Source organism: Ptychodera flava, chromosome 2 (genome assembly GCF_041260155.1).
Source record: "Ptychodera flava strain L36383 chromosome 2, AS_Pfla_20210202, whole genome shotgun sequence".
Classification (NCBI taxonomy): domain Eukaryota; kingdom Metazoa; phylum Hemichordata; class Enteropneusta; family Ptychoderidae; genus Ptychodera; species Ptychodera flava.
Genome location: NC_091929.1, coordinates 35752946 through 35897124, shown reverse-complemented (window position 1 = coordinate 35897124; position 144179 = coordinate 35752946). Strand labels below are relative to the sequence as shown.

The following is a 144179-nucleotide window of genomic DNA, read 5'->3' as shown; positions in this document are numbered from 1 at the left end:
GACCACGTACTGCATTAGGTTTCTGAAGTTTGATTACTCAAATTGTTAGAAAACATATGACCTGAAAGGATGTTGTTTACCCACAGTTTGGCTACTGCTTTTCCTCTTCAAAATTAGGAGGCTGTGGTACAGCTGAATTGGTAAAGAGGTAAACATGCTAGCTGGCATTTATGTAAAAGGCATTATGTAATAAATACCAGTATAATATGTCTTTGAATAATTCAAAGTACCGGTATATTAGAACGCTGATTATCTCAACTGCTTGTACCCTGAATTTTTTTATCAGATAACTGATTGTGTATCTGATTCACAGCATTAGCGCATTTTGAATAAAGGAAATGCTTTCATCAAAATCGAGAGACATAAACTTTGGCTCAAACTTTCATTCCTCAACAAAATTTTAAATCTTTCTCGTTCAAAATCAAGAATAAAAATCAGTGATCACAATGCAAATTATGGTACAATGGAACAAAATTACCCTAAATCTACAGATATTTAAAATTCAAGATGGCTGCCATCTCTGTGTTAACTTTATTGGAAAAAATAAAATTCTTGATTATCGAAAAAAATGAAGTATTAAAAAGTCAAGTTACTCCATGAGCTTAAAAATGAGGCCCGACAAATGGTGTATCAAAAGTATTTAAAAAGTGTTAGAGTCCAAATGTCTGTCCCCGAGGTGTATTCTACCTTAATAAAGGCACTTGAAACGGTATTCTTATAGTTAAAAAGAACAGATGAAAGATATTCAGCTTCTTAATATTAAATATTTATTTATTTATATATTTATAATCATGATTTATGAAATATCAATGACTCCACAGGTAACAAAAATATCTTTTCATCGAGGTTGAAAAAACAACGAAGTACATGTACATTTATTCAACAATTAAATCAGCAGAGAAATAAATGACAGTGTAAAAAATAAAAAAAAAATCCTGTGGTATAGTCCCTGTGACGTCAAAGGCTATACACCCTCCATGCATTAATGTTGAGACAGAAAGAAATAGACTGTATGTAATGATAAATAACAACGTCAAAGGATAAGAAGTACAGGATGTATGGCAAAAAACGACGTGGATAAATGGAAAATTATAAAAGAGAGTCGCAGAGGACAAAGACAAATGTTTCACTGTGCCCTGTATTTCTTTACCTCATCAATTTTCATATCACATCAATCCAGGACTATGCTGAAGCAGAGCAGCTACTCTGTGGTGAGAACATCAGCCAGGAAGCTCTCCTTAATTATGCGCGGGAAGCTGCTGACTTTTCCACCAATAAGAAACTGCCGCGGTTAGACTTCGCACTGAATCACTACGGGCTCCCAGATGTTGCCATGTTTGACTTTACCAGTATGTACGCTGCTGACAACGCAGCCAGGGTAGTCGAGAGAAACAATTGCCTGCTCCTGGTTGGATTAGTTGGCGACAGCTTACTGGAGGTAAGAAATGTCAAACTAACATCTTTCCTGTCAAGAGGAATGTCTACAATTGAACTGAAGTCATCCATGCTTGATTATGGAAAATAAATGACACAATATAAATGACAAGTAATGCTTAATTATGCAAATCAAATTATATGATTGAAATACAAGAAACTTTGCCGAATCAAGAAAATTTTACATATTACGAGAATGGAGAAAGCTGAAGACAAAAAGAATATTGCACGATGTCGTAAATTGACTTTAAGATTTCAGAAATGTTGAAAGGCACTGGTAGGGGACAGACTGTTGAATGACATATCAATGGAAAATGGTAATATAGGGTTATTTTACAAAATACGGCCCTGTATGGACAATGGCTCTGTGAGTGAAGTATTGGACGAGCCGAATGCGAGTCCAATACGTCACTCACTGAGCCCGAGTCCATACAGGGCCGTATTTTGTGTATAACCCTATTATTATACACCTCCCTCCATTAATCGTCCGTATAAACTAATTCTATGGTAAATTTTGAGGGATGCGGCACGCCCGATATCGTCTGCTGTTCTGGAGTTACAGTTGCTTCCCCGACGTTCGGTTGTGCACGGTCGCTTGTTGGTTGTGGAAGTTGACTCTCTCCAACTTCGTCCGGATAGTAAAACTCACTTTTCAGATGTTGCCTCCATTGTAGACTAGACCAATCAAAATAATGGTCATCGGGATATATATCTTGGTCAGAGTTATCGTCTACTTCGTCTGCCATTGTGTCCACAAAAAATTCACCTACTGCTCCGTAGTAAAAGTCCCTTGCGTTGGCACAAAGCCAATAATTTCAGTGCAGTACAAGCAAACTTCGCAGAATGTTTTCAATTTAATTAGTTTTTTTAAATAACAATCAATTGCATTTAGACTCAGTTTTGTGTTTAGCGTGTTTTAAACCCTATACTACGAATACATTTTGGAGGAAGTTATTATTATGTCTATAACTCACCGTAAAATAGTTTGTTTACATCCGATAATCCCTAGGTCAAAGGTCAAACAGGCGCGTCGCGCGTCTCCCGTATTTGGGACTCCGCGTACTATACAAAATGCGGAAAGTTATTGGATTGTCAAACTCCAATAGGTTACGGCAGTAGGTGTATAATAATAATCTTTATTTGGAGTACTTGCTCAAATCACAAACATGAAAAACACAACAATGTCCGTATTACACAGCAAAAATGACAAGAAATACACACAAATAAAATATTTAATTGAGGACACTAAAGGGGAAGTAGCTGTAACTTTGATGATTTCTCACTGTTTTAGTTTTATATGTCAGTTGCCAGGACTTGTCGTACTCCCCAAAGAATTTTGAAACACCAGCTTTTTAGCTTGTCAATACGGTACATGTAAATCCACTATCATCATTTAAGTTTGACTTGTGGTCAAGGCGAGATTTCACTAGTCAATAGTAACAATCTAGTTTACCCAATGCTTCTCAGTACAGTTAGATATCTATCAGATCCATTACAGGAAAGCTCGTTTAACTTAGGAAAACCCGACTTCCCTAGAGGATCAATTTCACAGACCTGCCTTTCCTACAATGGCACTACAATGGCACCAGCTGGATTAGATAAACATAACAATGGAACATTCACACCTTGGGGATTAATAGTCTTCTGTTGCACCCGAGTTTGTCAGGCAAGGACTCGGGTTTCAGATACCATGCAAGTTAATGCAGCCTTCCCCTAATGAATATCTACAGCAGGTGTACTCAAATTTGGTGTAGGAATTTCAGAGTTATATCACTAATTACAAATATATGCAAATATGCAATATGCAATATGCAAAAAAAGGTAACAATGTAGTCTGTCTATACATTTACTTGCTTAGGTAACATGCTTAATACCATGTATCTCAACTGGCTCTGTAAGTGGATTAAGAAATTGTAGTTTACATTAAAAACAAAAAAAGTGAAGAAAAATCATGAAAGGATACAGTTACAGTTAACCCTTTGAGAGTCGTAATTTTTCTCACCTAAATCTAGTGCAACATTTTACATATTTCATGAATTTTTCTGTAATAGTTTTGGTAATTTTGGAGCAAAAGGACATAACTTTTCATTGACTACAATGTTTTTCAAAATTTTGGGAAAAAACTGAAAAGAATTGTCTTTATCTGAAAAATATTGTCTGCCCTATATTTTATGAAGGCAACAAAAGTTGACTTTTGTACTCAAGGGTTGTTTTCTTATACTCATGTCTTTCTTGATATTCTTCATGATTTATCATAACTCATGTTAGGGCCTCGCATATTCTTACAGCCTTTTGGCCTACCGGGTCAGGTTGTGCTCGTGGTTTCCTTGGCTGTGCGGATGCCTCGTGGATGATTAGAAGCTGGGCATCCGGAAGATACTCACCCCTGGAAGTGCTTGCGGAGAGAGAGAGCATTTATCGTCTCCTAGCCCAGACGACCCCAGAGAACTTGAATAAAGATCTACATCAGTACAGTGTAGACCCCAAGACCCGTTACCCCAATCTGAACACGGCGGCTGTTGAACCGGCCAGCTGTATCCTGCTGTATGACAATGGTAAAGATGTCATCTGTGAAGAAATGCTGATTGAAAAGTCGAGACCAAAGCTACAGAGAAAAAGTAAGTTGTATGAAATCTCAAACTCTAGGTTCACACCATCTGCATACATATTAGAGACCCTTTCCCCTTTTCTCATTCCCATGAAATTTATAATTTCAACAATCCAATCATCATCACAGTGCTAGTGGGTCTTGTTTATCAAATACAAGGGGTTAGAGGGACCTATTTCAATGATCGCTCAACAGCACTGACCCAGGGGGTTAAGTTTTGACTGCCTAGATACTTCATTATTTTTTGAGGTTAGCCAGTTCTTGGTTACAAAGGAGGTTATGCCATTATCTTTCAGGGGACACTGTTCATCTTTCAGTAGTTACTCATAACTGCCTTCATTTCAAATGACTTCAACTCTCTCCACAAATGGATGTTTCTGGAGACTTTCCATCATCATCTTTACGCCCCACTTGTCATCTAATGTATAATAATACAGACAAAGACGTCTTGCCTCTATCAACCATCAACGACCGTACATATTAGGTATTGTTCATCAGTCTTACAATTTTCTCTACTAAACATTTCCTTACCTTTTACATTGTACCAGTTTCTGACTTTGTCACACAATTACATGTTAATTAAACATTGAGGAGGACATCAAACATTTCTTGAAATTGATTCGACTGTTCAACAAATGAATTTAATTTGCAATGTTCTTAAGGAACTTTCACTTGTCCCAACTCAGGACTTAGTATAGTCGAAAGAAAGGAAAAGATAACATGTTATTGTAACTCTTGTCCTGAAGACAGTTTGTTACTCATGGAGGCGGTACTTTAGATGTTCAAGCTGCAGGTCCATAGTGCTCACAAAACAAGACTGAAATTACTAATGTTAACACAACACAATTTAATGTTGAAACAAAAGATTTTAGTACTGAATGATTAGAGTTATCTCTGCTTATTTCCTAGTCACATGACAGATTTCTATTAGCATATGAATAACAAGTAGTCAATATCTGTGCTTTGTCTAGATTTGCCATCTTCATAAATGTTAATTTGATTAAAATATATCACATTTCTGATTACCATTTCATTTTCATATTTGTTGTTCAGTACACAAGTACGGTAGTTTCCAGATCAGACAACAGCTATTGCAAGATGATAAGGTGTGCTCTTTTTTGTGTTCATAAGACAATCACAATCTTATATAATGTTAACCCTACATTAAACCCTTTCACCACCATGATTTGGCCCAAATCTGTTGTCATCAGTGGTGAGTGTGGCCCTGTTTACTGGGAACTTGGGATGAACAGGTTCATACACCTCTGTTACTTATTACTACCAGTGCAAGACACAACTACAGTACATCATGTTGATAACTTAGAACATGTCAGCCCTTCACTGATAATATCTAGTGTTTGATTCAGGATCATACTCAAATAATAGTCTCTGATATTTTGTATAAATGAATACTCTAGTGCTGCACCTCAACTTTACCCCTTTCACCACCATGGTCTGGCCCAAATCCATTGTCATCAATGTTAAATGTGGACCAGTTTACAGGTACTGGGGGTTGGGGGTTTAGGGGGTTAACAGATTAAGATACCCACTGTGGGATATTATTGAGTGATTTAATCATTACCTCACAAGATACAGTGTTACTGTGATGCCATAGAGATTATTCAAAGGTACATATATAAAGCCAAGAAAATACAGCACTATTTATAGCCTTTCACTAAAATCATAGCATACATACCGGTATGTATGTTATGTAGGTCATTTCCCACACTCATCATGACCTGAGTTCAATTAGTCTAGAACATTCTCAAGGTCACTGCCCTTAATGACCTCACAACCTTGAATTCAATTAGTCATGTTTGGAATGTTCTGGAAATTTAGTTAGCTGTGTAAGAGGGATAATTGTAGAACAGCAATTAGCATGTCAATAAAAGTTCTAGATTGTTCTTATATGCCCTTATGTAGCCTTTATAAAAGGGACGTGCACAGCTTCCAGTCAGACTTTTGGGATCGTGTCTCTTGTGTGTTACTAAACTCCAGCAGTAGTCATTCTCAAGACTTTTCAAGACCTTCACTGCCAATGCTGGATTTATACTGTGGACTTTTGTGCAATTTCAAGCCTACAAGCCAAAGGACTGTTTATTCATCCGACTGACTGTTACAACTCTGAGACTGGAGCTTTGCCGTCCCAGCTGAGATAAGTAGTCTTTACACTTTTAAAGCTTGTACTCTATCCTGACTTAGCAATTAGTTTTATTTTCGTAATAAATTTTGTTTAAACGTTAACTGCTGAGTTCACCCTTTTGTTCGTTTTCTCTGCACGTAACAAAATTGGGGGCTCGTCCGGGAGACGAATATTTCGAGCCGTTTGACAACATTTTGACAGCCTTTTCAAAACTACTGTATACTGTGAACTCAGCGAAATTTAATCAGGACACATTTGATTCCCTCAAAAAAGACAACCTCATAGCACTGGCCGATTTCCTTAAAGTAGAAGTCAAGAGATCTATGCGCAAGAAGGAAATTCAGTTCAATATTGTCAAATATTTAGTCAGTGTAGGCAAATTTGAGGAATCCGTCTTACATGATTATGAGCCTGAGTCTTCCTTTGAACTTAGAAAATTGGAATTAGAAATACAGGCAGATTTCGAGCTAAAAAAATTGGCATTAGAAAAAGAAAAAGAATTACAAATGAAAGAAAAAGAATTACAAATGGAAAAAGAGAGACAGGCATTAGAAAAAGAAAGATTACAAATGGAAGAAAGACAGAGAGAGAAAGAATTAGAAATGAAAGAAAGAGAATTGGAAATGAAAGAAAGATTAGAAATGAAACGTTTAGAGCTTGGAAAGTCAGGAAAATTCTCTCCTTCCGACAGTTTTGACATCACTAAGCATTTCAGGCTAGTTCCCCCTTTCCAAGAAAAGGATGTTGACAAATATTTTCTCCATTTTGAGAAAATTGCTCAGAGTCTGAATTGGCCTAAGGAGTCCTGGTCTATGCTTTTGCAGAGTGCTTTGGTGGGTAAAGCCAGAGAAATTTACATTCAGTTGTCAGTAGAGCAGGCTTCAAATTATGATTCTGTGAAGGAATTAATTCTCAAGGGCTATGAATTGGTGCCTGAAGCTTACCGTCAGAAATTTAGGGATTGTGAGAAGGTGAAGGATCAAACTTATGTTGAATTTGCTCGAACAAAAGAACAACTGTTGATCATTGGTGTTCTTCTGAAAAGGTTAGTCTGAATTATGAAAAATTATGACTTGTTTTGATTGAGGAATTTAAAAGGTGCATTCGGAGTGACATCAACACGTTTATCAATGAACAAAAGGCAGATACATTGGAGGTTGCTGCACGTTTTGCCGATGATTATCATTGACCCACAAATCTTCATTTCTCAGCAAACCATCCCAGTCCTTTTCATACAGAAACAATGCAGGTAAATTTAACTCTCCTTTTCATCCAAGAATTTCTCAAAGGAGAGTAGAAAATCAAATGACAACAGTTCACAGAGTTCAAGTAACACTCCCACATCATCAGATCCCAAGTCTCAATCTCCTTCTGACAAACAGTTTGGTACACTTTCTTGTAATTATTGTAAGAAAGACGGCCATTTGATGTCAGAGTGTTTCAAATTATAAGAAAACGTGAAGGTCAAAGTGGTCAAAGTGGATCTAAGCCCACCGGCTTTATTTCTTCATCAACTCAATTAGAGTCTAATAATGTGTGCAACACATTTTCTGAGGTTAAACCCCTCTCATCCCCAATTAATGAGGTCAAGGTCAATTCTTCTCAAGATAGCATTATGGTTATTTTCGAACCATTTATTCATGATGGTTTTATATCACTTTCTAGTGATTTCTCTTCCGCTACCCTGTCAAAATTTTAAGAGATACCGGGCGTCCCGTCTCTTTTGTTGGCAGATACCCTGCCGTTTTCTGAAAAGTCATTTTCAGGTTCTAAAGTTCTTATTAAGGGGGTAGATTGTAATGACTACATTCCCGTTCCTCTCCATAATGTCTATTTGTCTTCAGACTTTGTTTCTGGACCTGTGACTTTAGGTATTAGGCCTTTTTTGCCTTTTGAAGGGTTTCACCTTCTTCTTGTAAACGACCTTGCGGGGGACAAGGTCATTACTAATCCACTTGTGACTGATAATCCTAGTTTAGATCAGAATCCAGAGCCAATAGAGGAAGAAATTCCTCATGTGCTATTACTCGAGCCATGTCAAAGAAAACTTCTGAGAATCAAAATACTCTCAAAAATAATGTCACAGATGTTGACTTAAATGACACCTTTCTCAGTCAGGTGTTTGACACGGATCATTCCGTTATGCCTCGTGGATTTGAAACTTCCAGTAAAATTTCTGCTGACAAAGTCAGACATTTGCTAGATCAAATCTCATTGCAGAACAACACAAAGACACAGATATTTTCTGTTTGTTTGACAGGGTAGATGATGAAGGTAAAACTTCAGATAGCTCTGTTTCCTTTTATACAAAATCTGGTATTCTCATGCGTAAATGGAGACCTCCAGACGTTTTGGTTGATGACGATTGGGCTATAAAACATCAAATTGTGGTTCCAAAGCCCTATTATGCTGAAATATTGCACCTGGCCCATGAAACGCCCTGGGCTGGTCACTTAGGAGTCAGGAAAACTTATCATAAAATTCTCAGCCACTTTTATTGGCTAATCTCAGGCAGGATGTAGCACATTTCTGTAAAACTTGTCACACATGTCAAATGGTAGGAAAGCCAAATCAGACCATTCCAAAGGCCCCTTACAGCCAATTCCTGCATTTCAAGAACCATTTAGTAGGATACTAATAGACTGTGTTGGGCCCCTACCAAAAAACAAGATCAGGAAATGAGTACATGTTGACAATTATGTGTACATCAACTAGGTTCCCAGAAGCCATACCACTGAGAAATATAAAGACAAAGACTATAGTGAAAGCTTTAGTCAAATTTTTCACTTTATTCGGACTCCCTAAATGTGTCCAGTCCGATCAAGGCTCCAACTTTATGTCTGGTATTTTTCAACAAGTAATGAATCAGCTAGGCATTAAACAGTATAGGTATCGCTCTTGAGCGATTTCATCAAACTTTGAAAAATATGATTAGGACCTACTGTTTTGACACAGAGAAGCAGTGGGATGAAGGAATTCATTTTCTGCTCTTTTTCGTCAGAGAATCAATTCAAGAGTCTCTTGGTTTTAGCCCATTTGAGCTTGTATTTGGACATACAGTCCGTGGCCCACTTAAGCTCGTTAAAGAGAAATTCCTATCAGACGATGATGACTGTCTGAATATTTTACAATATGTGTCAGATTTTCGTACAAAACTCTGTAAAGCATTTAGCCAGAGAAAATCTTGAGTCATCTCAGCAGTCAATGAAAATCAAATATGATAAAAGCACCTCAAAACGGAAGTTTGAACCAGGTCAAAAAGTTCTTGTTCTACTTCCAATTCCTGGCAAACCACTCCATGCTCGTTACTTTGGGCCATACCTAATTGATAAGAAATTGAGTGATTTAAATTACATCATAATAACACCTGACAGGCGAAAACAAAAACAGCTATGTCACATAAATATGCTTAAGCCATATTTGGATAGGGATAATCCTACCAAAACAAAGCCTGTCAGTGCAGTCAGTTCAAACCATATGAAGATAGTTATACTGAAACTGACTTGAGTGAAAATACTCTAAATTCAAAGCTGGGCTCGGTCAAGCTTCAGAACTCAGAAATCCTGGAGAAGCTGGAGTCTACAAAGTTGGCACACCTCCAGCCAGAACAACAACAACAGGTGAAAGAACTGCTCCATGAATACAAACACCTGTTTCAAGATGTTCCAATGAGGATAAACGTCATCTGTCACGATGTTGATGTTGGGGACAGTAAGCCTGTAAAACAACATCCGTACAGACTGAATCCAACAAAAGCGAAATATCTCCAGGAAGAAGTCAAATACCTGCTGGACAATGACTTTATTGAACCCAGTAAAAGTAACTGGAGTTCGCCGTGCATACTTGTTCCCAAATCAGGTCACAGTTATCGTATGTGCACGGACTATAGGAAAGTCAACACTTTAACAAAGACAGACACTTTCCCAATCCCGAGGATTAATGACTGCATCGACCGAGTGGGAAAGCCAGTATGTGACGAAATTTGACCTACTGAAGGGATTTTGGCAAGTCCCTCTGACGGATCGTGCTCGTGAAATATCCGCCTTTGTTACACCAGACGGATTGTACCAGTACAAGGTGATGCCATTCGGAATGAAGAGCTCTCCGGCAACGTTCCAACGGATGATCAATGACGTCATATCCGGGCTCGATGGATGTGCAGCTTATGTCGACGACGTTGTCCTCTATAGTGACACCTCGGAGGAACACATCAAGCTCATGCGGAAGTTCTTTGAGAGACTGAGCAAAGCAATGTTGACTGTCAACCTTGCCAAATCTGAGTTTGGTTGGGCGAGGGTGACTTACCTCGGACATACTGTTGGACAGGGTGAGGTAAAACCTGTTGATGCCAAAATCAGTGCCATTTCAAGTTTTCCATACCTAACTGCAAACGACAACTGATGCGCTTTCTCGGTATGGCTGGTTACTACAGAAAATTCTGTCCAATTTCTCCACAATTACTGAGCCTTTGACTAACTTACTTAAAAGAAAGTAAAGTTTGTTTGGTCAGAGCAATGCCAACAGGCATTTGATACACTTAAAGCCATACTGCAAAGTGCTCCAGTGTTGTCTGCACCAGATTTTACTTTGCCATTCAAATTAGCTGTAGATGCTAGTGATACGGCTGCTGGTGCTGTTTTATTTCAAGAGGATAGTCATGGTGTAGATCATCTGTTTACTATTTTCACGCAAATTTAACAAATCCCAGAGAAACTACTCTACAATTGAAAAAGAGTGTTTATCTTTGATATTAGCTTTACAGCATTTTGAAGTTATGTTACTTCTTCAAATCAGCCAATGGTGGTTTATATTGATCACAACCCTCTTGTTTTTCTGCAGAAATTGAAAGGCAAAAATCGGAGATTGTTAAGACCGAGTTAAATGTTACAGGATTTTATTCTTGACATAAGACATATCAAGGGCAGAGACAATTTGATTGCAGTCTCTCTCTCTCGTTTATAGAGTTTATTTTTTGTTCACACTTTCAAAATCACTTGTGAAAAGATAAAGACTTTTCTTTGAAAAAAATTCTTATTTGAAGAGGGGTGTGTTAAGTAGGTCATTTCCACACACTCATCATGACCTGAGTTCAATTAGTCTAGAACATTCTCAAGGTCACTGCCCTTAATGACCTAGTCATGTTTGGAATGTTCTGGAAATTTAGTTAGCTATGTAAGAGAGATAATTTTAGAACAGTAATTAGCATGTCAATAAAAGTTCTACATTGTTCTTATAATGCCCTTATGTAAGCACATGTGTATAAAAAGGGACGTGCACAGCTTCCAGTCAGACTTTGGGATCGTGTCTCTTGTGTGTTACTACATGTGTTTGGAAACCCAGCAGTAGTCATTCTCAAGACTTTTCAAGACCTTCACTGCCAACGCTGGATTTATACTGTGGACTTTGTGCAACTTCAAGCCTGCAAGCCAAAGGACTGTTTATTCATCCGACAGACTGTTACAACTCTGAGACTGGAGCTTTGCCGTTCCAGCTGAGATAAGTAGTCTTTGCACTTTTAAAGCTTGTACTCTATCCCTGACTTAGCAATTAGTTTTATTTTCGTAATAAATTTTGTTTAAACGTTAACTGCTGAGTTCACCCTTTTTGTTTGTTTTCTCTGCACGTAACATATATAACTCATATCATTAATTATTCCAGAGTTATGGTATTTTTGTCATGTACATATCACTGTTCTCAGCATTATTCATTCCTGGTCTTCATGAAATCATACATGTAGACAAGGTAGGGTCAAGGTATCATATTATTTTCTGCTCATCGGTCATCTTAAATCAAGTTACAGATCATTTCGAGACAACAAAGTCTTTGGGCTAGTGTACAGTATCTCGAAAGCTGTTATCCAATTGGTTGGTTGAATCTCACCGTTATCACTGAATTATACACAATAGACTCCCGAAGTTGGTGAGAATAGTGAAAATCGACCAATTAGATTTAACTTCCGAGCCAGCTAAGCAGAAGTCATGGCCTGCATAGTAAATACAATAATAAGCAATTGATCATTTTCTTGTGTTGATCATTGCAAACGTAATGCAACTTGTAATGTCAAGGACAATCATCGAAGAAGTGGTGCATCCGCGGTTCTGTTGTCACACATTGAGAGGCAGACTCAAAGACAAGTGACACAATTATAATGTCAACCACACCACTGAACAGATCACAGCATTGCCATCTTCTGTATTACGCTAGTTATAGATGGAAAAGATTGCATGTCAACATATCTTGGCTGTCATCAGAGTGTCAAACACATCATGGACTCGCCATCACGACTGTCATTCACCTCATCAAGGCACTATGGTAACTGTAAATCATCAAAATCATAATAGTCAAACAGTCATCGTGTTCATGGAGGTAAAACAACACACAGCAATGAATGGAAACTCATCATCAATCATATATCAAGTCATCATCCGTGGTTAACATATACTTCTAGTTCGTGCGTTTAAGTGTTATGAATTGAATCATGTAGATAACTTTGATGTATCGGCCTCTGATGATGGCGATGATGATGATGGTGATGGCGGGGACATATGCGATGATAACGAACAAAATGGGCAGGAGATGAGCGACAAGGAATGGGAACAGAAAGCAACGAGTCAGAATCCAATGACAGTGAGGAGGCATCCGGATATGATGCTGACACCGCAAAGGCAGAATGTGAATCTGGTGGCCATGTTGAAGAATCAGTGCATGAGGGAAGGTTGAAATATGAAAGAATTGGTTGCACGCCGAGCTTTGAAGTGAAGACTTCAAAAGAGATGTCTTTTGGGATTGTAAATTGTGATGAAGACGATGATGTCAAAGGTAATAATGCAGATCTTCCAAGTGTCTGTGGTGACAATATAAATGTTGCATCAAAGATGGAACAAACTCCAGGTAGACTATAACCACATTGGTTGTTCCCAAGACTCGTGTTCATGCCATGGTTAGGTCCCAACATCAATGCAGGTACATTTGCCGATCAGCTTCAGGATGGACTGAAAAAGTTTGCTCCGTTACAGGATATCACTATTCCATCAGAGATTGAAGGTGCAGAATTCGAGCCTGCCTTTCCCGATCCGTTCTCTCCATTCCATGAATTTGCCAACAACCACTAGGAAAGGGAATTTGAGAATGGCAGAGACAAGGAAGCTGTGATTGAAGAGGCAGGTCACCTGTGGAAGGAAATGATAGAGAAGAATAGATACAGACCCTGATAATGTGACAGACAGGGAAATGATGGTCAGTGAGGTATCTGAAACTGAATCTGAAGATGACACAAATGTTGATACTTTTATTGCAACAGCTTCTGAGAAATCTGATGGTGATTATCAAAATGTATCAAGTCTGCAGGATGAATCTGATAACGAAACTATGACAGGCAGTGTGAAAGCAACAGCATCCAAGAAATCTGACGATGATGATCAAAATGTATCAAGTCTGCAGAACGAATCTGAAGATAACACAAATACAGGCAGTGTCATGGCAACAGCTTTTGAGAAATCTGACGGTGATTATCAAAATATGTCAAGTCTACAGGAATGAGTCTGAAAATGACACAAGTACAGGCAGTGTCATTGCAACAGCTGAGAAATCTGACAATGTTTGTGAAAATATATCAAATATACAGGATGAATCTGAAAATGATACATATACAGGCAGTGTCATGGCAACAGCTTCCGATAAATCTGGCAATGATTTTAAAATTGTATCAAGTCTGCAGGATGAAACTGAAACTGAAACAATTACTGGCAGTGTCATGACAACGACATCTGTGAAATCTCACAATGAATATCAAAACATATCAAGTCTACAGAATGAATCTGAAAACGACACAAGTACGGACAGTGTCATGGTAACAGCTTCTGAGAAATCTGACAATGATCATCGCCATGCATCAAGCCTTGAGCATGAAACTTACACTGAAGATTTTGATTATAATCTGCTGGGGCAAGTCAATGAAAGTACATTGAACTATGATCATGGCAAGAGTTTTGAACTGGATACCAGAGTAGGACTTGACAGTGCACAGGAAATAGAGTTGATCCACAGACTACTGGTCCACAAATCCGTCGTTCCGAAGGGAGCCGTATTTCCACAAATGGTAACCTATTTGAGATGGCAGTGGAAGGCGATTCGGAGCCAGAAGAATCAGATTTCTCATCTGCCTAGAATCCAGCAGTGACACAGCAATACAGAATGATATAGAATCTTTTAGAGACTCTGTCTGTACTGCTGAAAGCTCTGTAGAAGATACCTCAGAAGACTTGAAAAGACAACTGAAATTTTGAATCAGATTGACTTAGAGAACAGTGCAGCACTCTACGAAACTGATGTTGATAATTTTGAAGTAGATTCAGATCAACTTGCTCTTTTAAATCAGTTGACTGCTTTCCAAGGATGTTAGTCATTTCAAAGGGAGATCGTGATTCTGTTTCTGAGTCCAATATGGACTCGGATGGCACAAACTGAGATTTTGCAGTGTTTTTACTCAAAAGTAAGGCTGCTCTGGTGACAGTTTACTCAACAAACAGAGTGTTGATCTCAGTGGTGACGGTAACGCTGAGGTTTACACAGTTGACAGCACACCTGCCGCATCCACTGGTTGTGTTGAGACCTTACCCAAACCTGACACTGATGGCAGCGTTCCACACTTCCCGATCACCAATTCTGGTGGCAGTATTCAAAGGAAAGCCTCTGCTGGTGCTGAGAAGACCATTTCTCCACCTGTCATGCCTAAATCGAGTTGTGATGCTGAGGATGGTATCACCAAAGCAGCTGATGACATCATGCCCATAGATAATAACACATTGATACTGATAATGTTATTCTTCTACTCTATCTTTACCCAAAGTGAATTTTTCAATGAGTCATATGCATAGCTTTGAATATAAACACAGAACTCAAATGACATTTCGCCCAAGTATAGTCTTCTTTCTTTGTATTACAGTTGCTGTTTGATATTTTATGTATAATGAACTTTTAATGAATGTATAGATTATGTCTACTGGAAAACATTTCTTTCGCAAAGTACTGCGAGTTGTAGCTGTTGGGATTATTTGATAAGATGGCTTGAAATAAAATGCAGCTTATGTAAAAATGCTCACCAAAGAGTGTTCAAAGATTGGCGACAAATAATAATTAATAATTCTGATATGCAAGTCAAATATGGCTGCTGCATATATGCACGGTACATTTAAACAGGCGAATATTATCGACAAAATGCAGCTCCATGAATTTATCCAAAACATATCTCTCAAGATCGGATGAAAATGTTTAATATGTACGTATCTATTCGATCTTAATTCACAAATTTCAAAATGTGTAGGTTGTTTTTTTCCTACCATACCTTTTAAATATAGTTTGGGCATTACCCTTTATGGTCTGCAAACTGACAACTATGCCTATGTGCGTTTGCTTGCTTGATTGGAAATTCATTCTACAAGATTTATGGACAAATTGGTAATATGAACACTCCAACAATTCTGTGTAAATTGACTGCTGGTCTGTTTGCAAGGGTCTATTTCCTGTCTGCATCTGTTCGTTTCATAGAATGACTGATACACTGCCCAATTTATGTAGAAATTATGTTCTTCAGTTCGGGGATGAAGGATCATTAATTGAACTAATTACACTGCAATATGTTATCTACGCTGGCATTAATGTAGACATCATGTGTCAAGTGCTGATGTTGTTTAAAGAGATATACCATATATTAGGGATGATGAAAGTTGCATAGCGTATCAACTTTTTGCTTCATTCATTGAAGTTAGTCTTGTACTGGCATGCATATGAATTATTGTCCAAAGCGTTTCTTTTACGAATCACTATGCATCTACCGTAGGTTACTTACTTAAGATATTTTTTCTTCCTTATATGTATATTTATTTCAACTATGTACAAATACATATTGTTACCATTATTGTTTGTATTTATTTTGAGGACCTAAAATTATTGTTAAAGACAACATTAGATGTCTTTCTGTCCGATGTAACATTAGAATGAAACTGAGAAATGAACAAATATTATACATGTACTTTTGTCACATTATTTTGTCATTATATTCCCAGTCACTTAAAACTTATAGATGAACATTGACGTGAATGAATGTTTAAGAAAACATTGGGATTTATTCTGAGAAAATGGATGTGTATTTAGAGATAAAGAACAAAGTATTTCTTATCAGTAATGATTGTAGAATAAAGCATTGGAAAACATTGTCTGAATTCATTTTTTTCAGATTATGTACTTTGACTAGACACAGTGACAAACAGCATTACTAAATAATAGAATTTTAAGTAGTTTGGCTTATTTCAGTCTCAATGTAAACAGTTCTAGATGATTACCCAGGGGTCTTTACTCTTTGTCTTACCCTAGTCATCTCCTGAAAACCCAGTTCAGAATTAACCCCGGCTCGAAAAGGCCCGGGATCGATATTGACTGAGGTGTTAACAAGATTATGAGGTGTTTCTGTCTTTTGTCTTCTTTGAAATTGCAATCATTATATAAATATGTTGCTAGATTTTTGGATTAAGTCCGCAGGGGGGGTGGTTTAATCCCAAAATCTTGCAACCTATAACCATTACAATTGAAAGGAAAGCAAAAGCGATACACCTTAATCTTCTCATCACCTTAGTTAACCCTTTCCCTGGACTTTTCGAGCTTGGCTTTAATCCTTTTCCTGCTAAGGTGTTGCCTAATTCCATCATTCCTATGGAAGAGTTGGACCTCTATATCCTGCAATTGGTGAAAGGCTTAATCTAGCCGCAAGTGCCAAATGTCACAGTGGTAGATAGTCAGGTACTCAGATACCATCCAAGCATGGAATACACAAATTCAAAAAAGGCAGGAAGCATAATAATTGTGTATGTCACTGGACACCATGCATGAAATAAAAAAATTAGGATAACATGGAACGACTATTCTCAGTAGCATGTACAAAACACTGCATAAAAACCCTTTAATACTTACTGTATTAACATGGATTATTGCCTGTATTTTAGCTGAAGAATGCATATACAGATGAATGCAGTCAAGAATCCATTTTTGTATTCAGCAAGCCTGCATTCATGTGGATTCGTGTGAATTCACGTGTATTATACTATAATACAGGCAACTCATTAATGCGAATTTATCTGAATTTTTGGGTTTTCATGCAGTGAAACATGTTACTCTGATCTTACACTGTATCTGGAGTTTGTTCCCAAAATTGTACAGTATACCTACACATATAATCAATACAAAATCACTAAAAGATTTTTCAGATTATTCATGATTTACTACTAGTTTGAAATATACCCTACATAGTATACCGTACCACATGAAACATACTACATCATTTGAAATATATCACATTAGCAACAAGAACATGGAAACTCATGAATATTGATGTCGGAACATTGAGATTGGCTTAGAAGACTTGATGACAATGTATCATATCCAATGAGAGCACTCCATCCAAATCGCCCCTTTATCTTTGGAACACAGTGATTGGTTGGTTGATTTGGTGACAATGTGTCACATCCAATCAGAGCACCCAATCTGTAGCTATACCAGAGGAGGCCAAGTGACAGTAAAAGAACTGCCACAGTACAAACATTAGTTTTGTAACATTTACAAACGCAACGTAAGATCTCTCTGGTCCAGTAAATGCCAGGATTCTAATCCCCCCAATGGTGTTTCAAATTTGTATCATGTTCCTGGTCATTCTCACTATCATGGACAATATCCCATCACCACCTTCACCAGCTTAAAGGGATGCAGTCATCGAAACTGTGCTTAAAAGGTTGTACGGGACTCATACGACCAAATATGCATATCCAAGGTACGGTGGCGATTGATGAAAGTTAAAAACATGTCTGTCATAATCTACATCATATAAATTGAAATGTTTCAGCTATGGATGATGAGTTACGTCTAGATATCGTGCAAGAAATACATTTTTGTAACAAAGAAACTTGCACAGGCGCAGTTCCGACAACGGTTTCCCTTTAAAGCTTCATACCATCCATGTTAGCTATTGTCTGACGGCGAGTCCCAAAACCCGGACCGAGACGAGTCGAGACGAGACCATAATGAACCCTCAGGCCAGGCTTTGTAAAGACATTATAGGCCTATATACAACACTACAGAAAGCTTGCAGTTTATTGAGAGTGTCAAAGATTGATGCACAAAGCAAGATATAGCACAATCAACGATTGGAACAACTGAAAAAGATTTGTTTAGGTTTTTCAACTCGAGTTCAAGGCGAGCTCGAAACATGTGAACTGCGTCGGCATTTTGGCCTAAGCGATAAGCACCAGATTCAGATTCTACTATGATACATACGTGAATTCAAAATAGGTAACCTTGTATTAGAAACATACATACAGAGATTAAGTAATCATTTTTTAGAAATTAGATTCACCATTTATAAACACATTATAGGAAAGTAAACTGAGAGCTCAGATGTTTAATTTTATTACAGTGGCTCTGCACCATTTTTCTACCCTAACGATAGTACACTCATGTATGTTATGCCGGGATGTTATGTGTGTGGAATTTGAGGCAGCCAGAAGATTAAGATTCAGATTCGGAGGGCTAAGTAACCACTGACTAGAATGTACGAAATAAACAAGCATAAGTCGATGGTAGGGGTGGGATATCATTCTTTGACTAACTAAGACAGAAGTGGAACAACGTCTTTTCCCCGGCATTGGATACCATAACTCAACATCCTTGAACCGATTCTGTTCAAACCCAGCACAAAGGCATAACACTATGGCTTACATATGCATGTCAAATTATATTGCGATACAATCCAATATGGGCGTGAGGCGGCCATTTTGTTTGCGATTTTTCGTGTCTTTGAACCATAACTCAAGCATCCTTGAACCGATTCTGTTCAAACTTGGAACATAGGCAAAGATTATGACTACAGATGCACATTAAATTTATTTTGCGATACGATCCAATATGGCCTAAACGTGGCCATATTTTTGCGATTTTTCATGTCTTTGATCCATAAATCAAACATCCTTGAACTGATTCTGTTCAAACTTGGCACAAAGGCATAACACTATGGCCTACATATGCACATTGATTTATTTTGCGATACAATCCAATATGGGCGTGAGACGGCCATTTTGTTTGTGATTTTTTGTGCCTTTGAACCATTAACTCAAACATCCTTGAACAGATTCTGTTCAAACTCGGCACAAAGGCATAACAATGTGGCCTACATATGCATGTGGCATTATATTGCGATACGATCCAATATGGGCGTGAGGCGGCCTTTTTTTGCTATTTTTTCATGTCTTTGAACCATAACTCAAACATCCTTGAACCAATTTTGTTCAAACATGGCACAAAGGCAAAGCACTATGGCCTATATATGCAGTATCAATTAACCTTGCGATAGGAGCCAATATGCTGCAGAACTGTCATTTTGTTGGAATTTTGCATGTCTTTGAAGCTTAATTCAAAGGTCATTACACCGATTTTGTCCAAACTTAGCACAAAGATCATGCACTGTGGCATTCATATACATGTCAATGTACTTCGTGATATGTTCCAATATGGTTGCCAGATTGTCATTTTTCCCCAATATCGCTGCCAGATGGTCATTTTTGGATTTCTTCATGTCTTTGAGGCTTAATCATATGCAAATATTCCTTATCCAATGTTGTTGAGACTTGGTACAAAGATAAAGTACTATGGCATACATATGCATGTCTACTAATTTGTGCTATGATCCATATGGTCAATAGACAGCCATTTGATTTCAATTTTGGTGTGATTTTTTTATGTCTTTGAAACATAAACATAGGTCACTGTCCTTCGATTGACTGATTTTGTTTAAACGTGATATGGCTGCATTCTTGCGCACATTAATTTGTTACATTTTATGATCCGAAATGGCTGATTACAACAACATACCGATCCCATACCATTTCTAAAATTCCACCAAACCATGTGTATAGTATTTGCCATCATGACACTAGAGGCAGTAAGGGCATCCTTATGTGTGATGTAATCAAAAGTTCCTTCAATGGTCATTACCGGCAGAGATGGATCAATTTTATTGAACGTTCCTCAGATTACTTTATTATGCAAGTCACAGGCCTGATGCACCCATTGCATCAATGTCATTCCACAGCTACCTAGACCACTGCTACCCATACACCAAAGATTATAACAAAATGGACAAGCGGGGACTGTGTCATCAATGATGACTTGTATTCTCATAAGATGGCAATGTCTCATATATCCGTTATCCACGTGACCCTTTGATGTTTTGTCGTTCAGGTTAAGTTTGATATAATACTCATCTGCCGTCCCAGATACCAGCTAGCCTTCAAACGAGGTCAGTTTGATATGCCATTATATCTTGAAAGATTCCTTGTTATACTCAAGAGATTTTACATAAGGTGATATGCACCTTGAAATTAAAATACAGAAACTTTTTCTCAATTTTTCCTTAAGAAAACGTGAAACCATTCCCGTTAGGCAAAGTACCTTACAAGGTGTCAAGTTTTCAAAACTTTTAGTCTGTCATTGTGTTACAGTATCTCTGTCAATCATAAATGAGAAAGTTTCAAGTAACACATCTCTGAAATATTCCAATAACTTTTGTCAAACAAACTCCTCAAACTCCTCATATGGTCAATAGACAGCCATTTGATTTCAATTTTGTGTGTGATTTTTTAGTCTTTGAAACATAAACATAAGTCATTGTCCTTTGATGACTGATTTTGTTTAAACGTGATATGGCTGCATTCTTGCGCACATTAATTTGTTTCATTTTATGATCCGAAATGGCTGATTACAACAACATACCCGATCCCATACCATTTCTAAAATTCCACCCAACCATGTGTATAGTATGTGCCATCATGACACTAGAGGCAGTGAGGGCATCGTTATGTGTGATGTAATCAAAAGTTTCTTCAATGGTCATTACCGGCAGAGATGGATCAATTTTATGAACGTTCCTCAGATTACTTTATTATGCAAGTCACAGGCCTGATGCACCCGTTGCATCAATGTCATTTCACAGCTACCTAGACCAAAGCTACCAAGACACCAAAGATTATAACAAAATGGACAAGCGGGGACTGTGTCATCAACGATGACTTGTATTCTCATAAGATGGCAATTCTCATATACCGTTATTCCATATGACCCTTTGATGTTTGTTCAGGTTAAGTCTTGATATAATACTTATCTGCCTGTCCCAGATGCCAGTTAGCCTTCAAACGAGGTCAGTTTGATATGCCATTATATCTTGAAAGATTCCTTGTTATACTCAAGAGATTTTACATAAGGTGATATGCACCTTGAAATTAAAATACAGAAACTTTTTCTCAATTTTTCCTTAAGAAAACGTGAAACCCCTCCCGTAGGCAAAGTACCTTACAATGTGTCAAGTTTTCAGAACTTTTAGTCTGTCATTGTGTTACAGTACTCTGTCAATCATAAATGAGAAAGTTTCAAGTAACACATCTCTGAAATATTCCAAATAACTTTTGTCAAACAAACTCTCAAGAATTTCAAATATGTTTGTGACTATTCCAGTAGTATCTGTCCCCGCCTCGGGGACAGATATCCAGGCTTTCAAATTTTATCAATTATTTCTGATATACCACATATTATGTAAAGGTGATAAGGCACAATGTGCTACCTTTTGACATTATGCAAGATTTTTTAAGGTAGGACATGCCTTGAAATTGAAAGAAAGACAAACCTTTACTGAAACTTTCCTCAATGAAACTGTTTGAACATACATTTTTCAGAACTTACTGGCAGCCCATTATTTTGTGGTGTGTAGACCAAAAGATTGGCTGCAATGGATAGAAGTGCCAGCTTTAAAACATGACAACTTTTAACATGTTCCTGTGAACAGGTCCGACACTCACAATCGCCAACAATAGATTTTTGCCAAACCTGGTTATGAAAAGGGTGAATGTCTGTCTCTTGTGAGAAATCCAAATTACTGACTGTTTTCCATCCCTTTGTCTTTTGTTTACACAGTGTCTGTAATCAGAACAAGTAAGCTACTACAATGGTGTAAAATGGCAACAGAAAATTATTCAGATGTATCCGTGGAAAATATGACATCATCGTGGAAAAGTGGTCTGGCGCTCTGTGCTATCATCCACCGATTCCGACCTGGACTCATGTAAGATATCTTGTCATTTCAATTCAATTAATTCAAATGAAACAACCAATAGATTGTCATGATCATGTATTGGCGGTTGTTTCTGTCTGTCTGTCGATTTATGACATGAACTTGTGAAAAACAAAATGTAACACCAAGCCGTTGAATGTTGAAATGCTGAAAGGCGTAAAAATGATGTTCAAATGACTGTACTCATTAGCTGTGACTTTTGATTACTTTTTAGTATATATTTTCTTTCTAATGTCAACTGCCATTTCTGGTTCTACTCCTCAAAACCTTCTGAAACACAAACTATTCAGCTGGTTAACACACTGTCTATATGTAATATGCACTGTCATTGTTTACATTTTAATTCAGACTGGACTAGAATTCACTCACAGTTCACTCATAAACACCAAAGAGGGCTGACTGGACAAGCTAAATACTGTGTATTGATAATGCTTTGGGAAGTAGAACAAGAAACTGTTATTGACCTTTGAAACAAAACTAGTGAAAAACATTATCAAAAGTTACAGCTGGAACTGGCCCTTTAAAGGGACAAATATAAGTAGAATCTCATATCAAACAAAATTCATGAAAACTGGCCAACTTTGTCCCTTTAAATCATCAGAAATCAAAATTCAGGTGCTGCAAGGCAAGTTCCACAATCAATTCTGGGACATTTCCCACCTTTACAGTTACCCTAACCCTATTCCGTACTGTAGTCCCAACTGGAGGATAGGGAAATATCGGTATCCGGGTGACATTTGTCCAGTGGGTAACAGTCTTCATACTCCTCAATTTTTGTTCTCCGTATTGAATAGAGTGTATTTGCGATGACGTCAGAGTTCCATTGTTCATATGCAAAAATGAATATTGTCCAAAACTTCAAACGAGACTGTTGGAAATAAATCATTAATACAGAAATCATTGAAATGTACTGTGATACCGATGTGATACCAGTGATGTTCTGAATGAGAGTATATGCCAAAGGATACGACCGTGATCAGTGTTATGTAGACAGGTGTACAAAGACCAAATTTCTCTGAATTTCCATCTGCAGCAACAAACGTAGCGCAACTTGCTATATTTAGGAATAAACCTACAATCGCAATAAGCACCATGACACAGTTAGAGAAACTATGATACAGTTAGATCTGATGTAACGTTGTATAATTCTGTCTATTACAGTGATTTCCATTCTCTGAAGCAAGAAGACATTGCCAGTAACAACCAGCTGGCGTTCGATGTCGCTGAGAAGGAGTTTGGAATCATGCCTGTCATGACAGGCATCGAGATGGCCAGTGTTGAAGAGCCTGACAAGTTGACCATGGTGGCGTATCTCTCACAATTCTATGAAGCACTCAAGGAAGAACTTCCAGTACAGTCCAGTGGTAAGTGTGTGCATGAAGGTAGAATTAAACCTTTCAGCGCCAAAGCCAATTTTGTCACCTTTATAAAATATACCCTAGTCATTTTTTTGATATATTAGCCAATATTATCAATAAAAAAGCTATGATAAAAAATATGATGTCCGTTTGGTACGAAATTATCCAAAAAAATTACAGAAAATTTCGTAATTAGAAATGGTACAATATTGCACTAAATTTTGGTAGGATATAAACAGCACCTAAGCGTTAAAAACCTGACTACTTCCAAGTTGGTTGAAATTTCACTGATTTCCATGGTGCCCCAAAATTGAGGGTACTTTTTATTCTTCCAAGTCATTGAAATTCAGTTATGTGTACATGTACATTCAACAGCTAATCCAAGTGACACATGCCTAGTTTGATAGATTTATAGCTGTGCCCACACTGCCTTGCTGAGAACAGGTATTCATGTACATGAGACATGATAAGTCAATGATGATTAATAGCTTTTTGCTCAGCATCCCTTTTTACTGACTTGTCTGTATGGCAGGTGACAAGCCTAGCAGGTAAAATGGTTACCTTTGTCGCACATTTACAGATGCTCAAAATGTACCAAATTTGGTGTTGCTTTGGATGAAAACCACAAAATTCACAAGTCAATATTGCAGATAATGACCTGCTCAAATAAAACTCCAACATCTGTTCATGTTAGTATGCAACATTTAAATATTAGAAAAAGCTGAAACAAAAGTTAACAAAAAACCGCACATAAGATAAATTGTTTGTTTCTTGCATGTCTAGCTGAGAATCGTTTGCCAGAGAAAGAGTGCAGTCCAGGCCACAAGTCACCGGCTCATCGTGCGTCTCTTATGGCCAATCTGCAGAAGAAATTCCATAAGAAATCGCAGAGAAGAGAAGACGGAGAAGAGAAGGAAAACCAGAAAAGAAGGAGTTTATCCGGAAGTAAGAGAAGAGGGAAAGACCAGATAGTGAGTTTAATTTTTTTTCTTTTTTACGTCTCCAGGTGCAGGCCAAATGATTTGGATATAAAATGTAACATTTGCAAGTATTTATATTGGTTTAAGCTACAGTTGTGACCTTATTCAGATCTATTCAAATAATGATGAAATCTACAAATGATGTTGCACATACAAATTTTACAATCAGTTTTTGCGTTTATGTCATAAGCTGAATTCAGCCTGCCAGAATCACAAAATGTATCACCTTCAGAGAAAAACAATTAATATTGAAGTGGAAATGATGAGGCTAAGCTAAGTAGAAAGCGTGAGTTCTAATGTTGATGAAGTTTCAAAGATAAAGCTCTACAAGTCATGACCTTGATATATTTCTGCTATTTTTGTTCTGCGTGTGAAATCAATTTCATGTTCTTCTTCGGGAAATAAACGTGCCAATATTGCCTAAATGTGCAGTGTCCTCCACAGCTTGGAAAAATCGAGGCGTGGTTAAGTTACATAACAATGCATAATCTGCATACTCTTTTGTTGATAAGATGTATTCTTTTCTACAGTTATTAACATGGGAATAGATAGCTCCAAAAACAGGGAAGTCCAGCCCTCAAAATGCCCCTGTAGAGAACCCTGATTTGTGTACATAAGATGTTATCGTAGATAGCTGAATTTTATCCCAGATTACAATTAAATTGTTAACAAGAGCATTGTATTTCAGCATACTTTTGGTGTCAGACAAGAAAAAAGATTTAACATTTTCTCAAATGAAAATGTTTAGAATATTATCAAATGGTCCAGCTTATAGTTTTGCTGCTTAATGGAATGTCTTCACTCTTGATAATTATTACTCATAAATTTAGATCTCAGACATATATATTACTTATAAAATTAAAGGCTGTTTGGAAAGTGTATACGATAAGGATTTGACGTTATAAACATTTCCTCTTTTTCTTCAGGATCTTAGTAAGAAGTTTGAAGATCACAACTCTGAAAAACAAAAGGACTGGGACAAGAAGGAGGATCTTGACGTCGGTGTACGTGGTGCAAACAGGGTCAGTGAATTGGCGGAAGTCTCCTTGGCCAGTTTCAGGAAATACCTTGGTGAAAGCATCTTCAGGAGATCGTGTCAACAGACATGTAAGTACAAAGAGATCTGGTGATGTTTTGTTCGTTCAAGTTTTGCTTGCGTTTTTTGCAGCAATTATGGCCCGAATTTATGTGAGAATCCTATCTTCATAGTTGAATTGGTTTTTCTCACTTTACGTGTGCAATGACAGCACAAACAGTAACATCAGATGCAGATGGAATATGCACATACCTTCAGCACATGAATTTCTAATGTTCTTCTGATTCTAATATCTGCCTGTGGCATTGCAGATGTCAGTCTTTCTCTGTGTATGTAAGCATGGACTTTTGCTTGTGTTTATATCAGAAGGTGCCTAAACCTGTACTTGACTGCAGCCATTGAAGACCATGGTCACATGAAATCCAGAAATGTGCTCTAAAATTCTTGGACAAGGGTCATAATTGCTAATGCTTTCTGTTTGCTGTGAGCTTAAGCATTGTAGGAGGTGGATTTAGATTTCGCAGCCTCTTGGGAGTTTAATGAGAACTTTATCACTTTCCTGCAAGTCCTTTTCACATTCTGATAGAGCAATGCCACACATCGTTCTTCAATTTGAACAATTTTTCATACTCCTTCAAATAATATTTTCTGATGGAAAAAATATTAGTCGTCATGGCGTTCCATTGTTCATGCTATCTTTGCATACGTGAGAATGAAAAGTACCCACTATGATGTCCCTCACCAAAAATAGTGATGTGAATTCTTTTTAAGGTAGTTTGCACCTCGAAAGTGAAAGACTTAAAATTTGTTCAAACTTTCCTCAATGAAACTTTCAGCTATTGTCTTGCCAAATCAAGAATAAAAATCAAAGTTTCGAACTAAAGAAAGAAATTATGCAACATTATACCGATATTTGAAATTCAAAATGGCTGCCACTTCTGTGTTAATTCTATAGGAAAAATAAAATTATGATTTATGAAAAACTAAAACTGAAAATTTTTCTTATTCAAAAGCTTTAAAATAAGCTTGCACAAGTGGTAGATCAAAAAAGAATTGTAAAAATTTAGATCTGTCCCCGAAGCGCATTGTACCTTAAAGAAGTGGGATATTTGAATCAGTGGTAGGCACAAATATTATTCTCTGTCAGAAAGGCATTTGTCAGGTATTTCATCTTGTATTACATTCTACCGTCTTTACCCCCACAAGTAGTAGAAAGCTTAACGTAAGGAGTGTTTGTTTTAAGAGGGTTCATAGTTGATATTAGTGAAAACAGCACTGCATTCACACTTTTAATGAATTATTACCAGACTCAGAAAACAGTAATGTGTCCTGTTCATGGATCAGCCACGTTTCAAACGATTTAAGGAAAACGGGCGAACCCTATCTCTTAATGTCTATCCCTTTACACTACTCATAACCCACTGCTTGTGCAGTAGTGTATTTAACCCTCAGTTTTATAGCAATCTTAAGAAATATGTCATTGACATGACACAAATTTCTTGAAATAAATGTACCGTACCAGTAGATCACATTCACATGTTCTTTCCACTCAACTCTTTTCAACGTAGTCTCACCATATTGCACACTCACCCTCGCTTCATCATGAAACCTTTCACTCCAACCCCTGTACAATGGTACAGTCTCATTGTTTTTAATGGTGAGTTCGTATCAATATTCCAGGAAATAGGGATGATAAGGTCTATAAAGCTCTGTTGCTGGTGTTCCTTTACCCTTTCTTCTTTGACATTTCATGTCAAAGGTCACCTAGTAACTTTTTTCAGCACACATGTACATTTCATTGACCACAAGCTCACTTCTTTCCGCTGCAGCTCTCAAACACTAATGGATGACATATCAGATATCTTTCTCTCCCCAACTGTACTAGTGTTTTGATCCGTAGACCCTGGAGCGAGTCAGACTCCAGGATATGTTGTTTGATCTTTGAAAATAAATAAACAGGGGAGGATGACAATGTTGAAGTAAAATAACCAGATTGTATCATTGACTCAGGTTATATTGCAGTGATAGGTGTGACTAGGTCGGACTGTAAGATATTGGTGGTTATGTTTGTTTGAGAGTGGGGATTTAGCCAAGCAGTTCTGTCTGTTGCCTCTCTGCTAGGCGACTGATGCCGTATGTTGTGAGTTTGAACCCGATTGAAAACTAGCTGTATTGAAATTGTTAACTTTGTGACACAGTGAGTGATCTTGTGCATGAGTCTTCAATTTATTTGGTGAACGTTTGATGACAAATGAGGCCTGGTTGGCATGAACGTTTTAACAAAGACAGAGTGAATAAAATGATTAAAACAAAAAAAGCGAAATGTTAAGTTGGCAATTTGTTGAGGTAATTCGAAGTTTAGTTTAAAATTTGATAAAGTGTTGGGACATTTCCTATGCAAATTTTATGGAATGAATCATTCGTAACAGTGATGTATTAATACTTTGGAAGCCAACTTAAATCATTCATGAATACACCAACACATAATATACCAACACCAGTACTGTTAAAAAAAACATCAAATATACCAAACCAATCAACAAATTACTTGGTATTGCCATTAGATGAAACCTGTAATTTGAATGGACCCCAGTACAAACAAATCCACTAGTTTTATGTACATACATGTACTGTAGACATGTTTTTTCTTGTTGATTATCCGTATGTTGTTTGCGTGTCTGTACTCCTATAACATGACTTCATCAGTGTTGCTTTTCCACAGAATACTGCTGTGGTCAGACGGTTGTATTTTATTCCTGAGTAGGCCTGTTCTTAAATTACTGTGATCTGATAATTTTGAGCTAATGCTAAATCACTGGTTGTGCAATATGCCTTTTCTTGTATCAGTTGAAGCACGCATAATTATTTTCCAAGCCATATTTACATCCGCTGTCCCCTTACTGTATCTACATATACATACACTGTAGTTTTCTTCATTGTGTGGGTAGTTTATGCGTTAAAGCAAACGTGTCATGTGATATGCAAATCACTGACTGTCTTACCAAGTATGTCTTTTCTTACATCTATTGTTGTCTTCCTTTTCCCCTTCACTCTGTTTTCAGTATCTACTTTTTGCTGTTAGTGTAATAATTTATGTACCCGTGTGTGTAACTTACTTACAAATCTGCGATACTTTTATAATTAAATTGTAGTATTGAAGCACTTGGTGATAAAGTTTCTGTAAACTTGCAATTTACAGCGCACGCTGCATAGAGAACTGGGTTTGTAATAAAATTTTAGCATAGTATCTCTAGAGGGCAGTGTTATGAAGGTGTTGTAGTGTCAGAAGGGTGCCCTTACACCGCTGATAAAAGTTTTAACCTATTAAAATATTGTTGCTAGAATTTGTAAATTGTATGAACGAGTTATGTAGCTATTGTTTAAAAAACAACAAGAGACAGGCATCTGATTTGTCAAGGTAAAATTGATACTTTTGTCACTGAGAAATAACCAAATATACCTTCTTTTTCCAAGTTGGTCACAAGTCTGTCAAATGCAAAAAAGTCAGTTTGTCATCAGAACAAATGAACATTATTCTATTTTAGGAAGGAGGAGAATGCTGAAACATAAACAGGTGTATTTGTGTTTGTGTCATTTTAGCAGAGCGAATGATGGCAAATATTAGAATCTTTGCCAAAGCATGGATGGAGATCACATATAAATGTAGCCATGGAGATTTCTTTGCCTGAGACAGATACATGTATCTGCCATGCAACAGAGTAACATTGTAGCAATATACTGAGAAACCTATACATAGAGGTGCTATAATCAGGGTAACCTTTTCCAGTTTTGAGGGAAAATGTATGCATTTGGATTTGTTTTCTGTAAAACTTGAAAAGTCAAGTTTTGATTCTGCAGCTGAAAGATGTAGTCCTAACTTGTTCCCAGTAAAATATTATTGTAATTTTTTGTGGCAAACTACTTTCAAAAATTCATCTTTGCAGTGTGTGTGTTTAAATCATATTTTCCTTTAAAATATTGTCATCTTGCAAAATATAGTCAAATATCTGGAAACTGTTGTCCACATTTTTCTGTAAATTAGAAAATATAATATGTTAGGACATCTCATAGTTGTGACTGTTATCTCAAAAAACCATAAGAATTATTCCCACTGCTCTGCTATAGTTTGTTTGCTCCATCCATGCTATGGGACTGTTCTACGTAAAATGCAAATCTTCTCCTTTCCTGTTCTTTAAAGTCTTTTGTGTTTGGGGCAAGCGAGGCAAGTCGCATCAACAAAATGGCTGAGAAGTTATACCAGCAGTTTGAAGACATAGCTGACAGTCAGCAGCTGTCGGATCAGGGCAAGGGCGACCCGGCTGGCAACTCCAGCGCTCAGATACAGCAAATGACGCAACAGCTGAGGGAGCAGTTCCAGGATATGACGTAAATGCGTGAACAATACTGGCGTGCATCTGTAATGATCGCCGACGATCAAATGGAAGAAGTCAAGGACTTCCGCAGGTGGAACAAATGCGAGAGCTGCTTGGGCTGCAGTTCAAAGAAATGGCGGGGCTTCGGTCGTTCGACAAACCAAAGACAAAACCCAAAATTAATGTGTCGACTCAAAATCAAATTAATACTGTGGCGACGGCTTCCTTTCTACTAAGGTTTGCACGGACCTCGCTTAGCCGTCGGTTCGCGCCAACATCTGGTTTTTATCGATAACCAGACGATCTGTTCTCTCGAGAACGATCCATGATGTCTTGATTTGGAACTTATTTCATCATTATTATGCAATTATTTGGTGATTTGGTCATTTTTATGTCATTATTTGGTCTTTATTATGCGATTATTTGGTCATGATTACAATATTATCTTGACATTATTATGAATTTATTATGTTAATTCGGTTCTTTTGCCATTATTCGGCATTGATGTCTTGATTTGGAACTTATTTCATCATTATTATGCAATTATTTGGTGATTTGGTCATTTTTATGTCATTATTTGGTCTTTATTATGCGATTATTTGGTCATGATTACAATATTATCTTGACATTATTATGAATTTATTATGTTAATTCGGTTCTTTTGCCATTATTCGGCATTGATGTCTTGATTTGGAACTTATTTCATCATTATTATGCAATTATTTGGTGATTTGGTCATTTTTATGTCATTATTTGGTCTTTATTATGCGATTATTTGGTCATGATTACAATATTATCTTGACATTAGCTCGGCTTTCAATTATTTGACCTCCTTTATTATTTGAACTCATTATTTGACCTGCATTTGAACCCTACCCAGAAATCATTGCACATGGAGATTCACAATGGCGGTTGATACGGTCTGTCCCCTCGCATAGAGAGAGAAAAGCGGGCTTTGCGTAAGTTTTAAAGCGCAGCTCAGCACATCGCGTATCTAGAATAGTTGGGTGTGCTCGAAAACTGAGATCGACTACAATTTTGGATTAAAAATCGATTGTTTTCGGCGGTGGGACTGGGCTGTGGTGGGTAGCCGATGGTGGCCTATAGTATTACCCCTAGCCCAGCGTACATGTCTGTGTACCGTGTGTTCTCGGCGTTATATGGCACAGGCCCACGGAACGTTTCGTAGATCGTCGTCGGATGGGAAGTGACTAAGACCGAGGTTCGGCCTTCGTCCTCACAGTGTCAGTCACTTCCCATCCGATGACGATCTACGAAACGTTCCGTAGGCCTGTGTTATATGGTGGAGGCCGTATAACACCGGAAACACACAAGACCTGTACGTACGCAGGGCTAGGTTACACCCAGCCTGCCACACAGAGATCAGTAAAGGTATCGATACCGTGGACGAACACGACAATCGCCGCGCTGTGTTAAAAAAATCGCCAAGCTGTGTTAAAAGCTCCGTGCTGTGTTTAAAGATGACCATAAGCTGTATGTTACTATACCCCAGTTCCATGGAGCGAAGCGCGACCAAGATTATGTGTTTATGTTTATTAGATGCGAAAGTTTCTGAAGTCTCTTGCGTTTTGCAAATGCGGACGCAGTGGATTGTGATCGCCCGCGCCCTAAAGCTCCAACACCATGATCTATGTTGCAACATCCCTGTTTCCGACACCCAATATATTCTTAAGCTTAAGGCTTCTGCAGGAGCTAGTTTTCTGGTTGTTATGTCTTATTTACAATGTAATAAATATAAAACATTTTTACATGTCACTGTAGATGCAAGACTTCAACCAGAGTTCACGCAGAAATAATTTTTGATTCATTCCTAATGATCTATAGTTTATTATAATACTCTTTCGTAAATATGTTTGACCTTAACAAAGCGATTACATTGTCGTATTTATTTGCCAAATATAGACCACACTGCATGTGATTGTATTATTAGAATCAAATCATCTCAACATATTTGTGCCATTATTGAAGCTTTCTCATCCAGATGAGTCCAGATAGGAATTAAAAAATGAGAAAGCAATACTTTTATCTTTTATCTTATTTTACGGACAGTTAGAGTTGCATCTGTAAGCTACACGACTGAAAGCCGGTACTAATAAGTATCAAGGAAATATTCGTTCAATGAAGATGTTTTATCGTAGGTATGCCACATTATAATTTTGGTTGGTCGGTATACTACAGCACCATAGCCGTACTGTGCTCGTAACACAGCCATGTATACAGCCCAAAAAATAAGTGAGAAATGGGATAGAATGTTGAAAGTACGAAATGTCATTGATCGAGTGAATGCAAACAGCAGAATGCACCGGAGCCCGATGATCGAACTGGCAATCGACGAAGGAGTCATCCCCTACCGGGGCCGCACAAAGAATGTTCTCTACAATATAGCAAAACCGCACAAATATGGAATGAGAGTTTATAATCTCAGTGAGTCCGCCATGGGTTACGTTTTCAACAATGAAGTCCATCAACCTGTCGCTGATAACTGTCATCACCCGCTTGATCCCGATGTTGTAGACGATCTCCGAGTTTTCAGGGGAAAACAGACCTGGGAAAGTTGTTTCCCGGCTGATTCAACCTTATACTATGAGTTAGGACATCATGTCATTATGGACTCATATTACACTTCTGCCCCGTTGTTTGACCATCTCTAAGTGCATAATATTGCTGCCATAGGAACCTGCAGGATGTACACCTTAGGTTTACCCGATGAAATAAAAAATGCCGCAAACTATGATCCACAAGTTGTACCGCCTGATGCTGACGACGAAGAGCGATGGCCACGTGGTAGTTTCTCGGTATTTCAAGACGGCGCAATGACAGTATGTGCCTGGAAAGACACAAAAATGGTGAAATTTATGAGCACGGCAGTCTCTGCATGAAGACCGAATCAAGCGCTAGTGAGGCGCCGATGTAAAGATAAAAGAACTGGTGCTTTTGAACGAATTGAAGTAATATGCCCGAACGTTGCTGTAATGTACAATCAGTACTTCAGAGGTGTTGACTTGACTGATCAACAGCTGGCTTACTACACGCCAGGTCGATCATCGCCACGGTGGCACAGAGCTGTGTTTTACCATGAGCTGAACAAGGCACTCATGAACGCTTTCCACAACATGGCATCAGTTCATGGATACGGTCAAAGTGGATCGAGATACAGACGTCAGCTCATGTTTCGTGCCCAAGTAGCAAAACAGCTGATCGGTAATTTCTCATCACGGCAACGTCCCCCAAGAGCAACTAGTCTGATGGCACCACGTCTCATTCCTACCAATGTGGAAAGAGTTGGTCATCGAATGGGTCGCAATCTGGACGGAAGACGTAGTTGCGTGATGTGTCGACGTGCAGGACGGATAGTAGGCCATGAAACTCATCCCAATCGTGTTCATGAGACAATCAACTGTTGCCTCACTGCCAGTTACCACTGTGTCACCCAAGTACAGACAAGCGTGCAAGCGAGAGCACAATGTGTGAATGCCGTTTGAAGAGGACCGCAGAACTTGACTATGCACGGACTGAACAGTTGTCGGTATTACAACCCTTTATTACACAGTTGACATGGAAATAAAAAAACATTCACTCGCAAACTATCGGTGAGTACGATGTACTTTTGTGAATGGTTGTGTGAAGTGAATGATTGAGTCTAACACGTTTGCGTTTGGGGTAATGAACGAGTTACAACGATGATTGCATCGGACGATCGCTAAACAAGGTCTCAGCCAGAGCAGTTCCTGTTTATGCAGAGAGCGAGTCGGTGTGCAATGAAAAATGCATCTGAGTAGCTAACAGTCAATTTCTCCAGTCTGTCATCTCTCAAATGCGTAATAAAAATATTTTTATTATGCAAATAGTATTCGACATTTACATACGGCTCCCTAGGCTGACGAACCTCGAATACATCAACACAGTAAAGATCACATGTCAGCTCAGGGTAGTTCAGACCATAACTGCTCAAACTGACAGCTGCCGACCGACAAACATGGAAAGTGATGATCGGCCCTTATTGGAAACCCATTGCCTCAGTGTTAAAAACTAGCGGGAGATCTTGATGAACAGTTTAAGGCAGTTGCAAAGTTAGCGTGAAAATCATTAGTGAGCAGTATGCCAGCTCCACCCAGTCCTCAACAGAAGGGTAAAATCAAAGAACTTGCTGAAGATTTGCATCAGAAATTTATGGCTTTTGCCGCCGTGCAGGAGCCTGACATTGTTCTCGATGAGCACAAAACTCAGGGTCAAGTACAGGCCCTTTCTGATGCACTGTTTTCTCATTTGCAAGAGGCTTTGACTGCTAAACACGAATATCTGATGAGACTCTCTAGCACCAGCAGTGAACATGTGAATAAGATGACAGAGAAACTGTATGAACGGTCCCAACGTGCCACTCAGGAGAAAGAGCTTCAAGTGCCAACACAGACCAGTGTTAGCACAAAGGCTTAGCAGTTACATGCTAAATTCCAAGAACTGGCTTGAGTGAAAACAACATTTAAGGAACCACCTAAAAGAATTTCGTCCATTGCAAAGAAACCTGTCAACGCCGGCGCACGTTCACGGCGCCAGGTTCGGTACATGGCCGAGCAGGTGCTTAATAAGTTCCAGGATGATGAGAGTGCCAAGCAGCTAAAACAAACGACCGACCGATTCATGTCCAGTGTGCAGGGAGGTCAGAGGTCAGTGGAAAAGAAACAGGTGACCACTGGAGTCGGATCCATGTATGACATGTTGATGGCCAGATTCCAGCCGGTTGAGGATGAATAAGATAAAGATGCTCGCGGACGCTCGTCGGAGGAGGAAGCAGTGAACGAGCTCAACATGGCGGACAGAATTCTGTTTTCCAAGTTTAGGGATATGGCTGGGCTGAAGAGCACACATGCGGATGAGCAGCCTCAGCAAAAACAGAAAACTTCCTCTTTGGTTTCTCAACAACCTGTAAGTAAACCAAGAATTACTCCCAGATCTTCCAGAATAGGATGGTACTCATTCTTTCCCCTGTCTTTCTTGAAAGGTACAGCAGCGTGATGTTTGAATGTGGTTGGATAAAGAGGTTAACACAAGGACCTCCGGTGTCATCTGGTGTCATTCATTTTCATTATTTTGAGCACTGTTGCTATTTAAGTGCCTGACCCTATTCTGAATAAAAAAACATCCAATTTCACAATCAGTCACTGACCTTCTACTTAACTCATGTGCAATCAAGTGCAATACAAAGCTATTATATATAATATCTTGTACAACCACAAAGCTAAATAAAATTTGTATGATTTTCCTGTGGTTCAATTCTAGTCTCTTCTGTCAGATGACTTTTCACTTTTTCATATCATAACAATGTCAAGTACCAAAATGATAGAAACCTAATTAATATTGTTTCGAGATGGCTGTTCTTGTTGAAATGGAAGGAAAATTAACAATCAGTTTTCACATCCTCAAGATGATTACCATCCAATTCTGAGAAGATCAGTTTGTTCAGAGACACACTCAGACTCAAGATATCTTCGTGATAAAGGAATCTCTCCCTTTCATCATGGAAAAGTAGTCCCACAAGTGAAATAAAAAAAAATTATCGCTCTTATGCCTCAGCCACCGTCACCGTGCAGTACGGGACTGCTTCCTTCCTTGAGAAGATTTTATGGGTTTTAAAAAATTAAAAGCATTTCATGTGCAATATTCAAAGATCATTATGGAAGCATGTTGAAATATGCATGCATGGATATTTCATCAGGCATGCATCAAAGTTATCAAGATGTTCACAGTAATGATTGTATCACTGTCTGCCTGCATGTAGCTATGGTGACAACTGTCTGTGACCTTTTAATTTGTATAATTTGAGTCAGCCAGCTGTCTTTGCTGAGGCGTTATGGATACAGTCTTGCTGTGTAAATAATATAATTTATATTCTGTATGCCTTTATTTCTGTGATTTCATAAATTGGTCAATTAAAGCTTATATTGTGTCTCATTTTAATATTTCTTTTATGCATATTATTTTCAAAGTACTTAACTTTTTACTTGTTTTAATCCTTTCACATCAACTTTTTATTATCACAGTCCAACCTATCCTGTAAAAAATAGGTTATGGACCAAAATTTGGTGGTTGAAGTGGCAAAGCATAGAGAGACTGCAATGCAACTGTTTAGTGCTTTAATTTCTGCCTGCTTATATCTCATTGTCATTCACTTATCCATTACTTCAAGAAATGTCATTGTAAAACTCTGATCACACATTCAAAATGTCCAATACCTGCTAACATAATATGGAACAAACATTCTCTCAACGTCACCACCAGTGCTTAACCCTTTGAGCGCCAAAGTCAATCTCTGTGACCTTTATATAATATACCCCAGTAATGTTTTTTTCCAGATTTTTTGCCAAATTTTGATAAAAATCTGTGGCAAACAAAATGTGAGTCCATTTGGTCCAAAATTATATAAAAATATTTCAAAAAAATTATAAAAGTTGGTAAAATGTCACCATAATATTTTGGTGGGCAAAATCACAGCACTCAAAGGGTTAAAAACATAGAAGGGCGAATGAAACAGTTCTCTTTTTCTAATATGGACATTTCAGTGATGTGCAGTGTTTCCCACAACTAGCGGACTACTTACCCTTTAGTTAAACGTTTCAATACACCTAACATACATTAATATGCACATTTCTTGTAGCAAGTGACGATTTAAGGTAATTAACTACCATGAAATAAACAGTTATAAACTTTTCGTCGTGGAAGCTTTATACCATTGTCTGTTTATTCAAGAATGAAAAAACAGGGGATCAACAAACAAAAGTATAGGACAAGTGAAATTGCCTTAAATTAACCAATATTTGAAATTAAAATTGTTGCTTTACCCGTGAAAACTCTGTTGGGTAAATTCAATGTTTGACAAAACGAAATATCAAAACTTCATTAATTTTGCTTGAATCTCCCTTTGACACATTCTTCTCCGGTATATTTAAAGTTCAATCCCCTTTCAGTTAAGTGTTATTTGCCTTCTGTTGTTTTTTAGTTTGCCTTATTTGAAATTTACTGTGCCTGGAATGTGTTGCAGAATTTTTTACTTACTTGTACTTTTCTTTGCATGTACTTATACTTTGTGAACGTTAATTGTTGTTTTCGTGGTTTGTAATGGTACATTCTTTCATTTCCAGGAAAAAATTATGGCAGCTAAACATTGACACTAATCACTGTATGTCTTCTGTTTGTCTGTGTTGTTTTTGTGTGCTTTCTTTCCTCCAATTACTCTCTGTCGTTCCCAGAAATTAAAGCAATATTTCGGTGCTACTGGTGGGAGTGACATCTGCTTCTTCTGCGGGAAAAGAGTGTGGGTCATTGAAAGACTGAGTGCAGAAGGCCTGTTCTTCCATCGTGGATGCTTCAAGTGCCATTATTGTCAGACCACCTTGAAAATTGACAACTATGCATACTACCTACCACCAAACGAGAACAAGCAAGACAGTAAGTGACTACAACTGGTACCACCTACTACATGAATATTAGTGGGTCGTTTGTTCTTTAAAATTCCTCAGCATATTTCTACAGAAAAAGGAATGGAGACGCAACGTGGCTGCATACTTTAGGTTCAGATTAATTGTTAATTATCAGTGAGGGTTTTAATTTGAAATTTCATATGAATACAAAATAAGATTTACCTATGTTAAACTGTGAATCAAGAAAATGGAATTTTAGCTGTGTGAAATATTGCAGTTGTAGCCAGAAGTCTTTGAAATGTGCAAGACAGTTTCTGTCATTGATTGCAGAGAGTGACAGGTAGACCATACTTTGTTTCCATCACTACACATTTGAAAACTTTTTCTCCAATTTAGGCAGGTTCTTCTGTCGTCCACATTTCAAGTATAGAAAGTTAGCAGATGGTGGCCCAAGGAAGAGGAGAATTGAAGAGGCAAAGGTTAGATTATCATGGAATACAGATGTTTTCATTTTATCTGTAATGAATCAATTTGTGATACACACACTTTAGTTTTTGAAGTTGTTCAGTTCAAAATAGTAACAAAACAGAAACAACCAAGAAGAAATTCTGAAATATGCTGCCAATTCATATGCCAAATTAAATCTGTTCTTCTATATACTAGTATCTCAACTATTGATATGTTAATAACACAGATGGAAAGCAATGATTTCCTACTGTAGGCTGTTTTATATGTGACATCTATTTATGGCAGATTCGAGGAAATGCAAAGAAATTTCTTAATTGACACAAAGAGTTAAGAAATTTGAAAATTACAGGACACCGTGAAAAGCATCCATTTGTGGTACACTCTTTTTTTTAGGATACCACTACAATTGCACAAGCTGAGCCTGTCAACGTTGTTCCAAGAGACCGACGTCACCTGTTGTCGATGACCCCATGGAGAATAAATACAAGACGACACCAGATGTGACAGAGAGAGACAGTGCTCCAACTCCCGAGAGAATCTTCCTGGATTCTACCTTGGATCGGTCCATGGGTGTATTGTTGACAGAGGAGGAAGTCGCCAGTTATAACTTTGGCAATTTCAGTGCCATGGATGATTATGAAAGCTCCTCGGATGATTATGAAGATGATGACACTGAAGATGAGTAAGTCAGGAATAGCAAAAATCAAACCAAACAAAAAACTAATACAATGATGCTATTTAGTGTGGGGGAATATACCACTGGTAAATGATGTCAAATATGCTTATAATTCTATTGCTCCTTACATAACTTGAGCGTAAATATTTCTATGTGAAAAATGATAGGGTTGCCCATCAACATTACCAAAAGAAGTGACTAAATACATTCTTGAATGATCGTGTGTTCTTGCTACTCAAAGAGCAAAGAGGGCGTACTAGACTGAATACTAACCTCCCCCCCCCCCCAGTGTCCGCATGTAGGTCCACCCATCACATTGAAAACTAATCAACCAGAATGAGTAATGAATAGGTTAAATCTGTACAAACAGTGCTACTAAGGGTTTTTTGTTTATTTTACACAACAGGCATAGACCGACCCTTGAATTCAGTAATATTTCTATAGGATTTGAAACTGCAACCTACTGTAGCCACTCTACAAATAATTCTCTATAATAATTATCATGCTACGTTCCCATCTCTAACACAGTGTGGTTAAATAATCACATAAGTTGTTGCAAGTTGTTATAGCAGCCTTGATTCTTAAGAGTTCTGCTTTAGTAAAAGCATGAATATACCCTAGTATCTGCATGAATGTGCATATTGCTGTGTTCCTCACTGGACTTTGTGGGCCTGCAACAGTGTCCACTGGAACTGTTGGTCTTGCTTAAGTTCTTTAGACATTCTTTGTCAGACTCTTTTATTTCCTTGTTGTATAACTGATAGTTTTCCATTTTTACTTTCAAATCAGGTATTCTGAAGGTTCAGATTATGATCCTATCCAGATACCAGAAAAATACCTTTTGAAGAAACCTGTCTTACTGGATCCACCAGCCGGCGAATCTGAAGGTGAAGAATCTGAAGATGATGATGAGTCTTGGGATGAGAGTGAGGAAGAGGAACTAGATTATGGTGAGAAAATCGTCCTCCTTTTAAGATAAAGCTCTTAATTATGTTAAGTGTACAGGATCCATCCACACCATTTTATGTGATAGAATAAATGTAATGTAGACATTGCATTGAAGAAAATGGGATCATGAAATGAGTGTACATTTTGTATTGGTTGCCAGGCCCTACAAGCTTTACATTTTTCAAACACAAGGTTTTCAAAGGACTGTCAGATTTTTTACCAAAGCAGACGAAGGATTCTTTTTTCAGAACACATCCTGTGTATGATTTAATCAGTCATTGATAATCATTCTCAATTTTTGCAATCAATTATCAATTCATTCTCATGATTAACATCCACTCAACATTTTCATTTACATGTCTTCCAAATGAGTCAAACTTTGTCCTAGAAAACGATATTCTTCTACAAGGGTTAAATGGTTCAAGACTTAAAAATAATGCTGAGATGCCAATCAGTTAGCAAGAGCGGTTTTCTGAATGAATATACACCGGCGTAAGCCGCAGCAAAGAAATGTAAGATTTTGAAAGCTACTTGACCTTGAAGCATGTTTATTGTAATGTAATTGGCATTGAATTGACCAATTGAATGAATCGCTTGTTCTAAAAGACATGAACTTACTCAGTATGTTCTTTGGTGTTGCAGAGTCTGACGATGAGGATATGAGTGAAGAAGAACTTCTTCCTGTGGAAGAGAAAGCAAATGACTTACAATGGAAAGAACCAACCAAGCAAGAGATTGACGTTGTTGAAGAGGCAGAGTTGGAAGATGCCAAAAATAACGAGAAAACAGAACCAGAAGCTGCAGGTGCTGCAGAGGTCAAAGGAGAGGCAGCAGATGATAAGAATGAATCACCAGAAGAAGATATGATCATAAAGCACAGGTTGCAAGTATTACAAGCTTGAAATTACAATGGTTAACACAGCCTGAACCACCCGATCACTCTCAGTGGGGCAGAAGAAGCCTGCCGAAGCCAACTCCTCCCAAGCTTGTATTCCCAGCAGAAGAGAAGCCACCGCCTGTTCCTCCACTTCCATCTCAAGAGGATCTCGCAACTAATATCATTGATGCTGAAGATTCAGAAAGTAAGAAAGAGGCGACAGCAAAGGAAAGGAGGAAAATGGGGAAGCTGCTGTCAAGGAGAAAGGAAAAGAGGAACAATAAATGAGGGTCACAGGAACAAACAGCAGGAAGATTCTGACAGTGATGGTGAGATTCTGGTACCCACCTTTGATACAACAACATTTAAGACTAAACTTGAAATAGAAGAAGGTGAAATTGAAGCTAGTGAGGAGAGTGAAGGGGAATTTCTTGTAGAAGTTGGTACCAAGACAGGAGTAGATTTTGTAGATGGTTCTGTCACTAAGGACGATGAAGGTGAGAGTTCTGGATTGGATCGGACAAGTTCGCTGGATGGATCTGGATCACTTGACATGGTTGAGGAGGAGTTTGTATCTCTTGAATGGAAAGATGCAGAATCTGTGGCCAGAGAGTTGGAATCCAGCAGGTTGATAAGATGGGGTGCTTGGGGAGGCATTTGAAGAGAATTTGGCTGAGATATATGGCGAGACTTTAAAGAATCTCGATGAAGAAGGAGTGACAGTGCAGTGAAGGATGAGAGAGCCCGGTGTCATCTGAAAGTTCAAGAGAACCATCTGTTGACTCTGATGAATTAAAGAAAAAGTTGATCCTGTACCCTCAGAAGGAGAAGGCTCTGTGGAGGAAGGGCATATAGATGTGAATTTGGAGCAACCTGAAAGTACAAACCTTCAGGATAATTCTCGAGAGAAGGTAGATTATGTTGAGGATGATCTAGCAGATGTTTATGGAGACACTTTGGCTAGACTTGAGGCCAAAGGTGAAACCCCTGTAGAAGAGAAAAACATCGCAGAAATCTTCACATTTGAGAAGGTGCATGTGGATGATGTGGAAGAAGGGGAAGTGCTTGAAGAACACTTTGACTTAGAGAGGCAAACACCAAGGACAAATTATGCTCGAAAAAATCTTGTTACACAAGAGGAAATGCTGTCTGGTGGTGCACTTCAGCCAGGAGAAGCACCAACAGAAATCTCATTTATAGATGATGTAGATACTGATAGCTCTGTTGAAGAAGAAAAGCCCTCCCCAGCACCTCTTGCAAGGGATGAGGAGTTCTCTGATTCAGACGTAGAGGAAGGAGAAATCCTGATTGAGAGTGGATCAACTCATGGTAAAGATTCTGATATTCTGGACTCCATTGAGAAGGATGATAATGAAAGTGCAGGTGTAGCTGCAGATAACAGGAATGATGAGGTCAAAGCAGTAAAGGATGTTGCTAATTTGAGGGTTGCAGACAACTTTGATAATACACCGCAGAAAACTCCAGAGTTGAATCTGGACATTACAAATGTCACCAGACGTGCAAAACCAAAACTGCTCCAACTTGAAAAGACGGACATTGAAAACCTTGGGCCGGCCACCGAGTCCCCCAGGAGTCCAGGGGCCTCTTCAACAGCAAGTTCAACATTAGAAACAGACACCCTCAAGTCGTACCAAGAAGAACTAATGAATATCTCTAAATTAGACAACTTACAAGATAGCCTGCAAATAGATTCATCACTGCCACCAGAGAAAGATGTTCCACGATCGGGAGAAGCTTCTGAAATAAATGAGTCTCAGAGATCTGTTGAAGACATTGATGTTGCCTTTAAGACAATAAATGAAGCTGTCACAAAGGACACTTCAACAGATTTAACTGACATAAGTTTTGAGACTGCAGATAGCAGTTTGAGGTATGATGACTCCTTCCTTGATGGGTTAGACAAGACCTCAAGAACTTCAACAATGTCATCAAAGCCTGATTCCACGTTCTCCAGGGACAGCATAGACTCTATCAATGCGGACTTGCACATATCTATCATGAGTTCAGATTCAGAATCTGGAGACTCTGCCAAGGCAACTCTTGAGATGTATGCCGGGAACTGGAGTATCAGAGCATCCGAGATGAGGGCGATGACATTGTTGCAGCCTCCCCAAGAGAGGAGGTAAAACCATTGCCGGGAATGACTCCAAAAGCCAAAGAGAATGACAGTATAACTGAAGTTGATTCAGTCCAAAGGGATTCAAAAGCCTCGGAGGACAAGAATGAAGCTCTAGTGCCAAAGAGTAAAAAGGAGATGAAACCACCACCTCTGAAAATGAGCCAGCCGCCAAACATTCTGTGTCCAAAGGTAAGGTATGTACAACGTTTGATGAGTCATTTAATGACATTCCTGCTGTGGACAAGGTTGAAGATAGAGTCTCCCAGGAGAAGTCAACAGTTGTTCAGAAGACCCCTGCAAAGGTTCCAGATAAACGTGGTAACAAGGAGAAAGTGCAGGGCAAAGCAAATAAATATTTGGTGCCCGATGATGGCATTGGGGATGAAGAGTTCTACACCCAAATGACGACAGTGACCAAAAATACTTTTTCAGCCAAAGGGGTTTCAGATTACAAGGAACTGCAAAGGCAAAAGCACAAGACAAGAAGAAGGCTTTGGAGGCTAGTGCATCACCCAGCCTGAAATGTCGTCCTCTCTCTGTGCCACAAGGACAAAAAGACACCAAACCTGTGCCTCAGAAAGGTTCAGCATCTCCAAGATTGTACAAGGGCAAAAAGATGACAAAAAACTAATGGCACAGCTTCTCCAAAGGTCAGCACAACTCCAAAGAAAGCCCAGAACCTTCTCCGAGCGTCACTGAAGGCAATGGCAAAGTAGTGTTCAATAAAAGCACCGAAGCAAAGAACAGTGAGAAAGAAAAAGAAGATCAGATGGAACAGAGGCCACCCAAATCATCCCACAAATCACCCAAGGAAAGAAAGGGCAAGAAACCCCTAAGTAAAAGTAGGAAGAACTGAAGATATAAACTTAGATGAGAGAAGTAAAACACCAACAAAAGCTAAGTTGCCGCTAGTTCCCTAAATGATAGTGCAAAATCGAAAAAGAGCAGCAAAAAGAAGACTGAAGAGATGCCCATGGGAGAGATCCCGAGTGCAAAGAAACAAACGCCAGTGAAGAAAACTCCCACAAAAGCCCCACTAGCTAAGTTGGATCTTTCTGATGATTTGCTGTCGGATGGTGACTTGACTCCAGTGGAATCAGCAGTCAAGCCAAACTCACCAAGACCACTGCCACCTAGACCCTGTAAGTTCACATAATAACCCTCACCCATCCATGACTTACACAGTGGGGGGCTGCTCATTGAAGGCTTACACAATTCTCAAGCTTATTTCCCTTGTTGCTGGATGGGGTGTGACAGACTACATGATATTGAAATGCATTGTTGGTTAAGAGTCAACTTCTCGCCACAGCAAAAGTTTTAGATTGTGATCTCATAAATACTCTTAACACAAATGTAATTGCTCTCACGGCAGAAAGTTCTGTTTGTTCGTGAAATTAGCTAAAGTAATTTTTGGGTTAAATGCCTGTCTTTAGCTAGATTTTTGCTTTTGCTTCTGTAATTTTGTGTGCTTTATCGATAGAATTCGCAATATTGAAAATATGGGATTGCCTGAGACTTTTACAACTCATGTAGGTGGCAAAAACGTGTATAAGGTACCCATAATTGCGTTGGTGACTTTTTACTGGTAATTCCTAATCACATTTTCAGGCGCAATCCTATTAAATTATACAATCTTTGGTGTACAATATTTTTCAGCATCACTGAGTGCAACAGACAGCATCCGGGGTATCGTGGTTGATGACTTGTCCTCGGACACGTCAGAAGAAGAATTGTCTGCAGTTACACCAACTGAATCTCACTCATCAGACAAGAAGAAGAAATCCAAGAGGAAATCACTAGCCAAGAAACTCAAGGTAGATACTGATATACATTTATCCTTGATTCTTACTCGCAGCATATGAACCCTTTGTGAAGTTTTCTGATGTAATTGGATTGTAACCCAATACTTTTGAAATTTGTGCGGGGAACTTCAGAACTATACTTTTCTTCCATTACTCCATATTTGTACTTATGACACAGGGTTTTGAATTTTGAACATAATTGATTACTGTGTGTCAGTTTTCTCTTGAAAATAGGTCTGAATAGATTGCGTTACACAGATATTGAAACATTTTCATTATCAAAGTACATTTTGTCTGTTTTGATGAAATTGTAAGAACTAAAATGAAAAGACACTTTTTATGAGGTAAGAAAGCCATAAACAAGAAGAAAAAGGTATTTTTCTGTCAATTATATGTGCAAAATGCAAACAGAATGGGTAATATCTCTGTTATACGGTATTCTTGCATCATGTGGTTAAAGCTTACTGGAATCCTTACTTTATGTTAAAATATGACGCAACTTTATTATTATTATTTCAAGAGATCATTTTCAATGTGAATATGTATGTAAAGTTACAGTTTGCAAGACATGGTGATGTCAAAGGTCATGTGCATGATTGGCATTGATATCCATTCATAAGCAGATGTAACTTAATTATTTTTTTCACTATTTTTGATTTTAATGTCAGCTACAGTTTCATGTTCTGTTCTCAAAAGCATGTTGAGGTACACAGTATTCAGCTTGTCAACTGAGCCTGTTCATATGTGAACTGCATGGTATTGTTGATACAGTGAATTCTGGTCTGGACTAGAAGTCAAATGTAAACAATAACAGCACATTTTTCACATGCAGATGCTGTGTTGGAAAACTACATAATATTAAACATGCTTTTGGGATTTGAACATGAACTTGCAATTGATATGCAAAACAAATATAGTGACAAAAATCATCATCAGTTTAGCCACTTTCCCTCAAAGCATGCCCCTGCTGTTCTGACCAAAGTGTGAAAAATCCATACTCGTTGATACATCATGTGACCTTTTTGCATATTGTGTGCTTTTATACATGTTCCCCAAGGAAGGAATAGAGTGCTTTGACAGTTGGTGACAAAATGGCTGCATATAACACTAAGCAAGTATTGAATAAGCTGTGTGTGGTCATCCAGTGGACAAGTTTTAGTAACAGAGTTACCTTTAAAGGGACAAAGTCGGTCATTTTTATTAATTTTGTGTAATGCGAGATACTACTTATATTGTTTGATATGTTGAAAGATAGGTGGCCATGCATATATTCAACCCCGGTTTTAGACAAGATAAACGAAACCATAGTGAAAATGAATTAATGGTCATGACCATTAATTGATTTTCGCGATTGTTTCATTGATCATGTCTAAAACCGGAGTTGTCACTCATTCATTCAGTATCTTTCGACATGCCAAACAATGTAAGTAGTATCTCGCATCAAATAAAATTCATGAAAACTGGCCGACTTTGTCCCTTTAATGTATGTATATTGTAAATGTAGCCAAACATGGTGTGAGCTTTTTTGTTGGCAACCTTGAAGTGTAACTATACTTTAGTGCTTTCCCGCATCTTTTGGTTTTTGTGCGCAGATTCTGTGACTGTATTTTTGCATACTGTCATGCAACCATTTCTTTCAGAGTCCACTGGCAGAAGCAGAAAACATCCTTCATACTGTAGTCATTATAGATGCAATGTTGCTTTGAAACTGTATTAGACCATGTCACCTTCGAAATCAGTCTCAGTCATGAAATACCGTATTTGCTACCCTTCTGTGCAGATCATGATGTTACATTGGTCTCTTTAGATAGCACCCTTTGTTCAGTTCTGGCCAATGCTAACATAATTTGCAGCAAATTCTGTCTCCTTTGGACACATGTTCAGAACCCTTATTGTGTAATATACTTCGCTTTTCTTCAAAACATTCCTTTTTACGAAGGACTTGAAATAAGAGTGATAATTCCTCAAAGTCAAGCTAGAAATTTCAGAGAAATATTTTTTGCCAAATTGCTACGATAGAATTTGTAACATCATTTCAAAATGGCCCATTTTCATAGCTGGTACCTTTTTGAAAAAGCTTTTTTTTGAGTGACTGGTATCTTAATTAACAATACAAATAGCATGATGGCTTTAGTTCACTGCTCCAGAAAATATGGAAAAGTTTACAAGTTTGTCATAAAAAGTCATATCTTTTCAATGTACTGCTATAAAAGTCAAAATTGAAAACCACAACCACTATTCCATTGGTCAAGAAATTCACTCTCATATTGTGCATTCTGTTTGATGTCCAGTTTACAAAGAAACTGGCTCTGGATAGCAGATTATATGGTACTACAGGAACTGAAACATTTCTGTTTTGCGCTGTCTATGTGTCTGCACAAATCCCTAACCCTAACCAATAACCAAACTATGCTCTATTTGCAGGTCTTTAAACGCAGGAAATCTAAGGTACCCCATCATGCCATTAGGTCCTTGTTTTTCTTTTGTTTCATTATGTTTTGTCGTTATCTCTGTACATGTGTCTACCTATCCACTAACAAAATCAAGTCTTCAAAAATATGTAACACATCATACCTCTCCCATTGTAAATACCTTCCAGCTGACCCTTGTCCCTCCAGCCCCTGTATTCCTTACATACAGTAATGTCGCTCACGAAAATTATACATCTGATACATCTAGATTATTCTGTAGGTTAAACTTACGTATGAAGGCATTCAGTTGTCAGGTGACTGTTGAAACCTTTTTTAATTGAATAGTATGTAGACATATAATTTGCCTTGACGGTTCATTATCAGTTAAGGTCTTCAACCAAGCCATAACAGAAAGAGACACTTCAAGTTGATCCAGGGGGGACTATGTCATCCACAATGACTTGGTCTTCTGTGTGATGATTCAGTTCCTTCTTGTACACATTAGAGTGTGCTAAAATACCCAACATTTGGCTTCTCAAGGCAATTTGCACTGTGGACGTTTAATTGGTGTTGTTATTTTTGGTATGTACTTACAAATTATCAACAAGGAATTATGCAACTCCTGCCTGTGGACTATGAGATAAAGTCACATACTGGATATTCCCATGTTCTTTTGGGAGGAGATGAAGAAACGGAAGTAGCTGATACACAGAGGAAAACATTGAAAAGACTTTCAAAAGTGAAAAGTTGCTTGTGGCTATAAAGGGGCTGTGAATGCAAATTGAGTTCACTGCCAGCGTGTTGATACAATCTGTCAAAAGTTAATGTTACACATGGTGTTTGGGCAGGATGTAATGTTGTCTTTCTCTGGAACGGATGTGCAAAATTTGAGTTGTTAATATCCAGATAGAAATATCAGAAGCTACTACTATTATCCCTTTAAAAATGATGCAAGGGATAATGGAATGGATAAAGGCTCTATGATAGAGTTATTTATTGGTGTGTAAATAGATCAGAGAGGTCCATTTTGAGATTGAAAAAAGATATTTTGTCATCAGCATTGGCTTTTCCTAGTCCATTATTACCTCTCATTTGGTACACCAAAGAGAGCCAATCGTATAAGGTGAATCATTTCATTTGCATCTCATTTACATGCCGTCTGTGTGTATGTATGTATGTATGTATGTATGTATGTATGTATGTATGTATGTATGTATGTATGTATGTATGTATGTATGTATGTAAGTATGTATGTATGTATGTATGTATGTATGTATGTGTGTGTGTGTGTGTGTGTGTGTGTGTGTGTGTGTGTGTGTGTGTGTGTGTGTGTGTGTGTGTGTGTGTATGTATGTATGTATGTATGTATGTATGTATGTATGTATGTATGTATGTATGTATGTATGTATGTATGTATGTATGTATGTATGTATGTATGTATGTTAGTCCGTCCAGATCAAAAACTCCTAAACCGCAGCAGCTACCAGCTTAGTATTTGGTGTACAGGTGCACCTAGGGGTGGAGATGTGAATTTGTTCAAATGAACATGTCAGTGTCAAAAATATGCAAATGAGGTAAAAAAAGGAAAAATGCTGCAAACTGCTAAAACTCAGTAACTGTTGGTCAGATTTGGTTGAAACTTGATATGTAGGTTCCTTTAGTTATTCTAAATTAGGTGTGTACAACTGAGGATGAAATTTGCGTGTTTGTATTTTTGGGTATTTTTTTTTCATTTTTTAGTAAAAAAATCTTTTCTGAAACAGCTTGTCCGATTGCTTTGAAAGTTGGTATCCATGTTCCTCAGGATGACCTCAATCAAACTTGTAAAAATTGTAGTCAATTTATTTTATTTGTAATTTTCGGTCAATTTTTTTTTCTTTCAAAAACTACTCATCTGATGCCTTTGATATTTAGTATGCAGGTTCATAAGGTTGATCAAAATGTGATGTATTCAAATTCTTATGAAATTTGCAATTTTGTATTTTTTGGGCAATTTTTGTCATTTTTGGTCAAAAAATGTATTTCTCAAAAACTACTCATTTGATATCTTTGATGTTTGGTATACAGGTTCCTAGGGTTTATCTTAATATGATATATTGAAATCAGGATGAAATCTGCAATTTTGTATTTTGGGGGCAATTTTGCTATTTTGGTCAAAACATTTGTTTCACAAAATCTACTTTTCTAAAAGCTTTGATATTGAGTAGAAATATTCCTATGGATGATCTTAATTTAATATGTTCGAATTATATCTTCTTCAATTACATATTTTTGCAGCTATATTTGCCATTTTGGTCTGGCTGACCTGAAGTGTGCTGTCAAAGATTTCCTCCTTCATCAACACATGTCACAAAAAGTTATTCTCTACATAACACAAAGGAGCTCTATCAGCTGCCAGGTCGCTTGTTTTAAATTTTCAGAGAAACGTCTTCAATTTCCCATTTTCACGAAGCCTCCTAATTTTTTGATGGAAAAACACGTACAGAAATAGTCAATAGTATTGATTCCATAACTTTTTCAGGTTGTGTTGATATGAACAAAATTAATAAATATTTGTGAAAAGACTTTCTGATTTTGGGCGATTTTATACTTACAGGAACTAAGAATACAATAATTTGGTGATCTTGCGAGCATTTCATATGGTAAACTGTATTTGGTGTTAAAATGTGGTAAAAGAATCATTAGAAAGCACAGCTGAAGGTGATTTTGCAGGTTTGGTTTCCAACATACGTATTCCAATTTTTTTTCCTTGTTTGAACTGTCAGGGTTATAAATAGCTCCTACACTTCATGTCATTGTATCTCTTTAAATAAACATTGTTCATACCAAAGGGTGGACCATTTCATATCCTGATGGGGATCTGGAAGATTTTCAGAAAAAAATAGATTCAAAGCAAATGTCAAGAAAAACGAATCTGCCAGAAAAGGCTTGACTAAAACAAAAGGTGGGAGAGTGGAAAAAATACTGTACAGTGGAGCAGGTTGAAAGAAGTGCTACCTCATCAATCTTCAGACCCCCCCCAGGATATCAAATAGTCTACCCCCATGTCTTTGTGCACACATTTACAATGCACTGCATCTCAGTTGAAGATCCCAAGTCAGGTCAGGATTTGAAACGAATAGTCAAGTTCACCACAGTTAAAGTTCTTAAGTTGATCTCAGTGCCATCACCCTTGTGACATATGGGTTTTATAAGTTATTCAAAAAGTGGATGCACCAGTTGCACTGAAAGAAAACAATGTTTACTTTTCCTTGTAAGGTTTTTACCTTCTCGTGTCTATTTATAGACGGAGAAGGTATTAGATTTGAAAACTAGTTTGCTTGTGTCAACTTGTACTTCTGTCTGTCAACTTCTACTTCCGTCTGTCAAGATCTGTTGACGTCATGCCATTGTGATGGGTCATATCATAAACTGGTGGGGTGTTCATGGTTCAGGTTGAGATGTAGGAGAACGATTTTGAGCTGTGAAAAAAAACAAGGGACTTAGCGGCATAGCCACAGTGTTAAGCCTTTCTGCTAGGTTCTTAGCTGACTACGATCTATTACAGACTACTGAGCTGACGTTAGGGGTACTCACTTTGTGTTTGCTCACTCTGTGTGCTTTAGTGTTTGGTACTGCGTTCAGTGGATATCCCTCATGGACTCACGCGATATGGCCTGTCGCATAACCTGCAGATAATCATATGCTATGGCTCTGGGTCTGAAAACGGTCATTGTGTAAATAAAGCCTGTAGTAGCATTTTAGTAGCATTTTTTGTCATTTAATTTTGCAAAATATCGGCGAGTACCTCAATATTTCAAGATAACTCTTTCTTCCCAATCGTTTCATGGAGTTTCAGAGTCATATGAACGAAAATGAGTGAAGGTTTTAGATAGGAAAATCGGACGTCGGCCATGTTCAATGTTTACAGTACAATCAGAAGTTTTAATATGTGGAGGAAATAACTAACAAACACCGTTCATGATGCCCGTCCTCTAGAGGCAGACCTTTCTATATGAAATACCACATTTGATGCTTGTGGAAAGCTTGACCGCACAAAGGAGCATTATAACTTTAGAAAACGACAAATTGAATAAGAAGTATTCTGAAAATGTCAAATACTGGGGGAAAATGCGCAAATATTCAAAGTAAACAGGTTAACTGACTGGTCAGCCATAAAAAGCAATGAAAATGTTTATGATCAAAAGTTTTTGAGATGTGCACATTTTAACAAATACAGAAATTATAAATATTATAAATATAAGACCAAACTATTTTTTCAGGGATGGGACAGGTTGGAAATGAGGGGTGAGAGACAAAGGCACTCCTATTGCTGCATGTGGATGCAGCCACACCATTCCATTTGACAGCATACTTATTCACAGTGTTGTGTTCAAGTTCCATATTGTACTGACTGTCATACGAAGATAACATAAGCAAATCAAATCAAATCAAACTAGAAAAGGATCAATGCTGTTGTGTGGATTTTGCTGAACATGGCTGATTTTAATATTCCGCCCTATATATTTGGTATCCGGAAAAGGCATATTTTGATGTAAAGTCAAAATAACACTACATTGCTGACAATACATGTTACAGTTTTTTAAATTTTTAAATTTTTTAAATTATAGTATATTAGTTCTTCAAACAGATTAACAGTTATTGTGATGTCAACCAATAATTTTACTTCACAAAGACTGTAATTCTTTTTTTTTTTTCAGTCATTTTATACATTTTGCACTGCACAAGCTGATTGAACAAATTGCGATGTTTGAATTTGTAAACTCAAAGAATAAAAATCCTTTGGTCACAGATTAAATTATTTTTTGAAAAGAAATTTACTTTTAAACACTTTTTGCATATATTCCTTACACGGTCATGTATTTCAAGAAAAATATGCCGATTAAAACAGTAATTTCTTCACTTTTAATTTCTGTTCAATACTATGACAATTATCTGCCATGAGGTTTTACAAACACAAGACCAGATAAGCATTTTAAATCATTTCCATAGGGCTTTTTGGAAATTCCATTAAAAACTGTTAAAAGTGACTTAAAATGTTCACTTGGTATACGTTTAATTTACAGATGCCAGGTTGTGTATTTCACATGCACTAAGGTCAGCTAGGGAAGTGCGTCATTACTATTTTGGACTGTTAATTCTTATTTCTGAATTTTTTTAACTTTTTTCCACATTGAACTATCTTTAGGCAGTTTATACTGTAGCTTAGAATTTATTTGATTGATATATTTAATCATCTTTTGGGTTCTTTGGTCCATATCCCACCTTATGCCCCTACATTATGAACTTTTTACCAACAACTCCATGCCAACAACCAATTACCTGACCGGCCACACATTAGAGAAGGTACAGCGTCATTGATGGTATTTTTGAGTTAATGGTTGTATGTTGAAATCTCTCGGTGTATCTGGTGCCATGGTGTATGAGCGAATTTAAACATTGGTTGCATGTGTTAAGCATTTCAGTCAAGGTTATCTGTTGTTCATGAAAATCAAGAAAAGGTAGCTGTTTGCCTGTATTTGCCAACACATAACTGCCTTGCGTGTTGATTGTCTTAGATATTATCACATACTAAGTAGAAAGAGGACAAGAAACTAATCAAATTGATTTATAATATTCACCCCGAGTGCCTATATAACTATTTTATCATTACAGCCAGCTGTCTGTTATATCTTTATCACTCTCCATGGCCAAAGCACACTAAGAAGCCAATGTCATCACAGCCAGTCTGTGTATGTCAGTCTGTCTGTATGTCCATCCATTCACCAGTCTTTCTGTAGACAAGTTTGTGGAGCTCATGACTGAATAATTTCCACATTAATTGTGGCCAGCTTCGGAACGTGTAATAGATGGTTATCTATAACCCGATGGAATCTTGTAGGCGTTGATAAAAGAATGAGAAAATAGATGATTTTTCATAATCTGCAATTTATATTGATAAGAGAGTGATTACTTTATTATTTGGTACGTATTATTGGAGGAAATATGTATGCGATAGTTTGATTTAGAAGCATAAAATTCGTATATATGTATTTTTGAAGTTTTTACTGACATTTTTTTAAAAATTCTTGTTTTCGAGAGTCACATATCAGATACCTGGTATCAAATTTGGATTTAAGTTCTAAGGATCATTTGATTACCATATATCAAACTATTGATGAAATTTGTATAAGTAATATGAGCTAATTGGAAGACAGAAGTTTGCAGTGCAGCTGACACACTGTTTTACAAAAAATTAGCATGTAGCTATCTATATGTTGTGTTTAAAAGAAGTTTTGGAGTACCATGTTTTGCATGTTTTATTTTTTTTAAATGCCTAATATGATATTCTTGAAGTCCCTAGTCTAATTGCAAAAGATTGAGAATTGCTGCACATTTTACCTGTGTATTTGTTGAAGATACATGTACATGCTCAACTGTAAATTATATTTGTTAGTGCCCGCAGACACCGTCCGTGGGGACTAAGAGGTTTGGTCATGTCCGTCCGTCCGTCCGTCCGTCCGTCCGTTCACGCAGATATCTCAGACATGCCCTGGTCAATTTCTTTCTAACTTTTCACAAGAATAGTACCCAACCCAAAGAGATGCACGTCGATTTGTTTCACAATGCGATCAACTTTAGTTTACATCTCCATAGACTCCCATGTATAAGTTACTTCTCCATAGACTCCCATGTATAAGGCCAAGAAAAATAAAAATTTAGTTTCTCATCGTATTCATATTGCCTAAAGGATGCAGTGACACAGTTTTTTGTCCCCACGGATAAAGTCCAGGGGGCTTATAGATTGGGTCATATCCGTCCGTGAGTCCATCAGTGAGTCCATCGGTTCACGCAGATATCTCAGACATTTTGACAAAATATCATGTGACCTTGGTGACCTTTGACCTCAAATATACATATTTGTCCATAACTCAGTAACCACAAGTCATATATGGTATGATTGGACACCTTATGACGCCACATATTATACCTCATTAATTATGCGCATTTCTAATTTTGAGCGAGCCAATAGAGCTAGAGGTCTGATTCTTGGTATATAGGGACAACTTAGCAATAAAATTTTTTTGACAAAATGTCACGTGACCTCGGTGACCTTTGACCTCAAATATACATATTTGTCCATAACTCAGTAACCACAAGTGCTACACCCTTCATGTAAGGTATGATGGGACACCTTATGACACTACATATTGTACCTCATTAATTATGCACATATCTAATTTTGAGCGAGCCAATAGAGCTAGAGGTCTGATTTTTGGTATATAGGGATAACTTAGCAATACATTTTTTTGACAAAACGTCACGTGACCTCGGTGACCTTTGACCTCAAATATACATATTTGTCCATAACTCAGTAACCACAAGTGGTACACACCTCATATATGGTATGATGGGAGACCTTATGACGCCACATACTGTACCTCATTAATAATGTGCATATCTAATTCTGAGCAAGCCAATAGCGCTGGATGTCTGATTTTTGTTTACATCCGGTTCAGTTCTTATCCAGAGTTTAACATGCTTGACATAATAACAATGTTTCATTTCATAGGTTGGCATCACTATAATCCGCAAGCAATAGGATAACCCAATTGTGATGGACATGTTCCACTATAAAAACAGGGGACTTGCTTGACATTTTATTTTTTCATCTGCATGACAGGACAAATCTTCGGCAAAGTTTACAGAGGAAGAGCTGAACGAAAAGCTGACAAAGAAAGTGCAAAAGGCAGCTAGAAAACAACACAGGCAGCAAGAATTGAGGAGACTCCGCATGGCCCAGGAGATTCAACGACATCTTCAAGTAGTGGAAGTCAAACAAAGGATGCTTGAAGACAGAGGTGTGGAACTTGAGAAGTCATTCCGTGGTGAAAGCTGTAAGTATATTGTTGACCATTTTATGGACATATTTTGAAATTTACATTTAAATACAATCACATGATCCAAGAAGAGGTAACTACTAAAATTGAATTCCAAGATTGTAGTATATCTAGTTGTACTGCCCATGTTCGTCATGTGCATAGAACTGAAGTATGTTAGCTGAACTGACTATTTCTGATCATCATTGTAAACATATTCAGATAGATACTGGTGAAATTTGCTAAAGATGTAAAGTATGCATAAGACACTGAAACGATGTTATCTTGGTTTAATGTCTAAACTTGTATCAGGTACATAGACATATGAATGACGTCACGATAGCATTTTTAACTAAAGAGGAACTACTGAGATTTCAGGTTTCAATGTTAGACCTAGCACTTTTGTTCCTGTACTAGTATGATCCACTTCCATTAGGACCAGTGCATATATAAGTCTGATGGAACATTGAAATGTTAGTACATAGTGATCATTGGTGATGAACACAGTACGGTTAGATTTGGCTTTCAGGAACCATGCATTTTACTTGATGTCAGTCACACTTACAGCTACTTGCCTTTCATTCTATATCATGGTATATTATATTATTATATTATTATATTATTAATGATATATTATTAAGTCCATGTATACTTACCAGTCACCTCTGCTTGCCATCTTTTCAGCGGATGAAAAAGAGGATGAGAGCACTCTAATGCAAGAATGGTTCTCGCTGATCAACGAAAAGAATTCTCTTGTCAGATTTGAACAGGAACTCACAATACAGTAAGTTATCCAGTGCTAGCACGTTCATTATATTTTGCCTAGCATGAATTTTCGGAAAATGAATTTTTTTCATTTGTGAAGAGGGTATCTTTGAGTTATGATGGGTACCTTTCAAAACATAGGTGAATCTGTAAATATTCTGATCTTCGACAATGTGTATTTTGACAAGTAGTTTACCTCCATGTGACTAACCCATTCTGATTTTTTTAGTGGTATCTTGTCATGTAATGCTTGATTATCTTAAGGTAGTATGTGCCTTGAAAGTGAAAGACTAAAACTTTTGCTCAAACGTTCCTAAATGAAACTTTCAACCATTCTCTTACTAAACAAAGAAAAAATCAGGGTTACCGTGCAAACTTTGGTACTAAAAAGACAAATTACCTAAGATTTCCCGATATTTGAAATTCAAAATGGCCGACATCCCTGTGTTAACTCTAGAGCAAAAAATAAAATTTTCTACGTTTGAAAACCTAAGACAGTTAAAAGTTTTCTTTCATCAAGAGCTTTAAAATGAGACCCTTTAAGTGGTAGGTCAGAAGAGAATTTATAAAATTTGAACGCCCGAATTTCTGTCCCCGAGTCGCGTTCTACCTTAACTATAAATCTATGTATTTATGCAAAGTGTAGTAATAAGCCTTGTGCGAGTATGTAAATCATATGATGAGTTATAAATGTGGCATATTGAATGCCATGAGTGTAAAATCAGACAGTATGTGTCCTTTGTCTATAAATCATGGAAGTTACACATCACAGTATACAATAGAGTTTTAACTTTAACTTTCTGAAGAATGAAACAGTATGTTTAATTTTCAGTCTTTTCACATTTTGGAAATCAGTATTGTCAGAGTTTTGTTGATGCAATAAGTTTTTGTGATTCATAGGGCAAAGGAGCTGGAACTGGAGGACAGACACAGTCGGCTACAACAGGAACTGAAAGAAATAAAGGCCATAGATGTTAAGTGTTACATTTCCGTATACAGTAAACCAGTCTAAACTGAACACTACAGGGACTAAGAAAACTCTTCTGTTTACAAAGTTGTTTGGTTTATAGAGGTGTCTTAAATATGGCATTCTATACAGAAGGAACTAGAACAGGTGCTCAGTAATGACAGGTTTCCAGTTTAGACAGGTTTCACTATACTCCAGTTTAGGATTCCATCAGTACTTTTGCTAAGATTCTGGAATATTGGTTAATGATTTAGGAACCGCGCTAACATATCTGCTGTCCCTAAATCTGATTGCATTGATGTGCCAAGGGGAACCCTAGTAAAATTACTTGGGAACCTGGTAACATTACAAGGGTACCAGCCTTAAACAGCAACTTCCCCTATAAAAACCGGATTATCGTAAATCTATGCAAATGTAAAAAAGCCACGCACTGATCAGACGTGCCATGTTTGGTCCAAGAATCCCATAATTTCGCCATGTTTCAGGCGTTCATTGTCATTGAATTTTGCATGTGATGCCTGTGAATATATAGCGACTAAACTTGAGTTGAAAATAAACTGAAAAAATGTGCCATATTTTGTCGGAGAACGCGTATGTTGCAAAATGTGTTCCCTGTAGGACCATTTGACCCCTCTTTGCATATGTCACAAAAGTGCCCATCAGGATTATTCAAATTTATCATACGGTCAAAGCGATGCTATGAGAATTCAAAACATCCCGCCCAGTGTATGCAAATGGCTGCGTCATCAGTAATCCCCCTATTGTGCATCCACTATTATGTAACTTCCAGTTTAACGAAAACACTGCCCATATCTCCTGTGCCATCAGACACAAGTTGCTGTGCTTTCTGTTTTGCCTTTCTGGATGTGAATATTCATTGAGTGCACCTGGATAGAAGTGGAAATTGAGCTTGCATTACTTCAATAGGGAAGTCACAACTGTATAATCACAAACTTTCCACAGTGGCTGTCACTTTGGTGCCACAACTCTGTGTGTGAGACATTTTTAGCTTCAGCAAACATCTTCTAACTTTCAGCTGTAATTGTACAAAAACAGCTACATTGTACCGGTAGATCAAGTGCAATCAACTGTTCAGCTATCAGTCTAGACACAGCGGCCTCATGCTGGTTTACTATAACTAATCATGGAGGTGGTGACTTTGAAATCATGCATGGTGATACCCAAGCTAATTGAATTGTTTACATTGTACATACAATGTGTCTGTCTCACATACAGAATTGTAGCACTGAATTGAAACCCACTTTATTACAATGAAATGTTTTCTTTGTAGATGACAAATATCATACTTTTACAGAAGCTTTAAACATTTATAGTTACCTTTACAGCATTTTCCCCTTGGATCTTTTCAATAAAATAAATCAAAAAAGCCTGTCTTATTCAGAGTAAAACCCTTTGCATAATCACTGAGCCCAATGATTAATGTGATAAACGATTATTTAATTATTCTTGAAGAATATTCACATTTTCAAGAAACCCTGATATCTACTTATAGGATTTGTACTGTACTGTGTATTTTTTATAACACTTGGCGACAGCAGAATTGATGTGAAGAATGTGCAGGAAGATGCTATCATGGCCTTCACCTCCATTCTTTTCCAGACACCAAGAAAACAAAAGAGGACCAAGATCATGAGAAGAAACTTCTTGAAGAAATGCTTGAAGTGGTCGAGCAGCGAGATAAATTGGTTGTTCTATTAGAGGAAGAAAGACTCAAGTAAGTCTTACTGTTGTAAGGACAAAATAATTAAATTCTTTATTTTGTGTCCAAGTGCACATAGGTTTTCTAGAGATTTTCATTGGGAAAAGCATAGTATTTGAAAAGGACTTTACCGCTTTCTTTTTCTGCCGACAAATATTTTTGTTTACCAATTGTGTAAAATTTCCTCAAAACACCTGCATGCTTGCAGACTATTCCATAGTTGTTTTAATGAATGGAGGTCAAGAAGAGGTTTCTGCTTTGACTTTTGAATGGTCAATTATCACTTGGAAACAATCAAATAAAAATTGCCTGTATAAAAATTATTATTATTATTATTATTATTAGAATTTCTTTAAAAAAGCACTACACATACGTCACAGTGCGCTGTACAGAACACACAAAAGAATATGCAATTTACATAATACATGATGCAAGTGTCAGAAAAAACACATCACACACAAGAGTTCTGCGGTAAAAACATGTATTGCAAACATTTTTGTGTTTTTAAACCACTTAACACTAACCTTTCAAACTTTTGTGTGGACGCAAAACAAATAATTTAATTACTCTGGCCTAATATATGTAATCATATCATATTGCATAATAGCTTCCTAGTATGTATGTTTTCACCATGAAATATAGATTGGACCTGATTATTCTGTTATAATTATTATAATATACATGCAAGAACGCTGAAATTAAAATTTCTCATCATTTGCAGAGAAAAAGAAGAAGATAAAGATGTTGAAACTATGATGTTGAAAAAAGGTTCCTTATTGCGTCAAGCTAAAAACAGTAAACTGCAAATTTTCAATAAAGGGCTTTTGATAGTTTATTTACAATACTGACGAGAGTCAACATCATGTAGCTTTTTATGTGCTTGTCAAATGAAGTCATCAGTTTGTATATTGTGACTTAAAAGTGAAATTGTAATTTCTCAGAACATTTAATCGACTGACATTCAAATTAAAATTAGACTTTTGTAGATACAAACATTTGATTGGTTAATGTACCGGTAGTGTGCAGTCAATGAAATATTGCAGTCAATGTCAATGAAATATTGCAGTATTAGTGTCAGCCATTTTAATCGTACAATTTAATATTTGTAACATAGCACATTTGTTCCAGATGTATTTTGAAAATATTTTCAAAATTTATGCGAGTAATTATTATTTACGTACCTCCTCAAAGAGAGTAGATTGCCAGTATTTGCAGGTCAATTCTTTATATTTTATGGAGAAATAGAATGTAGAAACTGAGTTTATGTTTTTTTCAAGCAGACAACCTACTTTTACATTTGTTGTGATTTTAAGGTTTGGAGGAAGCATAAAGCTATATTTATGAATATTTTTGATTCACGCCTGAAATTTCTTTTATTTCCAAGAAATAGCGATTCGTTCTTGTATGATTTGTTGATTCCCAAGGGGCGAGCAAATATGTTATATTTGGTTATTCGAGGTCCAGCAACACAGATCATTAAAGGTAAACTGTCACCTGTTCTAATTTTGCCACAGTAACCATGGAAAGAGAAAATCTAACCAATCACAGATTTTAAGCAGGTGGCCGCTTTTTAAAAACAGCGCCCTCACATTGGAATTTTGAATACCAAGGAATGCCCCTTTGACCATACATGGGCATATTTAGATTACAGGTGACTATACCTTTAATATGACTTCATAATTGCCAATGTACACCTCTATCAACTGGTCTTTTGAGACTGCAAGAATTTCAAATTCGCTACTCCAGGCAAACAATTCCGTGATTTTATACATTGGATCACTAGATTTGCAAGTCCTCTGACCATATTATATTGTTCTTGAACTTGAAAGACCTGATATAAATATCACTAACGTATAATTTCTTCAGCTTTAGGAAAATAAAATGAAGTCAGTCCTGGCTTTGGTATCTTTTCAAAAAAAACTCATTTGTTGCTGTTAAGTACTTCTTTTTAAAAATTACTTTTAAGAAAATTGTAGTATGATAATATTGCAGGCTGAAAAATGAACAGTAAAAATTGGAAATGTGCTCACGGGATCGAGTAAAACAAATAATGCAACGATAAAGTTCTGTAATTGGTGGATTCAAATTTCAACAAAAGTGACAGGTCCTATTCCAATCTCTTTTCCTTTTCCTGACAGAAAATTAATTGTTTTTTTAACATGATCAAAGAAATGCATATTTATTCACTGAACGAAAATTTACATGGTGTAAAAAGTTAACTGAGGAAGTAAGTCCGACCCCCCAACGTTTCTGTGTGTCTCTGAAGTGAGAAGAATTTCCATGAAACAGAAGTTGTAAAATAGTTTTGATTTCGGAGGTCTTGTGATGAAATGGCCAACAGCAGTCAAAAAAATGCAGAAATGAAACTGATTATTCAACTGTCCATTTTGCCAAAATACAAACTCACGCAATATATAGCGTGAATTCTTCAAAGTTGTGGAAATAACTTTGTGGAGAGAATCGGATTTCAACTCTATGAGATTTTTATAAAGTAGACATATCAACCGTTTGTTTATATGCGCTTTATCGAGTTTGGTCACCAGCAGGGGAATGAGACACAGAACTGTTTATAAGAGTTTTACAGACTTCAAACAGAGAATAAACAAAACATGAATCCATCCATTACAAACTCAATACACTGAGGATATGTGTTAGAGTCTAGTCTGATGGCAAACAAGAGACTCAAACTCACTCCAAAATTAGCAAGAAAGTCCATAAGCTCAAACTCGCATAAAATTCCAGGACTTTCGAGGACTTATCATCAATTTTGAGTTACTTTTTGAGGTGCAAAATACCATTTTCCACATATTCCTTTTACGATATATCAATTTGTACACTATTTTACACATCATTTTTATGATGGCATGATTGACCATCTTGTCATTTTTGAAACTAAGGATGGATTATCAATTTTTCAGGAAGTCTACGTCATTTTCAAGGACCTTTAAAGTGAATTAAAATTCAGAAACTTTCAATGACTTGCCAAGAGTTTACAGACCAAGGTATTGATAAAAAGAAATTTCTTGCAAGGAACACACCCACCCATGCAAGAAATTTCTTACAAGGGACACACCACCCATGCAAGAAATTTCTTGCAAGGGACACACCCATCCATGCAAGAAATTTCTTGCAAGGGACACACCCAACCATGCAAGAAATTTCTTACAAGGGACACACCCATCCATCCATGCAAGAAATTTCTTGCAAGGGACACACCCATCCATGCAAGAAATTTCTTGCAAGGGACCACCATAGGGAAGAAATCAGTCCCCTGGGGTGGGGAGGGAGGGTTTTTTTGTGCAACGGTTTACCTTATTTGATTTTATTAATCTTGACTGTGATATTTCAAATAAAGATTCAACTCCACACCGTCTGACTGTTTTCTTTATTGCTACAAGTAGCCTAATTTTATTAATTTTGACTGTGATATTTCAAATAAAGATTTCAACTCCACACCGTCTGACAGCTTTATATATTACCGACAAGTCCTTATCTCCTCTCCAACTTGTGTATACACCACTGCAATTGCTCCTAAAACATTGCCAACTTGCTAATCCGCTGTCCGTATCAGCGGATTAAGTGATTGAGTCAACACCACAGCCGTCCCACACGCATTAAAATAAGGAAAGGGTTGAAGATCTCAGACACAGTGTCACGATGTCGTCCGTAAAACTAGTGGACGCTTAAAATATTCATGAATTCGTAAATAAATAGGAAGGTACACAACTTATTATTCATAAATCAACAGTAAAGGAGCTCCCTAGTGACCGGCCATTGAGAGAAATTACTGAAAGCAACAACCTCGCGACCGGTCGTGTAGACAAATGTTGGCAAAAATTCCACACTTTACACTTACAGCCACGACCTCACGATCGGTCATGGAGAAAAATTACCGGGGAAAAAATAAAACCTGAAAGCCATAACCACATGACCGATCATTGAGAAAATTTCGGGCTAAATTTAACACGTTATAGCCACGACCGGTCGTTGAAAAAATTACTGGGGAAAAAGTCAAAGCTTGAAAGCCATAACCTCATGACCGATCGTTGAGAAAATGTCGGGAAAAATTTAGCACTTTACGGCCACTACTTCAACCGGTCGTGGACAGAAAATGAAGTCGAATACCTGAAAGTCACGGTGTTGAGAAAAATGTCGTGAAAATTCAACACTTTAGGCCTACAGCCACGACCTGCGATCAGTTGTGGAGAGAAAATATTGGGAAAAAATCGGAAACCTGAAATCTACGACCGTGGACGCTTAAACTATTCTCGTGGAGGGAAATTGAAGCTCCTTGTCTGTGATGAAATCAACTAGGCTACCGTCCGACCGATCAGGAGAGAAAAGTTTAAAAGTCACTAACAACAGCCATGTGCAGAGACAGCTCAGAAAAAATTAAAATAAATCTGGACGGCGAACAGCAACGTTACAAAATTTTTGATGACATAGGTTAAGTTCCTGACTACATTTTCCCACCCTAGTACTTTAAAAAGCTAAGTCCATCCTTTCAGATCATTCAGATTATGTGCTGTCGTCGTTGACTTGCGTGTTTGAGGAATGATACTGGTGGAAAGTGCATACAGTGAAAATAAACACAAGTCAGCGTGGACCCTCTGTTGTGCCGCGCAACAACCTAAACGCGGCTGCTGACGTTTTTACAGACAGAATACATACATAGATGATGTATCAAATACCATGAAATCGTTTTTATTGAAAAGGCATGCTTGCAGTACAAGCACACAAACAAAAACTGAATAAAAAGTTGATGACTTTATCCATCTTGTTCTCGGAAAGTGAAGCGAGGGCTGTCCGTCTTTGGGGAAAATACTATAACTTACGCTACACATGGACACGGGAGTGAAAAACACACTAACATTTTTTAAAACGAGAACGGGCAAGAAAATGTCAGTAAATTCATAATCCTGGTAATAACTGGGGTTAATATTAGGAAGTCTAATCGTGTTCCTTGCCATTCAAGATGTTTTGTTGATACGATGTGCACATTGTGGAGGTTCTTTTGGAGTACCTGTAGGTGAGAACTTCATTGGTACGGACTGTCGCTGATGTATTAGCGGGGAGGCCGGGCAAACGAGTCAGTCACAGTCGATGACGGTGTGCTACGTTTACGATAGACGCTATAGATGTACGGTGACGATGGTGGCATCGAATAATACTGAATATGGATAGTGTATAATACTGGCATACACGATGACATCAATCTATATTGAGCTGCCTGCAGCTGCAGCGGTGTTCGTTCAGTTGATGCTGTCTGAGCCTCGCCACAAGGAGAAAAATTCTCCTTGTCTGTGGCTGTTGAAGCTACCACCTCGATTGACCAAGGAGGTTTGTGTAGATGCAGAGGCAGGAAACGTGATGCCTCGCCCTTCACTCTTTCCGTGCAGGATTTACAGAAGTTTTGGTTATATTCTCGAACTCATCGTTAGCAACATTTTGTGACAAAAAGGATACAAATTGAATCCTTGTTTTGATTTTGTAGGATTGATTAAAACCAGTCGTGTAGCGTGATCTTATAAAACTTTTGCTCATTTTGAGCATGATGTACTAACTTGGACATTATGTAACATCAAACGCATCATGGGAAATATGTTTACTTCTTGATTGGAAATAAACAGGTTTGAGGTCAAAAGGTTCTACTTCCGACTTCCGCTCTTACGGACGACATCGGACCATGACCGACTCAAAAATGTAGGTTGGTTTTCTGGCTCAAGGTGACCATTTTAGACGGCGTACTTTGGCATGTAACAGTTCATCGGTATAGCGATGCTTTTGATAGTCGTTAAATTTCGATTGACTTCTATATCTGCTCAGGTTTGTGTTTTCTTGTGATACTGTGTCTGAGATCTTCAACCCTTTCCTTATTTTACTACGTGTGTGACGGCTGTGGTGTTGACTCAATCACTTAATCCGCTGATACGGACAGCGGATTAGCAAGTTGGCAATGTTTTCGGAGCAATTACAGTGGTGTATACACAAGTTGGAGAGGAGATAAGGACTTGTCGGTAATATATAAAGCAGTCAGACGGTGTGGAGTTGAACTCTTTATTTGAAATATCACAGTCAAAATTAATAAAATCAAATAAGGTAAACCGTTGCACACAAAAACCCTCCTCCCCACCCCAGGGTCCTTTCATCTGTTCCCTGTGGACACACCCATCCATCCATGCAAGAAATTTCTTGCAAGGGACATCCATGCAAGAAATTTCTTGCAAGGGACACACCCATCCATGCAAGAAATTTCTTGCAAGGGACACACCCATCCATGCAAGAAATTTCTTGCAAGGAACACACCCACCCATGCAAGAAATTTCTTACAAGGGACACATCCACCCATGCAAGAAATTTCTTGCAAGGGACACACCCATCCATGCAAGAAATTTCTTGCAAAGGACACACCCACCCATGCAAGAAATTTCTTGCAAGGGACACACCCACCCATGCAAGAATTTATTGCAGGGGACACACCCATCAATGCAATAAATTTCTTGCAACAGACACACCCATCCATGCAAGAAATTTCTTGCAAGGGACACACCCACAGATGCAAAAAATTGCAAGGGACACAACCATCCATGTAAGAAATTTCTTGCAAGGGACACACCCATCCATGCCACAGGTGACCCATTAAGTATTACTGAGTTTTTCACACTGTTTTCTCTATCATTTTCTCTTCTTTCTTCATGCTCTGAATGATCGGAATAAATAAAATAAATGGTTTATATAACCTAACCTAGCCTCTGCGACTCTTTATTTATTTTACACCCCATTACAAGGACGTGTATCTTTCATACACACATGCTGTATTTAATTAGTCAACGCAACTAATTATGCTAATCCGTGGACTTATCAGTGATTTTACGGGTTGGTCAAAATCGCGAAAGATAGGAGTGGTTACTAAAACGGGAAGGTAAAAAGCTCTCCTGAAATGTGTCCATAAATTACCAAATTGCGGCCAGTCATGACCATTTATCCAAAATCTACTGCAGCCAATGTATTTCGATGGCCGAGGAGAACAAGCTACTCTTGTTTCAAACGTTTAAATGGTCGCGAACAGTGCAAACCCTGCCAATGCCTTGCCTGCAGTTCATGGCATGAGGACGTCCGTAAAGCAGGAAGTCGGAAGTTGAAACCTTTGACCTTTACGTTGTTTATATTTGGGCAAACTTGTAAACATATTTCCCAGGGACAAGTCTGATTTTGACTGGGGTCAAAGTTCGTGTGGTTAAGCGTGGTTCTCTCAATCGGATGGTGTTGCTAAGGTATTGTCTGCCCACCGTCCGTGGGTGGAGGACGGTGGTCTGCCTTTCAGTTTAGCTGTGCGTTCTCGATAATTTTGCTGTATTTTTTCTCACAAACATTGGAAATTCCTTTAGTTTAAGAAACATTAATTTTTATATAAGGAATATTCTAGCTCGTATCCTCGAATTAAATCAGCCGGTTTTCTTTGATACAGTTTTTATATGGTTTGGAGAACTCTTTGAGGCGGCGTCCGATAACAAGTGGAATGAGACAACAACATTTCGTTCATGTAAGGCAATCATATAGCAAGTAGGCCTACTTCTTGCGCTGGTGCAAACTCTACGAAATATTATGATATCAAAGATGTTTTCCATGATAGTTTACAAGGTTTCTTGTCTAAATTCGCGGAAATCATCAAGAATATCTAAAAAATATTACACGTAATTATGACTACATTTTGTATGTATCAAGTATCAAGAAAATCTTAGACATGTTGAAAGTACTGAATTTGGAAATGTAATGTCATCGAATGACTTTAACATAAATGATGCTGTCGAGAGAGTGACAAATATCATAAAAGATGCTGCCCAAAATATGCTCAATGTGAAAAGTTACAACACAAAACAGAGAGATTATCGGAAAATATGGTTTGATGTAGAGTGTAGACAGGCAAAATCAGATTTACAGAGAAGTCTTCGTAGATTTCGTAAAACTGGGGTAAAGGAAGATTTTGAAAATTATAAGGAAAAGAAAAATCATTACAGAGTTTTGACTCGTCATAAAAAGCGAGAATTTGAAGAGGGAGAACAAAGACGTCTTACAAGAAATATGTTGGATGAAGCTTGTATTTGGAAAGTATTGAAATGTAATAAAAGGGGCACGCAGGCACATGGTTGATTTCACTTGATGACTGGGTAATGTATTTTTCAGAACTTTTCCAAGAGACAGTAGAGGATTCAACGACAAATGCACATTTTATCAATGGAATGAAAAAGTTTCTTGACGAGTTTGATCCAAATAACGAACAAACCTTGGTCAATAGTGTTAACTCTTTTCTGTACTTAATTGTAAAATAACTGATAGAGAAATTGAAAATGCAATCAGAAGGTTGAAGAATAACAAATCAGCTGGTCCTGATATGCTCATTCCAGAATTTTTCAAGAATTCTGATGGTATTTTGCTGCCTTTCCTAAATAAATTGTATAATGCCATTTTTGACAAAGGTATTTTCCCAAGTAATTGGTCAGTCGGCATTATTGTTCCTTTATTTAAGAAAACGACCCAAGCAAACCAGAAAATTATAGAGCAATTACCTTGTTGAGCATTGTCAGTAAACTTTTCTACTAGCATTTTGAATAAGCGTATTAAAAACTGGCCAAAGCAGCACAATATTGTTCCTGAGTGTCAAGCGGGCTTCCGAGAAGGTTATTCCACTGTGGACCATTTCTTTACATTATATGCAATTCTTCAAAAATCATTGGCAGGGCGGGGTAAGAAATTGTATTGTCTTTTTGTTGATTTTAAAAAGGCGTTCGATTCTGTTGATCGGACACGACTTTTGTATAGACGAGCTCTAGAGGGGATTAATGGTAAAATGTACAATATGATGAAAGCAATTTATGCTGATGTAAAATCGAGTGTTAGGGAAGGAAATGTTATGTCTGATTATTTTGATTTGAAGAAAGGTGTTCGCCAAGGTTGTATGTAAGTCCCATTTTGTTTAGTTTTTATATCAATGAACTAGCAATATGGTGGAAACTTCGGGACACTCTGGAATACAATTATTACCAAATGATATGCTTCAATTATTTCTTCTGTTGTATGCTGACGATATTGTCATTTTTCAACCACAGTGATTGGATTAAAAAGGCTTATTGATATTTTATATGAATTTACATTGAAATGGAAAATGAAAGTTAATTTATCTAAAACTAGAATAGTGGTTTATAGAAAAGGAGGATATCTTAGTAAATATGAGCGATGGTATTTTGGGGAGAATGAGCTACAGGTTGAAAGTGCTTATGAGTATCTGGGTTTAATTTTGTCTTGTAAAGGATCATTTTCAGTAACTACAAGAAATGTCTGTGAAGGCGAGAAAGAAAATAGCTATACTTGGAAAGTGTGTTTAAAAATGTGAAGTGTTTACATCCAAAGACTTATTTTAATTTATTTGATGTACTTATTTTACCCGTACTTAGTTACGGGGCAGAAGTGTGGGGTTTTCAAACTTATAAACATTTGGAAAGGGTACAGTTATTATACTGCCGACAATACCTGGGAGTGTCAAAGGGTACTTCTAGTTGTACTGTTTTGGGCGAGTGTGGCAGATTACCGTTGTTTTGCTATTATGTCAAGAGATGTGTGAAGTATTGGCTTCGCCTTTTAGAAATGCCTGGATCACGTTTACCATCTAAAGCGTACCGTATGTTACTAAATATGGATGAACAAGGGAAATACACATGGGCCACTGATATGAAAAACTTATTATACTTGTATGGTTTTGGTCATGTCTGGCTAAACCAAGGAGTTGGTAATATAAATGTCTTTTTGTCAGAATTTCTTATTAGGGTGAGAGATGTAAAAAGACAAGAATGGTGGTCTGAAGTTAGCGTAAATGAGAAAACTAGTTATTACAGGAACTTTAAAACGGAACTTAATTTAGAAATGTATCTTTCATGTATTGATTTATATAAATATCGTAGAGCACTGGCTAGATTCAGATGCTCTAGTCATCCATTGGAAATAGAAACTGGACGACACAGAGGAATTGATAAAGAAAATAGGCTTTGTAAATTATGTTGTAAAGAAATAGAAGATGAATATCACTTTCTTTTTATTTGTTCGGCATGGGATAACTTAAGAGAAAAGTACCTCCCAAAAAATTTTGTAGACCGCCATCACATTATCAATCCAACATATTAATGAAAACAAATGACGAGTCTTTGATTAAGAATTTAGCGTTATTTATTTTTCACGCCTTCAAAATTAGAGACAAAGTGTGATTACGAGAAGATATGTTGTACTTCAATAATATTTTCAAATTTGTTGTGTATGACTGATTGACTCTGTATTTGGTAAACATATAAGGGCCGGAGGCCCACATTATGCAGAAATAAACATACATTGAACTTGTATGTGTAGAGGTGTTGTTTGCCGTTCCGAACGTATGTTCTACACGTACGCGACGTATGGTTATAACTAATCAGCTGATGATGGAACATAATTACGTGTAACTAAACTTCTCCATAACGATATGTTACCGGCAGACATGGAGATAATAGCGAGTGAATAGAAATGATGTTGACTGGTTTAAAAATTCACAGTGCTGGTAAAAATTCTCACACAGGCTTCTTAAGGTAGTGGCCGACATCATCGGTGATGTCAGTTTGTGTGTTCGATGTTGCAAGTCACCGCTGACGTGACTTTAGTGACGGGCTGCACTGAGTCTCGTCAATCGCTTGTACGCCAGAAAAAGAACGGTCTGCGAGTAGTCATGTCGGAAAAAGCTGGAAAAACGGCGATAGTTTGGTGATTTTTGAGCGGATTTCTGGTAGTGGTAGGCCACTAATAACCATGTTGTCGATGAGTGTTGGCAATTTTGGTGGAAAATTTTCGAAATATTGACAAACAAAGTTGCGACAAGCGTGCTGTCGGGCAGAACATGGACGTTCCCATGGCTGTGGTGGTGACGTTTAAGTCAAAACCAACCTTAAAAGGCAGAAATCCCGTCCGAAAACACCACAGCTATGGACCCAAAGCTAGCCTAACAGTACAAACGAAGTTTTATAGCCTGTGCGCCGCTTCTTTCGGGAATTTTGTGCACTAACAGCATCATAAGGCACGATTGAAAATCGATGAATTCCTTTAATAGACTAGTAGCGACCATGGAGCTAGAAACTAGCTCCATGTAGCGACCAACTCTCTTTTATTATGCGAAAAAAGTAACCGGCGAGATAACTCTTTGACGCCGTACAGTCATTCTGGTCATGAGCTTGGTTGCTACCGTATACCAGAAAACAACCGACTTTGACGTCAAAGGCCTGTTGCTGGTACGTACTTTGAGACAGAAAATAACGATATGTTACCGGTAGACATGGAGTTAATAGCGAGTGCAGAGAAATGAAGGTGACTGGTTTAAAAAATTCACAGTGCTGGCCAAAATTCTCCAGTGTGTGCTGCTGCTAATGTGTCACCATTGTGCCTTCAATCACGACGCGGTTTGTAAATTATACTTGGTATATACACTCCCAGAAAACGACGACGTGAAACATACATCTATATAATTTTGTTGAAAAACTCATTAAACGGCCACTCCGGCGATCTTTTTCTGCTTGGCCGGTCGATACTTTCTGGGTGGCATTTGTTACATGGAGCAGGACCATGTCTGCTTAGTTATGTTAGAATTTGGCGCTTGGCAACGAAAAGCATGCGCGTTTCCAGCGTTCCTTTCGATCTAACTTCCCGTTTATTTTTGAATAATGAGCAGTGTTTGTTTGCGCATATCATGAATATATAAGCGTCCACTAGGTTTACGGACGTCCTCGGGACATGTTTCCCAAGATCTTCATACCTTCTCCTTTTTCATTAACATCACTATCTTTCCGATGTTGACCAACTCTGATAAGTCCACGGATTAGCATAATTAGTTGTGTTGACTAATTAATTACAGCATGTGTGTATGAGAGATATACGTCCGTGTAATGGAGTGTAAAATAAATAAAGAGTCACAGAGGCTAGGTTAGGTTATGTAAACCATTTATTTTATTTATTCCGATCATTCAGAGCATGAAGAAAGCAGAGAAAATGATAGAGAAAACAGTGTGAAAACTCAGTAATACTTATTGGGTCGCCGTGATCCATGCAAGAAATTTCTTGCAAGGGACACACCCACCCATGCAAGAAATTTCTTGCAAGGGATACACCCATCCATGCAAGAAATTTCGTACAAAGGACCACAGGGGGTTGTCTACATGTCCGTCCCCAAGGGTGGGTAGTGTTTTCGTTGTATCGCTAATAAAGATATATTCTACCAGCCTTTGGTGTTTCGGTCTTAGCTTAGCACTGCCCTTGACAATCTTGCGTATACGTTTTATCAACACGCTGCGTCTATTATCTGATGAGTTTGAGTGCCTAATTATATGCCGTTCATACACAGGCCATTGAAACGTCTCTGAAACGGTTCTGGGCCAATACTGACACAGAAAGTTATGTGTGGACACTCCGAAATGGTTCTGAAGCGTTTCAGATTTGAGACGGTTTAGTCGGCCCGACCAGAGCCGTTGTAGGGATTAACTCTATCCGCAAATCGCTGTGTGGACAGACTGAGCCGCTTCAGAAGCGTTTCAAACGCCCTCACGCGACAGGTATTTGTAACATAAAACAAACAACAACCAATATACAATATTCACTTTCGCCATGGCTGCCGAACACAGTACTACATCTCGCGGTATACTGATCCCACGAAGAGATACGCTTGATACCAAAAACCCTATCAATTCGACCAGAAAAAATTCATTACGATTTGAAAAACGTCGAATTAATAGGAAATTAAAACTGCCGAAATAATTTAGTGGTCGAATTTAATTGGAACGACGAGGATGAAATTTAAGCGAGACATTTTTGCCATGTTGAGACTGCTTCAAAGCATGGACTGTGAAATTTTGTGAGGTCGACAAATTTCGTAACAAAAAAACCTCAAACGCACGTTGGTGTCACATCAAAATCAAAGTGGCCGCGATTACAAACGGAACAATCTGTGAGACTGCCACCGGCCGCTCGACGGACGACACGTAAGTTGACATCGTGTGCCAGCCCTTGGAAATATATTGTAACTCCTTGACAGGCAGATGAGATAGTCTTATAGCGTTTGATGCATTGAAAGTTTGTAAAAATAATAAAAAATGTCATCACCGATCATAAGAAACGTGGTGTTGAAGATAATAGTTTTTAAAAGAAGACTATGACGACCATATTTCTGTAAGTATTATCTAACTTTAGAAAACCAACATCTGAAGATTTACTTCCACCAACACTTTTGGATTTGTTCCACTCTTTATTATAAGATTAGTCGAATTTCTGGAAAGTAGGTGCACATTTTCGATGTCTGTGTATCGTCTACACCGAAGTCATATCCGAAAGAGTATAATCAGTTCGCGACCGCGTAAACCTCTTTCTCCCTCTCTCTCTCCGGCATTTCAATGTTTTATATTGTCGACATTTATATATCAGTCTGAAGTTTCAGGTCACTGCTCATTGCAAGTAGTTGATGTCAATTTTTCCGTATCGGGCATGGTCTCTATCGTCACTCTAATTGTTAGTGTTTTCCTGTTATATTCCATATCAAACTCAAAACACAACGTGAACAACGCTGATAATATATTGCATATTTCGTATCGAAAACCGGTAAAGTTCGTAACTGGTGACATGTCACGCCCTGGAGAAGTTCGTCACCATCGATCGAATGTCCGTGGCGCTTTTGCTTCCAAATAGACATATTGAAATGCACAGGGAACTTCGCGGTATGGCAATTATATGAACTTTACCTTGAAGAAAGTCTGTGACTTTAAACTGGCCGTACAACCAACAATAAACATGGCGGAGCAATGATACCGATTTCAGAGATTTCGATTTTTTTTTCATTGCGACCTCGACCGCTGGTGAGAGCGAGTCGTCTATTTTTTTCCCACTGGCTATTTGGCTTTGAATTTTCAATTGCCATCTTGCGCTAAGTTAAAGCTAAAAACAAGACGGGCGTTCTCTGTAAATCAATAAGCCTTTTGAATATGAAAAAATCGGACATCTGAACCTCAACACGCAGCTTGAAAGTTGTTCTCCGAATCAGGACAGGGACATCGGCCCGGGACATCGGTGAGGCCGGATTTCACGTAGTAGCTATGGAACCGACGGCTCTGTCTATGGTTCGTTGTAAGAAACCATGCGATGTACGCTCCCTTGGGCCGTGGAATTTCGCCGTATCGCCTCTACAGACTACACCGTCTATTACCTAACCATGCTATTAAACAATCACACGATAGTTCAGTAACATATATCTTCATTAATCTACCGATCATCCACCGTCGAACACTTCGAAAACAATGGTCGCGGTCACGGATTCAAGGACGTTCACAAGAAGAAATTATCAATATCAAGTTTAATTATCAAGTGGCGCGCAGAATTATTTTTACTGGTTTTGAGAACTTCTAAAATAACTTGTAATCTGTATATCTTCACACATCGAACCGATATTGTATACCTATCACCGTCGAGAACCGATATTGTATACCTATCACCGTCGAAGTTTATGTCTTTCACTGTAGAGTTCTTTTTATCCAAAACACATATTCAGAAGAGTCCCACAGAGCAGTCAAATGAAAGGATAATTGCTTCAAGCGAATGAAATTGCACGAAAGAATGAAAATCAACAGCACACCATGGACGTGATTTAAAACAATAGAGCTTGTGAATAGGACTATTTGAGTAAAAAGTGCCGTTTTTCCTCGCAATTTTAGCAACTGTAACGACCCTTTATTCTTTAATACCTTTCCATAATTGAATTAAACTAGGTTTAGGGCTTATACACACAGTGTACACTGATGTACAGAACTTTAAAAAGTATTCTGCTGGTAACGAACAGGGGTTTACACTCTAATGGGCGCAGTAAAACAATGGTCACGTCCATAGATTCAAGGACGTTCACGGGGAGACACGATTGGCAATAGTGCAGTGTCGTAAAATTGCTTAGACTAGTTTTAAGAACAGTACAATATCTGGTCATCGGTGTACCGCTACCTGTGAATCGAAACGACAAGTGTAGACCTATAGCTTCGAAATTTTATGGAGAGACACCACGACTGAGACCGACAGTAGCATAACAAACTATTCCCAATTGTTCGTCGTGTTTAATACAGACATCTCTGTAGGTGATTCTGGTTTCTCAATCGAATCAAAAGTCCGACATTGACAAAATTGACATAAAATAAGTCCGAAAAGTTATGTTTTATTCAACTAACTGATTCATCTCCTTTGATATCCCCTATTAGCTACATGTAAACAGTCCGGAAAGACTGACATCGATGTCTCCCGGGCCCCCATTTCTTCACCGTTTTGCAAAACATCTCATCAGCCGGACGCATGGGCAATATCTTTGTACGTTGGTCAAAACTAATGACAGTATAGGTCAGGATGTAACATCGGTCAAAGTAATATTGAATATGGAAGACGAAAATGCTTTCATTGATTGACAAAAATGAGAGGGAACGAGTCAGTAAATATCGAACCATAAAGGGGAGATCGAGACTGCCATCCCCCATGATTAATCAACTGGGAACAAAATATATATTTCGATCAACAGACTTACACAACCAGAGACAGCATTTTATTCAGCTGTAAAATAAGTCACCGCCTTTCCTATAATAACACCCCGTTTGCGTTTCGATCTACTCTGCTCTGTCTCCAATATCGGTATGGCCGTCCGGGTTTCGCCTGCCGTACTGACTGATACATGGTTATTTCTTCACATATTTTTTCATCGTTTGGCATAAAATACAGCATCTCTTTGGTGCACAAGGCAAATCAACGTTTAGAAGGAAAGTCACAGGAGGTTAGGATATTATATACCGTAGGTGAAATTAGAATGGAATGTTGAAGATGAAAAGACTTTTATCAGTCGACAAAAATTGCCATAAACCGAGAATTGAGATTGTCTATATGATTTATTAATTGGGAACAAAAATATTCGATTGAGTCATTAAGTTTGTGTTTGATTCGTTTTAAAATGTGTTCCTACATTCTTATCCGATTGTTTGTGTTAAATGTTTGTTTCGCCTCGGATATTTGTAGGGAAGTTTGGATTAGTGTGGACGGTAATGTTTTGTATGTGTGAGGAAAGCTTATGGCGAGGCGAAACAAACATTTTTATTAACACAAACAATCGGATAAGAATGTAGGAACACAATTTAGAAACGAATAAAACACAAACTCGACACAAAAACATTTTGGATAGTTCGGTGGGGAGCCTCTTTCACATTCTTTACAGCCAGTACGACGTCGTTCGTTTCAGCCATCTTGTTATGCAGTATGCTTGGCCATACACACCTTTTGAACTCGAGAGGGCGCATTAAGACGTCTTAAATATCAAAACAATGGCTTAATTTTGTGAGTATGGACACGAGCGGACCCAAACTATTAATCCCTGTGTTTACAAATCACAAATAAAGTCGCTGAAACGTTTCAATTTTTGCCTGTATGAACGAAGTACATGGGTAAATTACTAATCTGTGGACGCTCTCATCAGATTATCACCGGATTAACTTTGACAAAGTCAACAACGAACGCACCAGCAAGGTATAACTGAAGATGTCTACATGTCCGTCCCCAAGGGTGGGTAGGTGTTTCGTTGTATCGCTAATAAAGATATATTCTACCAGCCTTTGGTGTTTCGGTCTTAGCTTAGCACTGCCCTTGACAATCTTGCGTATACGTTTTATCAACATGCTGCGTCTATTATCTGATGAGTTTGAGTGCCTAATTAGCCAAAGTAACCAAGGGTAAATTACTAATCTGTGGACGCTCTCATCGGATTATCACCGGATTAACTTTGACAAAGTCCAACAACGAACGCACCAGCAAGGTATAACTGAAGAAAGGGCTGAAACTCTCAAAAGCCGTGTCCAGAGGTGGTCCGTAAAACTAGTGGACACTTTATATTCATGTATTCAGAAACAAACAGAAGGCAAAACAAACTTGAATATTCATTTGTAAACAAACAGGTCGGAAAGGAGGACCTCCCAGGAATGCGTATGCGTGGTATTTAGATACATAGACGATGTTATTTCATTGAATAACTCTGAATTCAGTAAATATCTCGCTATGATTTATCCTCCAGAATTTGAGATTAAAGAAACTCAAGAAACGGCCTCTTCTGCTTCATATCTGGACATTTTACTTGAATTTGACTCCAATGGTCACCTTTCTACTAGGCTATATGACAAGAGAGATGATTTCAACTTTAGTATAATTAATTTTCCACACCTCATCAGTAATATTCCACTCTCACCTGCTTATGGGTATACATTTCCCAGCTTATACGATATGCAAGAGCATGCAGTTCATATGGTGATTTTGTAGAGAGATGGCCATCTCTCTTTCAAACTGTTAAATCAAGGTTACACCAGAGCAAGACTTGTCTCTACATTCAAACGCTTTTTTGGCAGGTATCGCAAGCTGGTAGATAAATACAATATCTCTCTTCGACAAATGATCACTGATGGCATCGGTGACATTGGGCCTTAGTTAGTGACCACTACCTATCTGACTTACAGATTGATATATGGCGGGTGCCACATGTGGGGCAGGATGCGCTTACTATTTTCGAAACACCTGACATCACTTCTTGGTCTTTTGGCCAGAGGTCAATATATCTTTCTTTCATGAATTTGACTTTGTTTGTACCGTCTATATACTGTCTGTTCTGTGCTGTTTTGTGTCTATGTTTACTACTATTGTCTTACAAATTTTGACCTAGTGTTATTGGATTATGGATTGGTATGATTGCGATTATTTTGAACACACTTTGGTAACGTATCGGAGATGTGTTTATACTCTTCCTGCTGGCCCGGCAAAAACCACGTTGGTCGACGTGCCTAACACCGCATCGAACTGAATTAGACTTCACGGGTATATTGAAAAATTCCGTGTTAGTCGAGAACAAGAACGGAAAAGACTTTATTAACTCGACGTTCGAGCTCGCCTTCAACTTGTCCAGTTTATCAACTGCGTTCTTGCAATACGTACACTTTTGTATTAGTCTTCTTTTTCAAATAACAAAAGACATGTTTTACATACGACCGATTGTGTGCTCTGCAGTACAAGCAGTGTTGTGGGTTGGTGACTACGTGCCTGCAGATTTTATACACCGCGGTATTTTGCTTTGAATTTTTCAATTGACCCCATGTGCTAAGTTAAAACACAAACAAGAAGGCCGAGTGTTCTCTCTGCAAATCAAGAAGCATTTCGAACACGAACGATTCGGATATCTTGACCTCAACATTACTAGCTACGCAGCTCGAAAGTTATGCTCGGAAACAGGACGGGAACATTAGTCAAAGCCGGATTTTGCACGGAAAGCATGCAATGTACTGCATACTGGTTATGCTCCCTTGTGTCTGAGACTCCCGCCCTCTCGGCCATAAACGTCATTGAGCTGCCAAGAATATGATTGTGCAGTCGCGTGAATCTGTGTATATTTTGATACATTATTTTATCAATCCTTATACTCAACTACCTAACGCATCAAACAAGGGTCATGTCAGGTTCTTAGGACGTTCTCCAAAAGACATATCGATTAGTGTCGCGGAATGATTTCACCAGGTTTGAGAACTAATACATAACTGGTCGTCAGTGTCTTCGCATACCAAATCGACAAGTGTATTAGTAACTTCGAGGGATCACATCCTTCACTGTAAAGTTGTTTTTATACAAAACACATTTTCGAGAAAGCTGACGTGCAAGGGAAAGACACAGCAACTGAGTCCGACGGAGGCGCAAAAAACAGTGCATTCGCATTTGTGTCCGATGTACACATCTCTGTTACTGTATTTCATTGTATCAGTCGACGAAGCCTACGTCAAATTGTAGTGAACTCCGAGCAAAGTCCCACATAACATGTAAAGGCGAGCCAGTGGCCATATCATGATGGATTGCATAAACTTCGAAGTCTAACATCCTTAACTGTATAGCTGGGGTTTTTTATACAAAAAACACATTTTTGGTAAAACGAATGTGTGAGGGAAAGACGGGGAAAGACACCGCGATCGCGCGACTGAGTCCGACAGCGGCGCAAGAAGTGTTTCCCCGACAGTCAGACATGTACACAGTACAGTACAGTATGCTATATCATGCATTTCTGAAGCGTTTTCAAACGTTGACATAAAAAGATATGTCCAAAAGGTTTTGATTATATATAGTTATTACATTGTTACGCAGGGTTTCACGCGGGTTAAAAACTGACATAAAAAGATATGGTGTCCAAAAAAAATTCTTTTATTCAGCTGACTGATTTATCGTCTTTGCTATGGCCTAAACATCCCCGTTTTCGTTCGACAAGACCGTGACATCAATATCTCCCCAACGTATGGATCAACCTGGTTGAGTATTACTATGCTTCCAATGTGTCTTCGCAGCTTTCATCTCGTCTTGAAACGAATAAGCATATGAAAATACTTTTGCCGACTAGTCAGTTTTTATGTAACAAGCGGCGAGTTTCCCCAAACGATGACCGGCTGTAGTCAAAAACACATAGATTGTCTTGTCCGTGTTTATAAACATTTATGAGCTTGACCCTCGATCCCACCAAGCATGTTGGCTAATTGTTTACCTCTATTGATCATGTGGGCTTAAACAAAACATTTTAAGGTCAAAGGTTTCTAGTTCCGGCTTCCGGTCTGACGGACCACATCGGGACACTGACTCCACCACTTCGATTAGTGTTCTATTGCTCAAAGAAGCAACCGACGAAGGCATAAATTGGCCTGTCCCCGTTTAAACATGTCAGAAAACTGTTGACGTTCGAAAAATTAGGAAATGTTTATTGTAAAGTAGATTTCTGTGGACACGGCTTTTGAGAGTTCAGCCCTTTCTTCAGTTATACCTTGCTGGTGCGTACGTTGTTGACTCTGTCAAAGTTAATCCGGTGATAATCTGGTGACTGCGTCCACAGATTAGTAATTTACCTCGTTTACTTTGGCAAATTAGGCACTCAAACTCCTCAGATAATACCGGTAGACTAAATTACTACCCTTGCTTGCCTTAGCGAATTACGCAATCAAACTGGTAAGATAATAGACGCAACACAGTGACGAAACTTCGCTTAAGATTGTCAAAGGACGTAAATACGAAAAAAGAAATCGCTACAAAACCAGCGCTAACATAAGACAAAGACACCAAAGCTGCAAAGAAAGGGTTGGTAATATAACTCTTTATTGGCAATATATATCATAGTAAAACATATTAAAATAAATAAACCATAGCAGGAAGAACCCTGTCCTTAGACAAGACACCCCTACCCCTGGGGACTGACTTGTTGCAATTCCCTATGCAAAGGACACAAAAAGATACACTTCATAAGCAGAATATTAAAAAAAAAATATGTTATTGTCTTGTTTATAATGAAACAACATCCTTCACAAGTTGAATGTAAACAGAAGTATATAGTTGCACTGATACATATGCTTGATACATTTTTTTATCAGGAAGGTTGCTAGAATTGGTCCCCAATGACAAAATTAACCTCAGATTTATTCTCTTGATCAAATTTCACTACAAATTGATATGAAATATACAACATATATACAAAATATACAACATTCCTACTGAAGCTTACCAGGCTACCCTTGTTAAACAAGGTTTAATAAAATAAATAACATACTGTCTCACAATTCATCCTAGATAGGTTTAGGTCATAAACTAGGAAAATGCCTAAAAATACAAATGTGAGGGTTTCCCAAGACTTTGAGCCAAAGATTTATCTCATAATAACCTCAGGGACTTTTATGCAAAATTACAAAACTATTAGACTAGCAGTTTTTGAGAACAAGTTACATAACAGATAAAGACCAAAATGTCTAAAAAAATACAAATGTGCATATTTCAGCACAATTTGAAAAAGTCCAACTACTGCAATCCCTGGCATCTGTATACAAAATATCAAAACTGTCTGATGAGGGGTTTTGAAGTAAAGTGATTTTCTGATTAGAAATGACAAAAAATTCTTAAAAATACAACTTCATCAGTTTCAACAAGATTGAGTGAGGTCCACCATAGGTACCTATACACTAATATTTAAGCTGTCTGACTGGTGGTTATGAAAGAGATTTTTTACAAAAAAATAGAATTTTTGATCTAATTTGCATATTTTTGACGCAATCACAAAAAAATCTGGAGATATTGAAATTATGCATCTACCTACCAAATATCAAGTCGGTAGATGCTATGGTTTTCAAAATATTAGAGTTGATTGACATCCTCACATACATACATACATACATACATACATACATACATACATACATACATACATACATACATACATACATACATACATACATACATACATAATACATTACATACATACATACATACAGACAGACTGATGCCGGACATTAGACGATCCTATAAGCTTCTACAGAATATAGTAGTCTATAGAAGCTAAAAATTTCAATAATTTCTCCAAAACTACATTAGTAGCATTTTCAACATAATATTAGTAGGTTAGTACAGATTTTAAAGCGATAAATCCAAACAGTGCTTCCTGAGTTATTAATTTTTGACCATTTTCACATTTCAAGCTCATTTTTATAGTTTGGAAAAGTCAACCTAAGGTGTCTATGCCAACCATTACAAAATACACTTTTTCTCTCGTCAAAATATCGCCTATGGAGTGTTTCTATCATTGTCTACTCCCACCTGTGACTTTTACTTGCCATTTATCTAACTAAAGCGGGAGAATACACATACTGGACAGGAATTTAAGTTGACTTCACAACCCAAAGAGTGATTTACGTGGTGTTGTATAAGGCTTGGCGTAGACACTACAATTTGAACAAAATTCCATCTACAGCCCAGGATGCACCTACACCTACCAAATGTGAGCTAATAAGACTACTCCATATCAGACATATCTTCTGAGTCTACAAGTCCAAGAAGAGATTCACATCACACTTTGCAGTGAGAGATACATCTTTCATCGGCATCAATTCCCACTACACTGACATCATTCAACAGGCCAGCGATTACAGCAGTGCCTGAAAAATACGAATTTTTTTTGTAAATGTTAATACATTGATTTGCCTTGCAGCAATACATCATTTTGATCACTTTTGTTTGAATTGTATCCTTATGTATGCAACTCTTTCCTGTCTGCAGTCAGGTATGTGTTCCAAACAAAAGAGTAAGTAGCAAATGAAAATATGTATATAATTGCAAACAATGTGGTCTTTGAATTAGTGTACATAGTTCAAAACAATGTGTCTCTACCTGTCATTCCCATGACTTGATATAATATAAAATATACTGCTGGAAAAAACGACAGCAGTGCTAAATGTTCATTAGGAGGTATTGGCTACCACTCTTTAATTGCTATGGGGAAACAATGACGATGTCTATTAGTCAGTAACCTGATTCTGACAACATTTGGGTGGACTGTGGTGTGATGTATTTGTTTTGTGTCTCACCTGCACCACAGATTCCATCAAGTATCCATGATCCCGGTGGTCAAACTCTTTGATCAGATGCTCATACAGTTGAAGTGGTTTCTGCCTTGTACAAATCACATCTCCCTCCCCATCCTTCTCCAGCACTTCTTGTTGGACACTCCAAAAATTGTGTCTCCCAGCACAGGATACCTGGTCAGCTGAAATCTGGGCTGAAGTTGACGCATAAGCGACAATTACACTCTTGACAGCATGTGTCAATGTCACCTTTGTCTCTGAAAGAAACATAGAAGACAAATCAAAATTAAATTGTTGCTAATGAATCTTTTAGTACGGTCTAAAATAGCAGTATGAATACGTTGTTTTCAAATATCTTTGACATCTGCTTAAGTGACATTTTGACCTATTGGCTTAGATGATGTACAGCGGAGATATGATTAAAACAAGTCACTGTCAATGACATAGTCCCCACTTGTACTTGGGATATATCAGTTGTAATTGAGCAGAGAAATGTGTGTATGTGGTAGTTGTATATGTATGGCATAAATCAATGCCCCTTTGCCAAATTTGAAAAAAATCAGTTGAGACATATCTGTATTATGCCATAAAACACAAAACATTGTACCAAAATGGCTGCCAGGTGCCCATATTGGATCATATCACAACAAAATCAACATGCATTATGTAAGGCATCAATCAATGCCCTTGTACCCAATTTGAAAGAGTTGGTTGAGGCATGTCTGCATTACGGGGCTTAACATGAAAAAATCATAACAAAATCTCTGCCAGGCAGCCATATTTGATCGTATCACAACAAAAATCAATATGTATATGCCTGATATAGATCCATTGCCCTTGTACCCAATATGAAAGAAATTCACACACGTTTCTGTGTCACAGTGCTAAACATGAAAAAATAGAGACAATTGTCTCTGAAGCTACTATAGACATGAAGACGTCTGGAAGAGGTACACAGCACACAACACCAGACACCAAGCACAAAGGTCTTCTTTTATGACAGCAGTTTCAGTGTGGCTCATATTAGAAATATTGGCTGAAAATGGTCTGCTATGTCAAAGAAACCTCAATTACAGCTAATGTATTCCGTCTTATAGTATATCATCCAACTTTTGAAGACAGTTTTGCATTCATGTTAATAAGTCATATTATACCTAACATGTTACTTTATCATTCCTTGGCAACAGACTTGGTCAATCAAATTGAAGTGCATAATTATGTGTTCTCACTGATGGCAGCCACATTTGGCTTGCAAGGCAAAAATTATATTATTGTGTGTTCTTACCAACATTTGAAAATTTTCTGTGGGCACACTCTGAGAAGAACTTTGGTTTCAGTTATTTTGTATCACAATAAAAATTCATGTATGCCTATGTATGTCATGAAACATTAACCTTGGTCCAACTTTTAACCATACTGACATGTCTGAGTTAGGGCCCCATATATGAAACTTATGTATATATTGCCCCTGACAAACATCTTGTATCACTATATCGCGAAAAAAAGTGACGTGCAAACATACATTGGGGTACTGATGGAGCCCAAATCATAAGTCACCAAGACTTTGTCTGCAGGGACCAATAAACCTCATCAAAGTAAATTTTAGATAACCAAACTTATGGAAATACATGCGAGGATTCCAAGATTGTCTATTATTAGGAATGTGGTTTTGAAAAAAAAACATGTGCATGTAACATGAACAATGCTACTTTCACCACCATGTATGGTCCAGATCCATTGCTCTACATAGGGAGAAATGGCTGGACTGAGTTATGGCAGGTGAAAGGGATGCTAGTGCATACATGTGTGCACATGATACAATTTTGACTGCTCTGTAAAGCTGATACCACACGAGATAGATTCAGTCATTCTGAGTTAGGAGATTTCCTTGTCAGGTGGTATGATGGCAGAAGTCATGGGTTTCACTCCAAGTAGGTACTATATACGTATACGCACCTTTTTTTTGTGTTTTCCACATAGTAGAAACCATCTTCCACTCTCTTGAAACAGTCTGTGGCTTTCCACTCTCTTGAAACAGTCTGTGGCTTTCAGTTCTTGTTTTAACTTCATAAGGCTGTCAACTTCACAAAGTAGATTACTCTGTAACTGCTGGTATTTGTATTAAGATTTTTTATCACAACTACCAATTCCCTTATATAATCTGTTGACCAGTCCTAAAAAAATAATATTTACAAATAACATTTACATAATATTTAATATTTACAAAACTGTCACTATCAATTTCATTAAAGGTGTAATGTGCTGAAAGTACGCTGACACCTTGTAACAAAAATACTGTCAATGACACAGACACGGACATACATACAGACAAACATAATGCAGACATACATACACTACATACAGACGTGGGATGCCAACCGAGGCTTTAAACTCACGCTGGTATATACTGGGCCTTAGTCAGTGACCACTACCTATCTGACTTATAGATTGATATATAGCGGGTGCCACATGTGGGGCAGGATGCGCTTACTATTTTCGAAACACCTTACATCACCTCTTGGTCTTCTGGCCAGAGGTCCATATATCTTTCTTTCATGAATATGACTTGTTTGTGTACCGTCTATTTACTGTCTGTTCTGTGATGTTTTGTGTCTATGTTTACAACTATTGTCTTACGAATTCTGACCTACTGTCATTGGATTATGGATTGATATGATTGCAATTATTTTATTATACCGTTTACACAGTTATTCGGTCAAATCGCGTTCACACGCTGTTAATTATACAAAATGTGACACTGGTATGAACAACACGAGGAAATATTGGGTTAAGAAACTCATCCTTGGCTTTCAAGATTAATTTTTTTTCAATATTTCTAGCAACTTACCCATGACTTATCGAAATAATAAGATAACTTGAACAACGGTCGTCCAAATCCACGCTCCGAAATATAAGCTGTACGTTCTACACAGATAATTACGCTTTATTTTATATCGAATTTTGCATCGTCGTTGTCCAGACTAGCGATGAGCTTAGTGTCATTTATTTTAGCTAAGACCTTCTATATGTCGTCATTGCCAACGGCTCTATTGTTATTAAAAGTATAATCATAAGTCGAAATAAAAAATTAACGAATTTTCTTTGGAAAATAGTCTTTTGTCAAAACATTTGGCATATCTCCACACGTCGTTTTGCTTCTTTCGATGGGTAGTTTAACAGTTAAAATACATTCAACGTGAGGAGTTGCTGTACTTCTATATTGCTCTCTTGTCGTAGGTGTTGTAGCATATTGCCCTGACGTCTCACTATGACCAGCTAAAGTGATTTTGCTGAAATTTTCTGCTAAAAACTTCAATATGAGAATTCTCTTTACAAACAAGCCACTTGGTTATTGTGATAATAGGTGCATACAAACAGAATTTGTATGCCTTACCATAAAACATGTGGCCAAGAAGACCAGGATAAAAATGGTCATCTCTTGATCATGAGTTCAACCAAAGCAATATGTATAAATCATGCGCGCTCTAGATATATTCCACCTTGAATCAAAATGATGATCTATGGATTGTGGACTCCCCCACAGCAAGCTGTTCAAATATACACCGATCGACACAACAAAATGTACACACAGAGGTAGGTATTATAGGTTCAGTAAAATTTTAGTTTTATGACCTCCACCCTTCGTGTTCTACAACACTGGAATGCAACCAGTGATACATCATTTCGTATGTGTTTGTTTTGTTGGTCTGTTTGTTTGTTTTTTTTAAGGTTGATACAAGACACACCGAAATGGGAAATTCAATAACAGATTTAAATTTGAATTGAATATGCTTCTTCAAAAAATTGACAAAGACAACATTACTGTATTGGTTTGAAATTGTGACTCACCCCACTATACGAATTTAAATAATTTTGTAGTAAATGAAATGAAAAGTGACCCATGCGGAATTCGTTGTTCGAGTCCCGCATGGGTCATTTTTCTTTTCATTTACTACAAAATTACTGTATATGTATTCTTTTTTTTATTTATAACCGATCTCATACATTAGCTTGTCCGTGAGGGCTATAGGTTTGGTGTTTCTAAGACACTATCAAGCAGCTTGCAACTTTGATCGCCTATTCTAAACAATTCAAAAATTGTCTCCTCTCCAGCTGACTCACATTGCGCAAAATGTTGACACTTCATTTTTAAATTCTTGTACTTTTTAACAAAAGAAAATGTTATTTGACAATAAAATTGTAACAATACGGAAGAAGAATAATTTTCATTAATATCATGATGACTTTGATTACGTTTGTAAATGTCAAATGTTTGATTACAGGCAGTTAAAACAATGATTAGATAATGAAATATAAGTTCAGTTTTTGATTTAGTCATTCATATCTGTTCGGAAATTGAGATTTTTTGCTCGAAATGTGTAGCCCATTCATTCTTTTGGTAAACTTTATTAACATACTACATTTTAGATTCTCTGATTTTTAATGGATAGTATGAAGCAGTTTTCATGTCATCTCTGATGACAAGTATTACGTTACTACGTTGAAAAAAGTTTGTCGGTATACGTAGCTTCAAACGCCAACTTAATTTATGCACATTAAATTGAAAAGGATTGTGTGCTTATGGACTAAACAATTTTGTTGGTCATGGACTCGGTATGGATATCAAAGTCCCTCAGATCATATACAATATAATCAAATACAACTGAAGTATTTAGTCAGGGGGTCATCATAAGATTTTGAGATTAAGATAGACTTCTACGTGCTCGCTTCCAATACGAACAATGAACATCTTGTTCCTAATGATTTGCGCTTGATCATAAAATTACAAGCAGTCCTTATGACAATCTACATACCATTTATTACAATGAAAACGGGTACAACTGGATACGATAAAAAGGTACACAAAATAATTATAAAATCACCGCAGACCTCATTTGAAGTAGAACATATAGACAGCTGCCAACGCTATGATGATAGTCGTAATAATAATTTATGAGCTTGTTTCACGCAAAGTCTCACAATATGTTCGGTGGTTCGTTCAACAAACGCTGCCAATCAGTCTACGAATATAAGCAGTAATAATATTATATTATTTCGCCGTCTGCTTACAATGAAATTATAACAGATATGACAAAAATGCAATTAAACTCAAACAAAACCAAGAGGAAACAATATGATTGACTAATACATCTTAACGCCATGCTATTTTCATACGAGGTAAGCTGTCCATGGCGGGAAACTTCATTCGCCATTTCGTCCAGGAATTCTTGGATTTGTCTTCATATTTTGCATCCTTTATCTTATTTTTCCTGCGAATCAGATACCTCGAAACCACCGCTACGGTTGCAATGACTGCTATACCTGCAAGAACACCAAGGGCTATACCGACACTGGCAGCATGTCCTCCACCAAACTGATTGGAATTCTCCCCAAGGCCTGGGTTTCCAGTAGACTAAAACGAACGTGGAATATAAATGAACTCATCTTCGAACGTTGCGGAAGACATAACCGATATAATGAATAAATTTACGTGTTTAGAATAGTAGGTACAAGTGCTCAATACGTAAGAAACAAGGCAAACGAGACATACAAGCAATATCAAAATTGGTGTAAAGAAATGAGATTCAGAGACAACCTACAACAATCACCCTAGGTAATTTTTCTTCAGGTATCAGATTCAGAAACAATCTACAGCAAACATCCTAGGTCATGTCTCTACAAGTATAATGAATTGTGCAATCTCTTTCAACGCCATGTTACCCATTGACGGCTAATTATTTTAAATAAATGCAATTTCATATCGTTGAAAGTGAATAAAAAGCATTTGTGTAATTATTCTTACCTTGAGGCAGTTTTATGATACATTGGTGTACAAGAATGACGCAAACACGAAATGTGAATTAATTTGGTCTACTTACCGTTGGAATGCTGTGCTGAATGGTAAACTCTAATGTTTCTTCACTTTGTTTCATAGCATTGTTATACACCACAATTTTAAATGTACAGTTGGTTTCGCCTTGGGGAACATTCGTCATGGTGTTCAGATCAAGGAATACGCTATAACTAGTGTAAAAACACAAACCAAGGTCATCCCTTGCTAAGCAGTGACAAGTCTGTGGCGAACATTCTTCATCATCAGGATCCTGTTAAGTGAATGATCAAGTAAATTTATATGTTACATAAACGACAGCCTTTGGACATCTTTCTTAAAGTTCTGCCGAGAAGAATATAAACCTGATAGAGACATTTATTCTTCAAAGGCCGTGTCATATTAATCGCATTAGATGGTCACAGCAATACGAAATCACATTAAAATTCGTAATATTTCTGCAGCAGTATAAGGGTAAACCGTTGAAGTAGTAGCCAAGCAGTAATGAAAAGTATTGTAAAAAATACAAAGAATACCTGTGGATAAGTCTTTCTTATATCTCCCTCTCCGTACAAGATTGAAGGTTCATCTATAAGCAGCAGCTGCCACCGTATCAAACTGATTCCACTCTCATCGTCATATGAATCAATAAAAATTCTGTAAAAGGAAAATAGTAAAAACAATCACGGGCATTATACCACACATATATACTTCCCTCATCCTTTTAGTTTGCGAGAAAAGGGAAATGAATGAAGTGTAGGTGTGATGTGAGTTGCTTGTGAGGCACAATCGAAAATGTATACTTCTACTAATGACATAACGTGAGAGCTGATTTTGGGTCACAAATAAACAACATCTCATGTGACACAAATGACGAACCGGGCATTTTTAATTTCTGTTTCATATCCGGCAGAAATCAGTTTTTTTTTTTTAATTTTAAATATATGAAATCGAAATAAGCTAATTCAAACTCCATTCTGCTGGGTGTATTCTCTCATCAGCATTTTTCGACTTTGATCTTTGAGGATTGTCTGTCACTTTCCAAATCTTGAAATGGTACCGGTAGACTCGACCATTCTAAGAAAGGTGTTCGTACTGGACTATGCTATCATTATCTGTCCTTATGGTGCCCGACGTTCCAGTCATATTCTGATATGAAAAGCCAAAGTTCGTGATCAGCGGTGAAGTGGAGTCCAAGTAGATTTTCACCGAGTCTTCCCTTGTGTTGCCGATGACGTCAAAGGCTTTCAACCAAACAGAGATATGATCACCATCCTCACCAGTAACTGATATAACTTCCTCCGTCTGAGAAATGAATGTAGGAATATTTCATTATAAAGATAAAATACTTTCATGAATATCATTTCCTTGGCAAATGAGAACAAATGCGGAAAGTGAATAAAGAGTAAGCTACATCTTGCAATTAAATACCCTCCACCTTAAACGTAAAGGAATAAAATATCTGATGAATTATTTCCTGTTTTAAATCTTATTTATTTATTTCAAGAGCCTATAAAGTAATCTTTATGGTCAAATATACAAATAATAAACGTACCCCATCAATGAAAATTGATGTATAAGGGAAGAAATTATTTTCCAGTCACACGTATGCCACCAAAGCAAAACGTAGGAATTAATAGTCGAAAGAGGGTAATATCAAAAAATTATCGTTTACCTGTGAGAGCAATACAACCCACTTTAATTCTGACGTATAATGCAATTTTAAATGGTTCATTACTGCAATACTATGATATAAATTGTTTGAACTGATAACTCCTTACTATTACCTTCAGCCCTCGAACATCTTTCCATTGCGGTCGAGCCTTTTCAGAGCTCGACATTGCGTAGTCAAACTCAAAGTGAGTTATCCCTTCTACATTTGGTATAGCTTCTCTTGATCTAGTCAGAGGAGGTTGACCAGTGGTTTCATCGTATTCAGCAGGCAATGGCGGATCCATTTCTTCAATTGCAGCAAGGAGATAGTTTTCTCGGTGGAAAGAGTTGTAGAAATGACCAGTCCAGATTAAATTTACCTTAATTGGAAATATATGCAGAATCAACATGGATGATATATATTAAATTAATTTGAACTGAATATGTTTTCCATGTTTGGATTCAACGTGTTAAATTACACATTGCCGTGAAAAGATAATCAACTAAAGTGTGAAAGCGGTCCATGAATGAACTAATCATAATTTTTTGTAACACGCTAAATCATGACATCGATTCGCTTTGATACCGTATAATGTTTCGAAAAGAAGTTAAATCATTAACCAACAGATTTGATCGCTTAGGGCAACAAATATTAAGTGTACTTGGTATATCAAAATGCTCTTTATCTTAATGCGTGTACGTAATTAGTATACCTACCTGACCGTAAGTTGTCCCAAGCCATAAAATTTCATTATGTACCACAGCATCTGACACTGTTATCGGGATGTTGGTATTTATCGAGATGGAGCTTTGATCGTCATAAAGAACAAATCGTCTGGCCTTTGCTGTGTTGTCGGCATTGTCAGTCAAGCTTAATACGATGGAATAAAGCCCTTTTAAAGGAATCGGTTAGATAAACGTCATGAGTATTACAGACGATCCAATAATGAGAATTTTTTAGTTCGATATAGAATGAACTTTAGACAAGAACTGTCAATATTGTATCAATAGCTTTGCTTCCGATGGGAACATTTTGGAGGGTGATTGATCATAACTCATATCAGTTAAAATCATGGCAAAATGCAATGATGTATTCGCCCGGGAAATTATTATGTAGATTGGGTCCTGGCTGCATGGTTTTCGATTAGGTAGTATAACTATGTCAATTTGATATTTGATGTCGAAGGGAGTGACTTCCCTCTTGCATAGCGTTCAAAAGGCCATACCCATCCTAACACGATGTTAACAAATCAAACACTGGTTAATATGCACGACTGAAATCTGTAAAGAAAATCATGTCATTCTTCATTGTGAGATTAACAACTGTCAGCAAAGTTGAGGGATAATCATCTCGAAATTGAGCTAGCTATCAGAGATAATAGTCAAGTTCATTACGTCAGTTTCCTTGAAAAAAGAAAACTTACAAAGTCTGTTAACACTGTGATCTTGCAATCTTTAATTAAATGCGATAATGATCGAATCAAAAAAGGTACGAAGCAATACCTTGGCAAAAGATTAAATAAATAAATAAATAAATCATTTCACGGTATCCTGTCTAAATTTGCTAACTGCTTCTGTTAATTCAAATTCTATTCCCGATTCGGCCGTATTGCTGTGATTTGATGTTACGCGAATACTGACTCTAGTCTCCTGGCGTAGATTTCCTGAAGATTGGGGGTCAGGGGAAAGTTTGTAAGCCTGGCATGTGACGTCATGAATTTCAGATGAATCGTCGTTCCAGTGTGTTAAGTTCCAGGTGACTTTCACAGTACTCTGAAAATGTAAATGTAAGCCACATAAATTAGCATTTCTCTCAACCCTAAACAGATGTAATGATAACCTATAAATATCGTCATAGGAAGTTTCTGGTTGTAACACTTAACAAGACTGCTGGAAAACCTAGTAGTAAGTATGTTCTTTCAGAATGCACAAAGTTTGACAAACTTGCGTTTTTCGTGTACACTTGATTGATTGAAATAATTTCAGACATACATGGCGGCGACATTGCTCGACAGTGCTGAGGAGCGATGAGGTCGAATATGACAGTGTTGGAGAGAACGCTATGCGTTTGAGAGTAGAACTGAGCATCGTCAACAACCACTGTGTCAGGATCATCGTAATTGTTGATGATGACAAAACCGCTGGTATTGGCTTTAACTTGAAACGAAAATCTGTAATTCAAGGAAGAATAAGGTAGGATAAAGCACTTTAATGGCTAAAGCATAGACGAACGAAGAAATTTTGAATAACCTAACCGCCGAATATTATTAGTATAAAAAATATCCGGTTTCATGAACTAAATGATGAACATACAGTGACCTCATGTAATGGTAATAAGTCACAAATGAAAATTTTCATATAAATAAGATACTTGACGTATTGTAAAATCTTTACAGTATTATTGTGCCTTATATGCATTACTAACAATACTTTTAATTAATGTACTGCATTATATTATATCATGCTACCATGCGCCATTCTGATTGGACGAGAGCTCATTCCACCGATGCTAAAATACTGTTTTAGCACTGATAGCAGTGGTAAAACGGGCCCCTAAACCAGCATTTTCGAAAATTTCCCACTCGCTGCATTTGAACGTACCTATCTAAACCATAAACCCTCGCGAAAAACCGAAACGGTCCGCTTTGTTTCAAAGAAAGAATACCGAATTTTAATACACAGATAAAGTGTGGGTCTGTAACTCACCTCTTGGTGAAAATAAGTTGGGATCGATGATAAAATACATCTCTGAAGCAGCACATTTGAGTGTGATGTAGACGAATTATTGCATTGAGGCGACAGCGCACCGTGCACTTTTCTTGATATTGCGGGAATCGAGACGTGATATATCCTACCGCTCTTTAAAAATGAAGCTAGTTTTCGTTCACACACTAATAAATTGACACTTCCTCACAGTAACGGTATGTCAGATATTCTTTACCAAAGTTTGGGCTGCAACAGACCAGGGTGTCCTAACGATGTAGACCAAGAAGTTCAAAATAACAATGGGACGACTCCTGGCGACTGCGACAAAATTTGACATCAAATGCTACGAACAATATCAGCGTCCAGCTCTCGCTGCATCGGGCAACACACACTGTACATCTGTTCATAACAGTTGCAGTCATCGTACGTCTGGATAATTTCAAAACTGCATGTTTTCTGGTACGTCCGAATTATCCATCAAAAATACATCCTGTAACTTCACTGTACCACCTCTGAATGTCGCGACGGTCGACGTATACCGTATACGCGTATAAGCGGTACAGAATGAGACAAATCTATTTTTAGTATGCCAAAAAAACCAGGACTATTGTTCATATGTAAATTTACGAAAAAATTGTTACTTTTTCTTTTGATTTGAACTCTTGACCTGTTTTCTGAGTCTGCAGCAGGTATTTTAATGATAGTCTTCGCGTGCGTTGCATGCGAATAAAATGCAATGTTGATGAACGTATGCGTATTTATTGTAGGATACTGTGTGCGTGTACGTAATCCCAACATAAAAATGCTCGGTCTCGGGCGCAGAATTTCCGACGATCGATCTCTCACACGTCCATTTTTTGCATTTGGGGCTTAAAGTGACGAAAATACTCAAACAAGACAACAAAGACTCACAAGTTGATATAATATAATAGCAATAACCCCCTTCACAGTCGGGTATACACTCGATTTTGGTACAATTCGCTCCATATAGCACTCGCCTATCGGCTCGTGCTATATGTCGCGCATTGTACCAAAATCTCGTGTATACCCTCCTGCGGCGTGGGTTATTGCTTAATTAGAATATATACGCACATATCATTGTTTTCTAGCTCCGAGTTAAACACAACGGAGTGGTTGCATTCTTTTGTTGTAATCTGCTCAGAAAGTATGTCAGCCATCAAGCAGTATTCACTGCCACCATCGACTGTGATATTACCTGAATTAAAGGAAGAGAAGTATTTGAAATGAGAGATGCGACAACTTCAATTTAAGTGACCGAAGTGTAAGTACAGACATGTCCACTCATTTCCAGATACGATCTTATGGACAAATACAAACAAGGGAAGGATTAGCTTCCGCCAATATATCCCGCCATTCACTCGTTCATTCTTCCATCTCATAATTATTCTTCTCAAAAAAGATAAAAAACTAAAACCTCTTTGTAAAGTCCAGTGAAAACTTGCTTCCACTATTCCAAAACCGGAATTGTTTACGTAGTATGGAACCGTGAAGTTATCCAGCGTTGTGAGATTGTACGTTGTTGTCCACTCGACATCAATTTTTACTGCTTTCGTGGATGAATATGTTGGAAGATCGTTCTCTGAGCAGGCCAGGCCATTGTCCTCTGACCCTTCTTTCTGTTTCACAGTACAGGATGATACAGTTGGCGCAAGAGTCGCTGTGGTAAAGAAATAGACACTTTTTGTCGATTATATATATATATATATATATATATATATATATATATATATATATATATATATATATATATATATAAATTACAAAATGACTCAAAAGAGGATAAAACTGCAGCAAGTGTGAAGGAATACAGTAAAAAATTGGCCGACTAGCGGGAAATACAGTACTCGTTAAAATAAAGAGCAAAGTTAAAACAAATACAGTAAAATACTAACCGACCAGCGGGAGATAAAACACTTGCAAAGCAGAGAATAAAAAGCGCAGACGTTTCGGGTGCAACCCTTCGTCAGTACTAAAAACTCGCTAGAGAAACGTGAAAACACAAGAAAGAAAAACAGCCAATCAAACAAGGGAGCGATCAAACGCGTTAAAATATGCATTCATACCGGCTGGTGCCAGAGTACCGAGTTTAAAAATAGTGGCCTGTTCGAGTTTATGGCGGGTAGAGTCTGTGGTGGAGATTATAGCAGACACTGCCATGTCGGACCGACCGCGGTGGGGTGTGTACAAAAATGCTTGGCCACCGGATATGCGAGCTTGTTGTCGGTCACAGTGCGAAGATGTTCAGCAAAGCGATCGCCTAGGCGACGCTTTGTTTCGCCAATATATAGCATGCTGCAGCGTCTGCATTTGATACAATAGATGATATTAGCCGACGTGCATGTGAACACGCCGGAAACATTGACTCTACCACGCGGGCCCTGAATGAAGTTGGTTGTAAAAGTATGTGGGCAGGTTTTACATACTCGACGGCCACATGATGATGTTCCAGTAGCACAATCGTGATTAGGTAAACTGGAACGCACCAGCCGGTCTTTGATGTTCGTGTCACGTCGAAATGCCATGATGGGAGGTACGGAAAAAATATTCTGTGTGTTGGGGGAGTTGGTTAAGATGGAAAACTCCTCAAAGATGATTTTACGGATTCTATGATTAAAAGGATGGTATGTTAATACAAGAGGAATGCGATCGCATTGAGAACGGGTAGTTGACTTTAACGCGTCCTCCTGCGTTAATGGTTCAACGCGCTCTTTGGCTTTGTCCACTACAGAGCGGGGATAACCCCGAGCCGAGAACCAAGTGCTAATAGTGTCAAGCTGCTGCTCAAAATCCTTTTGGTCAGAGCAAATGCGCCGAGCGCGTAGAAACTGTGAAAATGGAATGGATTCCTTGCACCGACGGGGGTGAGCTGAGCTGTATAGAACATATGCATGAGAGTCTGTGGATTTATAATGTATGGAGGTAGACAGCGAGTCCTCATTGATATAAACTGATATGTCAAGAAATGCAACTGATATGTCTGAAATAGTGGAAGTAAATTCCAGTGCGGGGTGAAAATGTGAAACGAAATCAATAAAATTATCTAATTCTGTGCGTGAACAAGATGCTGCACCAAAGCAGTCATCAATATACGGTTTAAAGAGCTCGGGAATATGACCGGTATATGTTGTATTATCTGTTTTTCGATGTAACCAACGAATAAACAAGCGTAAGAAGGTCCCATGCGTGTACCCATGGCAACACCGCGAACTTGTGTGTAGAATTCACTATTAAAGGTGAAGCAATTTAAAGTTAATACTAATTCAGCTAAGCGAATTAAAACGTTTGTGGGTGGATCCATAACGTCGCGTCGGTCAAGAAAATATGCAAGGGCCTGGAGACCATCCTTATGAGGGATGGAAGTATAGAGGGCCTTAACATCAAGTGTGAATATATATCTATGGGTACCCGTAAACTTAAAGCTGTTGAAGATCTTGATGGCATGAGATGTGTCTTTGACAAAAGTGGGGAGTGTATTAACGATGCCGGCAAAAATATTGTCAAGGAATGTTGAGATGAGTTCGGTAGGGCAGGAACAAGCAGAGACAATGGGGCGGCCAGGATTACCGGTTTTATGGATTTTGGGTAGTAAGTAAAAACGGGACGTGCGTGGATGTGAGATGATCAATGATTTTGCATCGTCGGGCAGAAGTTTATCATGAACTAGATCACTGATTGTACGTTTGACGATATTATTGTGTTTATTGGTGATGTCGGTGTCAAGATGTTTATAGAAAGATGTGTCAGAAAGTTGCCTTTGTGCCTCAGTAATGTATAAATCTTTACGCCATACTACCACAGCCCCTCCCTTATCGGCAGGCTTAATTATTATGTTATCGTTGCGAGATAAATCGCGCAGAGCCTTGTATTCAGCTTTAGAGATATTGTGTGTTTTTGATTTACTGGTGTTGTTGATCAGGCGGTTAATTCTGTGTTGACAAATGTTGATGTAGAGATCAAGTGTGGGGTTACGTCCTGAAGGGGGAGTCCAAAAGGACTCGCGTTTATTAATGTTGGTAGAATATGGGTTGGGTCCATTGTCGGAGCCATTAGCTGCTGAGTCATCAGTCGTATCTGATTGACGTTCATGCTTTTTATTCTCTGCTTTGCAAGTGTTTTATCTCCCGCTGGTCGGTTAGTATTTTACTGTATTTGTTTTAACTTTGCTCTTTATTTTAACGAGTACTGTATTTCCCGCTAGTCGGCCAATTTTTTACTATATATTATATATATATATTATTAGAAAAGAGTTATGCGGTAAATTCTCCATACGAACCCCTTTCCTCCAAAAATAATTACGTGAATTCTGCTTATCAACGCTAAATCACTTTGGTTAACAAAAAATAAGTGACAAATTTAATGACTTAACTTGATTGCTTTATCCAAGTTTGTGAATATAACAAGACGCAAGTAATTAGACAGTAAATATCTATTTGTCCATTTCTTTCAAAAGGGCTATTCTCTCATGCAAACGACTTACTGTTCTGACAGTTCGTTCCAGAAAACCCAGAAGCACATGTACATGATGCAGGTGTGCTGGGATAACTTCCGGGAAAGCAAAACTCACTGTTGGGCCGCCATGAGCATCGCTCTTAAAATGTGGAGTGAACAAGAAAAATGAAATTCACTAATTGACACATACTACAATATCACCATATTATACGAAAACCATTATCTTTCGAGTTTATTAGAGTCATTTATATTTCTTCTATTCTTCCAATTTATATACAAATACGAAAAGCAAACGATGTTATTTTTAATATTTGTATCCATTATCAACAGACTTACAACGTTGTATGATAGCATCGTTAAATATTTCACCAATAACCCACACCTACCGACGGTATACCACGAGCTTTTGTGCAGTTCTCGAAATCGCTCGTCGAGTAAATTGGTCAAAATCTATTGGAATACCCGTTCAAGAGGTGGTTTATTGCTACATGTATTACATCATAATATTTATTATAATTGAAGTTCCGGTGTGAGGAATTTTTCTCTAGCTTCGAGCTCGTGTCTGTTCCACACGTGGTATATTGCGAAAATAGCAATTAGATCCGAGTGTTTGCGTCATCAATGTAATGGTATGATATAATCAACAAAAGTGTACTTCACCACATAATAGACCGAAAACTTGGTACAAGAAATAATCAAAGCACACACATACGTTCACATTCCCCGTTTGAGATACCGCCTCTGTTCACCAATTCATAGGCCTGTTTTTCGCCGCCACGATCATATTCACATTCCAAGCAATGGTGGTCGGATGACGAAGAACATCGCGTTTCGATGCACTTAGCGATTGAATTGCAACCTAAGTGTATGAATATAACATAAAGATATTATTATAGAGAATCAGGAAGCAAACGCATTAAGCTTTTGGCAAGAAAACGATTGCTATATATTAAAAGGCGGTGGAAAGACAAACAAGATCCATACCTTTACAGTTGTAGTTTGAGCAGTATCCATAGCAACTACCTCTGTAGTATTCATACTTGTATCCCTGGCGGTAACTGCGTTCATATCGGTATGCCGTTCTGTAATAAAAGCCAATTCAATCAAGCATTACTGTCGGAACGTACAGTACATACATCCAAAGGGATATCAAAAGATCTCTACACGTTCCAACACAATCATTGCAAAATTACGTCACGATCATGGTTTTCTGTCTAGAGCCAAACTCTCCTTGATGCTAACAGAATCATCATGTGGCTTGAAGGTCAAAGAACTTAAATGTATAGAGTACTATTGGCCAAAGACTCCACTTATCAAAGATAGGACGGTCAAGAAAAGGGCAACGATCACTTCGAGGTTTTTCGCCAGAGGTTCATATCTTTCATTTGACGAATTTGACTTTGTTGTGTGTACCGGTGCTTGACTGTCTGTTCTGGGCTGTTTTATGTCTATTATTATAACAATTGACATCGTATTACAAATTTTTACCTACTGTTATCGGATTAAGGATGGCTATGATTGTTATTTTTTTCAATATTTGTCTTTCAAATTGCCACCCAATGAGACAACTCTTACCACTGTTTTGGGACGTGTGTGTAAAGACATGCCTGTGAATTATCAAAGTCTGATATAACAACATTTACAAGACTCGATACTAAAAACAAACATGTTTTCCTTTTGTAAATCAAATAGTCAGACTGGCCATATGACATCCTCACGAATTAATGATCCATTGATGCGTTACGAAACTAACAAGGGTTCTTTGCTCTATGCAGACACAATAAACCATATAAGTCAATGTACATTGAATATATTTGACTATAAAAGGTGAGTAAAGTATTGCAAATGAATCATAACACTTGCTCATGTACTTCGCTCATTTAGCGTTTGCCGAGTCATCACAGTCAAAAGTCGATTATTAGAGGATAAGAATAAAAATATGTTGTAGCACGGGTATATCTGCCGATAAGTCAAACAAATATACAGTTAAAATATTATCTTACATTATTATATTATCTTACATTATTATCTTACATTATACTTCTTTTTAATCAAACTTAAAGTTAAATGATACGGCAAAAACTAAATTAGCGAGGCCCAAAATACATGAGAGACTGTAATATTTTGATGAAATAAAATTTAACGAAATTCCCAATAAATCGCTTTCTTGATGAAAAATAAATAACATATGTTCAATAGATGATGCTCACCTGTACCTCGAACATGATCCCAAACATAAAAATCCACAACAATACGTTGAACGAAGCCTATAGGAAACACGCCTTGATGTAGCTATTGAAGTTGTAACTTGCCGTCGGAATTGACAGGTATTAGGCCTGTGGTTTCAGTCGAAAAGTTAGACTTTAGAAAGAATCCAATTTGTTTTGAAATCGATATGAGATTCTCGTGAGAAATCAACGATTGATTACCTCGACGATACAACATTGAAGAGAAATATCTTGATATCTCAGGTCAGAAAGTTGTGAAAAACTGTAATGGGTTTTTATATAAAAGCGGGAAGTCAGAGGCGATTTTCTTTTATAAATTTTATTCGACATAGTATTGATATAAATAAGCATTTTAATGACCCAATTTGGATCGCTTGACAGATCTTCTGATAAGTAAGAAGCTACCTCCTCAAAAGATAGCAGGTAAGGGTTTTCTTTTAACTCGGAATAAACTTACCAAGCATACACGGCAGCAGACAGATATACCAACAGAACCAAAGAAATTATCATAGACGACGCCATCCTCTGGTTACATACAGTCACCTTGATTAGATATTTTAGCGTTAGTCTCGGGCGAACTACTTCAAAGTCTCTGAAACTACAAATGAGCGTCAGTGTACAGGTACATATCTGGAAACGAAGGTCCTGAAAATAAACAAAAAAGCCAACAAACAAAGAGACAGACAGATGGACAGAGGTCCGGTAGCTGGCAAACCAAGCGACGAGAAGATGAACCTCTTGCACCAGTTTTCATTTATGTTTCATAAAAACTGTGTTCGAAGGCTTCATGAAAACATTAGGAATGTTGATTTGATTTAAAAGACACTTTATAGAATTTTGATCATTTTTTGCATAATTTCATTTGATCGCGTTTATCTAAAAACACTTCAAATTCAAATTTAAATACTACCAAACGTATAGTTATTACCCTCTGTAAGGGAAGTGTATAGAGAAGTAAAGAAATAGCACCACAGAAGAGAGGAAAATGTCAAAGAGCCGACGTAACTATAGCAATTGCGCCCTCAACGGATAGTGTTTTACATGCTTCTACACATGCTATCGCTCTTGTGGACGTCAACGATTGCTCACTTGATAGTGCAAGGTGTGATAATAGGTTATTACGAAATTACTGCAAAAGCATGCATGAGGACATTAGCGCCATGTATCGCCCTCCACTTTGAGTTGAACGATATGATGTACTAACGTCCTCTTCTATCCCTTTGTAGTATTTTTGTAAGTACCCCATATATAATAAGAACATAAACTTTTGCTGCATTTTGTAGTATTTTTTGTTCTGCATGAAAAAGATAATTTCTTGTTCTGTTCCCCTTGTCGTGTCGGAATTGACGCATTGTAATCAGTTTGTAAACCCAGTCTTCACATGTGGAACATATGCTGTTATTGTTTGCAATTTAACCAGACCAGAATACATTTGTGAACAATAAATTCCATGCTGTACAAAATCTAAGGTGTTGACAAAGCTTTTCCTATGTATTTGAAAGTATTTTAGGGAGAAAATAAGAAACTACTCGCCTCATAGAATAAAAATAATGAAAATAGTTCGTTGAAAATTGTTTATTAAAATAATATAAAAATTGTTCGTTGACGAAAATATATTATCGTCAAAAGTTACAGGCAGAGTCCTTTACTGTCCGTGGAAATTAAAGCCGACTGTTCATCCTAAAAATATTTTTATTCTACAGACTGGAATCTTTGCCAGTGTAACTGTGATTTTTCTCCTGGAAAATGTTAACGAGTATATTAATTTCATTTATCAATCGATGACGTAGTAGATTAACATGTACTACAATAATATGAAGCCTCACTGCTTGCGAGTGATGGTTACTTGGTTACCCTACAACGTATGTACACAAACACTCTTATTCAGTGAAAAGTCAATTGTTGAGTCGTAGGTTAAGTGCCTGTATTTATGAAAGCATTCTTTGTTGGTTGCCTGTCACCACGCATTGGATTGACTGTATACGCTGCCAAGATATCGAGACTACGGATGTTTATTACGGCATTCTCTGAGAAACTATATACCCAAGGGTCATTCGCTTAATGTTTGTATTTCTATTGTTTAATTTTGAATGTAATTTAAAAAGTACAAAGCAATACAACACGCTGATTCTTACAAAAAACTCGTTAGTCACAATGGTGCATTGTTTTCCTTTAATCGGTTGTGGTGACAACGTCTTTAGATTGTATATAGCAAGTTATTTTTAATCAAAATTGAATTTCCTAATTTGTGCAAAAATTAAACCCGTTGATAATATGACAAGCAACAGGGCAATTAAGTAGGTTAATGACAGTCAATTCAATTTAATCATAATAATTTTACGTAGAATTAAGTAGCCTTTTATGCTAAAATAACCGCTGAGAAATCCTGCCTTTGTATTTTGCTGTCGAAGAAATTAGTCACATGTCATAAACGTTTATGTATACAGTGGTTTCATTACTGACACTAAAGATTTTTTCAATCCTCTATAATATAATACTTTTTATATCGTCATACCATTGATGACATGTAGCTGTCGAGATTGAAAATTTCTTGACCTCTCATTTTCATTAATTTTGATACTGACATTCTGTAAATTGAACCAAATCTATTATAAGAAAATAGTTGGGTACAAACGCTCAAAATTATCGCCAATTCGCATTTCACTCTTTATCTACCCGTATTAGTTTCCTTATATTAAACAGTTTTGTGTTTTGTTTTTTTTTGGAGGGGGGGGGGGGTGGTTAAAATTCACTGGAATCTGCCATGATTTCAATTTCTGCTCTGGGTTACAGTTACCATACCAAGACGATACCCTACAGATTTGCACAGCTTTGGATGCCGGCTTTGATCACTCTTCACGTCTGATTCATGTTGCCATGACACTACAAAACTCTACAGCGTTTTTAACTATGACTTCTGTGAAACTGTGAATGCTCTTGGCTATCTAATTCAATAAGTCAGGTGGGAAGTTGTATGCAAATGAAACAACGGTAGCGAAGCGTACACCGTGATAAGTTTTCTTGTAATTGGACCTTGCTTTGCCTTCTCTATACTAGCTCAGTTCGATACATAACGAGAAAGGAGTCTATAAAAATGTTGCACCTAGGATCTTGCAGTGTATACTCGTCACTAGAACAACTATACTGCTGCTAGAATTTTCACCGAATCCCTTAATCTTCACCACATGCCAATCCAATATCTTAGATTCAGTGTTTACGAGTGATACCCTTCAATTAGTGTTTGGGATAGAATATTACAATAGTGTATGCAGGATTATGCGCATTTCTATGGATGTATGTAGCTCTCACAGAGTATATCTCTTTTGAGTTAAAATATATAAACAAATGTGTAATATCACGGCATACGTAATTGTTTTGTGGTTTGGGATTGCCTTAGTACCATAAACAAGCTTCAAGTCTAATCTTAGCGGATACCAGTGGTACAGATACACTGGAATTTCACTAATTTTGGAATAATGGAATTTTGTCAGTGATCTTTCAAAATCGTGGCACATGGAGTCTTCTGGAGAGAATGGACAACACACATCAGTACTCTATCCAGTCACACGTTTCAAGCATTGAGTGACTACTACAGCACCATAAGTGGAAGTCATATTTTTAAAGCATTACGCTATTACAATATAGTTACTGAAAGGGTTTGATTTTACTTGCCTTTCGTTCTGTAAGCAGTTATCAATTTCAGATATGCAGTATTTTATAAGTTGACAGCCTTTGAAGTTTAGTTGATACCGAAGGAGTTTTATTTGCAAGAATACTGCCAACGTTTTACACGCCATCTTCTCTGTGACACATTGTTTACACGTCGTTACGTCTTTCGATGGGCAGTTTAAGAGTTAAAATACATTTAACGTGAGGGGTAACTGTACTTCAATATTACACTGGTCGTAGGTGTTGTAGCATATTACCCTGAAGTCTTACTATGATCAGCTTGAGTGTTTTTGCTGAAATGTTCTATCAAAAACTTCAATCATCAGAGCTCTATTCTTCACAAATAGGCAATAAGTGCATATAAACAGGATTAGTATGCCTTTCACAAACACATGTGGCCAAGAAGACCAGGATAGAAATGGTGATCTCTTGATCATGGGTTCATCCAAAGCAATATGTATTAATCTGTCGAGCTCTAAACATATTCTACGTTGAATAAAAATGATGATCTAAGGATTGTGGACTCCTCCAAAGCAATTCGTTCAAATAAACACCGATCAAAACATCAAAAGGTACACACAGAGGTAAGTATTATAGGTTCAGCAAAATTTGAGTTTGGTGAGCTCCATTCTGTATGTTCTACAACACTGGAAGGCTACAACTGATACATCATGTCGTATGTCCTTATTGCAATTTGTTTTTGTTATTTGGTGCAAGACAAACGGAAATGCGACATCGAGATCTTAAATTGAAGTTAGTATGCGCCTCAAACTTTCCTTCTAGTTATAGATCTTTCAACCGTTCTCTTCATAACCAAGAATAGAAATCCGTGGTCACTGTCCAAAGTTTGGTACTAGAGAGACAAATAATCAAACATTTACCGATATTTAAAATTAAAAAACGGCCGCCATCCCGTGTTAACTCTATGAATTTTTTTTCGAATTGCAAAAACGAAGCCGGTAAAAAGTTTTCTTACGCCGAGAGCTTTAAAATGAACCCCCACAAGTCGTATATCATCAGAAAAGAATTGTAAAAGTTTGACAGTCCGAATATTTGTCCCCTGGGCGCGTTCTACCTTAATATGCTACTTCACAGAATTGACGAATAGAACATTACGGTATAATATTCTGCTTTATTTTTGTTCTGTCTCACATAATGGCTTGCCTGTGAAGGCTATAAACAGTACATTTCACTACTGGCTCAACTCTTTCAAGAAAGTGAGATTTCATGAATTTATTCTTTCCCGTGCATATAGAAATATAAATGCATGGGTAGTTAGAGGAAAGGATATTATACGTTACAATCAGGGTTTGTGTTTCTAAAATACTATCTAGCAGCATGCAACTCCGGTCATCAATATACTAGAAGGCGATACCTAGTCACTATTCCTACGGTATTTAAATTCTGAACATTAACACTGGACATTTCAGTATTAGTTTTGTAAATATATTATTTGCAAAGTCCGACAAATCATAGAACGCGTCCTACAGACCATGCTCAAGCTTGAGGGTTCTAGTCACCATTAGTAAGACTGCCAATGCTCTTGAATGAAGGCGAAACACAAGCCGACTTACCTCGCAAAGCCATGCAAAAGTTCACACGGAAGAGCTCTTTGGGGATCGTCATACCGTCAATGCAAGTCTCCTTTGTGTCAAATAAATGTGAGTGAGTTGATTTATATAGCTCTTTTTCACGCTGGCGATATTATTGCATAACATAAATAACCTCAATGGGAAAACTTATTAAATTCACTTACTGATTTATTTAATGATATAAAGCCGGGTTATAGTTCACATATGGTCTGCAGCTGTATTTTAATTTTAGTACATGGTGGGTTCTCCTCGGGAGACTTTGCTTTCTCTTCGGCATGCGCAAATAAGCTGCGCATAGACTCATCAACGCAACATCGATCGATGTTGATGTCGGCTGTACAAGTGATTTCGGCGATAATAAAATAATGTGAATTTTTGATCGTGACAAACTGTATAGTATGTATCTACCGACAGTGAGAAATACATTCTTCTTCTTTTTAATTTGCTTAAATGAAATTTAGACAAACTATGGGCATCGCTATCGGATACAATGGTGTACCACTTATATAATTACCATACTCAGTTAATACATTATTTGTTGTATTTCTACCTGACACTGGATTCATGCATAACCTTCAAATATCTTAAAGTCGTGCTGAACGTTTCATAAACAAACACTCAGGTTTATTGGTGATAGAGAATGCCGCCAAGGGAGTGAAGAAATAGGTTCTTTCCATCCGATAACCATGGTTACATTTGTCTTTGAAGGGACAGCAAAGGTATGAAAGGAAATGTATGGCGTCAGCATTCGTTTGGCAGCTGGGTCACTTCGTGAACCAAGCTTCTGCAAAACCAAAATTAACATGAATTACGGTGAATTTAAGACAGCATAGCCTGGCTCGTCTTATGATTAAATATCTTGACCGAACTTTAAAGTTTTTTGTGGGAAAAAGTTGACAGTTTCACGCCTTTCTATGTATATAAATGATGATCATATACAGCCATAGCTCTATCTTATGGATACCTCCAGATACCACGAAATGTTGCCAGTTAAACTGTGCAAACACTGCGTTCAACAAGTTCATGTGGATTTTTGGCGGTCATGGTTAGTAAATTACCATGGACCTAAGGCATAAAATCATAGGTCGTGGAGAATAATATTTATAGAAATAAGGTGAGTATAAATTCAGCCAAGAATTTCTTTTCATGTTTCCCAAATGAGTAATGATTAATGACTAATGACGCATATCATGTCTACAGTCTCACTTGAATTAGATTATCGACATTGCTTTACAAAGGCCATATCTTGTAAGGGAAATTACAAAATTTAAAATTCAAAATCCGATTTAAGTATTTTGATTGCCTGATTCGGGACGCGTTATTTGTCAAGGGGTATTTCATAACTTCTGTCTTACCGTGTACACGACACAATACGTCAAGATATTATGAAAACAAACTGAGGTGCACTTAGTGGTGCATAATAACACTGAACGACCGAGAGCTGTTAATCGTGTACTCTCGGACTGTTAGAAAGGCTAGCTTAGCATTTCTTTAAGTTGAATATACCTTTGGAATAAATTTCAAACTCTCATATTTATACAATACTTTTCTGGTCTATCACTTGTAGGGGCTTTAACATACTTTTGTGAAAATCGAACTTTAATATTGTTTTTCAGTATAGTGAACACAGGGCTGGCTGCCATTTCGAATTGTCAATAGTGGTAAAGTTAAAGGTTAAAGGTTATTTGTTTCTTTGGGATTTCGTCTCGCAAGGTGAGCCTGGTTTTTATTCTGAATTTCGATAGAAAATTATTTTATTGTTAAAAATTTCCTTGAAGAAAATTTGTGCAAACGGGTTAAGTTTTCACTTTCGAGGCGAATGGTACCTTAATGACAATTTCCCTCACCCCTGTGACTCATAAAGGTACGCACGAAAACACTAACAGTGGTGTGTCCTGGGGAAGAAGTTTACACAGTGCGCTTAGGTTCAAAGGAAAAAATTCCGCTCTTTAAATAAATCTTAACAGTAAATGCTTACAATGCTTCATGATATTCATAGTGCCTGACGACACACTGAATTCTCTTCAACATTGTTTTTTAAGTACGTTGCCTTGCCTTTATTTACACGTAGTTGTTTTTCATTCGTAAGCGCCTTCGTTCAATTTTAATGAAGAGGTTTGTACAGTCCATTAAACAATGAAAGTTGCCAAGCTTGTTACAATAGTATGACTGTCGAGTATGGCCGAGGTCACTTGGATTAATGTTTGTTGAAAAAAATTCTCCCAAAGAAGACGTCGAGTCGGGGCATTCATGCCAAGCGTATCCAAAGACATTGGGAAATAGAGTCATCACTTCGCATTTAATGTGATAGTAAACTAGAAAGTCGAAAGGACTACAGAGTAAAAAAAACATATATACGGTCATAGTATGTAGTTTTAGTCCACCAAGAAATGCCTCAATCCATATCATAATGTATCAAAATGTCACTTACCTTGCCGGTGCCGGAATATTAAATATTAATCATCTAACGATATCATCAAAAATTGAATAACTACACGTAACAGTGCCTTCGTTGTAATAGTGTTGATATTGTAAAGTTTTGCCGATATTGACGTTAATCTGGCTAGGAATACAAGCATGGTAATCACATATTCCTCTCAACTCTGATCACCATAAATTGGTTTCGTGCATACGGTAGAATGCGTGGCATCGGGGACAGTTTGAACTTTCAAACTCCTATAAAGTTTTTTTCTGATCTATCACTTGTAGCGGTTCGTTGTAAAGCTCTTGGCGTAAGAAAAAAATTTAAGCCTTAGTTTTTCGAAAAACAACTATTGCATTTTTCTCCATAGAGTTAACACGGGAATGGCGGCTATTTTGAATGTCATATATTGGTAAATCTTTGGTAATTTGTTTCTCTGGTAGCAGAATTTACACCCTCAATTATTATTCTTGATTTTGAAAGAGAATGGTTGCAAGATTCCTCGGGGAAATTTTGAGCAAAGTTCAAGTCTTTCCACTTTCGAGGCGCATACTACCTGAAGGATTGGACTAGCCATATTGCAGGCATTTTCGTTAGTTAGACCTTGTAATTCACTGCACTGCCTTAGATAGGGCAGATAATTTATAATATTGACAATGCTTCTTATCAAGTGTATAAAAAAATCTAACCAAATGCATTTTATGATAACTATGGAGACAAATTTCCGTGCTTGTATATTCCTACCAAGTAATCGTTCAAATTCTATGTCAGTTCAGCCAGCGGATCTACATCTACGTTAAGGTAGACTAGTATTTTAATCGATGACCTTTGAACTTTTATATGATAACAACAAAGTGCATGATTTCTTAATGTTTTTAATATTGGTAGATATGTTATGAAATTATTTACGTGGTGTACTTACTCGATGAGTTTTGATATTTAATACATAAGACTTTGCTCATATAATTAAAAGGCGGAAGAATGATATCATACAAGTTATGATACTGTGTATGTCCATCATGGAAGCATCAACATCGAAGTACAGAACAGTTCTCTTCTTCCACTGTGAATTAGCAAAACATTTTCTATAACAATAAAACATTTTCACACCTCGAGTTTGTTCACAGCTCCAGCTGTTAAAATGCCTGCATTTGGATCTTTCTGTCAGATCAAGTGTAGACACTGATGAAGGACAAGCTATTTGTTCGAAACATGTCTGTTTTGCTAATTCACAGTGGCAGAAGAGAACTTTTCTGTACTTCAATACAAGTTATGTTTAATAAACCAATACAAAAGCAAAACAAGTGTGATGCAGTGACAAAGTTTATTCAAACTTACTAAAAATACTAGCGAGCAAGAGTCTGTACATTCCATTTTCACATTTCAGATCTTATCCACATGAATAAAGATGACAATTTTAAGGAAAACAGTTGTAAATGTTTGTAAAAAACAAATACGTGTTCTGATTCTGCTTTTAAAGTTCATTGAAACACAGATCTTTGTGTAAAATTGGGTAGCTTATTATTATACATTTCAGCCAAGGATAAAATTGAGTCGTTAGAATAATCACAAACAGTTTACATATGCAGGCCGTTATGTTGGGAGTTATGAAAAAATATTTAATGCACACAGTTACAAAACCAAAATAAATCAAACGTAATATATAACGGAAACTAATAAGTACTGATATTTAGCCGATACGAGGCCATTTGATTGTTGCGATCGGTCCGCGCACTATAAACATATGATCACATTTCCTGCAAGACAACCCATCGATAGTGAGTTTTATTTCGCCTTCTAACATGTAAATTACAGGTACTTTGTAATTCTGTCAATGATCTGATTTATAAAAAAATGATAAACTGGTAGTAAAGGGTACTGTTCTTTAATTTCAAGTGGTCTTCGTCAGGGTTCAGCGTCCAACTCAATTCCTAAACTGATTCAAAGTTTCATTTAAGGCTTCAGTGATTTCTTCAGGGCGCTAAGCTTAGATTTCTTTTCTGGGATTGCCTTCTTCTTAGCTGCTGCCATATTGCTTTTGCTTGCATTGAGTCCTCGTCCTGAAAATATTCGGTGATAAACGAAAATGGCGATAAATACAACTTTCGCTACCTTAATTGTATCAGACTCTTCAGCATGACGAGCTACATGTACGAAGACAATAATTCATTGCGACTAGATTTCTACGTATCATATTTACTGAAAAGTTATTCTTTGCGGACTGACATACTGACAAAATGCAGAGTTTACCTTTATGATATCAGATGTATAATTAAGCAATAAAGCACATCCAGCGACGGTATACCACGAGATTTTGTCCAGGTCACGACAAATATGCACGAGCGATAGCGAGTGAATATTTGTAATGAATCAGTCAAAATCGAATGGTATACACACAGTGGCCGGCAGTGATATATTACTGTTCTATCATAACAGTATGTTGAAATTCATGCATTGGACGTCAATAGAGGATTTTCGCCTTTGGCAAGAGCTCGTGCGCGTGCCAATCGTATCGCGAATATACCACGGTTCGATCCACGTCTCGACCAATCAGGTCGCTTGCGTCCGCAATCAGAACACTGTTATAATATAATTAAAGCTACAATCATCAACAATTTGTTCAAATCATATCAAGAACAAGCATAAAGCCACTTGATGGTTTTGTATGCGAAATTGACAATGGCATTTACAATGAACCACGTTGAAGATGCAAGAGCTTCAGCGAGCTGCTTTGTTGCTGATCGTATGATTGGTCATTTTATCTGCCATACCTTATAGGTATGCCTTAGGAACAGATTACAGCGCCATGCTCCAATACACGCACCACACAGGCTAAAGCTGTGACAGTACGGGAAAGGAACAACACATTGCATACATGCTTTCATGCACGCACGCATGCATACGTGTATGTTTTGTTGCCGTTACTTGAGCCATAGACCCTCGAGAAAAACGTTTTTTCTCGAGGGTCTATGCTTAAGCGAAACGATTCTTATGAAGTGGCATCTTTTCAGAATACGCACTATCGGAGCATGCAACCTAGCTAGTTTTTTCTATCCTAAAGACTGACCTTGGACGGGACAGTCGCTGATTAACTTACGTTTTAGATACGCGCAATCCGTACAGTCGGTTCCATAGGTACAGATGGAATACGGCGCTCCAGGTCTACCGTCATCACACTCGCCGTCATTGCTGAAGGCACACGAATCATCACAAGCTTTGAACGAAAAGGAAAGGGGCGAAAAAAATTTATGATATGGTAGATTGATATGATTTTAGCTTTCGTGCTAATACGATGTGTAACACTCGGTAGTTCTTATAAAAGTTTCAAGCTCTACCGTATGTCGGGGGTTGGTAAATGCATAGTAAAATAAACCGAATTGAGATTATGGCACTGGAAAAGTGGGAAAGATTTAAGATAAAATTGAAATCGTCCATAATAAATACACAGTTCTCAACACGAAAAGATTTACAGTAACTTACTTAGTAGGGAATCGCAATCAGAGCAGTCGGTGCCATAGGCACAGAGGGAATACGCTGCTCCAGGTCTACCGTCATCACACTCACCGTCATTGCTATAGACACACGTGTCACAAGCTTTGAACGAAAGGGAAATAATGACAAGAACAAGAAAGAAAGTTACTCTTGTGCCAGTAGGCTGCATTTCAATCGAAAGACTTCGGATTGGTTCTGAGTGACACCGTATCTCAAGAATTATGCGATATGAACGCCACAAGCTGGAGTTGGCGGTATATAACTGGACAAGTGGGGAGAATTTACCAGAAAAAAATTGAAATCGTTCATACTACTTGTAAATATATAGTTCTCAACACGACAAGATTTAAACCTACTTACACATAGAATCGCAATCTGTGCAGTCGGTGCCATAGGCACAGAGGGAATACGGTGCTCCAGCTCTACCGTCATCACACTCACCGTCATTGCTGTAGACACAAGTGTCACATCCAGAATCTTTAACAGGAAAAGTGCACAGAACATTAGTAACAAGGATTTAATTTTTGACAACACGAAAACCGTTTCCATGTGACTTGAGGATCATACTTGAAAAAAAAAGACTTTTGCTCACATTTTCCATGAGGAAATATCCCTTTTGACAAATAAATTTTGAAAATCAGGGTTCGTAGGGCAAAATTGGATACTAGGGAAACGAATCATCAAATATTTACCGACACTTGAAATTCAAAATGTGCCGTCATCCCTGTCTTGACTAAATAAATGATTATTCGGTTTTGGAAAATAATAAGCCATCAATACATTGTGTTCCCAATGACCTTCAACATGAGCCCCCTCAGTGGCACCTAAAAAAGAATTGTAAAAGTTTGAAAGTCCGAATATTTATTCCTGGTGCGCATGTGTGTAAGGTCTTCCTTAACAAGCCGACAGGTAATGATCCTCGCGGACAGATATTAGGACTCTCAAATATATACAACAGTTCTCTTTTCTGTTCTATTACTTGTGGTGGCTCATTTTGAAGCTCTTTGAGTAAAATTGTATTTTTCTCCATAGCATTAACAAAGCGATGGCGGCCATTTTAAATTTCAAGTATCGCTGAATCTTGGGTAATTTGACTCTCTTGTACCAAAATTTGCACGGTACCCGTGACTTTTATTCTTGATTTCGAAAGAGAACGCTTGAAAGAGTCCTTGAAGAGAGTGTGAGCAATTTTACGTCTTTCACTTTCGAGGTTCACACTACCTAAAATAATTTGTTTCAGGGCCAAAATTAACATGTTGAACCTCCATTTTTATTTTTTATTTTGGAAGAGAATGGTTGAAAGTTGCTTTGAACCTTGTCAGAGCGAAAGTTAAATTTCTTCACGTTCGAGGCACATATTACCATAAAGGAATTAGCTTCCATATTTGGCAATCTCATTATCGGACGATATAGTCGTACTGGACCTCTGTGGTGAACATCTGCAGTCTCGATACACGGAGACAGCCGCCCTCTACCACAACGAACACACAGCTGTAAACCGGACAATGACTAATATCACCTACCATATCCGCAATCTGCGCAGTCGGTTCCATAGGCACAGATGGAATACGGCGCTCCGGGCCTACCATCATCACACTCGCCGTCAAAACTCCAGGCACACGAGTTGTCACAACCTTTGAACGAAAGGAACGTGGCGGGAAATAATTGGTAACAATGCACAGGCGCTTGGCACATTGCTGGGATAGTAATCGTATTTAATATGTAGAATGTCTATATACGACTTGATTATTCAGAAAAAGAATCACCGTACGTGAGATATTAGTGTAGGCCTATAGGCCTACATGTTGACTGGCATTATACCGAGTGGCTATGGCTACTGCATAATCATCAATGAGTAGAATGTCTACATGACTTGACTATTTAATAAAGAATAACAGTACGTGATATTACTGTACATATCGGCTAGCTTAATCGAGTGGCTGTAGAGCTCTGCAGGGCTTGGGCCCGTTGTCCACTGCTGCACAGACAAAATGAAAAGGCCAGAAAGCTTTTCACCGCCCGATTTCATAAATCAGCGAAATTCACGAACTCTGAGCGTTTCCGGTGATAAAAACTGGTCAACGGTCAGATGGTTGCATAAACAATCGATCGACTGGTCTCTTTTGCCTAAAATCATACCTTACCCTATGCTACTGGCGAGAAATCGTCCTGAAATCTTCTGGGCACACGAACCCAGCGCCGGCCATTTTGAATTGAAGTCTGCAAAGTGCGCGCATGCGCATACAACCCTTGGCAAATGAAAGGCAAATGACGTATTTCTTTCCAGTTGCCTTCTCTTACTGGAATATTTTGATTTGCGCATGCGCCAGCTGTAACTTCCCTCCAATAGGGTAATAAATGTATGTAATCACATGTAAACTAAGTATAGAATGATCAATCCGAGGAAATGGACGGAATTCAGAAATATGCCGTTGAAAAAGCCATTTTTGGTCACAGTTTTCTCTTGGCTGGTCAAGCAGGTACTGGTAAAACAAGAACACTGTATGAAATAATACGAAGTCTGAAGAAGCTGCACAATGTTCAGGTGACTGCAAGCACTGGCATAGCTGCCACACAATTTGCAGATTTTCAAGCTACAACAATCCACCAATTTGCTGGACTGTTAGATGGTCGTTTCACAGATGAAGAGCTGGTCAACCGGGTAACAAGAAGTGATGAGATGACAACAGTAAGACAAAAGATAGAACGTATGGATACGCTGGTAATAGATGAAATCTCCATGGTTTCTGCATCTATATTTCATCAGCTAGATCTTGTTATTAGAACTGTGAGAAATAGCAATTTGCCTTTTGGCGGCGTACAATGTATCGTGTCTGGTGACTTTAATCAACTGCCTCCAGTACCAAATGCAGCCTATGGAGATAAGGGCCAATATGCTTTTGAAACTGAACTGTGGGAGAAGGCTATACCACATGTGATAACTTTGACAAAATTCATCGACAGAGGGATGATGATCTGATTACAGCAGTTCATGAAATAGCTTAAGGAAATGCATCACAGTCTACAATCAATTTGATGTACAGACTTTCAAGGCCACTGCCACCTGGAGAGCGACCTACACTACTCTATGCGCTGAATTATGATGTTGACAAGACAAATTCAGAACTATTGTTGGATATGCCTGTGAGTACCTCTTGTATAGCTCCAAATAGAGTGAAAAAAGAGCATTGAATCTAATTTTAATTGAAACATCCATCTTAAAAATACAACATACTTATTTCTTACTACATGTATTTACTGCAAATGACAACTTTTACTGCCAAGATGAAAATTAAGAACATTCATTTTGATTTGCACATAATAAATCACTGAAACAAAAATGAAGCAGTAGTAACATGTATGATAAATAATTCCTGATTAGCACACTTTAAGCTACATGCATAAAATTCATTTAAACAGTCGGGCTAAAATACTATTCAGTGATATCATCCAAGCTAAAAAAATGAATTCACTGAAATATTTTGAAAGTTATGTGTAATTTATGAGCAACAACAGATTATGCTAAGGTAAGTATCCAAACAATATGCAATCATAGACAAAGAGCATTAAGATGCAATTCATCAGACAAAAAATGAATGGTAAAAAATTCTTTGAATTCTCCTCTTCATGGATTTAATGATGATTACTTGTACAGTAATATGATGCAATACATTTGATTGATAAACAGGATGCTGGACACATTTAAGAGCATGCTATTTGGAGTAGAACAATGAAATGTAGGTGATAAGCAGAACCAGAATGTTGAAAAAATGCTTAAAGTCAAAGCTTATTCATTTTTAATGATATCTATTTTAAGACAAGTTCCTGGTTTTTCAAGGTTCATCTCTTCATCTATTGACAGGCTGTAGTGCCCTTTTCTTCTTTGCAAGTGTCTCTGCAGGGCATTGTATATCAGTGACACTCTTCCGTGGTCTTTTCTTCTGTACAAGGGGCTTTCTACAACTTTGTGAATATAATGGCACTGTTGAACCCCTTGTGTTTGATTTCCTAGACTTTGTTGTTTGGCAGAGTATGGTACTGGTAACAGTCTTTGCATAAGCAGAATAGGTAGGGTTTGTTGTGTTCCCATTGAATAGCCCTCTCTCTTGACAGAAGTGCACGTGATTTTCTACAATATCACTATTGAATCGAGATGGAACCAAACCCCAACCAGGATATTCACAAGTGAAGGATTTGCAAACTGCTACAAATCCCAAAATGCATGATGATATGTCCTCTCTGCATTGTGAAGACATCAGCATTTTAGGTTTGATGACATTTTCTTCATCTGAGGTTTGGACAGCCACTTCCCATTCCTTGAACCAGGAGTGGACATCTTGTAACTTTGCAAGACGTTGATCATCAGTGCTGATAACTGGGCGGCTGTCCCTGAAGACTTCAATGAAACATGCGGTTTGTTCTAATAATGATATGGCTCCATTTAGATGATCACCCTTGATAAGGCTTGACTGGTAGCACTGCATAAGGTGTAGCATGTTTCTATCAAGCATTTCTTCTGCTAAGTGGTTTCTCATTTTTTCAGGCTGTGTTGGATATAGGTGGTTGTTAGTCATTTATGGTGTATTGGCCTGGAATTGTTTTTCCAGTCCCATTCAGCAGCATCAACCCACATCTTCCATGTTATGTTCTGTCCTCTGTATTGAAGGTTTCTCTTTTGATGGTTCTCATTGCCACTTGATAATACTGCATTGCGGATCTTTTTCATGACATGTGAGAAGTCCTGGCAATGAGCAATAGACCTGGAAGGATCAACTCAACCAAATTAGAGCTGAGGAAGCTATTGTCTATAGGAGACTCTTTGAAACACATATGGGTGAAACTCCTGTTTTGATCACCTCCATCTTGACAGATATAATCTACAGTGAACCCCCAGTCTTGCAACTTAGAAATAATCTTCCAAATGTTGATGTAAATATCACATGCTCTTACGCCATTGTGGGGAAGTGAGCTAATGGAAAACGAAATCCAGTGTGACCAAGAAATATGATTTGCCATGCATCTGTGGCCAGTTTGCGTGTGACACCCTTGTTTCTTATCACAGACAAATTGAATGATTCCTCGCCCAGGTCAACCAATCCAATCAATTTAACTTCACTGCCTTTCCTTTCAAGCACCAAGTCATCTTGTATCTTGCATTCATCATGAATTAATCCTCCATGCATTCCTGGAGGTGCAATGTTTGTTTCCTTGGCAGATTTGTACATCCACTCGTACATCTCATCATTAATTCCACTGGTCTGTGGTACACAATTTTTATAGTACTGTAAGAGTCTTCCAGATGGTAAAATCAACATTCTGCTGTCAATTAAATCTTGATAGGCATTAGGACTTCTTGCCCACAGTGTCAGACAAATTCTGATGATTTTTGGATCCCATCGCCGAGCTTTTGGACTCTTACATGTGAGCGCCTGGTGTTGGTTTATCAATAAGGCCTTCATCTCTCCTGATGCATTTGGGAAAACTGTTGCTAGCATTTCTTCCATGTCTTTATGATCTTCTTTTACTAATAACACTTTTGCATCTTCTTCTGCTGAGGTAGCTGTTTCAGTCTTATCATAATTTTTGGAAGATGCAGTGAACTTTGAAACAGCAAACTGGCATTTGCGACAAGCAAAACTTCTAGATGTAAACGGTAACACCTGTTGGCAGTTTGTACTCCGCATCCGACACTCATCATGCTGCATCCCATCAGTAGTATTGTAGAATTCTGGTATCACTGTGGTTGTAGCATGTGCCTTTTCCTTATCAATGACAACACCAGTGCAGAGTTTGATTTTGCACACCGTCTTCAACACAACTTGTACTTGATGTTTGGTGGGTCTAAAGGTATTGGAAATAAGGAAGTTGTTGAGGGGAATATCCTCACTGCGAACTTGAAGTTTCCAATCTTTGTCAGAAAATGTGAATGTTTTCATGACTTGATTACCATTGCAAAGGAATTGGATAGTACACCAAACTTTACAACATCCACTGAATCTGTTGGTATCTGAACTACATTTGTTGGAAGCACCTTTGCAATATCAGCCAGGGGTAGCAGATCTGCCTTGGTTTCATTAACACCAGTGAACTTTAGGCCACTGTAAACATAATTTACTCTTCCAGTAGATCCATCAACAGTTCTGGCACTTTTAACAGCAAACAGTTCATTCAAAAGTTTTGGAAAAGTAATCTTGTTTGCTTTTGTATCAGAGTTGGTGACAGCTGTCAGATAAGCATCCCATACATCCATTTTTTTTCACCTTGCTTGATTCACTTTCTTCAAGGTTTCTTAAGCACCTGTTGCAATAAAAGAAGAAAAATTAAACTATTTCAATTTTACATAAAGAAACTGACCATTAAAGGGACAGTGGCTATAACTTTTGATAATGTTTCAAGAGCTTTTGATCTATATGCTTACTCCATTTTCTTGTCCATGCTCAAAAACATATTTAATTTATCAACACATATCATAAAGAACATTGTTATTGTTGACAGAAGAGCTTTATTTCAAGAATAACATTCAAATGTAAACACTACCAGTGTGCTCTACCCCCAGACATGCCGTATTCAAAAGCTGAACTCTGAGTAACTCAACATGCTCTTGGGAGTTAAATTTAAGTTAAGTAAAGAGAGTAAAGGCAGAAAAATAATTATCAATAATTACAGCTAATGTTCCCTTAATAAAGTAGGTGATGGGGACAGGTTATCGCAATTTTCAAATACATAAAATTCTCTCTTTATGATATTAAAAGTATTATCATACACTCTGCACCCTATTTCATTGCTTCTTATGATAACAGTTTTAAAACCGTTTCATTTCCATTTGCTATTACAATCATCTATCTGTTAAGCCAGTATGTTTCATTATCATAATGATCGATTCTATGACTGATCAAACTGTAAAATAACTCTTCCTTATCATCTTTTACTTTTTCTCTCAACAGGGGAAATGAAAAGTTATAAAGCTGTTGACAATGGTGAACAGAGATACATTGATAACTTTCAAGCTCCAGGAACTTTATACTTGAAGAAAGATGCACCTGTGATGCTGATAGTCAACTTGACGGATACATTGGTCAATGGACTAACTGGTAAAGTTGTTGATTTTGTAAATGAAGGACCAAGAGTGCACTTCCCTTCTATAAAGAAAACTGTTGTCATCACACCATACTTATTTTTGAAATATAAACCTGAAATCAAGAAAAATGTGGCAAGCCGCTGTCAAATCCCACTGAAACTGGCCTTTGCATTGACTGTGCATAAATCCCAGGGTTTGTCAATACCAAGAGTGCAGGTAGATTGCAGACATATGACAAAACCAGGGCAACTGGGTGTTGCAATAAGTCGTGCAACCGAGAAAAAAGGTCTCAGAATCCTTAATTTCAAACCAACCCTTCTTCGACCGCAGCCATTGACAGTGACCAATTTTAACAACAGAGTGTGCTCATTGTTTGAGGCTGATGTCAGTTGCTGTACAATGACCTGCATGAGTACATCAGCAGCTGGAAAGGGCGATAAGGACATTATGTTTGATACTGACACTGACAGCGAGCTAGAGGAAGAACGTATGGCAGAATCTTTTGATAAAGCGTTAAACGCTGACATTGAAGCAGACCAATCATCTGATCAGCTGTTTGGTGAGAACACTGACACTGGACAATACAAATTACCTGATTACATAAGTTTGCAGGACATAACAACAGGGTTGCATTATAATAACCCCAAACTTGACAGCCAAAGGGACTTAAACTCTCCTTTTCATGAAATACAAAGCAGCAATAATTTGCAACGGTTCTGTTACATGGTATGGTACTCTTTTAACAACCTGATGAGAGAAAGACTCTTATGCCATGATAACCCACAGAATAGACACTTTACAGAACTTTATGCTGAGATCGACAACTTTTTAAGCAGTGAACAGTATTTGTCAGAAGTTTCCCTCTTATTTCAGAAGAAAACCCTGGGTAAACAAGAATACATTGCAGCGTGGAAAGTTGCTATTGTGATTAGGAAAAAGTTGTAGAGGAAAGTGCTAAAGCATATCTGGAAAGGGGTGAACAAGATACTGGTCAAATGTACAGTAATTCTGAGGGAGGGAGAGGTAAAATCAGATATATTGGAGGCTGGTGTATTGCAAAAATAAAGTACTTGAAAAAACAAGAAGTAAAAAGAAACTTGTATTCACAGAATGGCCGAAGTAAGGCAAACCATGCCGATAAATGTGTGAGATATATTGAACAATTGGAGGAAAATGAATATTTCTTACAACAGTTTTCAAAACATAAAGATTCATTGGAGGAAATCATCGCAAACAAAATATTCAGAAAAGTCTAACAAATATCAGTGATGAGGCCTATGATTTCTTTTTGAAATTAGACTGTCAACTCCGCAAACTTGAGACTGAAAGAAATTTTCACACTCATGGTCAGAATTTCTATCAATTTATTAAAGATGAAGTGACAGGGGACCAAACTCTGTATGGTACATGGACTAAATTGTTCCAAACGGTGTCAACGCACACAGAGACAAGCATTTCACTTGATTTAAACATACATGGTGTCCTTAGTAGTGTATGTGATGGGGCAGATATCATATGCAACCTTTTCTATGAAACAGTTGCAAAATATCTGCGGATGTCGTCAGCTCAGTTCAGAAGAGATTACATGAGAAAACTAAATGTGTCAAAGAAAGAGGCACATCGAAAGCAAATAAAAATAAGAGGAGCAACGACAGCCAATAAGTCAGAATTCACATTTCAAACAATACAGAATGACAAAAGTGATAATAAACAATTGTCTCATCTAAGGCTTCAGTCAGAGCTAGCATCAAACACAGATTTTCTTGAGGTAATGAAAATGAAAAAAAATGAGTTGGGATTTCTTTGCCAGGCTTACAATATTCCAAAGTCAGAGAAGAGAACCAAGTCACTAATGATAGCAGCATTAAAAACTGCAATAGCAACGAGCAAAAATGTACCATCTCCTGAGAAACTTGCCTCATCAGAACTGATGACATCACTCACAAATCATACAATCACTGAACATCAACCAGGGCCAAGTCATATGCCACAGACAGAAAAAACACAACATCCGTGCAACGACACAGACACTGACAAACACTGTGTTAGTGAACAACAGGAACTGGAAAACAAAATATGTGATAGCATTGAACATATCGGTATAGACACCACTAATCAAGGCAAGAGGAGAAGTTGTTCACAGAGTATGAAAAGAGTTAAAAGAAAGAAAGCAGTAAAGTGGCCTTGTGGTACATGCCAGTGCAATTGTCTCTCTAATGCTATATGTTGCGACGTTTGTCAAATTTGGTATCATTTCAGTTGTATTGGCATCACAGGAGAGAACATGGAAGAGGTTGACTGGATCTGCCAAACATGCTTGCTCAATTTATAATTTATACAGGGTATTTTTAATTTGTAAAATAATAAGTTAAATAAATGAAACATTGCAAGGTTGTTTGTACACTTGAAAGGATCAATTCACTTATATGTTTACCTATTGTTAAATATGTAGCTAGCATTTCCTCCTATATCAGCACCCACAAGCTCTGTGATAAATGTGACTGGGGATTGTTATTTAAATTTAGCCTATTATCATACACTACCTCAGTGTGTTGTGGACCAATAAAATATTATTATTATTATTATTATTATTATTATTATTATTATTATTATTATCATAAGAAAAGCTCAAATTGTCAGCCTCAAATGCTAACCATGAAAACATGACACATTATAATCAACATGATATTGTACTGCATTTTTAAAAACAATTCTATGGTTAAAATTTCAAGATATTTTAAGGCCTGATATTGTCACCATGGAAACATATAAAATTGAAATAGACCTGACTTTTTAGGTTGCTAAACTAAAAATACCCTTAAAGTAAAATGTTTGTGTTGATAAAGTTAATTCTTCAAAGTGGTAATGGTGTGATCATTTTTCCATAGCAATCAATAGTATTTTCAAAAGCATGAAAGGAATTAGGAAAAAGTAATATTTTCAGCCCCAAATTGGGTACTGTATGGCAATGCAAAATATTGAAATAAACATTTTTGTGCTTGCTGACCAAAAATACTCTCAAGACAACATTTTTGTAGCTCAATCAAACTTACTTTCAATTGAATATGGAAATACTGATATTTTCCACCATAAAATGTTTACAATGTATACAAGGAGTAGTGAAATGTATTTAGTTTGGTCTTTTCACTCCAAATTACACTTGTGATGAACTTTTCATTCCTATCATTCTCACTATGATCCTGTTTTTATGTTTTATAAACTCTGAGTTTAAAAATCATCATTGTTGTCATTATTAGATCAATTGATAAGCTTTTCTTCAATCAGTATTTGTGAAAATTTGCAGGAATGACAATATTGCATGTGCTGACAGAATATTCCACACACAAGGGCATGGAATCTGTTTTTGAAGAACATTTTCAAAATCGAATTTTTAAAAAGAATTTAATTTAATCTATTAAGGATTTAATTGGATCTATGCATTCAGATTTTCAACAAATTTATATACATACCAGGTAACAGGGGAAACGTTTGCAACCGCCATCTCCTTCATTTTCAAAATTGTCTTCATCAACTGTAGAAGCTGAGAGCAGAAAATTTGCATGACAATATCTTTGACCTGGATTCACTCATGAAATTTACATACTGGTTAACGGCCGACAAGGGCTGTATGCGCATGCGCGCACATTGCATGACTTCAATTCAAAATGGCCGGCGCTGGGTTCGTGTGCCCAGCCGATTTCAGGAGGATTTCTCGCCAGTAGCATAGGGTAAGGTATGATTTTAGGTAAAAGGGCCAGTCGATCGATTGTTTATGCAACCACCTGACCGGTGACCAGTTTTTATCACCGAAAACGCTCTGAGATCCTGAATTTCGCTGATTTATGAAATCGGGCGGTGAAAAGCTTTCTCGCCTTGAGTTTATGTCTGTGCAGCAGTGGCGGGCCCAAGCCGGGCCAAAGCCCAGCAGCTACAGACGCTCGGTTAAGCTAGCCGACATGTACAGTAATATCACGTACCGTTATTCTTTATTAAATAGTCAATTCATGTAGACATTCTACTCATTGATGATTATGCAGTGCGTTCGCCTGGCCCGAGCCAGGCAGCCATAGCCACTCGGTATAATGCCAGTCAACATGTAGGCCTATAGGCCTACACTATTATCTCACGTACGGTGATTCTTTTTCTGAATAATCAAGTCGTATATAGACATTCTACATATTAAATACGATTATTATCCCAGCAATGTGCCAAAAAAATTGGTAACAATGTAAAGACAATGGAAACACATCATAACCTTGACAAGCTAGAAATGTTCGTCTGTCTTGCTGTATATAAGCTTAGGTCTTGCCATGTAAGTAAATGTAAAGGGTTTCTAATAACCGACGATTCTATATTCAATTAGGCCTACCGGATCCAGATAATGAAGGGTATGGTTTCAGGCACGTGACATAACATTAAAATTTGAATTTTATAAAACACGCTTGTGTAACTTGTAGGCAGAGATGAGCTGAGAAGTCAACATTGACTCTGTGACAGTACAGAGTTGACTTATAGCAAGCGACAGTCCTAACCTGCAAAAACTGCAACAGACTAAAAAAATTAGCTTGGTTGCCATTGCCATACATCACCAGGAGATCACGCAAGGTCTTAGACTTTCTCACAGCCCCTCGTCCCTGCGCAGCTCTATCCACAACCATTCAATTATATAGTGATGCGCCCTCAACGGTTTTTACCTCGCGTGCGCATGCGCGCAGCGAGGTTATGTCGCAGCGATGTCTGTCTGTCTGTCCGTCTGTGTGTCTGTGTGTCTGTGTGTCTGTCGGTCTGTCTGTTGGTCCATTTTCTCAAAAACGGCTGAACGTATTTCAGTCAAATTTGGTAGACATCTTCAGAATTCAAATGGCTAGAACTGAAAAGGTTTTGGTGGGCGTGGCTTGGATATTAATGAAGTTATGAAAGTTTTAATTTTTCTGTTACGCCGCGTATGACAAGTGAAAACAATCGACTGTTTGAGGGCGCTGTGAAATGTGCTTGTCCAGGTTGGCTACAGCTGGATAGCTCTGGTTTCAACCACGGTCCCTCCGTGTTTCAACCTCGTATTGAACATTAAAAATATGATATTTTATTACTCATTCAACTCACTATTCAAGATAAAATATCGTTTAGCAAATTAGCTTCATCCTTGGTAATTGATTGTTTCCCTCGCTGCTCGATCGCCAGAAATGAGTACATACGTTCTTAGCCCTGCGTACGATGCTGTGTGTTCCGCTACAGCTATTAATAGCCCCGCTCACCACAGCCCTGCAAAGACCCGTACGTAGAGTTGGTGACTTCAAATCCATTTTTGGACTTGACGTAAAAAGCCAAATTACTGCCGAAATTCAGCGTTCTTGGGCCCAAGACGTATCCCTGCCTACCGCAGCTACTCGATCGCTTCCAAAAATGCCAGTCTTTTATTCTTTTTTCGTAAATAACCGTCGATGTCGGCAACTCTCTCCCTAGCCCTGCGTACGTACGCAGTGTACGCTGTGCATTCCCTGTATGCGTTCCTAACACACAGCGTACACTGCGTACGTAATACGTTCTCTACCTAGCCTCATGGCATGGAAGTGCTGATGAATAATAACTTTGGGTCAAAGGTATTGAAGTGTCCAATCAGGTTCGTGCACAGAGTCCAAGGCCATGACCTACTTCATGTACTGCTGCACTAAAACATTTTACACAAAGTGATTTCTGAATTCAGTCACTCGGCCGCGCTGATCGCTAATCTTGAGTTTTGACTGTTGATGTCGTCGTGTCGACGTTTGACTTTAAGAATCGTGTGGGTTACTCTGGACATAGCGAACCAAAAGCTAGATTATCGAAGGTTAGCGTCATAATATTTGATCAATGCATTTTTCTCTGAGAATGAGATGTAGAGTGACACTTTTCAATCTTGTGTGTGTGTCAGCGAATTTATATTCCGGCATGGTTCCGCTGAGATCAGCATAATATTATGGCGACGTATTGACAGTCTGTGTCTTTTAAGTTGCTTTTCAAGATTGTATTAGCTACAGAACCAACAATGACAAATTTTTCATGAGATTTCCATGTTGGCATTGATGTTAAATGACCCCATAAGTATCCGCTGACCTCCCTCCGAGCTCAGACATTTTCTCCGTTCTGTGACGGAGCAGGTCGTACAATTTGCATAGTTCATTGCGCATGCTAAGTAGACATTGCCAATATAATCTACAAGATTTTTTCGCTTTACCTTGTGAAAGAACCTTGTTTTACGGGGTACCAGTCAACTCGCCCGATACCAACTCGCCCGATTCCAACTCGCCCGATGCCAACTCGGCCGATACCAACTCGGCCGATATTATTTTGCAATTTTATGAGTACCTGGTACGCTAGCTCTGCATGGCAGGGCTGTGTGTTTACCGGCGTTATACGGAGGCTGTATAACGCCGGTAAACACACAGCCTTGCCATGCAGAGCTACTGGTACACTTGATGCGAATCCGTAGCCTTTGCCAATCGGGTAGCTTGGTCATTGGAGTGGAAGAATATGACAAGGAGTGGCAGGGCTCGTTTTTGCAGCAACTGGTGCGCATAAAACGTTTTATTTCTAACAACAAATATTTCTAACATAGAGAACCACAGGTGCGGCTTAAAATATGTGCCAACACGGAAAACTTTTTATTTGCGACTTTCACGTTTTGCAAATCTCTTGAAAGAATAAATTTCGTTTGGCTTCTTTACGTATAGGATGGTTACTGCGTACTGGCTCCCCGGGGGGGGGTTAACTCCATGGCTAATAGTACGGGGGGGGAGGCTCCTCACGAACATGGAAACCCAAACTGTTGTGATACCAGTTTTGAGCAAAAAAACCTACCCTTTCTGATACCATACAATATAATAATCAAATCAGTCTAAGAACAGTCGGACTGTTCTTAATATGTGTGATCGTCTCAGTCCACTTCCACTGTCATTGTGTGTTGATGGAGGCACTGTCAACCGGATGATACCATCATCATCCCAGGCACCATCAGCAATATGATCAATATTAGGGGTGGACCATTTGATATCCTGGGGGGGGGGGCTTGGAAGATTTGGGGGAAAAAAGATGCCAGGTGGAGTTGCTCGAAAAAAAAAATCTGGCTTTAAGTGGCTGATGGAAAAACAATTATGGACCATTGCGACTCGAAAAAAAAATCTTGGCAATTGTTCGATGCACACTGCAGCATCAATAAAAATCAAGCAGTAGCTCTGGAGTTTTGTAAAGCATAAACCATTTCAAGCTTGAGGAACAATAACTTAGAATTTATTAAACGAGGAACTGAAATAAATACACAAACAAAAACACTGAAAAATTGTCAAAAGTTACAGCTACTATCACTGTAGCTTTCAGCAACTGAAAACAAGAACTCGTCTGGAACAAAACCAATAAATATTTGTCAAAAAATAAAGCAAAACACCAAAACTTTAATAAAGTCTCAAGGACACTGTGCTCTTTTGGTTTGAATTGGTAATAGTACATACAAGTTCTCATACTGATTGAGTTCAGCAGACATCTGGTCAGCCAGGGAGCAATATGTCATATGGAAAAGTTCAATCATCAGTATTTTGTATGAAGTCATAAAGTCATTGTTCCTTTTCAACTATAGTGTCAACCATTGAATATGAACAATTGTACAGTATACATGACCTTCTGATTAGAGGAAGTATGCTGAAATTGAAATTGCTCACCAGTGTTTTCCAGAAATGTGTAAATCTGAATGTATGGATTTTGTCAAAATACCACAAGAAGAGAGACAGCCTGTCATGAACTGGGTCAAGTGGACTCAGTCAGTCAAGTGGACTGTTCAACTTGCTAATATCACTCAAACCAGGACACTTGTCAGACAATGACATATTTTTTTCAAGCACAAGTAAATGCCATAAATGTACATGATTTTACAAATATATGTAGGATACCATCATCTCTTCTGATGACACCAGTGATGTTCTCAGAAAAGTTTTCACTGTAAGTTTGTTAATGCTTAATGTAGAACTCAGTAATCAGGTTGTTTGATTTGTATTTTCAGTGTGTTACCCATGGTATAAATAAGATCTATAAACTGATATTTTTGTAAAGTGAATCAAAAATGTACATGTATTTACATATCTTTATTTAGTTTCTTGAATATAGTCTGTGTGCGATAGAACAGCATCTTGTTACTGGGTGTGAAAAACCAAGCAAACAAACATTGCACCGAAATTTGGTAAAAAAAAAATATATCTCGAAGAAGGAAAGTGAAAAAAAAAGTTGCCAGCATATGCCCTGTAGAAAAAAATAATTCATGGTCCACCCCTTATTGTTGACTGTTTCTTTATCTTACGTATAGGCCTACATTTACGACTCACTCGCCTTGCGTACCAGGGGTACCAACAGTCCAACCGACAGATCGGAAATTTTGATGGTAGATCTGGGATGTAGATACATGGGTTTCCAGTGTTGACAGCATGATTTTTTAACAAATGTCAGTTTGTGTTTAAAACCGGACCCTTTCTCATACCAACACCTCGTGAAAAGTATACCCTTTCTGATAACAAACAGTGCAAAAAAACGATCCCTTTCGCGCGGACCCTCCCCGTATAGCCATCTATGGGAGTTACCCCCCCCCGGGACTGGCTCACTTCTTTAGGAACAGCAGGACCGTCTTTCACGAGTTACTGGCCTGGCATGACATGAAAATAGCTGGCCTCGGGCCATCGGGTTAGCGTACATGGAATCTACAACACCGTGACCCTATCTCAAACAACGGACGAGTTGGTATCGGGCGAGTTTGAATCGGGCAAGTGGGTTCTGGGCGGGTTGGAAAAAGTGCGAGTTGACTGTAATTCTGTTTTACTTTACCAACCCTTTAGGAAAGTGAGGAAAAACCCTGTCGCCAAAGAGAAAACTTTCCCCTGAAAGGAATTTATTTATTTTCCTACAACCAAATACCTAATCAGTGATATTTTAAAAAGTCGTACGTTACGGTCAAAAGGCAGAGAGGAAATTCTTCCGTACTGATTTCCTGTATTATTATTATTATTATTATTATTATTATTATTATTATTATTATTATTATTATTATTTTGTGGTTTCCAAAGCTTACATAAAACGAAAAAGACTAACATTTTGACAGGACAGGAAACGCCAGCTGAAAGCCATATTAGAGGTGTTGCTAAACACATATTTTCCGCTGCAAAAAGTTTTAATATTTTATTAAAGCTCGGCAGACAGACACTTTATGAAGTTCACAAGCTTAATTTTCAATTTTGATAAAAAAAGAGGGTCAAAATTATCTCCATGGCAATTAAGCAAATATTTACAACGAAAACACGAGATTTCTAAAAGTTAACAGTATTTTAACAGTATTTGCGAATAGAGGTCACTTTCGCAATTTCCGAAGTTATTTTGTGAACACTTGTCAAGGAAGTGTTCGAAGATTAAAGAAAACTCCTCCACGGCTTTCATTTCATTCTCTCCATTGTACAACATAAATTGTGACGCAAATAGATACCAACTTTCCGATGCTGCTCGTCGAATTATGAAAATAAAAAAGTTGACACAAGAATACCTTGAAAAGATTACAGTAGCGTGTAGTTGTGACACGAAAATAGTTTGCAGCAATCTGTACTATCTGACCGCACCAGCTATGCGTGTAACAAAATTATTTAATTGTCTCAGAACTGAGTAACCTGCACTATAGCGTTAATCTCCTATTTTGTTAAGAAACGACGAAATCATCTCAATTCCAAGCATTCTTCAATATGCTCACGGCTATCCATTGTCTTCAGTTTCACTTTGCTGCAATCTGCAATAACCGACAATCTATGACTCGGCTCCGAGTAACCTTCACTAACGTTAAAACTCCGTCTAGGCTAAAAAAATTACCAATCCGTCTCAGTCTGCAGCATCCTCCAATACACTCAGGACTCTATCAAACAGATCAAAGTCCACACATAAGAAAAGTCAATCACTTTGCAGCTATCTGCAATATCCAACATGGTAAGTGTAGTACAAAAATGATTAAAGTCTCAGCTCGGAGCAAACTGCACTGACGTTAAACTCCGTCAAGGCTGAGAAATTACTGATCTATCTCAGGCCGTAGCATTCTCCAATACACTTAGGACTCTATCAAAGTCCACAGATATGAAAAGTCAATCACTTTGCAGCCATCTGCAATATCTGACAAGCTATGTATAGTACAAAATGAAATAATGTCTCAGCTCAGAGCAAACTGCACCAAGGTTAAAACTCCGACAGTGAAAACAAATTTCAAATCTATCGTAGTCTGTTGCATCTACGATAAAATCAAAACTCTATCTACAGTCCATACATACGAAAAGTCAATAGTTTGCAGCCATCTGCAATATCTGATACGCTGTGTATAGTACAGAAATTATAAAATGTCTCAGCTCGGAGCAAACTGCACCAAGGTAACAATTCCGACCATGTAAAGAAATTTCAAATCTATGTCAGTCCGTTGCATCCACAATAAACTCAGAACTGAGTCTCTATCTACAGTCCATGGATACGAAAAGTCAATAGTTTGCAGCAATCTGCAATATGCAATACACAGTGTGTATGGAGAAACGGTCAAAATGTCTCAGCTCGGAGCAAATTGCAGTAACGTTAAAACTCCGTCCAGGCTACGATATTACAATTCTATCTCAGTCTGTAGCATTCTCAAATACACTCAGGACTCTATCAAAGTCCACAGATACGAAAAGTCATTCACTTTGCACCAATCTGCAATATCCGACACACTATGTGTAGGTACAGAAATTAGTAAAGTCTCAGCTCGGAGCAAACTGCACTGACGTTAAAACTCCGTCCAGGCTACGATATTACAATTCTATCTCAGTCTGTAGCATTCTCAAATACACTCAGGACTCTATCAAAGTCCACAGATACGAAAAGTCATTCACTTTGCACCAATCTGCAATATCCGACACACTATGTGTAGGTACAGAAATTAGTAAAGTCTCAGCTCGGAGCAAACTGCACTGACGTTAAAACTCCGTCCAGGCTACGATATTACAATTCTATCTCAGTCTGTAGCATTCTCAAATACACTCAGGACTCTATCAAAGTCCACAGATACGAAAAGTCATTCACTTTGCAGCCATCTGCAATATCCGACACATTATGTGTAGGTAGGTACAAAATTATCAAAGTCTCAGCTCGGAGCAAACTGCGCTAACATTAAAACTCTGTCCGGTTAGGAAATTACTAATCTATCCCAGTCCGTAGCATTCTCTAATAAACTCAGGACTCTATTATATGTGCACCGTTAAGAAAAATCTTTCACTTTGCAGCAATCTGCAATATCCGACACACTATGTATAGGTACAAAAATTATTAAAGTCTCAGCTGGGAGCAAAATGCACTTACGTTAAAACTCTGTCCAGGCTGAGATGACCAGTCTATCTCAGAAATGACCAGTCTATCTCACCCCGTTTCAGCTACAATAAATTCAGGACGCTATCGAAAGTCCACGGATACGAAAAGCAATTGTTTGCAGCAATCTGCAACATGCAATATGCAGTGTGTATGAGGAACGGTCAAAATGTCTCAGCTCGGAGCAAAATTGCAGTAACGTTAAAACTCCGTACAGGCTACGAAATTACCATTCTATCTCGGTCTGCAACATCATTTAATAAACTCCGGACTCTATGAAATTCCACGGATACGAAAAGTCATTCACTTTGCAGCAATCTGCAATATCCGACACGCTATGAATAGTACAAAAACAATAAATTCAGGACTATCTAAAGTCCACGGATACGAAAAGTCAATTATTTGCAGTAATCTGCAACATGCAATACGCTATGCATACTACGAAACGGTCAAAATGTCTCATCTCGGAACAAACTGCACTAACGTTAAAACTCCATCCATGTTAAGAAATTACTAATCTATCTCCGAGTCAGTAAGTAGCACCATCCAATATGCTCGGCATCCTATCTATAGTCAACATTTAAGAAAAATGCTAAGTTTCCAACAACTGTATAGGCCTAGGACGAGTTAAAATGTCTCAGCTCCGAGTCGGAGCAAACTGCAGATAAAACTACGTCCAGGCTTCGAAATTTAAAATCTATCTCAGTCCGTTATATCCTCCAATAAGCTCACATCTCTCTTTAAAGGCCTGTGATACGAAAAGTCAACCATTATTGCAGCAATGTGCAAGATCCAATACGCTGTATATATGACGAAACGGTTATAATGTCTCAGCTCGGAGCATACTGCACTAACGTTAAAACTGTTAAAACTCCGTCCAGGCCAAAAAAATTGACAAATCACTCAATGCACGTTCGGTTGCATCCACAATAATTTCAGGACTATATCTAAAGTCCATGCTTACGAAAAATTTAATCACTTTGCCACAATATCCGACATGCTATGTGTAATACATAAATTATCAAAATGTCTCAGCTCGGAGCAAACTGCACTAATGTAAAACTCCGTCCATGTCAAGAAATTACCAATCAATCTCAGTCCGTCGCATCCTCCAATATGCTCGAGTCGCCGTCTATAATCAACATTTAAGAAAAAACCCCGAGTTCCCAACAAACCCAATATCCAATACGCTGTGCATATGACGAAACTTTTAAAATGTCTCAGCTCGGAGCAAACTGCACTAACGTTAAAAATATTTCCATGATAAGAAAATTCAAATCTATCTCAGTTCGTAGCATCCTCCATTTTGCTCGACACTCTATCTATAGTCAATATTTTAAAGAAAAAACGCTAAGTTTCTAACAAACTGCAATATCCAATACGCTGTGTAGGCCTATATGACGAGACTTTTAAAATGTCTCAACTCGGAGCAAAATGCAGATGAAAACTACATCCAGGCTTCGAAATTTAAAATCTATCTCAGTTCGTTGTATCCTCCTATAAGCTCATAACTCTATCTTAAGGCCATGGATACGAAAAGTCAATCATTGGCAGCAATGTGCATGATCCTATATACGCTGTGTATATGACGAAACGGTTATAATGTCTCAGCTCAGAGCATACTGCACTAACGTTAAAACTCCGTCCACGCCAAAAAATGACCAATCACTCACGTTTGGTTGCATCCACAATAATCTCAGGACTATATCTTGGCCCAAATTTACAGAGCAACTCACAATCTAACCCCTGACTATGTAGCCAGTATGTTCAATAATTATATCCCTTCCAGATCACTTCGTTCTTCCAATCAGAACCTCCTTAAAGTTCCCAAAGCACGTACACTTCTTTATCAAAACACTTTGTCTGTTGCGGGTGTGGATGAATATAACAATCTCCCCCAAGCAATCATAGCTTTAAGAAATCTTGTAACAACTTTCTGTATTCTATTTACTTGTCTGATGCTTCTTCGTAGTTTTTTTGATATTTGTACTTCTGTGTTTTTCGTGTTTTCAAGTTGGTGCTGTAATATGGTTTTCTTTTGTCTAATCGACCTCAATGAAAAGAGGTGTTTCATCTATGGAGTTATCGAATTTAAATAAAGATTAATAATATTAATAATATCTAAAGTCCATGCTTACGAAAAATGTCATCACTTTGCCGGAATATCCGACACGCTATGTGTCTTAATTATCAAAATGTCTCAGCTCGGAGCAAACTGCAGTAAGATTAAAATTCCGTCCACGTCTTAGCTTAGTCCGTAGTATCGTCCAATATGCTAGAGTCTCCATCTATAGTCAACATTTAAGAAAAAAAAACGCTGAGTTTCCAACAAAATGCAATATCCAACACGCTGTGCATATGACGAAACTTTTAAAATGTCCCAGCTCGAAGCAAACATCACTATCGTTAAAACTATGTCCACGATAAGAAATTTCAAATCTATCTCAGTCCGTAGCGTCCTCTATCGGGTGTTGCCAATGACTGGCGACGAGATGGCTTCTGACTTTTTGTAGCCTGTTTGGCCGGAAATCGTAGGCCGTGCAGATTGGACAGTGAATAACATTTATTTGTGTTAGTACAAGAGTCCCCACGCAGTTTTAATTGGCTTGTCATATTGCCAAGACTGCGTCTTACGTAGATCGTCATATTGCTAATGTCTACCTAGCATGCGCAATGAACTATGCAAAATTTTGACCTGCTCCGCCACAGGACGGAGATAATGTCTGAGCTCGGAGGGAGGTCAGCGGACCCTTCTCGTTAAATCAGGAGCAGTAGGCTAGCTCCTGCCATGCTCCTGCGTACAATAGGTCTGCGTTTTCCCGGCGGTACGGTGGTAGGCCGACGGCTTGTACCACACTGTCCACAGGACAGCACGTGGTAGAGGCCGTGTGCACAACCTGTACGCAGAGCTTCGAATACACTAGACAGAGTTCGTGTTTCCGTAATTTAGGCATTGAACTTGACAATATAGGCAATAACCAGAATCATCGACCATCGCCTGACAAGTGCACCATAGTCAGCTGTACATGAGTTGCGTGGCGTGGTGAGCAGGTTCCCATGGGTATTTATTTTTTGAAACGCGTACTTCAAAGGTCACGAACTCATTTTGCTGCTACACGGCGCGGCACAGATGATTGTATCGTTTTTGGGCGCATTGAGATACTGTGAAGTAGGTCAACTCGTTCTACATGGCAATTATATGTGAAATATGCAGAATTTATACGCAAACGCGACCTCTGCCAGTTAAGAGCCTGCTCAGCCATTTGCACTTGCATCGACAGATATTGTTGGATCATAATTTTTCAAATGGTTTCTTTTCTTTTTTTTCATTGCGTAATACAGTGGGGATAATGTCAAATTTAGATAATTGGATTAATTTCGGGAATAAAAACAATGTAATGTCATAAAAGCCAATACCCCAAGAAGTACTTTACAAAATGTGCACGCGAGGCAATTCAGTTCATATCTGGTTCTAGCAAGCGAGGCTCACCTCAGTGCTGAGGGCGGTATTATGGTCTGAGGTGAAGCCGGCGAAGAGCTGTGAGCCGGAGAGAGACTCAGTCTACATGATTGGTTTGCTGTGAGTGCTCCCGCTACTTGCTCACTCTCACCCGTTAAATGAAAGCGGGGAGTATGTCATTTGGAACTGTTGGTTCTTGCCCGTGTATTTATGCGTGCATTTGAGCAGTGGATGAGTTAAATGTAAAAATAAAATAAAATAAAAAAATCCAGTAAAATAGGTCCTGATGAAAATGTAGTTTTGAGAATTAAAGAAAAAGTAATTCTTTCCGAAAAATACCATTTAATTTGGAATTTTCGAGGCAATTCAGCCTAAATTTCCGATGTGACGACAATGATGACGATTTATAGTAGTAATGCTGTTGTTATTGTTGTTTTTGTTATTATTGTGGTCATTGTTGTTTTGGTTATGTTTTGTTGTTTTTCAAATTTGATGAAAGAACTCCTACAACTTTGTTAAACCTTTTGCATTTCTAATTGCGTGGCTATGTAGCACTTTGTAAAAATAATACCAATAATAAATATTGTCTTACAGTACCTTGTTTTTTCTGGGATCCCTTCTGAAAGAAAATGGAGAAAAAGGGTGGTAAAAAGCATGATCAGGGTGTTTTGGTAGAATGCGTCTGGGGAAAATATTCGAACTGTCAAATATCTATAAACATTTTGGATATAAAACACCGGTGAATTTATTGGTTTCTCTGATGCCATAATTCGCATTGCCACCCCTTGATTTCATTCTTAAGTTTGAAAAGTATATGGGCAAATCCCAGGAAAAGTTTCAGTCTTTCATGTTTTAGGTGCATACTACCATAATGAGGACAAGCACTGCTCAACTGAACGCACAAATATGTTTAAAGTTTGCTGAACTTTGTAGAATGATTGTCATACATCTTCTGGCGAAAAATCATTAAAAGCAGCCATGCATTATTCGCGCGAATAGCACAGAATAAAAATACCGTTAAGGACACCATGTGCTAACATTCAGTATGAATTGGTCCATTCAAGAAATATTTAAACCAGAAAAACAAGAATGACAAAAGCAAATAAGGTCTCCAACTTAGGTATTGAGGGTCAACTTTAGAAACATGCATAACAACTTCTATAGCAGTGGGACAAGCAGATCCTAAATACATAAGCAAATATCAACAAAGAAATCAGCCAGAGAAGGCTTGACAAAAAGAAAAGGTGGGAGAAAAAATAAAGAGTGGGGGAAAAGTGTAGAAAGTATCTAGTAAAAAAGTAATGTTACCTCGTCAATCTTCTGGACCCTACCCTTCCTGAATATCAAATGTTCCACCCTTGGTATTTACCATGTTTACTTAAGAGCTACATTGGCCAGACGGCAGGAAATGTATTTAACACCTTGGGGATTTGTTTAATTCATGCTATGAGTGCTATCATTCGAATAGTTACAGATAGTGAAATACCTTCCACTGTGGCCGGGGTGATTATGACATCTGTAATTATCCTTGACCGAAATTTCTCATCAGTTCTTGTGTGTCTTACATGGAAAAATTGCAAAAATTGGTCTTCACAGAAAAAAAATTTACCTCAGCTTTGTTTTCTTGATCAAAGTTTACAACAAATTGATAACAAATATGACTAAATTATATTCATATCCTGGGTTGATGTAGGTCATTTAAAGTCACAAGCTGAGAAAATTACTTAAAATATACAAATTGGGGTTTCCCAATACTTTGAGCAGAACATTCATCTAATAACATCCCTTGGGACTTTATACCAAATTACAAAACTATCAGACAAGTAATTTTGATTAAATTTCCTTGACCAAAATGCAACAATTAATGCACCCTCCGTTTACTAGGCGATGGCACATACATGACCAAAAATGACAAAACTGTCTTAAAAATAAAAATGTGTGTATTTCAGGACAATTTCAACATATCTAACTATTGTCATCCCTGGACATCTGTAAACCAAATATAAAAGCTGTTTGTCCAACGGCTTTAAAATAAAATATTTTTTAAAGATGTTTTGACCGAAAATGACAAAATTTGCCCCAAAACAGTATTTTTTCCAATTTTGCCGTAATTTCTAGAAATAAGAAGGGTAACACCCTTGCAAATATCTAACCCAAATTTGAGAGCATTTGGGCCAGCAGTTTGAGAGAAGAAGAATTTTTACCTAAAATGAGATAAATAACCAGAAAATTCAGCAAAACTACGAAATTCGAGATATTTTCACGATATTCATAAAAGTGTGTAAGCTTCACCTAAGGTATTTACACATAAATTTTCAAAGCAATCAAGACAGCAGTTCTTGAGTTATTAATTCTCAACCATTTTCATATTTTTTAGCTCATTTGCATAATTTTGGCGATGCAAACTTCATTTGAACAAAATCCAATCTATAGCCCAAGATACATCCACACACCAAATATCAAGCTGAAGCGTGCAACGGTTCGCGTGTTTTTGATGTTGACGGACATACTGTACGCACACACACACACACACACATACATACATACATACATACATACATACATACATACATACATACATACATACATACATACATACATACATACATACATACATACATACATACATACATACATACATACATACATACATACATACATACATACATACATACATACATACATACATACATACATACATACATACATACATACATACATACATACATACATACATACATACATACATACATACATACATACATACATACATACATACATACATACATACATACATACATACATACATACATACATACAGACAGACAGACAGACAGACAGACATACATACATACATACATACAGACAGACGCCGCCGACTTCAGCTTTTAAGATAACAAATGTGAGCTAACAAAAATCATCAATTCTCGAAATTTGAGAAAAGTTTACATTCCTTTCGTAACTCGACCTTTGTAAACAAATGATCATTTATGCCGAGTATAATTGGTCGGGGAACTTGACTAAACATAATATATCTTCACGTGATGAATATATTCCAGATAATAACTTTCCGAAAAGAGGCTAGCAGTATACACTAACTTGGCTTTATTCTGAGTGAATACGTTTAGAAAAGTGTACATACATTGGGCACTGGTTACTGTACAGTAAAGCGCACGAATAATCCCTCCGAAATGTAGGTATAAAGAAGCGATTTAATCAATTTTTGACAACAGTCAACAGAAAATCCAGGAGCGACTGATCATACTGGCCGCCATATTGGTTAGTACTTGTCGCTTAGCAACGATCCAGGTTGAGGTAATAGCACAGGTCGTGGCCTCATTTTGATAAAAAATTTACTATATGTTGTAAAATCCTTATTTAATATATTTGGTAAGTTTCTGAGCCGATTATATCATTAGAACAATAGTCAACTTAAGTGTAATTTCTATCTCAATAATTAAAAAAATGATCCAAAAACACCAAGTTATCGCGAAACACATTTTTGAGACAATAGCTGTAATTTAGACAAACAAACGTATCGAAAGTGATGTTATAATAGGCTAGACGATTTTGTTCGAATTCTTCGTGAAATATTGAGGACTCACTACACTATTTTCCTGTAAAAGCGCAAAAACAGGAAAAATCGTAAATGATAGAAATTGTGCTTTTAAAAACTATGAATGAAGAAAATATATTAGGCAATTATTAGTGTTTTAGATAATATTTGTAGAGAATTTCATACTTTGACACTGGTTGGCGTTTGTCGGACGAGAGTGACAGGCATATAAACTGAACTTAAAGAGAACCGAAATAAATAAGGATGACGCCATGCATCACTACCTCACAGAAGTTGACCTTGTTATATGCATATCGGTCCCTATTGATCCATTATACTCGACTAAGACAGATTTCTCTTTTATTCGACAATGTACCCATTCATCTGTACAGGAATACCGTGACACTTCAACTCAGGCCTTTTAAGAAGAGGTCACCGTCACGACACTCCAATCTTTACCCAGCCTTTAGTGTCGATGGTTAACATTATACATTCTCATCCAGGCCTACGCGTTCAGCTGATAACATAGGATCGAATCGGGCTCGTTGGAGTCCAGAATGGCCAGAACTTTTGATCACAAAAACAAAATCTGTTTTGGGAACTCGCTAAGAGCCATATAAAGTAAAAGTAGTTAAAGTCAACGCAGCTTAAAATTACAAAAAGAAAAGAAGTTGTCAAAGTTGTTGACGAGCCTGTTCAGGTGTTGTTAACTTCGGTTTGTACAGTCGCCACGTCCATTGTAATTTAAGGAATTATTTCACACGATCGCACCAATACTTGATTCCGTTGGTCATCCGTAGCACAGCTTAACGTAATGAAGGGCGACAGAATCGAAAAAATTAGCTATTGGCTATTATCCTCATTTCCGTGAGTGGTTCTTTTTTCTGTATCTATCAAAAGTCATTTTTATCAGACTCTAGAAACGAACTTCTTTCCCATAACTTTATCTTCCTTCAACATGGAATGTTACAGATCACGATCGGATTTTACATTTAGAAATTTCATTCACCAGAATGATTTCAACTCTGGTCACTTTGTCTCACAATTTTTTTCTACCTTACAAAAACAGATAGAAAGAACTGTTTGTTTACCTTGGCTAGCAGGTCCTTTTTGCTGAGGCCAGCTTTTTTCGGTTCTTCTAATGCCTGGATCACAACTACGGTGACCAGCAATGCGACGAAAACCAGCGAACGTGCCATTTTTTCTGAAAAGTTTTCCTAACCACTTCAGCAGGTGAGTGAGAGAGGTTCTCGTGATGGAACTAATTATGTCGAACTTGAAGATTGACGTCATCCAATTGGCCGAGAGATGGTCAATCTCCTCACGTGGTATTGGCCCCTCCAAAAAGCCTTTGTTTCCACACACTTAAACTTTCTTTCTTTGTGATGATGCTATGGGAACGTAGTTCCCATGGCAATCACAGCAAGTGAATAGGTAAATGAAAAACACCAATGAAATAGCCTCTCCGTTAGGTTATACGATATTATTTGTGTGATACTTTTGTGATGAGCGGCTGGGCAATAGTTAGTGTTGGTGGCAATTGTAAATTGACTGTTTGTTAATTGTGATATCGGGACCTGCCTTGTTAGCAATACAGCAAACATCTCAGGTAGCATAAAAACATATTGAAATTCTGGCGTTTTCTCTATAGCTGAGAGCTTACGCGTTTTCCGAACGTGCTATATCGTGAATACAGCACGCGGTCATTTCCACGTATCCACCAATCAGATAACTTTATTTGCACCATCAATATGCTGGTATGATATGATATAATAATTCTTATAAAATCCAATGCACATCGGTCAGTATATTATATTCGTAATGCATTCAATAAGTCGCAATAGACATCAAATCAGGTCCAATAATCGTTATCATTCAAGGTAACTAAGAAAGTTACAAGGTCCAAGGAACATATTGAAAATGACAAAGGCAATGGGGTCATCTTGAACCACAAAGTAGTGGTGGTACCAGGTGTCCGGAATGGGTAAGCGTACCCTGCCAGCTAGCCGCACTCGTCAAGATTGACCCAAAGCGACAAATCCATTGTTATTTGGTGAATACACCAAATTACTTTTGTGAAACAACTGAACCTTCGTAATGTTCGATAAAATAAATTTTGATGTTTTCTGCACGTGAGCTTCAGATTTCAACACTTACTGTCCATACCTTCAGCCCCTTCTCATGTATTTTGGGTTTCGTTCAACCAATACCGGTCAATTGAAAGAGCGGCGATAGTGGTAAAACAAGTGATAGGTATTGATAATTGAATCAACGATATGTGTAGTTGAAGAACACTCAATGTCTTCAGTTTATCAAATTTTGATCTCGTGAGTAAGCTAAGCGTTAGAGAGTTACGTCTTAAATGAACAAGTTTATTTGTGTTTCATTTCTATTCGAGAACGACCTTGACCCAATGCAAAACACTGTATGTATTCTTCTATTTCTCAATGTATACCCAGCAAGTCAACGAAAGTTCAATCACGCTGTACCCGCTGAATCCATTGCTACAAATATCTCCACGCACAGAACCTGGCACCGTGATATGAACCAAATATGACCTCTTGAGGTATTTTGAATGCACGTCAGAGATGCTACTGACCATAGTTTTTTTACGTTTTGGTCCATCCATCTTAATATCAATCTCGCTCAAGTAAGATCCTTCCTCGTCAAAGCACCATGCTAAATTGTACATGCAGAAGTCATAGGCCCGCCATGATGCATGGCTAAATTGCAAAAGTAACCATATTGTTTGCACGAGCGGCGTCATGAATGTAGGTTTCTGTGGCTCCGACGAACGTCATGTTTTGTTGACATTAGCGAAACTGATATCACATGCATTTAAAACGCGTTGATGTTTGGATGACTTAGATGCACACACTTACATACCCCCATTGTTGTTGGGTCGTCCAGTGTGATGCCAAAAATGGACAATGAAGAACTTGAGGCCCGTAAAATGTTGCGTTCATATGAATGTGAAAGAAAAAGTGTCATAAAAGATATGAACAATCACGACATCCAACTTGAATTTTATTATTGCTCTTGCGAAGTAGGGAGTCGTTTTATAGAAAAGCATCTCGCATGAATTGGCGTTTTCCTTTGTTTGACAACTAAAAGGGCGATTGCAGGTATGTTGATTTCTTGTTGGCTAGGTAGCGGTGTTTATACTGGGATGACCCGTCCAACTTCACGGATCTTTTGCCACGGAATAAAAGAAATGGACATGGCTTTGTGTGGCTAACTTTAAACGCCTACGCACACAGTGTCGCTCAGTCAAGCCGCGTTAAAAAGCCATAATTTATCGCAACCAATCAATGGAACAGCGTGGCATTTTCCCTGGACAAAACAGCTTCTGCATCCCTGCAAGAAAAGTGGCTGGGGGTTCAGCATGAAACTCGGAATAGTTTGAGGTTGAATACGCCTCGGAATCTCGGAGACTGATACGGGCACACTGTTGTTTACTATTCAGATGTATCTCTTTGTGAGCTCATTCATCAAAATTTGCACCGCGCAGACGACATATTGTTGATATGTGTTTTCGAGAAGAGTGGTTGAAAGTTTCCGCAGAAAAAAAAATTGAGTTAAAATTTATGTCGTTCAACTCCAAGGCTCCAGTGCTCCAGTGCTCAGATAGGACTGAAGCTCAATCTGACGCTGCCGTCGAAAGGTGAAGGACCAATCTTGCAAAGAAAACACATGTACAACATTGTTCGTCCATTGAAGGACATTCTTTCTTTCTTTCTCCTTTGTGCATATCTTTTGTCTGCCTTTAAAGAGAAACACTCAACTTTTCATCCATGAAGATACCAAAGTGATCAGAAGACTATCCTTATCATGTATACAATAGTTTGTGAATCTCAAGAGTTTATCGATCTGCTCGGGACATAGAGTAAACACCGATTAGAAAAGATGCTTGATGCCACAATATTTTGGAAGGCATTCTTCCAAAATTATTCATTAATATGACGTTTTTATTATACATCTAACATCGAGAACAATATAATTTTGCTAAAACTGCCGTACGGACGCCCGTTCCGTAACACGAACGGTTTCAAGGCGCCCCATCCTGAGGCTATATCTGGCGTTCACTGTTGTACGGTTTCAAGGGACCCAATGGGCGAGTGCTAGAACATGTCTCAAGCGCGCTCTGTACGTACGTACGTGTGTAATGCACACACTCCAAAACTTGCAGAAGCGCGTCCGAGATAGTGTTCCACATTGGCGAGATAAAATCGGAAGAAAAATTGTCGAAATTGCACGATAATGGCCACTACTCTGACAATTTGATGCTCCAGTCACGAATGTAAGATGTATAATAATAAGGTTATCACTCGGACATTGGCGCCGCGCATCGCCCTCCGCTTCGCATCGGGCGATACGCTGCGCCAATGTCCTCGTGCATCCTTTGCGGTATTTTCGTAATAACCTCATATTATTTCATAGAACCAAGCGGAAAATTTTCCGTAGGATAGCCGAGTATCAAAGCTGCCATTTTCTTTTTTTCCGTCAGAGTGGTAAAATTGGCGACCTTTTTACATTACCAAACTACATTACAGAGAGAAAGGTGCACTTCGCTGGACTGCAATATAAAGGAAAAGTGACGTCACAATGGACAGCCCCGACTGGTACAATAGCAATCTTACTCTGAGAGAAAACTGGTATTTCAGTCGCAGGTTGCTGCGTCATCACACTGTCAACCACACTTGACCCACACTACCGCAGCTTATAAATTTCGCTGAAGTATTTACCATAACAAAACCTCTGGGGTCGAGAACCTTAGAAAACAAATTTGCTCACTATTCGTTGTTCTTTCGAAGGTGGGCGTCGGTACACAGTGTAATTATTGATGTTTTGGCGCTGACTATATGGTAGAAGTACCGTTCCTGTCCTACTTGACTTTTTATGTCCCGTCCGGTAACTGTACAAAACTACCAGTAGGGTCTACCGAGAGGAAAGATAGAGAGATTCTCTCGGATTGGATGAAAGCTCAAGCCGGATGTGGTAACACTATCATACACCAGTGCCAAAGTTGGCCCCTTAATTATCAAAGAACGTTAATGACAGACAGAGCATGCGTTAACATAGCTGCAGAGAAAAATTGGCGTCCGAATTAATCAAATGTTGAAATACATAGCGATCATTGAAGGAGTTGTGTCAAAGCTATAGATTATTGCTTTTAGAACTGCTCTTTTGGAGCATGTAGGTTGCGCATCACCCTATCAGCGTTGTCACTTTTTGTCGTCTGCGTCGCTATCATGCATTGCCGTAGCCGAGGACGCTCAATGTTTTATTCCTTCATCTCCTTCTCGGGTAAAAAAAATTATGGAAAAGACATCTTGTCAGTGACAGCTTTCTACCCCTCTACCTGCCTGTCTACCTACCTGCTTGTCTGTGTAGCCGTCTGTCTCTCCGTCTGTCTCTGTTTCTCTTTGTCTTTGTCTCTATCTTTTTCTGTCTCCGTTTCTTCTCTCTCGGTTATTTTACCAAATATACTTATTTGCTTTAATCCTTCTACTTTACCTTTCCTCAACATTGTGCCTTCAAAAGTACTCAATCCGTCTTTCTGCATGATTCTCCGCGGACAAAATGTAATGCACCATACTGCATAGCGTATAAGTGTCATACACATACATACATACATACATACATACATACATCCATCCATCCATCCATCCATCCATACATACATACATACATACATACATACATACATACATACATACATACATACATACATACATACATACATACATACATACATACATACATACATACATACATACATACATACATACATACATACATACATACATACATACATACATACATACATACATACATACATACATACATACATACATACATACATACATACATACATACATACATACAAACATGCAATGATATAATGTGTATCGCCTCAGGAGAACACAAACTCATGGAGTAATATTAGTTAAAACGATCTCACTCAAATTAAGGTACGCAAATACCGATACATTTTAGTTTATCTTCGGCGTTCTGCAGCATACAGGCGCCAACAATTTTGTCTGTCGGTAATGGCAACATCATCGATATCACGTGTGCTCTCAACGAACTTCTACCTATCCATCTCCCTCTGAGAGAAGAAAGTCGAGGAAAAACCTAGTTGTGAGTAGGAGAGAGAGAGAGAGAGAGAGAGAGAGAGAGAGAGAGAGAGAGAGACCTATGAAGTTCATGATCTCATTGGATGAGTGATCGATACCGTAGCTAAGCTCGATAGACTACTATTTTTACACGGCTAAACCAGTTCATATTCCAACCGCAAATTTGCTTTATACAGTCAGCTAAGCTCGCCACACGTATACTCATTGTGTGATTGTGTTCGATTGATGAAATCAACGGCGCAAGTCTGCATGTTTTCTTTGAAAATCGATTGTACGTTTAAGAACGCTATATCACATCTCTGATTCAAATTGCACATTCGAGAACGTTGTGGAGAATTGCGCCCTCATACGGCCATTATGTTTATAAGGCGTACCCTCAATCATAAACGTGAATTCATAAAGCTTCATCGCTCGTCGTTTACCTATCTTCTGTATTACGATGTATCTTGCATTTGTCTCACACTTCCTCGTTAAGAAGTGGAGGTGCAGTCAGCGTATTGTTCGCAAAATGAACTTTTTACAAAGATTAATACAACTTTCATCGGTTGAACCAGATTTAAATTTGTTTGGTTCCCCAAATAGTCCTAAGTAGGATGAGTAAGAGTTAATTTATATTATAAAATGCTGTTTTATTATCCCCAGTATGAATTTTTACCAGCAATATTAAATCTTCACTCGCTTTTTTCCAGTGTTCGCTCGAACCTCTTTCTTACTTAAGAAAACTCGTTGCACTGCCGTCATCCTACACTCGTCAAACATAGCTAACACTCACAGTTACACTAACAAGAATAACACGTGAGTTTCTGGTAACTTACATTTTACATCTTTGTGGAGAGCGAGTGATTTAATTATGCAGTGTATTTACTACAGCGCGCCAAATGTTTCAAAAGTATTTATCGATTCAGTGCAAAAATAAACTGTCTTTCTCTATTGAAATAAAAATTCGGTGTCATTAGGAAGGAAATAAGTAAGAAAAGTATAATTAAAAAACAAAAGACAGAAATGTCATTTAATACTGCATTTTAACTTGAGAATATTCTTTAAAGCGTAATTAGGAAATAAGCAATTTTCAACGATTTGAAAAAGTCATACATCCATACTTATCGACATACATACACGTATAATAGTTCGCGTAAAAGTTGCAATGAGTGCTGATTTTACAAAAAAAGAAAAATATGTTTACAGTGGTACGTCCACAAAAATCATCAAGAAAATCACTAAAAACCACTACTACCACTCGGAAAATATATTACAATAAATAAAGATGTGAACCACATACAGAAAATCAGAAAAAAAAGCCATGCATACATAAAATTATTTATGTAGTTAAGAAAATTAAAAAGCAGTACGTCTCATAATAAACGTATTATAGATAATCAAAATTATAATATGAACCATCAGCCGCTTTGACAGTAAAGAGAGAAAATCAGAGAAAAAATTCGGCAGTGACGGCTGTAGACAAAAGTGGACATCATCTACAAAATAAAATAAAATAAAAATGAAAAAAATAAAAAATGCCATGAACAAAGCTAATACAAAAACCGCGTGGGCCTGTGGAAAGAAAAAACAAATGAACACTCGCCACAGCAATTTGACTTATTTGCGATAGTTTTTCGTTTTTGTTTCGATATTACTTACTACTCACGAATTCGTTTGTTAAATATCGCTTTTAATATGTCAAATAATATTTGACATAAAAACAAAATGCACTAACAAATTAGACGTATTTTTATTGGTGACAACTCCAGGCCACCATAGACCACCATAAATTTGTTTCGCGCATACGGTAGAATGCGCAGCCTCGGGGACAGTCCGACATTTCAAACTCTTATACTGTTTTTTCTGATAAATCACTTGTAGGGGTTCGTTTTAAAGCTCTAGGCGTAAGAAAAAAAATCAGTCTTAGTTTTTCGAGAATCAAATATTGTATTTTTCACCGTAGGGTTAACACGGGAATGGCGGCTATGATTTTGAATTTCAAATATTGGTAAATCTCGGGTAATTTGTTTCTCTGGTGCCGTTATGTGCATGGGGACCCTCAATTATTATTATTGATTTTGAAAGAGAATGGGTGCAAGATTCTCCGGGGAAATTTTCAGCAAAAGTTCAAGTCTTTCAACTTTCGAGGCACAACTACCTGAAGGATTGGAATAGCCATACTGCAGGCTTTTTCGGAAGTTAGAACGTGTAATTCACTGCCTTACATAGGGCAGATTATTTGTAATATTGACAATGCTTCTTATCGTGTTATAAACAAAACAAACCAAATGCGTTTTTATGATACCTTTTGAGACAAATTTCCATGTTTGTATATTCCTACCAAGTAATCGTTCAAATTCTATGTCAGTTCATGTAGCGGACCTACATCTACGTTAAGGTAGACTAGTATTTTAATCGATGACCTTTGAACTTTTATATGATAACAACAAAGTGCATGATTTCTTTATGTTTTTAATATTGGTAGATTATGTTATGGAATCATTTACGTGGTGTACTTACTCGATGAGTTTTGATATTTAATACATAATACTTTGCTCATATAATTAAAAGGCGGAAGAATAATAAAAGTAATGATTAATAAAACAAAACAAAAAGGAAAACAAGTGTGATACAGTAACATGGTTTATTCCAACTGACTACAAATACTAGCGAGCAAGAGTCTGTACATTTCATTTTCACAATTCAGATCTTGTCCATATGAATAAAGATGATAATTTTTTGGAAAACAGTTGTAAATGATTGTCAAAAAAATACGTGTTCTGATTCTTCCGAAGTTCATTGCAACACAGCTCTTTGTGTAAAATTGGTTAGCCTATTATTATACATTGCAGCCCTGGATAAAATTGAGTCGTTAGTATAATCACAAACAGTGTACTGGGCTATATTGGGAGTTTGAAAAATTATTCAATGGACAGAACAAATTACAAAACAAAATACATCAAACGTAATATAAACAAAATACATCAAACGTAATTTATAACGGAAACTAATAAGTACTGATATTTAGCCGATACGAGGTAATTTGCTTGTTGCGATCGGTCCGCGCACTATAAACATATGATCACATTTCCTGCAAGACAACCCATCGATAGTGAGTTTTATTTCGCCTTCTAACATGTAAACTACAGGTACTTTGTAATTCTGTCAATAGTCTGATTTATACAAAATGATAAACTGGTAGAAAGGGTATTGTTGTTTAATCACAAGTGGTCTTCGTCAGGGTTCAGCGTCCAGTTTAATTCCTCAACTGATTCGAGGCTTCATTTAAGGCTTCAGTGATTTCTTCAGGGCGCTTAGCTTAGATTTCTTTTCTGGGATTGCCTTCTTCTTAGCTGCTGCCATCTTGCTTTTGCTGGCATTGAGTCCTCGTCCTGAAAATATTCGGTGATAAACGAAAATGGCGATAAATACAACTTTCGCTACCTTAATTGTATCAGACTGTTCAGCATGACGAGCTATATGTACGAAGACAATGCATTGCTACTAGATTTCTACGCATCATATTTTCTGAAAAGTTCATAATGGTAAATTACCAAAAAAAAAATTATATTCTTTGTGGACGTTAACATCGTGCTGACAAAATGCAGAGTTTACCTTGATGATATCAGATGTATAATTAAGCAATAAAGCACATCCAGCGACGGTGTACCACAAGATTTTGACCAGTTCACGACAAATATTCACGAGCTATCGCTATAGCTCGTGCATATATGAAGTGACTCGGTCAAAACCGAATGGTATACTGTGGCCGGGTGTGAATTATTGCTACTATATTATAACAGTATATTGAAATTATGGCATGAGACGTAAAAAGGGATTTTTGCTCTAGCAAAAAGCTCGTGCGTATGCCAACCGTGCTACGTCGC

The 144179-nt window shown here is 37.7% G+C and overlaps 5 protein-coding genes and 2 long non-coding RNA genes across 7 annotated transcripts in view; 3 read left to right on the top strand and 4 right to left on the bottom strand.

Moving 5' to 3' along the window:
- Positions 1-1525, top strand: part of LOC139149930 (F-actin-monooxygenase MICAL3-like) — a 7290-nt gene extending 5765 nt beyond the window's left edge. Inside the window, exon 7 of the mRNA XM_070721990.1 lies at positions 1181-1525. Within this exon, the coding sequence (XP_070578091.1) occupies positions 1181-1525 (345 nt within the window). The remainder of the gene's footprint in view (positions 1-1180) is intronic.
- A 24096-nt stretch (positions 1526-25621) lies between these two features.
- Positions 25622-40687, top strand: LOC139119832 (VID27-like protein). Its single transcript, XM_070683750.1, has 6 exons — positions 25622-25792; positions 37360-37558; positions 37927-38009; positions 38392-38680; positions 39464-39624; positions 40265-40687. The coding sequence occupies exons 4-6, from the start codon at positions 38469-38471 to the stop codon at positions 40522-40524; spliced, it is 633 nt and encodes a 210-aa protein (XP_070539851.1). The 5' UTR covers positions 25622-25792; positions 37360-37558; positions 37927-38009; positions 38392-38468; the 3' UTR covers positions 40525-40687.
- A 16633-nt stretch (positions 40688-57320) lies between these two features.
- On the top strand, positions 57321-59508 carry LOC139119839 (uncharacterized). Its single transcript, XR_011549005.1, has 2 exons — positions 57321-58178; positions 58885-59508. It is a non-coding gene; the product is annotated as an uncharacterized lncRNA (long non-coding RNA).
- A 27269-nt stretch (positions 59509-86777) lies between these two features.
- Positions 86778-89013, bottom strand: LOC139149923 (uncharacterized). Its single transcript, XM_070721980.1, has 5 exons — positions 88842-89013; positions 88259-88504; positions 87568-87776; positions 87008-87128; positions 86778-86816 (listed from the first exon to the last, which is right to left on the bottom strand). The coding sequence occupies exons 2-5, from the start codon at positions 88427-88429 to the stop codon at positions 86778-86780; spliced, it is 540 nt and encodes a 179-aa protein (XP_070578081.1). The 5' UTR covers positions 88430-88504; positions 88842-89013.
- Positions 89014-96325: 7312 nt separating this feature from the next.
- LOC139119826 (uncharacterized) lies at positions 96326-98063 on the bottom strand. Its single transcript, XR_011549001.1, has 3 exons — positions 97986-98063; positions 97511-97636; positions 96326-96382 (listed from the first exon to the last, which is right to left on the bottom strand). It is a non-coding gene; the product is annotated as an uncharacterized lncRNA (long non-coding RNA).
- Positions 98064-106516: 8453 nt separating this feature from the next.
- Positions 106517-135660, bottom strand: LOC139119811 (uncharacterized). Its single transcript, XM_070683719.1, has 7 exons — positions 135265-135660; positions 131215-131236; positions 110227-110337; positions 109064-109180; positions 108692-108805; positions 108309-108425; positions 106517-107271 (listed from the first exon to the last, which is right to left on the bottom strand). Exons 1-7 carry the CDS (start codon positions 135370-135372, stop codon positions 107165-107167), a joined length of 696 nt encoding a protein of 231 aa, XP_070539820.1. The 5' UTR covers positions 135373-135660; the 3' UTR covers positions 106517-107164.
- A 7257-nt stretch (positions 135661-142917) lies between these two features.
- The window catches only part of LOC139119818 (uncharacterized), a 4012-nt gene continuing 2750 nt past the window's right edge, over positions 142918-144179 (bottom strand). Inside the window, exon 4 of the mRNA XM_070683730.1 lies at positions 142918-143684. Coding sequence (XP_070539831.1) covers positions 143578-143684 — 107 coding nt within the window. The 3' untranslated portion in view covers positions 142918-143577. The remainder of the gene's footprint in view (positions 143685-144179) is intronic.

What these genes read in the sequence shown, in the direction of transcription:
- LOC139119832 (XM_070683750.1), top strand. Translation starts at nt 38,469, where the DNA reads ATGGAGAATAAATACAAGACGACACCAGATGTGACAGAGAGAGACAGT. An exon ending in GATGATGACACTGAAGATGA is followed by an intron (nt 38,681 to 39,463) that starts GTAAGTCAGGAA and finishes CTTTCAAATCAG; the next exon opens with GTATTCTGAAGGTTCAGATT. An exon ending in GGAAGAGGAACTAGATTATG is followed by an intron (nt 39,625 to 40,264) that starts GTGAGAAAATCG and finishes TTGGTGTTGCAG; the next exon opens with AGTCTGACGATGAGGATATG.
- LOC139149923 (XM_070721980.1), bottom strand. Translation starts at nt 88,429, where the DNA reads ATGGATCCGCCATTGCCTGCTGAATACGATGAAACCACTGGTCAACCT. An exon ending in AAGATGTTCGAGGGCTGAAG is followed by an intron (nt 87,777 to 88,258) that starts GTAATAGTAAGG and finishes TTCATTTCTCAG; the next exon opens with ACGGAGGAAGTTATATCAGT. An exon ending in TAAGAAAGACTTATCCACAG is followed by an intron (nt 86,817 to 87,007) that starts GTATTCTTTGTA and finishes TCTTCTCGGCAG; the next exon opens with AACTTTAAGAAAGATGTCCA.
- LOC139119811 (XM_070683719.1), bottom strand. Translation starts at nt 135,372, where the DNA reads ATGGCACGTTCGCTGGTTTTCGTCGCATTGCTGGTCACCGTAGTTGTG. An exon ending in GGGATCCCAGAAAAAACAAG is followed by an intron (nt 110,338 to 131,214) that starts GTACTGTAAGAC and finishes TTTCGTTCAAAG; the next exon opens with GTTGTGACAACTCGTGTGCC. An exon ending in CTGCGCAGATTGCGGATATG is followed by an intron (nt 109,181 to 110,226) that starts GTAGGTGATATT and finishes TTCCTGTTAAAG; the next exon opens with ATTCTGGATGTGACACTTGT.